Raw genomic sequence first — 140,866 nt, 5'->3', positions numbered from 1 at the left:
CCATCATCGTTGGCCCAAGCCAACGCTGTCCCTGAGCAGGATGTGGCCATCCAGAGGGTCACAATGAAGCAGGCTTTTGTCCCCAGGCAGCCACCTGGAGCTAATTGTGGGGACAGAGCTGCCCTGGCAAGAGGAGAGATGTTTGTGCCCACAGCATCTCTGATCAGCCGTGAGTGCCACGGGGCCTGTGGCACAAGGAGCCCCTTCAGCACTGACCTTCAGTGGCACCTGGAAGGGCCAAGGGTCTCTCTTCATGGGCCACTAACCAGAAACAAGAGCTCTGCTGTGGGGCAGTTGTGCGAAGGCTTAAGGCAACAAACTTGAGTGCTTGCTTTGGGAGCTGCCCAAGGGCAGGCAGTCACCTGGGAGATGGTCACTGTGCCAGCTCCTGCTCTGCCAGCTGCTTGTCAGAGCTGAGTGGCTCAGGGCTGAATTCCTGATCCTACCAACACGTGTTGAGACCTGACTGGTGTTCTGGAGTGACCTCAGGATGAACTGCTGAACTGTGGCACCATCAGAACAGGGGAATATTGGCCTGGGAAAGGTCAAGGCTGCCTCTGGGCTAGAGGCAAGTCAGGTGGATGGCATCTGATAGCCACTGAACATATGCCACCAGTTGTGGGTGGGTTGCCCAGCCAGCTCCAGCACTGCAAGAGAATCTCACTTCCTCCCCACAAGTCTGTGCCTCATCTGGGAAGAAACTCTCCCAGCCCTTGTCCTAGCATTTCCAGAAGGAGCTCTTCCTTTCTCACACTGATCTGTGTCTCTGAAGTTGAGGCAGGCTTTCTCTGTTCAAGGGAAAGGGTACTGGTAGCACACACCAGGTGCCACCCTGTTGTTCAGTCTGTGTGACCATGGAGGACATGAGGAAGTGCCATGGTGGCCCTGCCTGGAGATTGGAAGCTTGGGTAGAGGAAGTGCAAGAACAAACAACATCCAGAGGGCACAGAGCCAGCAAAAGTACTGCTGCAGGGTCTGTGGGGCAGAGCAAAAGTACTGCTGCGGGGTCTGTGGGGCAGAGCAAAAGTACTGCTGCAGGGTCTGTGGGGCAGAGCAAAAGTACTGCTGCAGGGTCTGTGGGGCAGAGCAAAAGTACTGCTGCGGGGTCTGTGGGGCAGAGCAAAAGTACTGATGCAGGGTCTGTGGGGCAGAGCAAAAGTACTGCTGCAGGGTGTGTTGGGCAGAGCAAAAGTACTGCTGCAGGGTCTGTGGGGCAGAGCAAAAGTACTGCTGCAGGGTGTGTTGGGCAGAGCAAAAGTACTGCTGCAGGGTCTGTGGGGCAGAGCAAAAGGGCTGCTCCTGCTTTCCACCCAGGTGAGAGGAATTCTGCTCTGCAGTGACAAAACCCAATCTGACTGTGCTGACCAGGAGGAAAGAGGTCCTGTCTCCAGCCTGCTGTGGAGGGCCTGTAGGCCCAAAAGCAGGCTTATATATGCCTGCTCTGCCTGGACATGTCTCTCTGCCTGCACCAGGGGTAAATGAGCTCAAAGGGGCACAACAGACCGGGGCCATAAAGTCAGTTGCCCAGGACACCTCATTGTGTAATCCCTATGCACCCAGCTCATGCCTGCCTGGTGCTGGGCCCAGGTGATTCCCACGTTTGGAGTCATAGAATAGAATCATAGAATCAGCCAGGTTGGAAGAGACCTCCAAGATCATCCACTCCAACCTATCCCCCAGCTCTATCCAGTCAACCAGTCCCTGGCACTGAGTGCCTCAGCCAGGCTTTTCCTGAACACCTCCAGGGACGGTGCCTCCACCACCTCCCTGGGCAGCCCATTCCAATGCCAATCACTCTCTCTGGGAAGAACTTCCTCCTAACATCCAGCCTAGACCTCCCCCAGCACAACTTGAGACTGTGTCCCCTTGTTCTATTGGTGATTGTCTGGAAGAAGAGGCCAACCCCCACCTGGCTACAGCCTCCCCTCTGGTAGTTGTAGACAGCAATGAGGCCACCCCTGAGCCTCCTCTTCTCTAGGCCAAACACCCCCAGCTCCTTCAGCCTCTCCTCATAGGGTTTGTGTTCCAGGCTCCTCACCAGCTTTGTCACCCTTCTCTGGACACCTTCCAGCACCTCAACATCTCTCTTGAATTGAGGAGCCCAGAACTGGACACAGCACTCAAGGGGTGGCCTGAGCAGTGCTAAGTACAGGGGAAGAATAACCTCCCTTGTCCTACTGGCCACGCTGTTCCTGATGCAGGCCAGGATGCCTTTGGCTCTCTTGGCCACCTGGGCATACTGCTGGCTCATCCTCAGCTTACTATCTATCAGTACCCCCAGGTCCCTTTCCTCTTGGCTGCTCTCCAGCCACTCAGTCCCCAGCCTGTAGCTCTGCTCGGGCTTATTGTGGCCAGAGTGCAGAACCCTGCAGTTGGCCATGTTAAATGTCATCCTGTTGGCCTCTGCCCACCCTTCCAGCCTGTCCAGGTCCCTCTGCAGGGCTCTCCTACTTTCCAACAGCTCCACACCTGCTCCTAGCTTGGTGTCATCTGCAACCTCACTGCTGCTGGACTCAATCCCCTCATCCAGATCATCAATAAAGATATTGAACAGGACTGGGCCCAGCACAGATGGCCTGTGGGTTTTGCCTAGTATGGTAAGGTTTGGTGACTGCCAACCTGATTGGTCATTTGAGTGGCCAATGAGACCATTAACTCTTGGCCCACATTTAATAACTAGGGGTGCACAGGTTCACGTGCAGCCTGCCCCACATTGCTTGCGGCTCCGCCACATTGCTTGCTTGCCTGCCTGTGTACTTCCTTGCAGCTGTATGCCTGCCTTTCATAGAATCATAGAATCATAGAATCAGCCAGGTTGGAAGAGACCTCCAAGATCATCCAGTCCAACCTAACACCCAGACCTATCCAATCAACTACACCATGGCACTGAGTGCCTCATCCAGTCTTTTCTTGAACAACCCCAGGGACGGTGCCTCCACCACCTCCCTGGGCAGCCCATTCCAATGCCAATCACTCTCTCTGGGAAGAACTTCCTCCTAACATCCAGCCTAGACTTTCCCTGGCACAACTTGAGACTGTGTCCCCTTGATCTATTGCTGGTTGCCTGGGAGAAGAGGCCACCCCCCACCTGGCTACAATGCCCCTTCAGGTAGTTGTAGACAGTAATAAGATCACCCCTGAGCCTCCTCTTCTCCAGGCTAAACAGGCCCAGCTCCCTCAACCTCTCCTCATAGGATTTGTGCTCCAGGCCTCTCACCAGCTTTGTTGCCCTTCTCTGGACATGTTCCAGCACCTCAACATCTTTCTTGAATTGAGGGGCCCAGAACTGGACACAGTACTCAAGGTGTGGTCTGACCAGTGCTGAGTACAGGGGAAGAATAACCTCCCTTGTCCTACTGGCCACACTGCTCCTGATGCAGGCCAGGATGCCATTGGCTCTCTTGGCCACCTGGGCACACTGTTGGCTCATCTTCAGCTTACTATCTACCAGTACCCCCAGGTCCCTTTCCTCCTGGCTGCTTTCCAGCCACTCATTCCCCACCCTATAGCGCTGCTTGGGGTTATTGTGGCCAAAGTGCAGAACCCTGCACTTGGCCTTGTTAAATCTCATCCCATTGGCCTCTACCCACCCATCCAGCCTGGCCAGGTCCCTCTGCAGGGCTCTCCTACTTTCCAACAGCTCCACACCTGCTCCTAGCTTGGTGTCATCTGCAAACTTACTGATGCTGGACTCAATTCCCTCATCCAGATCATCAATAAAAATATTGAACAGGACTGGGCCCAGCACTGAGCCTTGGGGAACACCACTGGTGACAGCTGCCAACTGCATGTGGCACCATTCACCACCACTCTCTGAGCTCTGCTATCCAGCCAGTTCTTGTTCCAGCACAGAGTGAATCTGTCCAAACCATGAGCTGCCAGCTTGGCCAGGAGCTTCTTGTGGCAGACAGTGTCAAAGGCTTTGCTGAAATCCAAGTAGACTACATCCACAGCCTGCTCCACATTCACCAGGCAGGAACCTGATCATAAAAGGAGATCAGGTTGGTGAGGCAGGACCTGCCCTAACTAAACCCATGCTGGCTGGGCCTGATCCCTTGGCCATCCTGTAGGTGCTTTGTGATGGCACCCAAGATTACCTGTTCCATGACCTTGCCTAGCACTGAGGTCAGGCTCAGAGGTCTGTAGTTTTCTGGCTCCTCCTTACGACCCTTCTTGTGAATGGGTATCACATTGGCCAGATTCCAGTCTTCAGGGACCTCTCCAGTGAGCCAGGACTGCTGATAAATGATGGAGAGTGGCTTGGCCAGCTCAGCTGCCAGCTCTCTCAGCACCCTAGGGTGGATCCCATCTGGTCCCATGGACTTGTGAGGATCCAAATGATGCAGCAGGTCCCTTACTGCTTCCTCATGGATTAGAGGGACACTGTACTGGTCCCTGACTCCAGCCACCACTTCAGGAGTCCAGCTGTGCTGGAGACAACCTGTCCCACTAGTGAAGATTGAGGCAAAGAAGGTGTTAAGCACCTCTGCCTTTTCCTCATCCTTTGTCACTCTATTCCCCTCTCTGTCTAACAAGGACTGGAGGTTGTCCTTGGCCCTTCTCTGCCATTCAGATATTTAAAGAAACACTTTTTATTTTCCTTGACAGCCGTGGCCAGCCTGAGCTCCAAATGGGCTTTTGCCTCTCTCATTTTTCCTCTACAAGACCTAGCAACTTCCTTGAACTTCTCCTGGGACACCTCCCCTCTTTTCCAAAGGTGATACACTCTCTTTTTAATCTTTAATCCCTTCAGCAGCTCCCTGCCCATCCAGCCTGGCTGCCTCCCTCGTCGGCTCATCTTCTGGCTCAGTGGCACTGCCTGCTCCTGTGCCTTCAGGAGTTCTTTCTTGAAGTAGGTCCAACCTTCCTGGACCCCTTTGTTTTCAAGGGCTTTTTCCCAAGGAAGTTTCTGAATTAGTTCCTTAAATAGGCTGAAGTCTGCCCTTGGGCAGTCCAGTGTGGAGGTTCTGTTGATGCCCCTCCTGGTTTCACTCTATCATTTCATGGTCACTGGACCCCAGGCAGCCTCCAACCACCACTTCCCCCACCAGCCCCTCTCTATTTGTGAGCAGCAGATCAAGCAGGGCTGCCCCCCTGGTAGGCTCACATAACATCTGGGATAGGAAGTTGTCTTCCACACATTGCAGAAACCTTCTAGACTGCTTCTTCTCTGCAGTGTTTAAGTCCCAGCAGATGTCTGGTAGGTTAAAGTTGCCCACCAGAACAAGGGCAGGTGATCTTGAGGCAGCCTCCAGTTGCTTAAAGAGTAATAAATCAACCTCTTCTTCCTGATTGGGTGGTCTGTAACAGACTCCAACCAGGATATCAGCCTTGTTGGCCTTCGCCTTAAGTCTCACCCATAATGACTCAACTTGATCATCCTTGATTTCTACCCCCATGACATCCAGAGCATCCCTAATATACAGAGCCACTCCCCCACCCTTTCTCCCTTGCTTGTCTCTCCTGAAGAGTCTGTAGCCATTGATTACAGCACTCCAATCATGTGAGCCATCCCACCACGTTTCAGTGATGGCGACAATATCAGTTTTCCTCCAGCACCAGAGCTTCCAGCTCCTCTTCTTTGTGACCCACACTGCGTGCATTAGTGTACATGCACTTCAGCTGGGCTGCTGCTTTTACCCCTAGCTCTAGCCTACCATCCTCAATTCCCTTTGATTTATCTCTGGTGCTGTCATGTTTAACCCCCTCCCCCTTCCATTCTAGTTTAAAGCCTTCTCAACAAGCCCAGCCAGCTTATGTGCCAGGGTCCTTCTCCCCTTCTGTGACAGTTGTATCCCATCTGCTGATTCCAGACCTGTGGCAAGATGAAGTTCCCCAAGATCAAAGAATCCAAAGTTATGTTGGAGGCACAACCTCTGATGAGCCATTTGTTCATCAAATACGCTTTCCTATCTTCTCTCTGTATTCCAGCCTGTAACTAAGGGTATAGATGAAAAGATTACCTGTGCCACTGCTCCCTCAACTGCTTTCCCCAGTGTCTTAAAGTCCTTTTGATAGCTTTTAGCCCTCTGTTATTAATATCATCATTCCCTGTCTGTATAACTAATAAGGGGTATAATAATCAGAGGGCTGCACTACAGTAGCCAGCCTCCTGGTAACATCCCTGACCCGGGCTCCAGGGAGGCAGCAGAGCTCCCTGTGGAAGGGGTCCTGGCTGGCATATGGGGCCCTCTGTTCCCTGCAGAAGGGAGTCATCGATAACATTACCCTCCTCTGTTCTTCTGGGTACTTGTTCTGATGCGAGGGGGTAAATGATTTGTCTCAGTTGCCCTCCCAGCCAGTGATGCTTCTGCCTGCTCCAGGATCACCTCATCCTCAACCTCTAGTGCCCTATATCTGTTATGTAAGGGCAAGCTTGGGATGTGAAGATGGCTGGAAGGGTTTTCCCCCTTGCCCCTTCTGGCAGGCACCTGCATCCATTCTTCTTGGTTGCTCGTCGTCTCCCTATGGCAAGAGGGACTGCAGAGCATGTTGCTCTCTTTTACATTCCCTTTCAGCCCTTCAGGAGTTCCACCTCTCCCTTGAGTTCATCCACCCAGGTTAAAGCAGACAATTAATCTGCTCACACCAAATGCAGCCAATGCCTGTGTCTCCCTCAACTTCGAGTGCCAGGCTCCAGCACTCCTCACATCCGACGTCTGGACACCTGCATTCCCTACAGGTAGGCTCTGTTTGGGTGCCCACAGATTTACAAGTATTATACAGCTTGGACCTAGTTTGAACCACGTCTGCTTTCCTGAAGGTCCGAGGGGAGTTGTTAGGTGTGGTGGTTTTTTCTTTTCCTTCAGCGGCGCGCGCTGTGCTGCGCTCAGCAGAGACACCTGCTAGCTTCCTCGTTTGGATCTGCCGCTCGCCAGGCACTTGCCCTCTGACCTCACCTTCCTGCACTTAGCGCCTGCCTGCTGCTCCCTGCCTCCCTCTGGGCTCCTCAGATCGAGAGAGCCTCAAATGAAGGAGAAAAAAGGCTTTGAGAAAGCGCGTTTTCAGCTTTGTATGACTGCCTGTGTGTGCACCACTGCCACAAGCTGCCAGGAGCAGAGTCTCTTTTCTGCATTTGATCGGCCTGAGGAGCCAGCATTAGACCCCGTGCCCAGACTGCACAGGATTCCTGCCTCTGCGCCTGGAGATCCCTGCCTGTGTACCCCTGGAGAGAGCCAGCCAGCAGCAGCCGCCAGCAAGGTCAGAGACTCTTATTTCCCTGACAGCCAGAGGATTCCAGCTCAGAGTCCACAGGCTTCTGGAGAATTGGACACTTGCAATAGGCTGTTGACGTAGCTCTGAGGGGGATTATTGATCAATCTGAATAGTGGGTAAATACCTGAATGCCTCTGTCATTTCTGTTACCTCACTGCCATAAAGCAAGCGAGAGCAAGCTTTATAGTGTAAGACCCCAGGCAGCATTAAGCCACGGGGCAAGCTCTCTCTGTTAATAGTTTGAATGTTTGCTAGTTATTAATAAGTTTCTGTAGGTAGATATCCCATAATGTCTTCATAACTGTATAAAGAAGAATGTAATGTTAAGGTTCAGTGGCTGGGGATGGTGAGAGTTCAAATATTGGAGTTTAATAACTATATATGTTTGTATAAATATCCCTCTCGCATTGATTAATTTCTCCCCTCCACCGCAACAGCCGTACGGGCAGAAACCCCACTCCGTGACACTGCCGAGCAGAAAGGGACAGCCAAGCTGCCTGGGCTGTGTGGCTTCAGTGGCAGCACATCAGCCTCATGGGAGTGTAAAGCTCTGCTGGACACCAGTGCAGTGTACTCCACCACCATCACATTCCAAAGGGAAGAATCCATTTGTGAGAAGTGATGCAGGACCCCAAAAACTGCCTGTGCTGGAGGTTGACTGGGAAAGAGTGGCAAAAGCATCCTCTGGCAACTGGCCCAGACTCCATGTACCCTTGGCACAGACCACCTCAGGAGAGGCTGCTTCTCTCAGTTCCGATTTAAATTCCCAGAGATTCAAATATATTTGATAGAACCAATAACATTTTTTTTAGAGTGCCCTTCTCTCTTCCCCCTTCTTTCCCAAATGAGAGGAATTAGATGGAGAGAGAGAGGAAGGTAAGCACAGCCAAATAAGTAATCTCATTCTGATTTGGAAGTTAAGAAAGGAAAAGTTTAACAATAAATTAAAAAGGTATCTGAGGTGGTGTCGTGGAGGGGATTCTCTTATTCCTCCTCTGTTAGGGGAAGGTGAGAAATTAATTTGAGGCCATATTAATTTTTTATAAAATTATTTATTAAAATTAATATTCACAAGTTTGTACCACCCCAACCACTATGTAATCAAGTTCTTTGTGCAAGTTTATGAAAACAGCTTGGGATATCTTTACAGGGATTTGATTATTAAATGGAAATATCAAATTATCAACAACTATAGACAGAGAGAAAGATTCCCTTAGGCTTAATGCCTCTTAACAACTATACTGTCTGCCCAGTAGGGGTTGAAGCTCTTCAGACAGAGGAAACTTATATTACAAAGGAATTAAAGCTTACTTAGATGTGTTGCTCTTAAGTATTAATCATTAATCACCCTCCCGGGATTGTGTCACAGCAGTGCCCAGTATTCGGGTCTTGGTGAGGCTGGAATCTGTCCCGTCTTGCAGAGAATGATAAGTGTTCCTAGTCTCTGGGGTAAACAGGATTTCTCTGACCTTCTCTCCTGGCATGAAATGGTCTCTGCCTTGGTGCTGCTGCTGCTGCTTCTGGATGCCATGTGTCCAGGGATGATCAGCTGGCAGGATTTCCAGGTGCAGGAGAAGGGTTTGTCCTTGTAGCTTCTGACAGTCAGTCTCACAGCTAGCAGGCTGTGTTTGTAGGTTAGCAGACAGTCTGAAGGTCTGCTGGGCCTAGAATTTTCTAGGCTTACAGGACAGCTGGCAAGCAGTGTGCCGGGCTGCAGGGAGACTTGAGCTCCATGGATAAATGCAGGATAGCAAGCCAGTATGTACGGCTGCTCTGGGCTTAAGCAGGGGGCTCTCAGCTCCCCATATATGTATGAAGTGCAGGCATGCATGCGCTCTGCTTCTCAAAGGGTTCACAGACAGCTTAACTGTGCCTTGAGATCAATGCAAGAGAGTAAGTGCCTGACTCTGTGTCTAGGCCATGCAAGCAGGTCAGGGCAGCAGGGTGCTGCTATGTGGATCAGAGAGCTGAGCTTGAACCTCTGAATGCTCTGAATGCTCTGAACAGTCTGAACATGTGGTGCTCCTTTCACCCCTCTTTATAGACTCTGAGCCGAGATTCGTGGCTCATTTGGACGTCTAAAGTGACCAATCAAGTTGACAGTAAGCCAAACCTTACCTTAATAGGCAGGAGCTGTTTGCCTGGACCCTCCCAACAGGGGATCACATGGGCGGATCCCAGGGGTACACAGACTGGGGGTGTGTTTATTACACAACCTGTTTACTACCATGGGTCCTGGCAGAAAAACATGTCCAGGCATGTGGAGGCATAGAGAAGCTTCAGTTTTGGGGCTGCTGCCCCTCCACCACAGGTGGGGAAGTTACAAAGGTGCAGGGAAGGGAAAGCAAATCCAAACTGTGCAAATAAAACCAGATTTTTGATGGTGGTGGCCACGTGGTAAGACAAAGGGAACTAGGAACAGGATGGTGATGCTGGGAGGCAGGGAGCACAGAGAGCGAACAGGAAGTCCCCCCTGCTTTTATGGACCTTTTGTCGCAGAGGGGGTTTCTCTATGCCTCCCTTATTAAGGGGAGGTGAGAAATTAATTTGAGGCAGTATTAATTTCTTATAAAAATATATTTATTAAAATTAATATTTACAAACTCCTGCCCCCCCCAACCACTGAACAGTTCTTTTGTGCAAGGTTATGAAAACCAATTAGGCATAATATATATATATAGGCTATTTGATTATTAAACTATCAAATGATCAACTTATAGACAGAGAGAGATTTCCCTCAGGCTTAATGCTGTTGAAGAACTATGCTGTCTGCCATCAGGGGCCTGAAACTGTGTCTGCTCTAAGGCAGAGATAACTTATATTACAGAGGAATCAAAGCTTACTTAAATGTGTTGCCCTTAATTATTAATCACCCTCCCGGGTTGTATCAGCCGTGCTCTGTGTTCAGACCTTCTGGGAGGCTGGAATCTTCCAGCTTGTGATGGGATGATAAATGTTCCTAGTCTTGGGGTAAACAGTTTTTTTCTCTAACCTTCTCTCCTGGTGTGAGGTGGTCTCTGCCCTCGATGCTGCTGCTTCTTCTGGATGCTGCATGTCCAGGGATGGTCAGCTGGCAGGACTCCAGGAACAGGAGAAGGATTTATCCGTGCAGCTTCTGGCATTGGTTCTTTCACAGCTAGCAGGCTGTGTTTGTGGGTTTGCAGATTGTGGTGTGTGATACGGAATGCAGTTTAGGGGATTTTATGGGAAAAACATGTGAGGCCAATTTGTGAAGATTAAATGATTTATTGCTAAAATATGGAAAATCCCACTTCCCCAAACCTTATCTAAAACTATCCCACGGAAGTTCTCTTGTCTGCGGTCACAGATTACAATGCAGAAATGATTAATATAAAGAGGAGTCTGTGGTTTTAAGAGAGTTCTTTTGAGTCTTGATAAGTTGCTCAGTCTTTAAGTACAAAGTTCGTTGGTTACTCACTGTCCAAAGCCAATTCAACAGGCCTTGAAGTATTATTGAGTTCAGGGCGTTGTCCGAGCCCTTCTGCAGGTTTGGGCATGAGGGCAGGCCCCCTGCCTCTGAGGATTGGTCAGTTTGCTGGTTTCCGTGCCGAGCAAGGTTGTGGCAGGCAGAGTGTCATTCAGCAGGGTGAGAGCAAGAGAGCTTTGAGGTGCAAGAGTATGTGAAGGGCGGGGCAGCAGCAAGCAGCTACCTGATTAAGGCAGACACACCATTTTTATAATGTTTAAGAGGGGTGTGCCTCAACCAGTTCAGGCAATTTTACGTTATTTCTACAGATTGGTACAAAATTAGAATCAATTTATACAATTGGACAATTCTTAAGGCAAAACAACCTACAAGACCACCCAGAGGTCGGCCCCACAACAGGTGTCCCAGCGGTGCCCAGGGGAATCAAGCCTTTTGATCGAAAACATGGCCCAATATTTAATCTTTTTACCCTTCTAGGGAGGAATCTTCTCAGGGGCCTTGTAACTGCTGGAAATATTGTTTTGGTTTTTGGTGATAATGTGAGCACGACTCTAGCAGAAATGAAGCCTGCTCTAAAGTGTTCTGCTACCCTCCATGACAGGTGGTTTGGCTGTTACCCCACCCCCCCACACTTTTAAGAAGGTACCCAGCTAACTCAGACAGGCTCTGGGAATATAAATGAAGCTATTTATTTACAGCAGCAGAATATACAAGAAGCTATTTACAGTCTATACAGTTATATACAGAAATATACAAGTTAAAAGTAATACAGAAACACAACTCCCCTCCCAGAAACCTGAGTTCCCAGGAGGGGCTCTCAACCACCTCTGCACCTTCCCCCTGCCCCTCTCAACCTTACCCCAGTCCTAGGAAGAAAAGAGGCCCAGCCAAGAGGTTAAGAAGCAAGGTTAGTGGCAGTGAGGTTAGGAAGATGTAGCTCAGTCCAAAACCATCCAGAAAGTGAAGACAAAATGGTGAGAGTGTTATCTAATGTTTTCCCTTCTTGTTCCTGTACATCTCAGTGAGACTGTGAGGGAAGGACACATCACAATTGTTTTCCTTTTCACAGCCAATTATCTATTTTTTCTCACCAAAACATTCTAGCCTGCTTCAAACTAGCACAGCAGACTATTCAGAGGTCTACTGTCCTGGTTCTCCAGGCTATAGCAGCGGGCATGCAGTGTGTGCCAGGCTGCTGGGAGACTGAGCTCCACAGATAAAGGCCAATAGGTGGCCAGTATGCACGGCTGGCTCTAGGCTTAGGGGACTATTGGCTCCCCACATATGTACCAAGTGCAGGCTTGAATGTGCTCTGCTCCTAAAGGTTCGCAGACAGGTTAACTGCATGCTGAAATCAAAGTAAGAGGTCTGAGCCTCGGAAAGTATGCAAGTGAGGGCCAGACTCTATGTCTAGGCCTTGCAAGCAAGTCAGGGCAGCAGGATGCTGCTGCGTGGATCAGAATGCTGAGCTGCGCTGCAGGCAGGGTCAGAGAGCTGAGTCTGAACAGATCTGACAGGAGCTGAGTCTGAGCAGCTGAGTCTGGATACTCTGAACAGCTAAGTCTGAACACTGAACACGTGATGGCACCTTTGCACCCCCTCTTTATAGACTGTGGGCCAAGATTTCCATGCCCTTTTGGCCATCTAAAGTGACCAATCAGGTTGGCAGTAAGCCAAACTTTACCTTAATAGGCAGGAGCTGTTTGCCTGGACCCTCCCAAATATGGGGATCACCTGTGCAGACCCCAGGGATACATGGACTGGGGGTGTGTGTGTTTACACAACCTGTTTGCTGCCATGGGTCCTGGCAGGAAAAACATGTCCAGGCTGTAGAGGCATAGGGAGACCTCTGTTTTGGGGCTGCATCCCCTCCACCACACCTTTAGACAGGAAGGGGGAGTGGGCTAACCATGAACCTCCTGGAGGTGTTCAGCCCCACCCCTGGGGAGGGGTCAAGACCACCTAGAGGTCATGGTTGAAGGTCACTCCCCCTGGAGGGTTAACCCGGTGTGCACTACTTCAAGGACCTTCAAGATGCTGGTGGACTTGGTACAGCTGCCATGAGATGGAGAAGGTTAAATTGCTGTTTATCTTGCCCAGACCCTCGGAGGATCCTTCTGGGAGGGCATTGCTGTGGGTTTAAGAGCAGCAGGTGCCACTTGGTGCCATGAAAGTGCATCAGTGACAATATGGCGGCAAGCCAGACTCCCTGCATCCCATCCACCAGCTGTTCTGGTGACTGGAGACTCAAGTGGGGAGCATAGAATCATAGAATCAACCAGGTTGGAAGAGACCTCCAAGATCATCCAGTCCAACCTATTCCCCAGCCCTATCCAGTCAACCAGACCATGGCACTAAGTGCCTCCTCCAGTCTTTTCTTGAACACCTCCAGGGATGGTGACTCCACCACCTCTCTGGGCAGCCCATTCCAATGGCAAACCACTCTCTCTGTGAAGAACTTCCTCCTAACATTAACAGTCCCGACTGGCCAGTGCAAACATCTAACAGACAGTGGAGGCTGACAGTGCATTGTGGTGGCCTGGATGAAGTCACACTGCTGCCAGTGCTGCCATGCTGGACACAGCACAACTCCAGTGTAACCTGCGAGCTCCAAAGCAGCCAAGTGATGTGCCAGCAACTGACACCCAGCAATGTCTTTGTATCATTCTGCCCCTGTACTCTGCACTGGTCAGACCACACCTCGAGTACTGCGTTCAGTTCTGGGCCCCCCAGTTTAGGAAAGGACACTGAGATGCTTGAAGCGTGACCAGAGAAGGGCGACGAGGCTGGTGAGAGGCCTCGAGCACAAGCCCTACGAGGAGAGCTTAGGGAGCTGGGGTATGTTTAGCCTGGAGAAGAGGAGGCTCAGGGGTGACCTTATTGCTGTCTACAACTACCTGAGGGGTGGTTCGTGGCCAGGAGGAGGTTGCTCTCTTCTCTCAGGTGGGCCAGCTCCAGAACAAGAGGACACATGCCTCAGGCTGCGCCAGGGGAAATTTCAGGGCTCGAGGTGAGGAGAAAGTTCTTCACTGAGAGAGTCATTAGGCACTGGAATGGGCCTGCCTGGGAGGTGTGGAGTCGTCGTCGCTGGGGCAGTTCAAGGCAGGTTGGATGTGGCACTTGGTTGCCATGGTCTAGCCTTGGCACTGTGGTAAGGGTTGGACTTGATGATCTTGTGAGGTCTCTTCCAACCTTGGTGATACTGTGATACTGTGATACTGTAATCTCTTTGGCAGCAGAGAGCAGGCACAGTTGGCTTTCACTTGGAGGAGTGTCCCAATACCCCTGAATGATTGGCCATGGGGTGCAAACATAGCCCCAGCATTTGCCATGGGCTGATCCAGAATGCACTGGAGCAGGGAGGAGCTCTGGAACACCTGCAGTACATTGCTGACATCACTGTATGGGACAGCATAGAAGAAGATGTTATGGAGGTAGAGAAGAAAATCATCCAGAGCCTTCTGAAGGCTGAATTTGCCATCAAAGGAAGTAAGCTCATGGGACCTGCACAGGAGATTCAGTGCCCAGGGGTAAAATGGCAGGATGGGCACTGCCAGATTCCAGTGGATGCCATACAACAGCATCGCAGCAATGTCTCCACCCACCAAAAAGAAGCCATCCCAGGCTCTCTTGGGTGTTGTGGGTGTCTGGAGGATGCATGCCCAGACCACAGCCTGACTGTGAGGCCCCTCTACCAAATTCCACAGATCAATTTTCATGAGGCCCTGAGGCAGCAACAGGCCTTTTGAACCAACCCCATGGGAGAGCTTCCTGCAGGAGCTCTCAGGCCAGTCCAGACAGGACAGATGTCACAGATGTTGCTGTTGGAAATGGGGTTTTGTCCTGCGTTTTGGGGTAAGGTATGAGCTGAATTCGGAAAGGTTTTAAATAACTTAATAATATATACCAAGAGAATTTCCCCAAAACTTATACCAGTTACCCCACACAAGTTCTTTGTATGCGGTTTGTGAAATTACTTACACAGAATGTCTATTTACAGCAGGATTAAGGAATTTGGAAGAGGTTTGGAAAGGTTTTGGGTAGAGGCTTGTGGCATTAAGTGCCATGGTAAAGTCACTGAGATTTCATAGCTGTTCAAATCGAGATTGTTCAGTTACTCACCGATTGTTTTCCCCTGGTTTGGACAGAAAAACACCTTTCGGTGGGGGAAAACATGTCCAGGCAAGCATAGGCCTGTGAACAAGCCTAAAGTGGCCCTCTGTGCTAGTTTGAAGCAAGCTGGAATGTTTTGGTAAAGAACTTCATAACCGGGCAGTGAAATGAAAACAACTGTGTCTCCTTCGCTCACAGTCACGCTGAGAACTCTGGGAAGAAGAAGATACATTCTCATTCTGTCCTCTTCTTCTGCCTTTTCCTTCAGACCTGGTCACATCTCATTAACACCTGCTCCTACTAACCTTGCTCCCTAACCTCTTGGCTGCCCCTCTCTTCTTCCTGAGAACTGGGGTAAGGTTGAGAGGGGCCGGGGGAGGTGTTGGGGTGGTTTGAGAGCCCCTCCTGGGGACTCAGGTTTCTGGGAGGGGAGTTGTGCTTTTGTATTGTTTATCCTTTGTATATTTCTGTATATAGCTGTATATATCTGTATATATTGAAAATAGCTGCTTGTAAATTCTGCTAGCTGTAAATAAATTGCTTCATCTATATTTCCAGGGTCCGTCTGAGTTAGCGGGGCAAATACAAAGTGTGGGGGGGCGGGTAAGAGCCCAAACCATGACATTTTTAATTGGCGCCCAACGTGGGGCCAAACTGCTGAGGAAGTCTTCGAGAAAGGTAACAAAATCATTGACATTCTGCTGCAAGCAGGTTTTGCCATTAAGAGAGACAAGGTCAAAGGACCTGCCAGAGAAATTCAGTTTCTGGGAGTGCGGTGGCAGGATGGTCGCCGTTACATTCCTCAGGATGTGATCAACAAAGTCCCTACCATGGCAGTTCCCACCAGTAAGAAGGACACACTTTCTTTCCTTGGTGTGGTGGGATTTTGGAGACTACACATTCCTGGTTTCAGTCAGATTGTCAAACCTCTGCATGATGTGACTCGTAAGAGAAACAATTTCGAGTGGGGACCTGAACAACAAGCAGCCCTTTGATCAAATCAAACGAGAAGTAGTCCATGCAGTGGGCTTGGGAACCTGTGACATCTGGTCGGACATTAAGAACATTCTGTCACGGCTGCCAGTGAAAATGGTCCCAACTTGGAGTCTTTGGCAGAGAGCTCCAAATGAGACACGTGGTCGGCACTTGGTTTCTGGGGTTCGTTGCTACAGAGGTTCAGAGACAAATTACACTGCAACTGAGAAAGAGATTCTAGCAGCCTATGAGGGAGTGAAAGCAGCTTCTGAAGTGATTGGGAAACTGAGTCACAATTGCTTTTAGCTCCTAGACTGCCGGTTCTAAACTGGATGTTCAAAGGCAAAGGTTCATCACCACATCATGCCACAGATGCAACCTGGTCTAAATGGATGGCTTTGATAACCCAACGAGCACGAATGGGTAATCTTGACCGACCTGGTCTGGTGGGGAGGTGATCACCAAATGGCGGAAGGCATAGGCTGTACCAAACCTCCAGAAGAGAAAATAACTCATGCTGAGGAAGCTCCCTCCCTATGGTGATCTCTCTGATCAGGAAAAGAACTATGCTTTGTTCACAGATGGTTCCTGTCGCCTTGTTGGGAAACAAGCGAATATGGAAGTCAGCAGTTTGGAGTCCAAACAGGACGGTGTTACCGAAGCGAGAGATGGAGAAAGAGAATCCAGTCAGTTCGCTGAGGTAAAAGCTGTTCAACTTGCTCTTGATGTGGCTGAACGTGAGAATTGGCCTATCCTTTACCTCTACACCGACACTCGTGGATGGTAGCCAATGCTCTATGGGGTTGGCTAAAGGACTGGAAGAAGAATGGTTGGCAGAGGAAACGGAAAGCCTATTTGGTGTGCTGATCTATTGGCAGGACATTGATGCACGGCTGGAGAAAATTTCCAGTGAAGGTGCGGCACGCAGACGCACACATGCCTAAGAGCAGAGCCACTGAGGAACATCAACACAACCAGCAGGCAGACCAAGCTGCTAAGATTGCTCAAGTTGATACCAACTCTGATCTTGACATTGACCTTGATTGGAAACACCGAGGTGAGCTGTTCTTAGCTCGGTGGGCCCATGACTCATCTGGACATCAAGGCAGAGATGGAACATACGATGGGCTCGTGATAGGTCAATTGACTTGTCCATGGACGCTATCACCCAAGTCATCTATGACTGTGACATTTGTGCTGCTATTAAGCAGGCTAAGCGAATCAAGCCCTTATGGTATGGTGAGAGATGGTCAAAGTACAAGTATGGTGAAGCCTGGCAGATTGACCTATATCACTTTACTAGATCTCGTTCTGGCATGCAGTATGTGCTGACGGATGGTAGAGGCCAGCCACTGGATGGTTGGAAACCTATCCAGTTCCCTCATGCTACTGCCACGTAACACCATTGTTGGCTTGGAGAGACAGAATCATGTGGAGACATGGAACTCCAGAGAGAATTGAGTCCAGACAATGGTACTCATTTCAAGAACAATCTTGTGAAAAATCGGGCCAAAGAGCATGGGTATTGAATGGATCTATCACATACCCTACTATGCACCAGCTTCAGGAAGATTGAGCGCTACAAAGGTTTGCTGAAACCACCCTAAAAGCCATGGGGGGTGGAACTTTAAAAACTGGGACAACATTTAGCACAAGCTACTTGGTTGGTAAATAGTAGAGGTTCAGTAAACGGAGCAGGACCTGCACACTCAGATATTTGGTCCAAACAGTAGACGGTGATCAAGTTCCTGTTGTTCGTGAGAAGAATCTGTTAGGGAAAACTGTTTGGGTATTTTCTCCTTCTGGGCGAAGGGAAACCTGTCCGAGGGGTGGTTTTCTGCTGAAGGTCCTGGTCATACATACTGGTAATGCAGGAGAATGGTGAAATTCAGTGTATTCCACAGAGAAATTTAACCTTAGCTGAGAGAAATTTAAATTCAAGTTGTAGGAGTTTTCTGTTCTAGGTAACATCCGGCGCCCAAACACTGAGAGAATCTACGATAGAATCTACAGTACGTGAGCACGAACCCAACCTACCCTGAGAGTCCCTGTTCTGAGCTTTTGAATCACTACAATCTGATTGAAGTGTGAACTGAACTTGTATATATTGTTTTAGTGTAAATATTGGCTTTAGATTAGATTGGATAATTCTCAGCGATACTCTGAGCGAAGTAGACAGGGGTGGATTGTGCTAGTTTGAAGCAAGCTGGAATGTTTTTGGTAACAGAACTAGATAACGGGCAAGTGAAATGAAGACAATTGATGTCAACTTCTCTCACAGTCTCGCTGAGAGCTCTGGGAAGAAGAAAGACTTTTTTTCTCCATTTTGTCTCTCACTTTTGCTTTTGCCTTAGAACCTGGTCACATCTCATTAACCTTGCTCCTACTAACCTTGCTCCCCTAACCTCATGGCTGCACCTCTCTTCTTCCTGAGAACTGGGTAAGGTTGAGAGGGCTGGGGGGAGGTGTTGGGGGGTGGTTTGAGAGCCCCTCCTGGGGACTCAGGTTTCTGGGAGGGGAGTTGTGCTTTTGTATTGTTTATCCTTTGTATATTTCTGTATATAATTGTATATAACTGTATAGATTGTAAATAGCTGCTTGTAAACTTCTGCTAGCTGTAAATAAATTGCTTCATCTATATTTCCAGGGTCGTCTGAGTTAGCTGGGGCAAATTCAAAAGTGTGGGGGGGGCGGGGTAACCCCCAAACCATCACACATGCTTGCAACCGCTTTTCTTCTGCACTTCTTACCAGTACATTTAGCTGGCTGATCTCCACACCCATCACTGAACTCAGCACTGCACAGGCCACTTTGCAGTGGTGTCTGGAGATGGCAGAGTGATGCATAGTCTGCACCCAAGAGACCGGAGGTCATAGCTAGCATGGAAGCAGGGAATGGATTGGGTTAAAGGGGACCTTTAAAGATCATCCATTTCCAACCCCCCTGCCATGGGCAGGGAAACCTTCCACTATATGAGGTTGGTGTCAAGGCTTCATCCATCCTGGCCTGAAAACCTCTAGGCATCCACAGTCTCCTGGGCAACCTGTTTCCAGTGCTTCCCCACCCCCCACTTGAAAGAATTTCTTCCTAATCTCCAGTCTCAATCTTCACCTCTTCCAGCTCAAAGCTGTTACCTCTCACCCTGTCACTACAAGCCCCAGTTCTTCTGCAGCTCTCTTCAGCTACTGGAAGGCTTCTTTAAGGTATCCTTGGAGCCCTTCTCTTCTCCAGAACTGAACAGCCCCTACTCTCCCAGCCTGTCCCCACAGGGGAGGCTCTCCAGCCTCTGATCATCTGTGTGGTCCTCCTCTGGACTTACCCCAGCAGTTCCCAATGTCCTTCTTGTGTTGGGGACACCAGAACAGGACACAGTGCTCAGGTGGGCTCTCACCAGAGCATCCTGTAGAATTTTTTTCTCCAGTAGAGCATTTTGATGCCATCGCTGATTCCAAAGAGCTCCCTGTAGAAGGCTTAAGAGAGCTGGGCAGCTCTGACTGGATGCACATCAGCTTTTGTGCTAAGCAAAGAGTCATCTGCAGCCCAAACAGAGAGCTGCAGGCAAAAAACCATCTGAAGCCCTCCACCCTAGGGTGCTACCTCCATGGAATCTGTGACATAAGAGGATCCTTGTAGAGTATTAGAGAGTTGAGCTAGGAAGCGATAGTGTAGGTGAGAGCTGCTCTTCAGAGGCTTAAAGGTCAAGAGAACTGTAGAATTCTTTGTTTGGAAAAGACCTCTAATATGGAGTCCAACCATAACCTATCACCACCACAGCCCCTAAACCACTGCATTCAAGTGCCATGTCCACACATTTCTTGAGCCTCTCCAGGGATGGTGACTCTACCACCTCTCTGGGCAGCCTGTTTCAATGCCTGACCCACTCTTGCAGCAAAGACTTTAAAGGGTCTTTTCCAACCAGAACTATTCTATGGTTCTAAACTTAGAATCCATGTAGAGATGGAAGGATGGATGTGTCCCCTGCCCACCACGCCCAGTTCTTTGGTGCTAGTTAGCATGCAGGCAGGACCAGATGCTCTTGTTAAAACGTTCATGTCTCTCTTCAGTGTTGTTTGTTTTGATTTCTGAAAGTGCTAGCAGTCATTTCAGCAGGTCATTTGTCTTCTGGTTTCAGATATTCATTCTGCTTAGATGGCACTCATCAGGTCTTTTCTGTGGTGGCACAAATTGTGTCTTCTAAAACTGCATTCTCTTATCAAACAACAACTTAGTGTTGGAACTCAGCCTGAGGTGAGGAATGAATTGAACCCAGCAGTGTTTAACATGGTGCACAGTGCAAACTCTGCACCAAATTCATAATAATTCCATCTTTTATGTATCCTTCTGCTGTTTGTATTTACACTTCTGTTTGCTTTTGACTGAGAAATGGTCCCTGGAGATCAATAGTTAATGTTGCCTGGGATTCCAGAAAGCATACAGACATATTACTTTATTCTTTAACCAGCAAAAGCATCTGCCAGTCACTTAGGGGCACCAATGGATTGCATAACAAGAAGGGAAGGGGAAAGCAATCTCTTGATTTGTGCTGCTCCTTAGACTTTTTATTTTTAGTGGAGTAAACTAAAGCCAGGATTTGATCAATGTATTAAATGCTTTGACAGAGCTTTACTGAGTGGAACAGGTATTAATATTGTCAGCTTCTTCCACTGGCAGCCAGTTCAGGTGACAGGCTGAAATGTAGACACAAACAGTTTACAGCTCTGACAGGCCCTACGGGAGCAAGTCACAGATTACATTGGGTTGGAAGAGACCCTCAAAGGTCTCCTTGTCCGAGTTGCCGCAGGCAGCAGGGACACCTCCAATGAGAGCAGCTGGCCCCGGATCACACTGAATGCCTGTTCCAGTATTTCACCACTCTCATTGTGCAGAACTTCCTCTTGACATGCAACCTAAATCTCCCTGCTCCAGTTTCAAACTGTTGCCCCTCATCACCACAGGCCCTTCTAAACAGTTTCTGTAGGTCCACTTAGGAGTTGAAATGCAGCTCTAAGGCCCTGGAGCCTCCTCTTCTCCAGGCTGAACAAAAGCCCCCATTCTTTCAGTCTTTCTGTCCCCATATGGGAGGTTCTCCAGCCCAGCCTCTCTATCATCTTGGTGCTTTCTCCAGACTCAGTCCAGCAGCTTTGTGTCTCTCTTATGTTGAGGAACTCAGAAGTTGGACATCTCCAGAACTGGAGATAGGAAGTAGGGGCAGTGCTGTTTGCTGTTAGGTGGTTCATTGTATGGGAACGAACATCAAAGGGAGTAAGAAGAGATGTTTTGGAGCTTTCTAAGATGTACTATCAGCCCTCAAAGTAGTTCCCTCGAAGTCTCCTCTGCTAAAACTCAAGCACGCCTCATCAGAGCAGCCCTTCCTACACCACTGACTAACCATGGCAAGCTGACAGCAGCCTTTTTTTGTGGCACCTCAGTGGTTTCAATCTTGCAGCCAGTTCAGTGTGGGCACTGCAGAGTTTGGAGTTTACCAAAAGCACTGTACTAACAAGTGATCTCTTTTCTTCATGGATACATGGTGGAGGCAACAAATCTCACTCCCTGAACCAGCTACACCCTAAACAGCTCCCAGTTTGGGGTGCATAAATGGGAGATTGCTGGGCTAGGGTCGGGAGTGGCTGGAGAGCAGCCAGACAGAGAGGGATCTGGGGGTACTGATTGATACCCGCCCTGAACATGAGCCAGCAGTGTGCCCAGGTGGCCAGAGAGCCAGTGGCATCCTGGCCTGCATCAGAAATGGTGTGGTCAGCAGGAGCAGGGAGGTCATTTTGCCCCTGTACTCTACACTGGGTTAGACCACACCTTGAGTCCTGTGTTCAGTTCTGGGCCCCCAGTTTAGAAGGGATGTTGAGATGCTTGAGTGTGTTCCAGAGAAGGGCAACGAGGTGGTGAGAGGCCTTGAGCACAAGCCCTACGAGGAGAGGCTGAGGGAGCTGGATTGGTTAAGCCTGGAGATGAGGACGGCTCAGGGGAGAGACCTTATTGCTGTCTACAACTACCTGAGGGGTGGTTGTGGCCATGGAGGAGGTTGCTCTCTACTCTCAGGTGAGCCAGCACCAGAATGAGAGGACACAGCCTCAAGGCTGCGCCAGGGCAGATTTAGGCTAGGAGGTGAGGAGAAAGTTCTTCACTGCGAGAGTCATTTGGACACTGGAATGGGCTGCCTCGGGGAGGTGGTGGAGTCGCCGTCCCTGGGGCTGTTCAAGCAGGAATGGACATGGCCACTTGGTGCCTGGTCTGGCCTTGGGGCACTGTGGTAAGGGCTTGGACTTGATGAACTGTGAGGTCTCTTCCAACCCTGATGATACTGTGATACTGTCGACTACCCTCCTGAGGTCGTAGAAACACTCCTGTCTTCTTTCACGAGGGTTGTCTCTGGTGGACCCAGAGCTGCTGACAATCTTGGAGACACTTGAGAGGTCAGAAAACACTCCCTTGGGTTTTGTGATCCAGCAATCTATCCCATGCCCTCTGATAACTGAGTGAGGGCAGGTGATAGGATGAGAGACAACAGACTGAAGCTCGAGGAGGGGAGATTCAGAGTGCAGATTAGGAACAAATTCTTTCCAGTGAGGCTGGTGAGACACTGGAAGGGGTCTGCCCAGAGAGGTTCTGCATGCCCTCTCTCGGAGGTGTTCTGGGCCCAGGTTGGATGAGGCCTTGGCAACCTGGACTAGTGGGAGATGTCCCTGCCCATGGTAGTGGGGTTGGAACTGGATGAATTTTTGAGATACCTTCCAACCCAGATCATTCTAAGGATGCACAAATCATTAAATCAACCTTCAAATCAACCACCTCCCATGGCCTTTAAACCATGTCACCAAGTGCCATGTCCACATGGTTCTTGAACACTTCCTGGGGGGGATGACTCCACCACCATCCCTGGGCAGCCTGTTCCAGTGCCTGACCTCTCTATGCAAGCAAAACTATTGTCAATTTGTCCTGTCCCCTGCCATAATTTCAGACTATTTCCTCTTGTTCTGTCATCTGTAGAGGCAAAAGGTCTCCCCTTTGTGTCCAAAGAAAGAACCCCAGCATGCCTGTACCCGTGAATGAACGTGAGCGTGTTCCTAAGAGCCAATATGGACTTAACACTTATTTAAGGTAATGAAAGAGCTTTTTAGAGCTAAGAATTGAGAAGCCAAACCAAATCCAAGCAGAGAGGCCTTAAATGATTAAGCAGGTTTGTGAAAACTGATCTGCCAACATGCCTGCAACATGAGGTAAACAAGCCTTGTATTGATCATTTGGAGTCAGAGTGGCTCTGCACCTTGGAATCCTAATGATGAGCCTAACAGGAAGGTAAACATTCCCTGCCTCTTTTTAAATCCATGGCACTGTCAGAAAACAAATCTCTTCTGATACTGATGTGTGTTAGCTGCCAGAGCCATTAGGAGCAGTGCTGTTCTGATCACTGCCCGCATTGCTGCGCTGGAGTAGGCAGGCATGAAGTAAAAGCTGTACCTTGTCCTCAGTCACACTGTGCTTCCTTCATCACCTGGGCACATACTTGGACCAGCCTCTCTAGCAGACCTCAGTCTTCTGTTCCACATCTTCTAGCACACAGCTCAAAGGTGGAATAAGACTTGGGCTAAAATGAAGAACACAAGTTCCTATCTGTCTGCTTTCTGGTGAGGGATTTGGAGAGCATCACTTATGAGGAGAGGATGAGGAAGCTGGGGTTGTTTAGCTTGAAGAAAAGGGGGCTAAGAGGAGCCTTCATAGCTCTCTACAGCTATATAAAAGGTGGTTGCAGTGAGGCCAGTGATGACTTCTCCAAAGAACTAACAGCAAGATGAGCAGAAATGGCCTCAAGATGTGCCAGGTCAGGTTTAGGTTGAAGGTGAGGAAAAATTTCATTGCTGTTTGTGATGGGTTGAGAAGTTACCCCCTAAATAAACCCGAAATCACCAGAGCAGCTCAGACAGCATGGCAATAAGATCAAACTGCATTTTGCAGCAAGCTACATTCACAAACACCTATAGAAACAAGTATTCACAATCACAGACAACTATTTACAACTTAGAAATAGCACCAAAATCAAATCCTCTCCCCTGGACAAAGGAACTCCCAAAGGGGCCAATGCCACCTTCTTCTCTCCCCTCAGAGTGCTAACAGGAGAGATCTTGCTGGTTGTCTGTCGCTTCAGCCGGGTCAGCGTTCAGCCACGCACGGAGCAGCAGTGGAGGAGGTGGAAGCTGGAAGGCAGAAGGAGAAGGGGACACCGACTGAGAAGCCTGTTTAGATCTTGGCTGTTTGTACCCATCAGCAAAGCACATGAGCGACAGAGAATTGATCATTCTTTTCCTTCTACAGCAAATGCCACTGTCATTTACTCCACGTTCAACAAGAGCAGGCAGAAAGTTCCTCTCTCCTTGTTTGCAGTTCAGAGCTACAGGCTCTGCTTTGGATTCTAAACCCTGCTACGCTGTAAGAGTGGTCAGGAACTGTAACAGCTTGCCCAGAAATCCAGCAGCCTCAGGCAAAGTGCCCTGGCTTGGCAGTCTGAGGTCCCATTGGTGGTCAGGTTTCTGCTCTCGAGAAAAAGCAAACACAAGATTGGGGTCTCTTTCTCTCCTCCCCACCAACGCTCACACAGCTCCCCTTTCTTTCTAAGGTCCAGGCTCCAGAGCAGTCTCTTCTCTGTCGGAGAAAGCCACAACCACGGGCACCAGCTGAGGCTTCTCCAGGCTTCCTCCTCTGCAGGGCTGTTTGTGTAGCCTGCTTCAGTGGGACGAATGGAGCTATTGCTAAAGGCTGCTTCATCAGCCCTGGCCCTGGCAGCCTCCCACGGCCGTCAGAGCACACAGGCTGCTGCCCTCCGCTTGTCTGTGCAATGAAGGAATTCTGCTTCTCATTAAAATGGTATTTGCATGTCTGGACATAGGAAATAGACTATCAGAGGTCAGCACCTCTGACAGTCTATTCCTACGTCCTGGCCTCAAAGCTTTTGCCAGCCCTGCTCCCAGACGTCCCAGCAGGCTGGCTTCAGCTCTAATGCCTGCCTGCCTGGCCTCCTTGGCTGCCGCCATCAGAGGAACCAGGCAGGACACAGGTCGGCGGTCGTGCGGTCACAAACGGTGCTGGCCAGGAGAAGAACAAGCACGGACCATTACTTCCCAACCTCAGCTCCTCCCAGCCTCAAACCATTCCTGAGGAAGCCCCAGTGCCTCTAGGAAATGCTGAGCCCAGTGGTGTCTAGGCCCAGCTGCTGCTCTGCAGGCCAGCCAGGCGCAGGTTTGCAGAACCAGGGCCAGAGCAGCAGACACAGGGCAGAGCACCGACGGACACAGCCCTGGCTTGCAGCACGGTAGGGCCCTGAGCAGCCTGCTCCAGTGGAGGATGGGCTGCTCTCTGCAGGGACCTTGGCCTAGACGACCTGCAGCGGTGCCTTCCCACTCAAACCACTCTGTCACTGCTTATTCTTCGCTTGGGCAGCACCAAGGTTGCCACCAATGTGAGCAGCCTCTGGACATGCCTCGAAGTTGAGCCCGGGAGAAAACCCCTTCCTACTGCAGCTTCTTCCCTTGCAGCCCTTTGCATTTTACCTCCAAAAGCTCCTTGGCAGACCATCTCCTCTGCACATCCACCTCCAGGCAGTGCTGCAGGAAGTCCAGCAGCTCAGCTGACAGCTGCCCTGGGTTCTGCAGCTCTGGGGTCCCCTTGGTGGCTATCAGGTTTCCCACCTGCAGAAGAAGCAAAGACAGGACTTGGTCTCTTTCTCTCGTCCCCACCAATGTTCACACAGCCCCTTCTTTGCTTTCTGAGCTCCAGTTTCCAGAGGCAGTTTCTTCTCTGGCAGAGGGTCAGAGATGATATTGCCAAACCAACAAAGAGCCCCTGGTGCAGCCACAGGCATACCAGCATCAAAATGGCCTGGCCTTGACAGGTGACTGCTGTGGCTGACCCACTCACTATGAACTACAGCAGCAGAAGCAGATTTGACTGCCACCAAGCAAAGGTGCTCCAGTGTCCTGCTCTCCTCTGGATACAAATGGTCACCAGGTCTGATCAGAGCCATGAGCAATCCTAGCCCTGTGCTGAGGAGCGAGCCATGGGCACTGCTGGCAGTTTGGGAAGACTCCCTTGCCTGGAACTAGGCTTGGGAGACTTCACTTGAAAGCTCCCCAGTTGGAGACACCTGCCCTTGGAAATCTCTCAAGACACAGCCCAAGAGAGTTCAAATCCCCAGGGCAAGTGTCCAGGCTGGCACATTTTCATCTGCCTCTGTGTCGCCTCTGCTCCGAGGGTCCTCTCCTAACGGAACGCAAGCTGCACACTGCTGCTGCTGCTGTGCTCCAGTGCCATTGGCAGGAGCAGGCCTTGGGGGGACCAGTTCCAGCTGCTGTGACCAAGATCTTATCTCAGAGCAGACACAGCAGTGGCATCTGCTTGTGTGCACCTTACCCTGCTGTACTGTTCGTGGCTGTAAGGTGGTTCTTCTTCTGCCATCTCGATGGCAGTAATCCCAAGGGACCAAATGTCCACCTTGGGACCATAAGGCTCCCTCTTAACCACCTCTGGCGCCATCCAGTGAGGGGTCCCAACGCACTCCCTCATCTTGCTGTTCTCGGAGGTGAGCTGAACACAGAGTCCAAAGTCAGCTGAGGAGAGAAACAGGCTTGTTAAAGCAGCTAGGATGATGGAGCCAGGCACCAAGCAGCTCTGGGCACCTCCTTCCTCTCCACCCTTCTCTGCTGGCTGGAGCTGCCCTCTCAGCTTGCAGCAGAGCTCAGGCCACGACCACAGGCACCACTTTTGGGTAACTGCCAGTCAGGCAAAAGCAGCCCCACAGCAGCCTTGCAAACACTGCCCCTGCCCAGGGACACCTACCCACTTTGACGGTCCCGTCCATGCCCAGCAGGATGTTGTAGCTTTTGATGTCACGGTGGACGATGCTGTTGGAGTGCAGGAAGTCCAGGCCCTGCAGACACTGACAGAGCAAAGAGAAACACAAGGGTCAGAAGGAAGGACCTGATTCCATCAGTGCAGAAAGGAAATGGCTCGGAGGGGTTGCAGTTCTAGAGGACTTGTGAGCAGTGCCAGAAGACTGTGCTGTCAAGAGGTACAGCTGGCTGCTCCAGCACTTGCACAGCAACAACCTTCTAAAGGAAGGCACAGCAGCTTGTGCAAGAGAAATGTCCATTGCTGCAGACTCTCCCCTGAAAGCAAGGCAGCACAGCATCTGCTGCTGCAGCTCTGCTACCTCCAGCCATCTGACAGACCCTGTTTTGCCCAAGCAGGCAAGTCCCTTCCTTCAGCATGAAGGGCATCACGTTGGGTGGGAGGCTGCATGGCACAGACTGGATGGTTGGGCTCTACAGCAGACTTGAAAGAGCCTGGTGCTCTGGGAAGGCTGGGAAGAGCAAAACTGCCATGACCAAGAGAGAGCACCATAAGAGGATAGAGGAGTGGAGCAGCTGAGAGCAAGAAGTGCAGTGCTGCTGACAGGCAGGGCACTTCAGATGTCCTTTCCTCTGCATCTTGTGAAAGCAAAGGAGAAACAGAAGCCTCTCGAGAGGACATGGCTCATGTTCTCACCACTTGCTGCCAACGACCCTCCTGTGCACATCACCCCGCGGGTCCCTCACCTCCCTACAGATGGCTGCTGTCTGCTCTTCCTCTATCCACATCTCCAGGACAACATCGGCCAAGGACCCTCCATCCAGGTACTCCATCACAATCAGCAGCTCCTCACCCACCATGTAGCTGAGAAGAAAGCAATGGCAGAGGAGATCAGCACCAGTGAACTCATCTGTAAACCGGCTGGCAGGATGGGGACCACCACTGACGTGGTAACACAGCTCCTCACCTGTCTAAGTAGCTGACAAGGTTTGGCTCTTGTTCCCCTTGATGAACCTGATTTCATTCAGGAGAACCACCTCTGCCTCTTTCTGGATGTTAATGTGCTTGATAGCCACCTGCAGTGGCATGGCAAAACAGGAAGGGGAGCAGCCCTGTTGCAGTAGCTCAGAAGGAACACACAGCGAGTGCCAATGGAGCGCCACGGACGAGCTGTGCCCAACTGGCCTGGTATTGGCCACGGGAGCTCAGGACCTTGCTTCACAACCTCCTGGTTCTCTGCTGCCTTGGCTACTAGCTACAGGACATAAGGCCACCTACATTTGGCCTTGTAAACCTCTACAAATGCTCTTCAGATGTGCGCCATAGATCTCTACCAGCACTGTCTGGCCCTGCATTCTTCTCAGCTGGACCTCACTTAGCACCTCAGCCTCAGAGCAGTCCTAAAGGGCTGCACTGCAGGGAGCTGAGGAACTCGCCTGCCACGGGAGTGCCCCACTCAGCCCATGCACAGACAGCACCTAGGTTCTAGCTGGCCCCAGCGAGACCAGGATCTGCCCCATGCACTTGTAGACCCCTTCCAGGCACAGCTGTGTGCGAAGGTTGCTGGAAAGGGGAAGGCCCAGGAAGGTTCTGCTCCTGCAGCATGCAACAGCACAGCCCCTTAGGGGAGACTCCCTGAGAAGGTGAAGAGAGCAGAGGCTGGAGTTTGCCAGCTGACACTGCTCTGTGCTTCAGAGAAGCAGCATCTACAGCCAAGGTCCAGTGGTGACCTGGAAGCCCTGTGGCCAGCCAGCACCCCAGAGGAAATTGTGCAGAGCTGCAAGCTCTGCTGGGACTCCTGACACTCACCTCCTGTCCTCTGGACATCTCAATAGCCCGATTAACTGTTCCTGTACGCCCTGCAAACAGAACAGCAGCAGAGCAATGAGCAGGGCTTTGCTCTCTGGCAGGAAAAGTGAGCCCAGACAGGAGATGTCTATAGCCTGCAGTGCTTAGAGACTGTTGCGGAGGGCAGGAATACGTGGCCCAAGTCGAGAATTTATCAAAATAGATATTATTTATTTTCCCAAAAAACCCTCCCCCACAACTATCTATACAAAGATTAATTTAGTTTAATAAACAGGTTCAGTTGCATGAGGATTAAATCTACAGGGATACCATCAATAATCTGACTCTATTGGAAGTCAGAAGTTGGAAAAGGCCTCAGCTTTTAATTAATAGCAGTTTCTTACTCAAGCTAAGCCAAATCACTCACTCAGGCTGGCTCGTGCGGTCTGTGTTGCTCCTCCAGCGGCTGCAGGAGTCGTTAAGGGTCGTTAAGGGTCGTTAGGCACACAAAGGTGTCAGTAGGAAAGTAAATTCCTGAAGGTCTCGCTGCAGTCCAGGCACAGGGGAGTGTGTGAGCTCAGGCAGACACATACGTCCAGGCACAGGCAAACTCCAAAGCGGGAACCCCAAAGGCGGGAAGATCCCCAATATTTATAACCTTCGCTAGACAAAGGGCAGAGTTACCACACCTTAGGCGCTAAAGCGCACAGCCAATCCCATCCTGGCTCCAGCGCGGGAAACTCACGGGGCAGTCGCCCCCCCCTTCATGGGGCACTCCTCCCCCCTTCATGGCTGCAGGGCACGCGAGGAGGGGGGGAAAACAGGCAGCTTTTCCCCTTTCCCCCCGAAGTGCGGGCAGGAGAGGAATTTAGGGGTACAGGACTCCAGGACAGAGACCTCCTATGTCCACCCAGCAGCACGCAAGGCAGCAGCCCACCAGCCCTCTGCCCTGCACAAAGACATCTCCTGCAGAACCCTTGCGTCTCTGACAGCCCCCACGTCGCAAGCTGCTCTTTCAGGCAGCTGTGCTTTTGCTTCCTTCTTGTGAGACATCCCAAAATGTTTCCTCCTAAAAAAGCAGCCAAACAGGTGCCAAACCCTGGAGGGACACCAGAACTTCTGGGCCTGCTGCCTGCTGCAGACAGGCATTGCCAGCATCAAGTTGTCCTTGACGATGCCTTCTGACCACAGTCAGAAATTCCAAGCAGGACTGAGAGACAGCAGAGCCCAGCCCCAGTGTCTGAAGATGTCTGCAGCTTGCCCAGCTTCACCCTTCACAGCACACCACAAAAGCCCTGACCCTTGGTTTTGTCTAAGGTCCTGTGGTGGGACTTACCCTTGGCCGAGTTCCTGCAATTCTAAGTATTTATCCTCAGGGTCTTCCCTACTCACAACGTCCCCTGGAAGGAATAAAACCCAAGTTCCTTGCTTAGAACTGCAACAGATGAGCTCACAGCTTTCTGCTCACCCAGAACCAATCTCTGCTTGGGCCTTTGGCATGGCAGGGAGCTCAGCCAAACCCAGCCCAGGCACAGCTGCCCTCAGAGGCAGGAGCAACACCCACAGTGCCCTCTGGCTTCCTCTGATCACAGTCACAGCTTGCATAGGGAGCCCTGAGGTACTCTTGACACTCAGATGAGGAACATTTGGTACATGGCCTCCTGAGCCAGCCTCTCAGAGCACTGCTTGACCAGAGCTGAAGTCCAGAACACTTACTCAGTTTCTCCATGATGCCCCTGCTTGTGCTTCTCTGCTGCCCTGATGGCTCACAGAAGAATGATCAGATGGCAACCTGGGACAAGCAAATGGTCTGCCTCAGAAAGGTGGCTTGGAGAGATGCCCCACAGCTTACCTTTCAAATGCAGACCTTTGGGAAGATGCTGACTCCCTTATCTTTACAATTCAGAGCTGTGGAGCTCTTTCTCACCCAACTTCAGGCATGGAAAGGTGCAGGGTGTGGGCTAAGCTGCTAACTGGGTGCTCAGATTCTTCACCCAAGAGCTCTCTACACACAGACATGCTGCCCTGAGTAGCGCCAGCTGCAGATCTGCACTTACCAACTGGCTGTTCTTGGGTGGCACCATCACAGGCTGAGGCTCATACTCATCTTGCCAGTTCTCAGCACCCTGGTCTTCAGCCTTGTATCCCTTCTGCTCTTCAACTGTAAGATCCTTGCCTTCATCTCTGTTCTCCTCCATCTCATCCTCACAGCCATACCCATCATCATCTTCGTCACGCTCTTCATGGTCATCCTCACCATTAGAAGTGCATGGGGCTAACAGGGGTCCTGGTCCTGGTTGTGTGCACTGTGGATAGAAGCACGAGTGGCAGTCACTACCCTTGGGAGGTTTGGTGATCACACTCTCATGTAGTCTGCTTAGACACCAGGAAGCAATCCAGACATGCCCCTGGTCCTACAAGCCTAAGCTCTAAGGCACGCTGGGCACATAAGGCATGGGAGAACTCCAGCCCTGGAAGTCTTCATCCAAGAGCTGTCTGATCAGAAACATGCTGACCCCGAGCAGAGATGACCAAAGCCAGGACTTACTGACTGTGTCCGTTGAGGCTGGAGCACCAGCACTGCTCCAGATCCACCACTGGCTGCCTTCTCCTCAATGGCTGTTTCCTCTTCCTCAGAGAGACAGGGGCATGGCACGGGTTCTGCTCCTGTGTTCTGTGGACAGACAGAAGTGTGAGTGGCACTCACCATGCTGCTTTGGCACTTCACCTGGGTGCTTCTCATTCTGGCTAAGGACAGCTAAACCATTCCCAGCCTCACTCTGCCTTGTGTCACCAATGGAAAGCTGGAGTAGACCTCTGCAAGTCCCAGCAGGCTACTGGGGAACGGCTTTAGCACGGTGCCTCCTGAACCGGTAGCACCTCATGAAGCTCCAGGTGCCTTCACTGGTTGGGTGAGCAAACACATGGCCAAGGGCAAAGCCTCCTCACCACTGGCTGGAGTTTGGCAGAGGAGGCAAAGGCTGCTTGGTTCTTTCTTTTTCACCTGTGCTTGCCTGGTTCCACCCCAGTGCTGACCTTCCCTGCCTAGGAGCTGTTTCTTCCTCACCAGCCTGCCCTGGACCAGTCCCGAACTTAGCACAGGCTGCACTTTCTCTGTAGGGAGAGTGCAGCCTGCAGCAAAAAGGGAGACCTCATCTTCGGGCCTGGGGCTCACTGCATGGCTGCGCTGATGGCTGCTCGTCCCTGTCTGTCCTGGAGCCGCTGTCACAGAGCTGCACACACACACACACAGAGCCTGCTGGAGCTGGCAGAGACTCAGCGCCAGCGCCCAGCTTTGGCAGGGCAATGATGCAAGAGGCTGCTCCTCTGGCCCAAGGAGGCAAGGACACCCTAGAGCAGGGGTCCTCAAGCTACGGCCCGCGGGCCGGTAACGGCTCCCGAGGGGCCTCAGTCCGGGCCGCCGGTAGTTACTGAACCTCCCCCCGCCTCCGCCGGGGGCTGGGGGGAACCAAGCAGCCGCTCCCTGCTGCTGAATCCACTCACCAGCCACACAGGCACCCACCGGGACTGGGCTGGAACCCAGCTATAGTCCAGCCCCCGACGCTACTGGGCTGGAACCGAACTGTAGTCCGGCCCCCGACGCTACTAGGCTGGAACCCAGCTATAGACCAGCCCCCGATGCTGCTGGGCTGGAACCCAGCTATAGACCAGCCCCCGACCCGACAGTCTCTGAGGGGCAGTGAGCGGCCCCCTGTTTAAAACGCCTGAGGACCCCTGCCCCAGTCATTCTCCGCCCAAGCTCCCAGCCTGCTCCACCGCTCTTCAACTCTCTGGCAGCAGAAGGGGACTTGCACACTCACCGAAGGACAGGCTTCTCCAAACACACTGACAAGCTGATCTGCAGTGGGCAAGCAAAAAGGAACCAGAGGCTATCAGAAACCTGCCTGGGCTGCAGAACCCCACACAAGAAGAGCGCCCAAAGAGATGGCACCTTTCTTTCCCACCCTTCCTCCAGTTGCACCCATGATTTGGCACAGCCACAAAAGAGCAGGGCAAGATTCTCCCTGCTTCTTCTTTTGCCACAGTTTCTCCCAGCGATCTTTGTCCTCTTGCACCAGGAAATCCAACCAAGAGAAACTTGGTCAAAGCTTGGCCACTCAAGTCACCTCCATTCACCCATTCCCTTAGCTGCTGAAAACGTGACCCCATGAAAGCTTCCCCCAGACTCTCCTTGGCCATGGCAGCTCTGTTCTGAACTAGCCCAGGAAGAGCTCCTCAGGTGGGGAGCAGCCCACAACTGCTTGGAGTTTGGCAGCTCCTCGCCAAAGCCCTCGCGTGTGAAGTGCCAGCTCAGGCAGTCAGAGCTTCTCTTGCCGCAAAGCAGGGCAAGCTGCCGGCCCTCAAAAGAAGGGCACTGTTACAGAACTCTGGAGGCAGCAGCAGCACCTTTAGGAGGACTCTGAGAAGCCCTCCCCATTTGCACTGTGGAAGCTTGTTGGGGGTCGGAGACCGGTGCGGCGAGAGATCGGGGCACTGAGAGTCGACTCTGTGGCTTCTGCGCAGCAGTGCAATTTATTAGGGCGATACAGCGACCTTTATAGCCCCCAAAGGGGGTGTAGACAACTGACTTAGTTCAAGATTGGTACAAGTGGAGGGTACAGATTGGCTCCAGGTTAAGTGTAAGGCAGAGATAGGTTAACTTACAGTAACACCTTAAGGATCCCACCCAGGGGGGGTGGCCAGAGTCAGCCCCCTGGGCCGTGCCCACCTCAGAGGCGGGCAGATTCCACCCCCTGACAGCTGTGCGTGGGTTGCTCATAGTCACAGGCTCAGGCCCCTGGGAGCCTCAAGGCTCCAAGGACACTTCTCATCACAGGGTCTGATATTTACCTTTCATGCTCCGCTGCGGGAGGAAGCTTCCCACAGAAGCTGTCCTAGCTGAGCCAGCAAAGGGAGGAGGTGACAGACTCCAGTGCCGGTGTCTACAGTCTTGTCATGGAGGGTAGCAGAAGCCCTTAGCAGGCCTCCCTGTTGTAAAAGTTGCAGTGTCTCACATTTTAAGCCAGAAGCATCGTAAAACCAAAACAATACTCTAGTCCCATGAGAAGTTTCCTCCCTAGAGGAGATAAAAGGTCCACCCAAAGCTTGGCCTTGTTTTCCAACTTTTGGCCTTGGTTCTCATGCACACTGACCACCTGCTGATGGGCCGAGCTTTGGGTGGTCCTACAGGTTGTTTTGGTAAGGACTGTCCAATTATATAGGTTAATTATAATTTGTGCCAATCTGTAAGAATAACGTAAAATAGCCTGGACTGGAGGCTTACACCTCTTTTGAACATTATAAAAATGGTGTGCCTTCCTGGATCGAAGCTCTTGCTGTTGCTCTTGCTCTTGCTGGCTGGCTTGCTTGAGCTTGCTGGTGTCTGCTCCTACCTGCTCACTCGCTAGCCTGCCTGTCTGCCTCACTCCTGCCGTGGTGACCTCACGTTCCTGATTGGCCCTGCCCGACGAGGGGCCCGCAGAGGCCTGAAACCCACTTGGGCCCGATCCTGACGAACAAAGGCAAACCCCCAAACTTCAAATCCTGCTAATTGAACTATGGAACAGTGAGTAGATTGGAGAAAGAACTCTTTACCTAAAGACTGAATAACTTTAAAGACTCAAAAGAACTCTAAAGAAATCACAGACTCTCCTTTATCTGCTATTTTCTGAAATGTTATTCTACAACTTCAATCCTAAAAGAACTCACGTGGGTGTTGCGGAGGGCAGTAATAATTCGTGGCCGAGTCGGAAATTTATCAAAAATAGATATATTTTATTTTTACAAAACCCGCCCCCACAACTATATATACAAAGATTAATTTCGTTTGATAAACAGGTTGAGTTGCATGAGAATTCTACGAGGATACCATTAATAATCTGACTATATATATTTGGAAGTCAGTTTTTGGAAAAGGACTCAGCTATTAATTAATAGCGGTTTCTTACTAAATTAAGCTAAGCCAAATAACTCACTCAGGCTGGCTCGTGCGGTCTGTCTTCCTCCTCCAGCGGCTGCAGGAGTCGTTAAGGGTCGTTAGGCAGACAAAGGTGTGCCTAACACCAAAGCAAGTCCTTTATCTCTCTGCAGTCCAGGCACAGGAGAGTGAGCGAACTCGTCCAGGCACACGCAAAATCCAAAACGGGGACCCCCCAAAGGCGGGAAGACCCCCAATATTTATAACCTTGGCTAGACAAAGGGCAGAGTTACCACACCTTAGGCGCGAAAGCGCACGGCCAATCCCAGCCTGGCTCCAGCGCGGGAACTCACAGGGCAGTCGCCGCCCCCTTCTCGGCTGCAGGGCAGGCGAGGGGGGGGGGAAACCAGGTGGCTTTTCCCCTTTCCCCCCGAAGTGCGGGCAGGAGAGGAATTTAGGGGTACAGGACTCCAGGACATCCCACCCCGGTGGTAATGAGCATCTTTGTCTAGAACTTGAGTGAGAGGTGATCACCCTTCAATTTAGGAACCTATTAATATATATATATGGCTTAGCCTTTTCCAACATTAACAATAGGTAACACATTAATCGCCCCAACAATATGTAACAATACTTAACAAGGCTTAACAATAGCCCAAACAGTATTAACAAAGCTACACAGTCCATTTGAAGATTGCTCTGTTCCTGGTAGAGCAACCAAGTTCATGGCAGAGCCTTAGATGCTCTGAGTCCATGGCTGGAGGTCACAGTCCGTGGGTCCTGATGCCATCATCCACTGGCCACCCCGGTGATATGACTCCATCCCTTGTGTAGCTGGTTCTCCCTTTCCCAGGTGCTGATCAGGTGGTCAGGAACTGGTCCTCTGCCTCGGCCTTAACCTGTAAGGAGACAAAACCTGCCTCGGCCTATAAAGGCCAGGCTTAGCAATTAATAGTTGGGGACGATCCACCGTGCACTGATCCGGTGGCCTTTTCCATTTGCATCTAGGGCTTCCCAGGCATATAAGCCTCTGGGTTTACCCAGTGTCATTGGCACTACCCCTATAGGTTGGCCTTTTGTACTGGGGCAGGTGGTCAGTGACCACGTGGCTCACCTAGGCAGCAGGTCTTTATTCTGGGGGCTTCTGTAGCTCTCCCCGTGACTGCTGACCATTAAAAGCTGCCGAGCCACTATTACACTAATTCAGTGTTTTGCCTCCCGTATGGGAGACGAGAAAGGGTTAACCTTTCTGTCTGGGGACGAGCTGCAGTTCCCAGCGGGGGGGCTGCCGCTTCTGGGCGAGCCGCTCTGGGAGCCACCGCTGGGCGTGCCGCTGCTGCTGGCCCTGGGCTTCTGGCGGCTGCCTCTGGATTTTGCAGCCCATTTCTGAAGGCACCGCACTAGATCCTTCAGCTGCCAGTCTGCCAGCTGCCTTAAAACAGTTTTTGGTACCCCTAAAGTCAGGGCTTGTCTATACCAACTGTTCTTTTCTCTGGGTCTCCAGTCACTCTGTGGGTCTCTGCCCCTTCCCCTCGGGGAGAAGCCTGAAGGACCGGTCCCCCTGCGGGGGCAGTCCTGCACTGGCCGGACCTGCCTGCGCAGAGTCCTGGGATTTTCTGGGGGAGAAGCACGAGACTGTCTCTCCCCAGCCCCTTTTCCTTCAGGAGACCCAAACCCAAACTGCAGCCCGTGGGCATTCAAGTCAGTTAATAGTTCAGCCCAAGTCATTACGTGCTCTTTAGCACCATCATTCTCTGCATTTTTTCCAAGCACACGTTCAATTTTCTCAACATTCTTCATTACTTGGATTTGCAGAGTTGCTGGCAAACACTTCATAATAGGGTGCAGTCTCTCCGGGTCCACAGGGGCATAAAACGGGCAATCGTAATGTCCCTTATCATAGATAGCCTGGACACAGGCAAGTCTGCGGAGAGCAGTGATGAGCTCAGAGGAGCTGGTGACTCTTAGTTCCGTTGGCTCCCCCCGGTAGGCTGGACGGACACTGCTTGCCCAGTAGGCTATCCAAGCGGTGAGGCTGTGTGTCCCCTCGGGTTCACGTGTCAGGAACACATCGTCCCCCCAGTCTCCAGCAGCTTCCTGCGAGTCTAGAAGGACCCGGTCCCCACCGGCTCGGGACACTCGATACACATAGTCAGCGACTGAGTCCCCAGGATCTCTCGCATATTTGACTTGTAAGTCACTGAGCTGTGACTCTCGTTCTGGCGCTGGCCACCTGAGAGAAGAGAGCAACCTCCCCCTGGCCACAACCACCCTTCAGGTAGTTGTAGACAGCAATAAGGTCACCCCTGAGCCTCCTCTTCTCCAGGCTAAACAATCCCAGCTCCCTCAGCCTCTCCTCATAGGGCCTGTGCTCAAGGCCTCTCACCAGCCTTGTTGCCCTTCTCTGGACACGCTCAATCATCTCAACATACCTTTTAAACTGGGGAGCCCAGAACTGAACACAATACTCAAGGTGTGGTCTAACCAGTGCAGAGTACAGGGGCAGAATGACCTCCCTGCTCCTGCTGGCCACACCATTCCTGATGCAGGCCAGGATGCCACTGGCTCTCTTGGCCACCTGGGCACACTGCTGGCTCATGTTCAGGCGGGTATCAATCAGTACCCCCAGATCCCTCTCTGTCTGGCTGCTCTCCAGCCACTCCGACCCTAGCCTGTATCTCTCCATGGGGTTGTTGTGGCCAAAGTGCAGCACCCTGCACTTGGAGCTATTGAACCCCATCCCATTGGACTCTGCCCATCTGTACAGGTTCAGAGACAAATTACACTGCAACAGAGAAAGAGATTCTAGCAGCCTATGAGGGAGTGAAAGCAGCTTCTGAAGTGATTGGAACTGAGTCACAATTGCTTTTAGCTCCTAGACTGCCAGTTCTTAACTGGATGTTCAAGGGCAAAGGTTCATCACCACATCATGCCACAGATGCAACCTGGTCTAAATGGATGGCTTTGATAACTCAACGAGCGCGAATGGGTAATCCTGATCGACCTGGTCTAGTGGAGGTGATCACCAACTGGCCGGAAGGCACGGACTGTTCCAAACCTCCAGAGGAGAAAATAACTCGTGCTGAGGAAGCTTCTCCCTATGGTGATCTCTCTGATCAGGAAAAGAACTATGCTTTGTTCACAGATGGTTCCTGTCGCCTTGTTGGGAACAAGCGAATATGGAAGTCACAGTATCACAGTTTCACAGTATCACCAAGGTTGGAAGAGACCTCACAGATCATCAAGTCCAACCCTTTACCACAGTGCCCAAGGCTAGACCATGGCACCAAGTGCCACATCCAACCTTGCCTTGAACTGCCCCAGGGACGACGACTCCACCACCTCCCCAGGCAGCCCATTCCAGTGCCCAATGACTCTCTCAGGGAAGAACTTTCTCCTCACCTCGAGTCGAAATTTCCCCTGGCGCAGCCTGAGGCTGTGTCCTCTTGTTCTGGTGCTGGCCACCTGAGAGAAGAGAGCAACCTCCCCCTGGCCACAACCACCCCTCAGGTAGTTGTAGACAGCAATAAGGTCACCCCTGAGCCTCCTCTTCTCCAGGCTAAACAATCCCAGCTCCCTCAGCCTCTCCTCGTAGGGCTTGTGCTCGAGGCCTCTCACCAGCCTCGTCGCCCTTCTCTGGACACGCTCGAGCACCTCAGTGTCCTTCCTAAACTGGGGGGCCCAGAACTGAACGCAGTACTCGAGGTGTGGTCTGACCAGTGCAGAGTACAGGGGCAGAATGACCTCCCTGCTCCTGCTGACTACACCATTCCTGATGCAGGCCAGGATGCCACTGGCTCTCTTGGCCACCTGGGCACACTGCTGGCTCATGTTCAGGCGGGTATCAATCAGTACCCCCAGATCCCTCTCTGTCTGGCTGCTCTCCAGACACTCCAACCCCAGCCTGTATCTCTGCATGGGGTTGTTGTGGCCAAAGTACAGCACCCTGCACTTGGAGCTATTGAATGCCATCCCATTGGCCTCTGCCCATGTGTCCAGGTGGTCAAGGTCCCGCTGCAGAGCCCTTCTGCCCTCCAACTCAGTCACATCTGCCCCCAGCTTAGTGTCATCTGCAAACTTGCTGATGACTGACTCGATGCCCTCATCCAGATCATCTATGAAGATGTTAAAGAGGATGGGGCCCAGCACTGATCCCTGAGGGACACCACTAGTGACTGGCCGCCAGCTGGATGTGGCACCATTCACCACCACTCTCTGGGTCCGGCCCTCCAGCCAGTTCCTAACCCAGCACAGAGTGTTACCATCCAAGCCACGGGCTGACAGCTTAGCCAGCAGTTTGCTGTGGGGGACAGTGTCAAAGGCCTTGCTGAAGTCCAGATAGACCACATCCACAGGCCTCCCCACATCCACCAAGCGGGTCACCTGATCATAGAAGGAGATCAGGTTAGAAAGGCAGGATCTGCCCTTCCTAAACCAATGCTGGCTGGACCTGAGCTCTTTGCCATCCCTCAGGTGCGCATTTATTGGCCCCAAGAGAACCTGCTCCATCAGTCAGCGGTTTGGAGTCCAACCAGGAGAGTTACCGAAACGAAAGATGGCGAAGGAGAATCCAGTCAGTTTGCTGAGGTAAAAGCTGTTCAACTTGCTCTTGATGTGGCTGAACGTGAAAATTGGCCTATCCTTTACCTCTACACCGACTCGTGGATGGTAGCCAATGCTCTATGGGGTTGGCTAAAGGACTGGAAGAAGCATGGTTGGCAGAGGAAAGGAAAGCCTATTTGGTGTGCTGATCTATGGCAGGACATTGATGCACGGCTGGAGAGAACTCCAGTGAAGGTGCGGCACGTAGATGCACACATGCCTAAGAGCAGAGCTACTGAGGAACACCAACACAACCAGCAGGCAGACCAAGCTGCTAAGATTGCTCAAGTTGATACCAACTCTGATCTTGACCTTGATTGGAAACACCAAGGTGAGCTGTTCTTAGCTCGGTGGGCCCATGACTCATCTGGACATCAAGGCAGAGATGGAACATACCGATGGGCTCGTGATAGGTCAATTGACTTGTCCATGGACGCTATCACCCAAGTCATCTATGACTGTGACATTTGTGCTGCTATTAAGCAGGCTAAGTGAATCAAGCCCTTATGGTATGGTGAGAGATGGTCAAAGTACAAGCCCATCGGTGAAGCCTGGCAGATTGACTACATCACTTTACCTAGATCTCATTCTGGCAAGCAGTATGTGCTAACGATGGTAGAAGCCAGCACTGGATGGTTGGAAACCTATCCAGTTCCACATGCTACTGCACATAACACCGTTGTTGGTTTGGAGAGACAGATCTTGTGGAGACATGGAACTCCAGAGAGAATTGAGTCAGACAATGGTAGTCATTTCAAGAACAATCTTGTGAAAAACTGGGCCAAAGAGCATGGTATTGAATGGATCTATCACATACCCTACTATGCACCAGCTTCAGGGAAGATTGAACGTTAGAATGGTTTGCTGAAAACCACCCTAAAAGCCATGGGGGGTGGAACTCTGAAAAACTGGGACAAACATTTAGCAGAAGCTACCTGGTTGGTAAATAGTAGAGGTTCAGTAAACAGAGCAGGACCTGCACAATCAGATTTGGTCCAAACAGTAGACGGTGATAAAGTTCCTGTTGTACGTGAGAAGAATCTGTTAGGGAAAACTGTTTGGGTATTTTCTCCTTCGGGCGAAGAGAAACCTGTCCGAGGGGTGGTGTCTGCTGAAGGTCCTGGTCATACCTACTGGGTAATGCAGGAGAATGGTGAAATTCAGTGTATTCCACAGAGAAATTTAACTTTAGCTGAGAGAGTTTAAATTCAAGCTGTTAGGAGTTTTCTGTTCTAGGTAACATCGGCGCCCAACACTGAGAGAATCTACGATAGAATCTACAGTATGTGAGTACGAACCCAACATCACCTGAGAGTCCCTGTTCTGAGCTTTTGAATCACCTACATCTGATTGAAGTGTGAACTGAACTTGTATATATTGTTTTAGTGTAAATATTGGTTTAGATTAGATTGGATAATTCTCAGCGATACTCTGAGCGAAGTAGACAGGGGTGGATTGTGCTAGTTTGAAGCAAGCTGGAATGTTTTGGTAAAAGAACTAGATAACAGGCAGTGAAATGAAAACAATTGATGTCAACTTCTCTCACAGTCATGCTGAGAACTCTGGGAAGAAGAAAGACTTTTTCTCCATTTTGTCTCTCACTCTTGCTTTTGCCTTAGACCGAGACACATCTCATTAACCTTGCTCCTACTAACCTTGCTCCCTAACCTCTTGGCTGCACCTCTCTTCTTCCTGAGAACTGGGGTAAGGTTGAGAGGGCCGGGGGGAGGTGTTGGGGTGGTTTGAAAGCCCCTCCTAGGGACTCAGGTTTCTGGGAGGGGAGTTGTGCTTTTGTATTGTTTATCCTTTGTATATTTCTGTATATAATTGTATATAACTGTATATATTGTAAATAGCTGCTTGTAAATTCTGCTAGCTGTAAATAAATTGCTTCATCTATATTCCCAGGGTCCGTCTGAGTTAGCTGGGGCAAATTCAAAAGTGTGTGTGTGGGGGGTAACCCCCAAACCATCACACTTTGATTAGAAACAAACCCAACACAAAACCAAACACCAGCAAAACCCACCCCAAAACAGCCTCCCCAGCCACCCTGCCAAGCCAGGAGATGGCTTTTGGCCAACCATGAAGATTAACACTCACTTCTTTGGCTTTCTTCTTCCCCAGCCAGTGCGTTTGGACAGCAGCAGCATTCTCCCTGACAGAGCCCTACTGATGGATCCTTTCTCCCAGATAGTATCTGCCTTGGTGAGATACAGTGAAACAGGTTCTCTTTCTGTGCATTCCCTCCCTCCTGCCATGCAGCATCACTGCCAGTATCAAACACAGTGTTTGCAGAGCCCACTTAGCACAGTGGCATCATCTGCATGCTGCCAGGGTTAAGGCAATGTCCCGCTGTGCTCAGGATGTGTTCTCCACTGAGTCACATTTCTCATGGGAGCTTGGCAGTGAATGTGGTCCCATCCCATGCCTGGAAAGAGGCAGGGAACCTTGAAGCTAAGCAGAGCAGTTGGATTTCAGACGCTGGGTGTCGTTAGCAGCCACTCCTGTGTCGTGTCGTGGCTGAGCTAAGTGCTCAGCTCTGGCCCTTTCCAGACCCCAGGTGAGTGTCACTATCCAGACCTGCCTTCCCAGTGCCTCTCCAGTGTGCAGGCCTGGAGAGCTGTGTTTCAGTCTTGTCAGGCTTTGTGATGGAGCTGGAGAACAGAAATGCTGTGAGGCACAGAGCAGTTATGGGGCGAGGGTGCAGAGGCAGCTGCATTTCTCTGCTCTCTCTGGAGTCTCCCTGTTCTTTGCCTTTGGCTTCTTTCCCCTCCTGTCCTTTCTAGTCCTGCTGGGGAGGGCCCTTCAACCAGTTTCTGTTGAACTGCCAGCAGGTGGGAGGAGGTGAAACAAACTCATCTTCACAGAACGGTGGGGTTAGAAGGGACCTCTGAAGGTGACCCAGTCCAGCTCCCCTGCTAAAGCAGGTGTCATGGAGAGTAGCAAAAGCTCTCTAAGCTTCTGCTATATTGTGTAGTTTCTAATGCCTCACATTCAAGCCAGAAGCATCGAAAAACCAAAACAATCTTTCAGTCCCATGGGAAGATTTCTCCCTAGGGTAAGTGAAAGGTAAACACTGGCCATGTTTCCCTTTCACTTGGCCTTGCTTTCCAGACAACAGGGTATTGTTTTGGTTAGTAGAAACGACTATCTTAGGCCCACCCCACACCTGCAGGAGGGCTGGCCTAAGGAGTGGTCTTTATATTGTTTAGGTAATGTTATCCAATTGTATAAGTTGCTTACTGTTTTTTACCAATGTATGTGAACAACGTAAAAGTGGTCCAAGTTGCGGGCTAGTCCTATTTTTGAACATTATAAAAATAGTGAACAGGCCAGGATCGAGGCCCTTCTGGGTTTTTCCAGCCTTTCTGGACCTCACCCTCGTCTTGTCCTTCCTCGCACTCCTAACGACAACAAACTGCTTGCCGATCCAGCCTTGCCTCGGGCAGACACACCGAGCCGCAGAGGCTGGGAGCCTGCACATGCCTGGACCCTCACCGGGAGAAAGGGACTCCCTACCAAGCTACAGACTGTGAGTAGCTGACGAACTGTTAACTCAAACCCCAGAGACTCAAAAGAACTCTCTTTAAACATCATAGACTCTTTAATTTGCCATTCTCTGAAATGTTATTTCGACCTCGATCAAAAGAATTCACAGTGGTGGTGTAGTTTCGGGAAGAGGGAATTCGCATTTTTGCAATAAATCACTGATAAAATAGTCAACGCCTCGCGTATTTTCCCCATAAAATCTGCCGCGAAACTGCGTTCCACGACAGCAGGTTCACCTAGAGCAGCTTGCCCAGTATCACAGTATCACAGTATCACCAAGGTTGGAAGAGACCTCACAGATCATCAAGTCCAACCCTTTACCACAGAGCTCAAGGCCAGACCATGGCACCAAGTGCCACGTCCAATCCTGCCTTGAACTGCCCCAGGGACGGCGACTCCACCACCTCCCCGGGCAGCCCATTCCAGTGTCCAATGACTCTCTCAGTGAAGAACTTTCTCCTCACCTCCAGTCTAAATCTCCCCTGGCGCAGCCTGAGGCTGTGTCCTCTTGTTCTGGTGCTGGCCACCTGAGAGAAGAGAGCAACCTCCCCCTGGCCACAACCACCCCTCAGGTAGTTGTAGACAGCAATAAGGTCACCCCTGAGCCTCCTCTTCTCCAGGCTAAACAATCCCAGCTCCCTCAGCCTCTCCTCGTAGGGCTGTGCTCAAGGCCTCTCCCCAGCCTTGTCACCCTTCTCTGGACACACTCAAGCATCTCAACATCCCTTCTAAACTGGGGGGCCCAGAACTGAACACAGTACTCAAGGTGTAGTCTAACCAGTGCAGAGTACAGGGGCAGAATGACCTCCCTGCTCCTGCTGACCACACCATTCCAGGATGGCACCCAGGTGGGTTTGGAGTCTCTCCAGAGAAGGAGACTCCACCATCTCTGTGAGCAGGCCTGGTCTGTGCTCCAGCACCCTCACAGTAAAGAAGTACTTTCTTGGGTAGAAGTGAAAGCTCCTGGGCCCTACTTTGTGTCCACTGCCTCGTGTCCTATCACTGGGCAGCACTGCAAAGAGTCGGGCCCCATCTCAGTGACCCTTGCTCTTCAGGTACTGATCAGATACCCTCTCACTCTTCTCTTCTGTTCTCCAGGCTGAACAGCCCCAGGTCTCCCTCTCACTCTTCTCTTCCCCAGGCTGAACAGCCCCAGGCCTCCCTCTCACTCTTCTCTTCCCCAGGCTGAACAGCCCCAGGCCTCCCTCTCACTCTTCTCTTCTCCAGGCTGAACAGCCCCAGGCCTCCCTCTCACTCTTCTCTTCCCCAGGCTGAACAGCCCCAGGTCTCTCAGCTTCTCCTTGCAGAGAGATGCTCTCCTAACCATCTCAGTGGCTCTCTGCTGGACTCTTTCTGGTGGTTCCCTGCCTCTCTCAACCTGGGGAGCCCAGATCTGGATGCTGTACTCTGGGTGTGGCCCCAGCAGTGCAGAACAGAGGAGGACAAGAACCTCCCTCGACCTGCCAGTCACACTTGGTTTATGATCAAACATTCCAATGGAGAAACCTTTATGAGGAGGCCTTTTAGGTCTGCCCTTGGGGTTTGAATTAACTCATGTCACTGATCCTTAACAACTGCTGTTAGAAGGCCTGAGGCTGGGCATGAGTTGCATGGAACTGTAGAGTGTTAGGGCTTGGAAGGGATCTGCAGAGCTCATGGAGTGCCAGAGCAGGATGCCCTAGGGCAGGGTGCACAGGAAGGCAGCGAAGGAGATGCCGCAGAGCAGGAGGCAGCAGAGCCCTCTCTGGGCAGCCTGTTGCAGGCTCTGTCACACTGGCAGTGAGGAAGAGTCTCCTCGTGTGGAGGCAGAACTCTGTGCTGGGACCTGTGTCTGTGTTGGCGCAGGCCGAAGGGGGCTCTCACTGAGTAGTTCTTGCACAGACTGCTGCCAGCTTCTGTGCCAAGTGCCTGATCTTCAGTTCAGGGACAGAAACCAGTTCTGGGCCTCTCGCTACCAGAAGGACACTGAGGGCCAAAGAAGGGCAGTGAGGCTGGTGAGGGGTCCAGAGAGCAGGTCTGGTGAGCAGCAGCTGAGAGCTGGGCTTGTTTTGCCTGGCAAAAAGGAGGCTGAGCAGAGACCTTCTCCCTCTCTACAACTCCCTGAAAGGTTGGAGTGAGGTAGGGCTTGCTCTCCTCCCGAGTAACAAGTGGTAAGACATGAGAAAATGGCCTCAAGTTGCAGCAGGGGAGTTTTGTGTTGGATATTAGAAGAAATTTCTTCCTGGGAAGGGTTCTCAGGCACTGGATTAGGCACTCTGGGGAGCTGGTTGAATCCCTGTCCCTGGAGGGGTTCAAAACCCCACGCAGACAGAGCACTGTGGGACATGGTTTGGTGGACATGGTGGCGTTGGGTTGGCAGTTGGACTTGACCTGAGAGGTCTTTTCCAGCCTTTATGCTTCTGTGCAGTGCCATTGACACAAACCTGCATTTGCCCTGCCCTGGCAGCAGCAGCCAATGGAGCATTCTGCTGCCTGAAGTCCTGCAGCTTAGAAAGGGTTTTGCAGACATCTCTGCCTTCATCTCCTGCCTTGCCCTGCCAACAGAGCACTGCACACGGCAGGAGCTGGCTGCCAAGGCAGGCTTGAGTGGGAACACTTCCAGCACCTGCTGCAGGCCCCAGGGCATGGTGCCCAGGAGCTCCTGCAGGCTGGATCCCAAGTGCCCCTTACAGCCGCACGGACACGGGGGCAGCCAGGTGAGGAGGGCTGCCAAGGGCCTCTCTCTGCCCCTGAAGGAAGAGCTGCCCCTGGGCTTTGCTGGAAGGATGCTTCTGGCAGTGATGATTTGCAGAGCTCTCAAGAGCTCTTTTCATAAGCTGATGACTTGCTTTTGAAACCTGAGGATGGGAAAAACCCCAACAAGAGCAAAGCAGCCAAACCCCCTCCTTCTGTGTCTTTTTGTTCCCCAAAGAGTGGGAAAAGAAGTGACTTGGCCAAACATAGCCAAGGCAGGGAGCACAGGTAGGCTGTGCTAAGCGATTGCCCTCTGTTGCTTTACTCTCTAATGCCCAAGTGAGGGCACCAAGCAGCTCCTCCTCTTGGTCAGCCTGCAGCTGCCAGCTGTCTGTGCAGCATGGCTGTTCCCAGGCTTGACAGCTGTGCAAGTTCAATGAGCAGCTTGCAAGGGCAGAGGAGCGTCCCCACTGGTGCACCTGGGCAGGTCTGGAGGGAGCTGGCAGCTCCCATTCTGCAGAACCATTTCACTAACGTTTTGTCTTTGCAGGCTCAATTCCTCTTGTCTGAAGTGAGCCCTTCTCAGGCCCACAACAGCCTCTACAGGTGGGGACAGGTAAGCAGTGGTGCAGCTCCTCAGGTGTGCAATGTCCATTCCCCTGTTTGTCTGTGCAGCAGTGGCTGTGTGTTCAGCACACGGCCACAAGTGGTGTGCTCAGTCCTGGGCCCCTCGCTACAGGAGGGACATTGAGGTGCTGGAGCATGAGCAGACAAGAAGGGCAAAGAGGCTGGTGAGGGGCCTGGAGCACATGGCCTACGAGGAGCAGCTGAGGAAGCTGGGCTTGTTCTGTCTGGGGCAGAGGAGGCTGAGGGGAGACCTTCTTGCTCTCTCCCACTCTCTGAAGGGAGGTTGGAGCGAGGAGGGGGCAGCCTCTTGGCCTTGGTGTCAAGCGACAGGACCAGAGGCAATAGTTCCAAGCTCAGCAGGGGAGGCTCAGGCTGTGTTAGGAAATATTCCTTCACTGAAATGGTCCTCAAGCCCTGGAGGGCAGTGGTGCAGTCACCATCCCTGGAGGTGTTTAAGCAGTGTGTGGAGCTGGTGCTTGGAGACATGGCTGAGTGCTGACCCCTCAGTGCTGGGTCAGAGCTGGGCTGGGAGATCTTCGAGGTCTCTTCCAGTGGCATGTGCTCTGTGAGTCTGTGCAAGCCTTGCAGTGCTGTGTGGTGCAGGGCAGTGAGGTGCTGCTGTGTGCCAGAGGGTCTGAGATGGAATTACCAGCTGAGACCTGGGCTGACCCTGCCGTGGCAGAGGGATTGGACTGGGAGAGCTTTTGAGGCTCATTCCAACCACTAATGTTCTGTGCCTCTGTGATGCCATTTGCCCTCCTGGCCACAAGAGCACATTGCTGTCTCGTGGGTAGCTGACTGTCCACTGGGGCTGTAAGGTCTTTCTCCATGGTGCTGCTGTCCAGCAGGACATGCCCTGGTTGGTACTGGTGCCTGTTGTGCTTCCTGCCCCGGTGCAGGACTCTGCGCTTGTCCTTTCTGAACTTGGCCCAGCTCTGCAGCCTGCCCAGGTCTCGCTGGATGGCAGCAGCACTGCCCAGGGCATCAGCCCCCCTGCAGCAGTTCAGCTTGCACTAGAGGACAGCATCAGTGCTGCTGCCAGAAAGTGGCACCTTTCCACTAGACAGCTGCACTCTGCAGGAGGATCATAGAACCAGAAAGGCCTGGGTTGGAAGGGGCTCTAGAGGTCATCTACTCCAACCTCCTGGCCATGGGCAGGGCCTGCTTCTCCACTAGATTTGGTTGCTCAGGCTCCGACCCAACCTGGCCTTGAACACCTCCAGGGAGGAGGCATTCCCAAGCACTCTGGGCAAATGATTCCAGAGTCTCTCCACCCTCATACCAAAGAACTTCTTCCTAAGATCCAGTCTAAACCTACTGTCCCTCAGCTTAAGACCACTCCCCCTTGTCCTGCAGACACCCTTATGAAAGTCCTTCTGTGGCCTTCTGCAGGATCCCTTCTGATACTGGGAGGCAGCTCTAAGTTCCACTGGGAGGCTTCTCTTCCCCAGGCTGAACACCTTCATCCCCTCCTCAGCCTATGCTCAAAGCAGAGGTGCTGCAGCCCTTGGATCAGCCTCGCTTGAACAAAAAGAGGAGGTTGCCTTAGTAGGCAGTTAGCACACAGCACTCACAGTTCCCAGGCTTACCAATGTGCTGGGCTGACTGTTTGTTGGTTCTGGTGCAGGCACCTGGAGCTCCCATCCTGGCAGGTGATGTCAGTCTCCAGTAGCCATGGACCACCTGACAAAGCTGGCGGTGTGGAGTGCATGGTGACGTGGGGGAGATCCAGAGCACCACAGGCATGACGTGGGTCATGCTGACAACACAGGGGGGCAACTTCTACACATTTCCTTCTCTGTCTCTTTTCAGACTGAGGCTCTTCAGTACTCAATGAAATATATATTCAGGGGAGTTTTTTCACTTGGCTCTTCTGGGTACTGATTTATTTGTGCTCACTCAGGACCTGCTTTGGGTTTGGGCTGTAAGGCAGTGGCAGAACTGGCCTGAGCTCTGTCCCTGCTGGCTGTTGCTGTGCACTCTGCCCTGGCCGTGCCTCCCTGTGCAGCGGCAGGGGATGGCAGTGCAGCAGTTTGTCTCTTCCCTTTGCAGGGGCTGGCGGCTGGGTGCTGCCTGCGCAGAGCCCGGGGAGCTGGTGGCTGCTCCTGCTGCGGAACCATTTCAGGCTTTGATGCAGACAGGATGGGTGGACTTTGCCCATTGGGATGTTAAGTTTTGTCTGCTCCACTGCGGGCCCGGGTGGGCTCTGCCCCTTGTGTGCTCTCCTGTCCCAGCCTGGGCACTCCCCTCTTTGTCCCTGCTGCTGTCACAGTGCCGGTGCGCGTCCGCGGGGCTGTTGCTATAGCCGCCGGAGTGCGGTGGTGAGGCGAAGAGCTGCTGGTGGCTGCTGTGGCTCTTGCTGTGGCTCCTGCTGTGGCTCCTGCTGTGGCTCCTGCTGTGGCTGCTGCTGTGGCTGCTGTGGCTGTGCCACGGCCCTCGGTGGCTGCCGTCCCGAGCCCTGCAGGCATCCGGCCGTGGTGCTTGGTGACGGTGGCTGCCGGTGGAGCCCAGCGGCAGCGAGACGCCAGCGGCAGCAGCCTGCATTGCCTCTGCTTCTCCCAGCCGGCAGAGGTGAGTGGCAGAGTCGGTGCCCAGAGGCTGGGGGCGAAAGAGCAGTGGGGGTGGGCAGTGCCCCGTGGCAAAGCTCCCACGGCCTCGGCTGGCAGAGCCGGCAAAGGGCAGCACGGGCACAGCTGAGGGGATTTTCCCAGCTGGGGCCAGGCTCTGGCTGCCTTTGTCGGCCTCTCCATAGCCCCTTAGAGGATCCCTGAACTCTCAGGGGCTCAGATGAGCCATGGACATTCCTGGCATCCACCAGAGTCAGGCCAGAGTCCAAGGGGCAGAGCCTAAAGCAGAAAGCCCTCAGTAGAGCTGCAAACCATTGCTGCTTGTCCTCTGCCTGCAGAGAGGGCACTGGAAGGGGAGAGGAACCTCCATCCATCAGCTGCACGGTTGCAGCCCCCAGCTCCTGCCCATGCCACGTACAGGCCCTGTCCTGTCCCTGCAGCCCTCTCTAACGTCTCTCTCTCCATCTCTCTCCCTTGAAAGGCTGCAATGACATCCCCCAGCAGCCTGCTTCAGGCAAAGCTGGAGAGCTTAAGCTCAGCCTTCCTTTGTGGCAGAGCTGTTCCAGCTCCCTGTCTCCTTCTGTGGCCTTCTCTGGCCCCGCTCTTAACTGGTTGATGCCTTCCCTGTGCTGGGGAGCTGGATGCAGCAGGTGAGGAGGAGCCACAGCAGAGTGCAGTAGAAGGGCAGAATCGCCTGCCCTGCTCTGCTGAGCACTTTGAAGAGCCAGGTAATGACACAGTGCCTTGAGTCAAAGCCTCTTTCCTCCTGTGTGCTTCTGCCTGACCTCTCCCTGCTCATGGAACTCCGTTTCTGTGACAAAAAGTCCTGCAGCTGCAGCAGGAGCTTGTGCACGCTGGCAGAGTGCAGCCTCTGGCAGAGTCCTCCCACGAAGCCCAGAAGCTTTGCAGCAGCTGCCTGCAGCAGAAGAGCAGTGAGCTGCAGAGGGAGAATGTCAGTTTGCAGGAGGAGCTGGAGAGATCTGAAGCTAAGGTATGGAGAAAGCCTCTCTCTTGGCAGCAGGTGGCTGCCCTACAGCTGTCTGAGTGCACTCGAGCCAACTGTGCCCCAAGAGCAGAGGGAGTGACCTGGGAGTGACTCAGCTTTGTTTTGTGAGCCTGGGGCCTGCAGTTAGAGAGGTGCCTGAGAGGGAGGTCCCTTTGTCCACAACTGGAGCAGGAGGACAGGTGTATTTATTTCCCAGCACTGCTTCTGGGTTTGACAGAGCAGGGCAGGTGCTGCTGGAGAAAGAGTAGGCAGAGCAGAGGGTTGTGCTGGTGCTTGGTTTGTATTCCCTTCTTGTGATGGAGTTGCAAGGTCCCTTTGGAGCAGGAGGAGCTCCAAGGTGTGTTGAGTAGCCAAGCAGGGGCTGCAGAGTGAAATTCAGCATCCTTGCTAGGGGAGGAGTGTTGTGGCAGGCTCTTGGATGCAGCCTAGGAAAGCAGTGTAGATGCTGGAGAGGGGCCAGGGCAGAACCTGAACCCTTGAGAGTCAGTGTGACAGCCAAAGCAGTCTGCTCCTTTGGATCCAACCCCAGCTGAGTGCTGGGCACTCTCCTTGTGCTCTGCCAGCTGCAGCCCCTGCGAGGACGGCGTGTCCGGGCTGAGCACTGAGCCTCCTCTCCTAGCAGCAGGCAGCGGCAGCACAGCCATGCCCTGGGCTTCAGGGAGCGCAGTCCCTGCCCAGAGACTGAGCCCAGAGGTGCAGCAGGAGGAGCTCAGTTCCTAAGTGGAAGCAGCACAGAAGCCAAGGCAGAACTTGCAGGAACCCACCTGGAGGATGCCTGCAGGGGAACTGCATCTGTCCAAGAGCTGGCAGCAGGCAGCGGCAGCACAGCCATGCCCTGGGCTTCAGGGAGCGCAGTCCCTGCCCAGAGACTGAGCCCAGAGGTGCAGCAGGAGGAGCTCAGTTCCTAAGTGGAAGCAGCACAGAAGCCAAGGCAGAACTTGCAGGAACCCACCTGGAGGATGCCTGCAGGGGAACTGCGTCTGTTCAAGAGCTGGCAGGAGGCCTGCAGCAGTGAGGAGCTCAGAGTGGAGCCAGGCTCTGCCCTCTGTGTTCTTGTGTCCCAGCAAGGCAGCACAGGGTGGCCAGAGCTGCTTTTGCTGTAGGTGAGGTTGTGTCCCAGGCTTCTCTGGGGCTTTGTGCTCTTGTGCACCTCTGTGCTGAGGCCTGTGCTTGCTTGTCAGGGTCCAAGGTGAACATTGCAGGCTGAGCAGCACAGCCCAGGAGCAAGCCAGGAGCACTGCAGCCCTTCATAAAGACCTGCAAGCTGCTGCCTCGGTAAGCCAGTCAGAGCCTGGTTGCTTGGGGGTTGGTGTGGGGTGGTTTGGAGGTGAGGTGCTCCTGGAAAGCCTGGGAGAGATCAGTTCCTCTGTTCTGCTGCCTGGAGGCTGCTCTCCTGGCCTGCTGCCCAGCTGTCTGGCTTTGAGAGTTGTGTGGTGAGATGGTAGCAAGTGCCAGGCAATGTCATCCTTGTGAAGGAGTTGGCAGGGATGCTGGAGTTTGGAGCAGGGCCGAGGCTGGGAGCTCAGGCAGCACTTGAGGCAGTGCTGTGGGACAGGGATTTGGTACTTTTGGCTGCAGGCTTTCCTTGGGCTCTGGTGCTGCTGGGTGTTTGCCCCTGGAGGCCCAGAGCATGTCAGGAGTTCTTTAGTTGCCTGCACTGTGCTCACCTTCCTGCTCCAGTGCCTGTGGATGCCTTGGCCAGAAGGTGCAGCTCCATACTGCAGCGAGCAGACCTCCAAAGATGAACGTCCAGGACTCAGAAGGGACTCACTGCCACTGCCCAGAGACGGAGGACCTGGCCTCGATGGCAAGCTGCAGGGAGGCATTCCTGGCTGGAGCGTGGCAAAGAGAGTTGGCCGTGGGCAGGCACAAGGTAGCAGGCCTGGCTGTGTGCTGCTCTCCAGCAGTGCCCCTGAGTGGAAGCGGAGCTGAGCCCAGCTCTGCTGTGCCCCCGTGCAGGGAGCTGCCTGCGAGCAGAGCCAGGCCTGGCACTGGAGCTTGCAAGGTGCTTCTGCACATCAGCCCCTGGGCTTCCAGAGCTGCACAGGGCCTGGCAGGTGCAGGCTGCCTGCAGTGCCCCTGGGAGGGCAGGAAGGCTTTTCTGCCTGCCCTCATGGAAAGCTGAGGCCCTCCGTGTGGGGGTGTGGTGCTGGGGGCAGTGCTGGCTGCTGCCACTGACTGCTGGCCCATGGAGCACGGCACAGCTGTGCTGCCTGCATGGGCACATGGCAAAGGCCAACTGCTGCCTGCAGGTTGGAGGTGCTTCTGGATGAGGCAGAGCTGAGGCCACGGATGGGGAGAGAGAGTGAACGGCAGCTGAGTGTCCGTGAGAGGGAGAAGCAGCAGGATGCAGGCCTCTGTGGTCTGGAGGAGCAAGGAGCAGCAGCCCAGCTGAAACAGAGCTGGAGACAGGACAGCGAGACAGAGCTGAGGCAGGTGAAAAGAGAGGGAAAGAAAGCAGCAATGCTAAAGGCAAAAACCAACGAGGAGAGAAAAAGTGAAGCAGAGAAAGAGTGGGAGAGAAAGAAGGCAAAAGAAAAAGCATAACAAAAGCTCTCCCAGAAGACTGCTCTGGTTTGGCACAGCCCTGGCCAGTCTGTGCCACCTGATCAGCAGGCCCTGTGCTGGCTCTGGCCTCTGCTCCAGCCTCACCTTCTTCTGCAGAGCCACAGCAGAGTGGAGTAGGAAGGGAGAGGAACCTCCCTCGCTCTGCTGGGCCCCCTGCAGGTTTGAGCAAGGACAGGAGGGAGAGGCAGCAGCACCTGGCCTGCTGGGGACTTCATGTCCCTCTCCCCACTGCTAATGAAGCACAAGGCTGAGATCTTCCCCACTCTGCTGCTTCGGCCACGGAGAAGCAGTCGCAGGCTGCTGGCCTCAGCTGAGCTGCAGCAGCTGCAGGAGGCAGGGTGAGAGCAGGGGCTGAGGCCAAGCAAGTAAGGCTCAACTCTGGAGCTGCTCCTGAGTGCCCCTGGGGTGGAGGAACCTTTGCATCTACTCTGCCTCGCAGTGGCTTCTGCTGCTGGGCACTGAGCCCAGAGGAGGCAGGGCAGGGCTGTGCCACAGCAACAAAAGGTTACTCTGGAGAGCTGGAGGGTTTAGTTTGGAGAGTGGGAAGCATTCAGCCTGGGCCTGGGCTGCAGCCCCCAAGGGGCAGAGCGGCTCAGGGTGAGGCTGGCCCAGGCTCAGGAAGCTGACAGGGCAGGGTCAAGAGAAGCTGCAGGCAGCAGCAGACATTTTGCACTGAGCTGAGCTGCAGGACTGGATGAAAAAGATGAAAGCTGAGCTTTGTGCTGGCCTAGGCAGCGGTGGGGAGCAGCGGGAGGGAAGCTGCTGGGGGCACAGCAGGGCTGCTGCAGAGGCTGAGGTGGGGCAGGGGCAGGCGGCAGCAGAGTGCCTGGAGCTAAGCTGGGGCAGAGGGAAAGAGCTGCTGCTGCCTTTGCTGCTCTGCCTCTCTCTCGGCCCTTTTCTTCCTGCCCCTGTCTCAGCCCCTGCCCTGCTCCTCTCTGCCTCCTACCGCCCAGCCGGCGGAGGGGGTGGGGGCGGAGTCAGAGAGTGGGGCGGAGGGGTGGGGGTGGAGTCAGGCAGGCAGAGGGTGGGGGCGGAGTCAGGCAGGCGGGGGGGGTGGGGGCGGAGTCACGCAGGCGGGGGGGTGGGGGCGGAGTTAGGCAGGCGGGGGGGTGGGGGCGGAGTTAGTCAGGTGGGGGGGTGGGGGCGGAGTCAGACAGGCGGGGTGTGGGGGCAGTGTTAGACAGGTGGGGGGGTGGGGGCGGTGTCAGGCAGGCGGGGGGGTGGGGGCAGAGTCAGGCAGGCGGGGGGGTGGGGGTGGAGTTAGTGGGGGCGCAGTTAGTCAGGCGGGGGTTGGGGGCGGAGTTAGGCTGGAGTGGGATGCGGGGGGGAGGGGGCAGGGAGGAGGCAGAGAGGGGAGGGGGTGGGGGCAGAGACAGCAGCAGGAAGAAAGGGCCGAGAGAGGCAGAGGAGCCAAGGGCACAGTAAAGGCTCTGCCCGCACACAGCTCTGCTCTGGCACAGCTCTTCCCCCTCTGCCCCCTCTGAGCTCCAGGCCCTGTGCTGCCGCCTGCCTCGGCTCCACCTCAGCCTCTGCAGAGCTGAAGCTGCCGGCAGCAGCAGCACTGTTGCTGCCTTCTGTCCCACGCAGCTGCTGCTGTGCAGTTGGCAGCGATTCTGTCACGGCTCTTGCTCTGGCCCCTGCAGCGCTGCCCACGTTGAGACTCTGGAGCCAGTGAGGTTGCTATTGAACCTTGCCATGCATGGAGGCAGTGAGGCAGCTGCCACAGCCCATGGCTGCACTGCAGTGCACTGGCACAAGAGCAGCTCAGTGTCCTGCCAAGCAGAGGCAGCTCTCCAGAACCTTCTCCTCACTCTTTGACTGCAAGGCAGAAAGTTCAGATTTCAGGGGCAGGTTTCTGCAGCAGAGGCATTGCCCCCACGCCTGCAAGCACCTGGCTGCGGTGCAGCCCAGCCAAAGCCTGCTGGGGACTCCACTGGGAATGCTGATAGGGAATGAAGCACAAGGCTGAGATCTTCCCCACTTTGCTGCTTCGGCCACGGAGGAGCAGTCGCAGGCTGCAGGAGGCAGGGTAAGAGCAGGGGCTGAGGCCAAGCAAATAAGGCTCAACTATAGCTGTTGTGAGTAGAGCTGCTCCTGAATGCCCCAGGGGCAAAGGAACCTTTGCATCTACTCTGCCTTGCAATGGCTTCTGCTGCTGGGCATTGAGCCCAGAGGAGGCAGGGCAGGGCTATGGCACCGGGAACCTTTTGTTACTGTGGCACAGCAGTTTGGAGAGTGGGAAGCATTCAGCCTGGGCCTGGGTTGCAGCCCCCAAGGGGAAGATTGGATCAGGCTGAGGCTAACAGCCTCAGGAAGCTCACAGGGCAGGGTAAAGAGAAGCTGCAGGTCCCAGGCACACATTTACCCAGCGGAGAAAAGAGAAGGGGAGAGAAGAGAGGGGGGCAGAGAGCGAGAGGCAGGGAGGGGCAGATAGATGGGCAGGGGCATGGGAGGAGTGAGACAGGTGGGGGGGGTGAGGGAGGAGTCAGAGGGGCAGGGGTGTCGGTGGGAGGAGACAGACAGAGAGGCAGCGGGAGGGGGCGGGGCGGGGCTCAACTATAGCTCCTGTTAGTGGAGCTGCTCCTGAATGCCAGGGGTGGAGGAACCATTGCACCTATTCTGCCTTGCAGTGGCTTCTGCTGCTGGGCATTGAGCCCAGAGGAGGCAGGGCAGGGCTATGGCACCGGGAACCTTTTGTTACTGTGGCACAGCAGTTTGGAGAGTGGGAAGCATTCAGCCTGGGCCTGGGTTGCAGCCCCCAAGGGGAAGATTGGATCAGGCTGAGGCTAACACAGCCTCAGGAAGCTCACAGGGCAGGGTAAGGAGAAGCTGCAGGCACCAGGCACACATTTTGCACTGAGCTGAGCTGCATCAATAGATTCAAAAGATGAAAGCTGAGCTTTGTGCTCAGCTAGACCCTAAGGACAAGTGCTGCAGAGCAGCTTTGGGAAGCAGCAGTGTGCATGCTGCAGCCAGAGGGCCAAATGCCAGCAGAGGGGTCAGAGCCTTGCTCAGCAGCAGGCAATGCTACAACGCAGAGTGCATGAACCCAGCAGCAGCTTGCACAGAGAGCAGCTGCTGCTTCCCAACTGCCAGTGGCTGCTGCTGCTGCAACCTCGTTACAGGAGCTTGTATGGAAGCACTGAGAGCACCTCAGGCTTACCTTCAAAAGGACTCCCCCAGCAGGAGCAGAGGGCACCGTGGAGGTGCCCTCAGGGCCAAAAGCAAAGAGCTTTGCTCCAGGGAACTGGACTTGCTTGTAGCCACTGCCCCCGCACAGCAGAGAGGGACCTGTGGCTGCGCTGGGAAGATGCTGCTCAGACACCTTCGAGCCACTGCTGTGGATGTTCCATTGCATGAACTGGCATGGCAAGGAGAGGACAAAAGCCCCAAGTCCAGTGGGCTGGGAGGAAAGCCAAGTGACTGTTCCTCAATGAGGATGGCCCTGGGACACCTCTAAGGGCCTCTCTTGACCCAACACAGGCTGCAGAGCACCAAGAGTGCCAAGCTTCCACAGGCACTGCTGCCTGTGTGTATTGCCCCATCACTGCTGGCTCGTGCTCAGCCAGCATGCCACCAGCACCCCCAGGTGCCCCAAGCCTGCAGTGCTGCCTGAGGTTGGTGTGACCCCAGTGCAGGACCCCACACTTGGCTCTGTTACACCTCATACACCTGACCTTGCTCCATTGATGCAGCCTGTCCAGATCCCTCTGCAGACTCTCCTGCCCTGCAGCAGGTCAGCACTGCCACCCAATGTGGTGCCATCTGCAAATGCAGCCAGGGGGCACTGAGTCCCCTCCTCAGATGGGTGCTGTGCAGCACCCCCAACCCTAAGACTGCAGTGAGCAGCCTGCAGAGCCGCCAGAGGCTGAGGGCATTGTTGCTGCTGTCCCCAGCGGCGGGGGAGCCACCTGGCTTACTGCAAGCTGATTCAGTAGCTTCAGGGCCCAGGTACTGCAGCACCCAGGCCACAGCAGCAGTTTTGTGTCTTAATTGGAGCCCCCCAAAGCTGTGCTGCAAAAGAGCTGAGGAGGTCTTGTGAAGATGCCATGGCCTTGGTTTGGCCGAGACTGATGGAGCAAGGCTACAACAAACGCCTGTGCTGCTCTGGGCTGGCAGGGAGCAGCTGGGGCAGCCTGTTCAGCCTACTGATGAGAATCTGCTGCCCTGCTGCTCACGCCAGCTTTGTAACACAAGTGCTGGCTGGAGCAGAGGGTGGGGAGGCTTGGAGTTCAGCTCTGGGGGGCTTTCTTCCACTCTCTGGGCTGGGGTCTGTGTCTCTTTCACTTGGCTTGGACACTGCCCTTTGCCACTTGCTGCTTTGTTTGCTGAGTGTGTTCTGCTGCCTTGGTTTGCTTTGCTTGCTCAGAAGGTGCTGTACATTGAGTTACTTTGCATTAAACTCTCCTTGTCTCAACCCACAGGGCTCTGGTTTCCTTCTCTCTCTCCCCTTGAGCTCACTCTGTCTCAGAGCAGGGCAGTACCCAGCGCCAAGGCAGATGTTCACCCCCAGGAGGTCAGCCAGAGCTCACCTTGCCATCCCCACCTGTGCTGGAGACTGTTCTCAGCGTAGCTGCACTCAGCGGAGTAGCCTTCCCCATCGGGAGCCTTCCAGCCCATGGCACACTCCTGCTGCTGCGTGTCTGAGGGGCAGCCAGCACTGAGCACACCTTGCACTCACCCACAGCTAAAGGCCTTCATCTTCAGAAGGTCTCCATCCCAGCCCTCTAAGCCAGCCTGGAGGCAGCGACCCAACGCCAGCAGCCTGTGCTTACCCTCTAGCACGTGGGGCTTTTGCACTGGCCACAGATCACTGCCTCTCAGGAGCTCACTTCTTCCTCCAGCTGTACAGGGCTACTGAGAGGCTCTCTGCCAGCTGCAGGCACTCTGCAACCAGGGCCCACAGCCACCTTTCTTCTCCTCCTCCCCTTGCTCTCCACTCCATCCAAGCAGCTCTGGCAGCTCTCTTCCCACAGACCATCTGAGTGCAGCCTCCACCCCAGTGTCCAGGCTAGAAGCAGATCTCTCCTTCACAAAGTAGGGAGGCCTAAAAATGCCTCCAGCACAAGGTTCCTGCCTGGTGCATGTGGGGCAGGCTGTGGATGGAGTCTACCTGGACTTGAGCAAAGCCTTTGACACTGTTTGCCACAACAAGCTCCTGGCCAAGCTGGCAGCTCATGGCTTGGAGAGATTCACTGTGTGCTGGGTCAGGAAGTGGCTGGATGGCAGAGCCCAGAGAGTGGTGGTGAATGGTGCCACATCCAGTTGGCAGCTGGCACTGGTGGTGTGCCCCAGGGGTCAGTGCTGGGCCCAGTCCTGTTCAATATCTTTACTGATGATCTGGACGAGGGCATTGAGTCCAGCATCAGTAAGTTTGCAGGTGACACCAAGCTAGGAGCAGGTGTTGATCTGTTGGAGGGTAGGAGAGCCCTGCAGAGGGACCTGGCCAGGCTGGATGGGTGGGCAGAGGCCAATGGGATGAGACTGAACAAAGCCAAGTGCAGGGCTCTGCACTTTGGACACAACAAGCCCAAGCAGCACTACAGGCTGGGGACAGAGTGGCTGAAAGTAGCCAGGAGGAAAAGGACCTGGGAGTACTGATAGAGAGTAGCTGAAGCTGAGGCAGCAGTGCCCAGGTGGCCAAGAGAGTCAATGGCATCCTGGCCTGGCTCAGGAGCAGTGTGGCCAGCAGGACAAGGGAGGTTACTCTGCCCTGTACTCAGCACTGCTCAGGCCACACCTTGAGTCCTGTGTCCAGTTCTGGGCCCCTCAATTCAAGAGAGATGTTGAGGTGCTGGAAGGTGTCCAGAGAAGGGCGACAGAGGCCTGTGAGGGGCCTGGAGCACAAAGCCTGTGAGGAGAGGCTGAGGGAGCTGGGGGGATGCAGCCTGGAAGAGAGGAGGCTCAGGGGTGACCTCATTGCTGCCTGCAACTACCTGAAGGGAGGCTGTAGCCAGGTGGGGTTGGGCTCTGCTGCCAGGCAACCAGCAACAGAGCAAGGGGACACAGTCTCAAGCTGTGCCAGGCAGGGTCTAGGCTGGATGTTAGGAGGAAGTTCTTCCCTGAGAGTGATTGGCATTGGAATGGGCTGCCCAGGGAGGTGGTGGAGGCACTGTGCCTGGAGGTGTTCAAGCAAAGCCTGGATGAGGCACTTAGTGCCATGGTCTGGTTGACTGGGTAGGGCTGGGGGATAGGTTGGACTGGATGATCTTGGAGGTCTCTTCCAACCTGGTTGATTCTGTGATTCTGTGACTCTATGCATGGTTAATGTTTGCTTCCCTCTGTGTGGTACAGCCATAGGCTTGCACAGACAGCAGTAACAGAGGCAGAGCTGGAGCTGCACAAAGTCTCAGGGGTAACAAAGAGAGCACAGAAATAACATCCAGCATGGGTAAAGAACGTCCTACATGGGGAATTTGGATGCAGCATGGAGCTGCAGAGCAGGGAAGGGAAGAAAAGGTACAAAAGTGAGCTAGAAAACCTCAACATGACTCCAGAGTTCTTTGGGTTCTACGGTGAGGAAGAAGATAGCATCGACACTAGCCCCATACTTCTCCCAGCAGAGGGCTCCAGGGGATGACAGCTCACAACACATTACCCCTCCCCTGCACCAGGAGGAGGCCTCTGCAATGAGACTGCTGAGCGCAGAGGCTCAGTGAGACCTGTAGGAGCAGCGGGAGGGAAGCCAGGAGAAGGATGTGAGTGAAACACAGCTGCAGCATCCTGAACTGCATCATGCTGGGGTTAGTCTTTTCCCCTCATATCAGGTGCTAGGAGGAAGAAGTTCTTTGCAGTGAGGGTGGTGAAACACTGGAACAGGCTGCACAGGGAGGCTGTGGATGCTCCCTCCCTGGAGCTGTTCAAAGCTAGGTTAGATGAGGCTTTGAGTGACCTGTTCTAGCAGATGTCCCTGCCTGTGGCAGGGGGTGGGTGGAACTGGATGATCTTTGAGGTCCTTTCCAACCTAAACCATTCTGTGATTCTAATGAGAGGAAGTGGCCTGAAATGTGCCCGAGGAGGTTTAGACTGGATATGGGGAAAAACTGATTTCCTGAGAGAGTGGTCAGGCAGTGGGGCAGATGTTTCCCAACCCAAACAACTCCATGGTTCTGTGATTGTTTTTTCTTTCCCTGAATCAGTTCTATTTGGACTGATTTGTGTCTGAAGATTTGGTCCATAGTAAAACCAATTCTTGGCTTTTTTTATAGGACCTTGCCCTTGGCAGGGGGGGTGGAGCAAGATGATCTTTTAAGGTCCTTTCCAGCCCCAGCCAGGCTAAGATTCTATGATGTATAAGCTGTGCTTCCTCTTTGCCCATGCTCAAGATTTGAAGCATAACACAGTAACTGACCAATGTGCCCAGTTCTGTCCCTCAGAACTTCATACTGGTGTGGCCAATGCAGCAGGGAACATTGACTGCCAGGTTCTGAGGCTCCTGAGGATGGGGTACCACTGCCTCTGGGTCAGATGATGACAGAATTTGTTTTGTCCTTGGAAAAAGATGAGCACAAATGCAACCTCTAAGAAGGTGAAAGAACCCTCACATCAGCCCCTCTTGCTCTGCCAAGTGGAAACAAGCCACAGAGATCATCTCTGTGAAAAGAACAGAACTAAGCAGGGCACAGCAAAGCTACAGCCCAGGGCAATGTAAATGTAATGTTCCATGCTGTGAGCCACGCTGAATTTCAAAGCAGCCTTGCATGAACAGCTAACTCCCTAAAGCACAGAGTACACCCAGCAGTCACCTGCAGCAGGGAAGAGTTCACTCAGGCTCCTGTAGGGAATGTTGGCATCTTTTCTTTTCACTGCTTGTGTCACTCCTGTGCTATGGCAAAGTCTCAAAGTGTCCATTCCCATTTATCCAGGCGCCACAGCACAGCCAACCACCAGCCTGACTGCGGCGCGGGCTGCCTGCCACAGGGGTCAGCCCCCCTGCAGAAGGGCACTTCTGCTGCCCCACTTCAAGCCTGCAGGCTGGGAGGTGGGGGGGAAGCAGGTTTTGGCACCTCTCTTCTCCCATTTAAACCCACAGAGCGAGAGGGAGGAGTTTGGGGTAACTCTGGACATGGTATCACACAGGCCTCTCTATGACATCACAGAATTACTTCTGTGATGTCACACACCCCTCTCTATTATGTCACACAGTCCCCTTCATGAAGTAACACAGCACTCTCCACGGCATTAGAGAATCCCATCAATGACACCACACAGATCTCTCCATAGCATTACAGAATCCCTTCTATGTCACACAACCCTCTCTATGATGTCACACAATCCCCACTGTGATGTCAGACAGCCTGTTCTATGATGTCACATACAGCCCCATCCATGACGTCACACAATCTCCACTACAACATCAAGCAGCCCTCTCCATGTCACACAATGCCTTCCATGGCACATGTCACATAGCCAGCTCTATGATGTCACTCAATCCCATCCATGGCATCACATGACCCCCTCTATAACCCCTTCTATGATGTCACAAAATCCTTTCTCTGATGTCTCACAGCTGTCTCTAGGAGCAGATGTTGATCTGTTGGAAGGTAGGAGAGCCCTGCAGGGGGACCTGGACAGGCTGGATGGGCAGAGGCCAATGGGATGAGATTTAAGAAGGCCAAGTGCTGGGTTCGACACTTTGGCCACAGCAATCCCAAGCAGCACTACAGGCTGGGGACAGAGCATCACAGTGTCACAGTACCACCAAGGTTGGAAGAGACCTCATAGATCATCAAGTCCAACCCTTTACCACAGAGCTCAAGGCCAGACCATGGCACCAAGTGCCACATCCAGTCCTGCCTTGAACAGCCCCAGGGACGGCGACTCCACCACCTCCCCGGGCAGCCCATTCCAGTGTCCAATGACTCTCAGTGAAGAACTTTCTCCTCACCTCCAGCCTAAATCTCCCCTGGCACAGCCTGAAGCTGTGTCCTCTCGTTCTGACGCTGGCCACCTGAGAGAAGAGAGCAACCTCCTCCTGGCCACAACCACCCCTCAGGTAGTTGTAGACAGCAATAAGGTCTCCCCTAAGCCTCCTCTTCTCCAGGCTAACCAATCCCAGCTCCCTCAGCCTCTCCTCGTAGGGCTGTGCTCGAGGCTGAGAGCAGCCAGGAAGAAAGGGACCTAGGGGTACTGGTAGATAGTAGCTGCACATGAGCCAGCAGTGTGCCCAGGTGGCCAAGAGAGCCAAAGGCATCCTGGCCTGGATTAGGAACAGTGTGGCCAGCAGGATGAGGGAGGTTATTCTGCTCCTGTACTCAGCACTGCTCAGGCCACACCTTGAGTGCTGTGTCCAGTTTTGGGCTCCTCAATTCAAGAGAGATGTTGAGGTGCTGGAGCATGGCCAGAGAAGGGCAACGAAGCTGGTGAAAGGCCTGGAACTGAGCTGCTCTCTGCCTCTCGCAGGCTGTGTGGGACCCCACGAGCACCAGGAGGTTCCACTCCTGCAGCAGCAGCAGCAGCTCTGACGCAAGCAGCTGAGGGAAGGAACTGTCCAGCTCCAGACCCTCGGCGTGGAGCAGCAGCAGCTCCACTCCTCACCCTGCCAGCCTGACCCTCAGCTACAAACGGAGCAGCCTGAGCCGGTGGTGCTGGCAGATGTCCCTGTCCTGAGCTGTGCTCTGGGGTCCCTCTCTGCTGGCCCACTCGAGGCTGGCAGCTTTTGGTGCTGTTTTTCTGCTCTCCAGCCAAGTCAGTGCCCACAGGGAGTGCTGTGCCTGCACCTGCACCTTTAGGGATGCGGCAGGATGAGAGGGGAAATGCATCTGTGGCAGGCTCAGAGCTCCAGGACAGGATGTTCTCAGCCTGGGGCCGCACTAAGGCTGCCAGCTCTGGCTGCTGGGTGCCAGCAGGAAGAGGAGCAGCCTGGCACCTCCCCCCAGGCCCCCTTGGAGGCAGAGCTGTCGCTGCTGCCAGCTGCTGAACACGACCTGGTTCGTGTGGGAGCTGCCCCCAGCCCCAGGCGCATCCTGTGCTTCACTGCCGCTGCCTCGCACCGCTGCGGCTCCGCAGGGCCTGGGCTCTGGCCTGTGCCGCTGGCTGGCAGCCAGGAGCTGTGCGGGTGCCCCTGCAGCGCTCCCTGCCAGCCCCTCGCTCTCCTCGCCGCTGCCATCGCTGCGCTGCGGAGCTCTGCCCCGGGCACTGCCAGCCACGGGCGGCTGCGCGGGGCCGTGCGTGCCTCACAGCCCTGCGCCGGCAGCGGCGGCGCCACTCAGGGGCGCGCAGCTCGGGGGCGTCACCGCCGCGCCGCGGCCGCGCCCTGCCGCGTTCCGGCCCCGCCGGGGCGGGAGAGGTCCCCTGGGGCTGGCGCCGGTGCCGCAGGCGGTGCGGGGGGGGGGGGCGAGCGGCGGCTGCCGCTGCTGCTGCGTGCCGCGGGGCTGCAGGAGCTGTCGCTGCCTCTGCCGCCGCCGGACCGGTCCCGGTTCGCATCGGCAGCTGCCGGCACCGCCCCCCCGGGCGCAGCTTCTCCTGCGGCTGCCGCCCGGCGCCGCGCCCTGGCTCCGCACGCCCGGAGCCGGAGGCGCCGCCGCCCGCCCCCCGCCGCCTTGCAGCTGCTGCTGCAGCGCTCCCGGCCGAGCCCGCAGCAGGAGCCGCCGCTCCCCGCACCGCCTGTGCCGCGCTGCTGCGGGCAGGGCTCCGAGCGCCCCGGGGCGGTGGCGAGCCACGGCCAGGGCACAGGGTGGCCGCGTCAGGAGCGCAGGCGTTCAGCGAGAGCCTCCTGCGGTGCCCTGGAACAAGGAGAGGTGCAGGGACCATGGGCACAGGGCTGCGGCGGTGTGCGGGCAGGGTGGGGGACACGGTGCTGGAGCGGCTGCGGAGGAAGCTTAGAGGAGAGTTTCTTCCCCACCCCGAGGCTGCTCTGAGGGCACCGCAACTGTGCCTGGGTGTGCAAGAGCCTGGGAGCGAGCAGCGAACGTCAGCTTTGCAGGACCCCTGCGGAGCTGCCACGCATTTGCTGCCAACAGCTGCCAGTGCCAGAGGAGCTGAGTGCTGCCATCCATGCCAGGCTGCCTGCTGCCACCGCCGCCCCGGGCACTGGCTGCTGGAGCTGCTGCCATCCATGCCAGGCTGCCTGCTGCCACTGCCGCCCCGGGCACTGGCTGCTGGAGCTGCTCTGTACCGCTGCAGAGGGCACACAGCACAGGCACTTGCAGCAAGCTCTGGCAAGAGGAGAGGCTGCTGAAGCTGCCAGCCAAAGGGATCCATCGCCCCTCAGCCCAGCCAGCAGCAGCAGAGCAGAGGGAAGGGTCAGCAGTGGGACAAGGTGGTGCAGGGAAGGCTCCAGGGAGAGCTTAGAGCTGCATCTGACTATGGGCAGGGAGCTGGAGGCAGGCTGGGGAGGGGCTGTTTGGAAGGGCTGTGGTGACAGGAGAGGGGCAGTAGCCTGACAGTGGAGCAGGGGAGGCTGAGGCTGGGCATCAGAAGAAGCTCTTTGCACGGAGGGTGGTGAGATGCTGGAGCAGGTTTGCCCAGAGATGTGCCTGAGGAGCCATCCCTGGAGACACTGCAGGTGAGCCCTGCTGTGGCCCTGGGCAGCCTGCTGCAGCTGGAGGTGTCCCTGCTGCCTGCAGCAGCTGGACAAGGTGAGCTTTGAGGGGCCCTTCCCCTGGCTGCATTCTCTGAGTGCTCTGCTCCTGGCAGGGACCAGCCCAGCCCTGGCCCCACGCAGGCCTCACCTCAGGAGCACTGTGGCTCCCCTGGCCCACTCAGTGCCAGCTGCTGGGTGGGCACAGCAGCAGCCATGACCCCTGTAGCAGCCCTGCCCATGGGTTTGAAGCCATCCCTCAGGCTCTGCTCTGGGCCACAAGCCTGAGAGGTGAGGCCCTCAGGGAGGGCTGGGTGGCAGGAGGGGATGCCAGAGCAGGCAGGTGCAGAGCAGCCTCTCGACTCTGCCCCAGCAGCGCAGGGGCAAATGCATCAGGACCCCCATGGCTGGGGGCGGCAGAGCTGGGGGCTGCCATGAGACAGCCAAGCCAGCAAGGAAGGGAGAGCCAGAGGCTGTCAGGTCTGGGGAGCAAGAGGGCTGCTGGCACAGCCTCCAGTCTGAGCAGGGACTCAGCATCTGAAGGGGGCCTAAAAAATGCTGGGGAGGGACTTGTTAGGCTGCCAGGCAGTGCCAGGAGTGGGGGGAGTGGAGCAAAGCTGAATCTCCCCACGAGATTCAGGCTGGAGGTGAGGAGGAAGTTCTTCACCATGAGAGTGGTGAGAGCCTGGAATGGGTTGCCCAGGCAGGTGGTTGAGGCCCCATCCCTGGAGGGGTTTAAGGCCAGGCTGGCTGAGGCTCTGGGCAGCCTGCTCTAGGGTAGGGTGTCCCTGCCCATGGCAGGGGGGTTGGAACTCGATGGTCCTTGTGGTCCCTTCCAACCCTGACTGATTCTATGGCTCTATGGTGATCTTCTGGCAGTTGCCAGGCTGGAGCAGAGCCTTGGACCTGTCCCCTCCTTCCTTTCCCCCCTTGGCAGCTCGGTTCCCCTCCTGGCACTTGCCTTCAGTAAAGCTTTGCTCCTTTGGCTCTGCAGAGCTGCTCTGGATGCTTTTTGCCTTCCCCTGGGGCACCCTGGGGCTGGGGCTCCCTCTGCCTGCGCCTGGACCGAGCCCTTCCTCCCGGGCTTGGGCTCCAGTGTGGCTTCCCCCAGCTCTGCCATCCTGCCAAGGCCACTGGGGCTGCCTCCTGCCCCCTTGGCAGTGCCCGCAGGGGCTCTGGCTCGCTTGCCTGCTGTGCCAGAGTGCTGCTGAGGGGGGCTGGAGGCTGCCTGCCCCCCAGCTCCTGCTGCTCTGCCCAGCCATTGGGGAAGGTTCTGTGCTCTTTGCCCCTGGCTCTGAGCCCATCCCTTGGGCACGGTGCCAAAGGGGGTCGTAGGCACAAAAGCAGGAGGGAGGAAAGTTGCAGCCCTGGGGCTGTGTTTTGAGGCTGCAGAGTGTAGGCCAGCAGGGGAGGAGAAGATGCCTGAGGTGCTACAGTGCCCACACTCAGGAGTAGTCCCCCAGGGGCAGCTCCTTCCTGCCTGGAGGGCTCCCAGCTGCCATCGAAGGGATTGTGTAAACTCAGCACAGAGAGGGCAGTGTGACATCTTAGAGAGGGCAGTGTGACATCATAGAGAGGCTCTGGCTACCGAGGCCTGGGATGGCAGAGCAGGGCCAGGGAACACGAAGCACAGAGACAGAGCCAGGGCTGTCATGTAGCTGCGTTGTACTTTCACCAGAGGGTTGCAGGCAGGAGCAGGAATGTGGACAGGATTGGTTCGAGGCTCCCAGAAGGGTTTCTGATCTCAGGCACCAAACTCAGCAGGCTATGGCAGGGCTGGGAACAGGCTGGCAATGACAGGACAGGGCCAGCTGAGCGTTCCCAGTGAGTCAGGAAGCTGCAGGCAAAGGTGTTCAGCAAAGGAGGTCTCTGTGCTGTCTCTGTGCTGCCACAGCATCACTCAGAGCTGTGCTGCACACAGAGGTCTGCAGGCTAATGGAGTCAATTAGCAGCCAGCCAAAGAAATGTATAACCCAAAGGGCTGCTGAGGGAGCAGGGAGCTGTGTGTGGGCAGGCAAAGCTGAGGAACGAGAAGAGGCTGCACAGAAGAGATTGCAGCCAGCTCCTAACACAAAACACTGCATGAGAGAAACAAAGGCAAGTGGGAGCCAGGTTGAGAGTGGTTGCCAGAGGTGGAGAGCTTGGCTGGAGGCAAGCATGGGGTGAAACACGGCTGCTGGCAAAGGGGCCCGGCCCTGGCAGGGACAAAAGTGCCCCTCAGAGAATTACAGAGTGCTTTGGGTGGGAAGGGACCTTTCAAGGTCATCCAGGCCAACTCCCTTGCAGTCAGCAGGGACATCTGCAACTACAGAAGGTTGCTCACAGCCCCAAAGTGACCTGGCATGGGGCAGCTCCCACCTCTGAGCACCCTGGGGACAGGGTCTCACTACCCTCAGTAGTAAACATTTCTTCCTTCTCTCCAGTCTAAATCTCCCTCTTTTAGTTCAAACCACCACCCCCTGTCCTGTCACAACAGGCCCTGCTCAAAACTCTGTCCCCAGCTTTCTGACCATCCCTTTAAGCACTGCAAGGCCACCAGAAGAGCTCCCTGGAGCCTTCTTCAGGCTCAACACCCCCAACTCTCTCAGCCTGGCCTCCCAGCAGAGCCCTTCCAGCCCTGCCAGCATTGCTGTGACCTCTGGCCCTGCTCCAGCAGGTCCCTGTCTGTGCTGTGCTGGGGACTCCAGAGCTGGCCCCAGCACTGCAGGTGGGCTCTGAGCAGAGCAGAGCAAAGGGGCAGGATCCCCTCCCTGCCCCTGCTGCCCACACTGCTGGGCTCAGCCCAGGACAGGCTGGCTCTGGGCCGGCAGTGGTCAGAGCTGGCTCATGCCCAGCTTTACACTCCCCAGCACCTCCAGTCCTTCTCCTCGGGGCTGCTCTCCAGCCCTTCACCCCCACCCCCCAGCCTGTCTCCATAGCAGGCTATGCACCGACACAGGCTCAGGACCTTGCCCTTGGCCCTGCTGAGCCCCATGAGGGTTGCACAGCCCCTTCTCCTGCCTGCCCGTTCCCTCGGGAGGAGCCATCGCCCAGCCGTCTCACCGGCAGCGCAGGCTCCCGCAGGTGCTCGGTGCCCCTGCTCACGCCGCCGGTGCAGCTGCTGCGCAGCCGCGGGCCCAGTGTGCCCCACATGCTCCGTGAGAGCACAAGGGAAAGGCTCTGGGGCTGGCCTGAGCCTCTCCAAGTGTCCCACCCTGCCCCTGAGACCCTCAGCAGCGCCTGCAGGCGCTGGAGCAGCGGCACAAGCCCCTCCGGCGCCCGGCAGCGCTGACCCCCGCCGGTCCCGCTCCCTTCCCCGCCTCCTGCCGCCCTCCCCGGGGCGGCTCCTGCGCCCACCGCTCGCCAGCAGCGCCCGCCCGGGGCCAGCGCCCCCCGGCCAGCCCAGTGCCGGTGCCGGGGCTCTGCGCCTGGGCAGCTGCTCCCGGACATGGCAGCTGCTCCCGGGGCGCTTGGGATGGGAGTCTGGGGCGGGGAGCGCAGCCCTGGTGCTGGCGCTGCGGCAGCTGCTTGGGCACCAGAGGCGCTCCCTGCAGGGTGAGCGTTTGAGGAATTCCTTTTTCTCTTCCCTGCTTACAGAGGGATAAACCTTTCTGTGCGTCTGAGCGAACAGGTCATTCCCAGCTCTGCGGCAGCGCTCCGGGCAGGCAGGCTGGGGTGCTGGGACACCCAGGCTGGGACACTCTGACGGCCAAGCTGGGATCTTCTCCTAGCGTAGAATCATAGATTGTCAGGGGCTGGAAGGGACCTCGGAAGATCGTCTGGTCCAGCCCCCCCTGCCAGAGCAGGATCACCTAGAGCAGATCACACTGGAATGCATCCAGACGGTTCTTGACTAGCTCCAGAGAGGGAGGCTCCACAGCCTCCCCAGGTTGGGTCCTTTGACAGCCAGGTTGGGATGCTCCAAGATCCAGGTTTGGGTACTCTGACATCCAAGCTGGGATGCTCTGACACCCAGCCTGGGATTTCCCAGCGTCCACATTGGCATCCAGTGGCAGCCAAAGCCTGCAGGCAGCTGTGGCTCCTGCTTCCTCCACAGGCAGAGCTTTCAGCTTTTGAAATCCCTTTTCCCCCCAGAGCACTCCTGTCACTTTGGGGTGTGGAGATAATGGTGTGAGCTGAGTGGATAGAAAGCCTGTGTCCACTGCTCCTCATGGAGAAAAGCAGCAATGCTATGCCCAGGAGTAGCTTTTACCCTTTCCTGCTGTTAGTCATTTTCAGAGCGAGATGTTGCCACTGCTTGGCTGTCACCTGATGTGATTGTCATGCTTAGGCTGCAGAGTGGCACTGCCAGTGGGGCTGTGGCAGCACCAGAGAAAGGTTCCACTTCTTTCAGGCATTAATAAAGCTCCTAAGCACAGGCACCTGTGAGCTCTTGCAGAGAAAAAGGAAAGCTCAGGAGCAGCAGCAGCCTGGAGAAGGGGATGGAGGCTGCTGGCAGCAGCCACCTCAGACATACAGGGGACACGTGGGGGACATCACACTTTAGACACAGGCAGAAGGGGAGGAGAGGGAAAGTGGAGAAACAGTGAGGGCATTGCAAGCTGCAAAGGACACCAACCAGAAGACATACAAGTTGGAAAAGGAGTTTATTTGATGTGGCTTTTTAAAGCTGTTTCAGAGGCAGTGACCATACAAGCACCAGCACAGTGCTCAGGCCAGACAAGAGCAGAGCTCTCTGGTGCTGCAAGCTTGAGTGTGTCTTGGAGGTGCCTGAATGCATGGCCTGAAGGCCACCTTTAGAGTGTTCAGTGCACCAGAGGAAGGCAAAAAAACCCCGGGGACACTGCAAAGGCCATCAGGGGGAAAAAAAGCCTCCTCCCCTAGCTGCAGGGCGTGAGACATCTTCCTGTGGCATGAGCAGGAGGCAATAAAGCAGCCAACAGGGGCCAGAGGAGCCTTTGCAAGTGGCCATGCTCAATGCTGCAGAGGAAGGCAAAAACCCCCCTGGGGACCAGTGCCAATCTGCCCCGGGGGGGAAAATTCCTTCCTGACCCCAGAGCAGCAGCGATCGGCAACGCCCTGAGCACTGAGCAAGCCCTGCTGCCTACCGCCAGCCTGCCAGCAGAATCCCAAGCCCTGCTCACCCTCAGCCTGAAGTTTGCCAGAGTGGCCAAATGTCGACCTCAGGAGCAAGAGTCCTGCCACGCCTGCCAGCAGTGCAGGGGTGCCCCGAAGCTCTGCCACCTCCTCCAACACTTCTGCACCCCACTCCTTAGCACTGCTGGCACTGCATGGGCAGGGAATGAAGATGCTGAAGCTCTGCAGGGCTCCTCAGGAACACACTCCCCTCAGCTTGCCAGCAGAGTCCAGCCTCAGGCACCGACACAAGCAATGACTTCTCCTCTCCAGCAGCGTGTGTCAGCCTCTGCTCTTCCTCTCGCAGCTCTCAGCAGGTAACTCCACTGCCTCTGCAGCGCCTGCAGCCACAAGGCCACTGCTGAGGGGCACAGGTGAAACGTCCCTGTCCTTCCCGGGCAACAACAGAGCCTGGATCCTGCTCCTGCATGGGCACCTCGGAGAGCAGCAGGTGGAGCACAGGAGCATCCTTCCTGCTGGAGAGATCATTGCCTCCAAGGGTGAGCTGAAGGCCACCTCTGGAGAGAGCTGTCCACAGGACACCTGTCCTGGCCCAGCAGAGATTGCTCCCTCTGGATGAGTGGCCACAAGGCCACTTTTGGAGACAGTGGCCCAAAGGCCACCTGTGCAGCAAAAGGGTGCCCTGTCCTGCCTGTGCAGAGATTTCTCCCTCTGGATGAGTGGCCACAAGGCCACCTTAGGAGACAGTGGCCCAAAGGCCACCTGTGGAGCACAAGGGTGCCCTGTCCTGCCTGTGCAGACACTTTGCTCCCTCTGGATGAGTGGCCTCAGGGCCACCTTTGGAGACATTGGCCCAAAGGCCACCTGTGGAGCACAAGGGTGCCCTGTCCTGCCCCTGCAGACGCTTTGCTCCCTCTTTACCTCCAGCAGGTCTCTCCCCTGCTGCCGGCTGAGGCTCCCCCGGTACTGTTGTGGCCGTTGCCAGGTGCGGCTCTGACACGCGCTCGGGGCGGTTCCGATGCGGGCTCGGCCCCGCCCACCTAGGCCCCGCCCCCCGCGGCCCCGCCTCTGCCGCTCTGCCCGGGCCGGCGCCGGTTGCTTCCTGCTCAGCCTTTCCCATGGCTGCAGCTGCTTAGGGCCCTGCAGCCCCAGGGAAACTCTCCAGGAAAGTGGTTTGTTTTGTAGCAGCTGTACCTGCTGGGAGGCAAACTGCTCGCAGGGCAGCCCTCGGGCAGCTCTGCCAACGCATCCTCACTAAACAGCCCCTGGTGAGGCTCCGTGCAGGCTGCCAGGCACCATCTGTACCATGGGCTGTGCATCACCTCTTGCTCTGCCTGAATTAATGGGTTACGTTTTGAACCAGCTTCCAGCCACACCCAGCACTGTGTTTGCACTCGAAGCCGTTGCTGCCTTTGCCATGTGCTGGCAGCTGCTCAGGCACAGGGATGGCTGCTGCCCAGACAAGGGCAGGAAAGGTCATGGAGGGCAGAAAGTAGACAGGCACAAAGCTTGTACCTTTCCCTGGCAAACAGCACTTTACTTATCCAGCCACCCAGCTGGTGAAGGTCCAGTTCAGGTCTGGGAAGAAGCCGAGGAGCTTGGCCTGGAGTCCTCAGTGAGCAGAGAAGGACACAGCAGGCCCCAGCCAGGGCAGCTTAAGCCTCTCTCAAGCAGTAGCAGTGTAGAATGCTCCTACTGCTTTCAATGCTCAAATGCTTCTGCCATGACCTTACATCTTGTAAAGGCAAGCGTGGGCTGTACAAGGAGTCATCATCTTAGCTCCATTTGTAAGAGAAAGCAATTGATTGTGATGAGAAGCTCTGGAGCACAAATCACCCAGAGAGCAGCAGCTTAGCAGAATATTCCTACACCTGAGAGGACATCAGAGGAGAAACAGATGCCGAGGGGGGAATTTTGGGGCTGCAGTGACCTTCTGCCATCCAGAACAGATCCCTAGCTAGCTAATTCTGGAAAGCTAACTAATTCTGTAGAGATGAGGAGGCCCCTGGAGGGCTGCCAGCACAGCCTGCCCCACCACCACGCTGTCCCAGTGGCACAGGGGGCATCCACCCTTCCCCACTGCCCCTGCTTTGCCAAGCACTCTGAAGTGTGTTGTGGAGCCACAACATCAGCAAGGTGCAAACAGGTTTCCAAGTGTTGCTGAACCAGGGCTTCATGGTACCTGTGTGGCACAAACACAGCCTCCAACGTCACAGTCACACAGAGTGGTAGAGGTGGGAAGGGACCCCCAGAGATCATCGAGTCCAAAACCCCTGCCAAAAGCAGGATCACCCAGGGCAGTGTACACAGGAAGGCATCCAGGCAGAGAAGGAGCTGGTGACTTTTATGGATGGAGAACTTTTGTTGGTTTGCTTGTGTAATGAATAGCTTCCCCTGCTGCTGCCCTTCAGCCCCTCTCCAGGACTGCAGTAAAGCTCAGCCTGGGTTCTGCTCAAGATGCACAGTATCTGTGTGCTGCACTTGTGCTGTGATAGCTCCTGGAAGGGTAAGGCAGCTGAGACAGAGCAGAAGTTCTTCAGAAGATCTTGCTGGGAGTCCAAACTGGTTTCTGAACCTGGTGAGGAAATGACTCAGGTCTGCAGCTCAGGGTGAGCAGGTCAAACCAGCAACTGCCCATGGCAGCTCACACAGCATAACCTCTTGTAGCAGACGTGCGCTGACAGTCTGCTTCAGACACCTCTGAAGGTGAAGCAAGAGCATTTCAGGTGGCAGCTTTCCTCTCACCTTCAGCCTGCTCTGCAGAGGAGCAGGCAGGCCAGCTGCAGGCAGACAGACCTGTCTCTCTGAGCAGCCTCTGCTGCAGTGAAAGGCTCTTTGCAGCCTCTCTCTGGATGCATCCTGCCGAGGTTATTCTTCCGTTCCTCTCAGCTCAAGAGAAGCTGAGAGTTCATACTGCAGCTCCAACATATCAGGCACGGCTGCGCTGATTGGAGGAGTCACTTCGTTCAGGCCTCTGAAGTCCACAGTCATTCTCCACTCCCCTGTCTCCTTTCGCACTGGCCATATCGGGCTGTTGAAGGGCGAGTGGCTCTTGCTGATGACAAGCTGCTGCTCGAGGCGGCGAATCAGCTGCTGTATGGGTAGCAGGGAGTCTCTGTTGGTGCGGTATTGCCTGCAATGAACTACACGAGAAGCAATAGGTAACTTAACATCTTCCACCTTGTGGGTACCAACCACGGAAGGGTCATCTGACAGGCCAGGCATGATAGACAGCTGCTCTTTGTCTGCAGTCTCTACAGCTGCTATGCCAAAAGCCCACTTGTTACCTTTCGGATCTTTAAAGTACCCTTCCCAGAGAAAGTCGATCCCCAGGATGCAAGGTGCATCAGGGCCAGTTACTATGGAGTGCTTCTCCCACACATTCCCGGTGAGGCTTATCTCAGCCTGCAGCACAGTCAACTCCTGAGACCCCCCTGTGACTCCTGCAATTGTAATAGTTTCTGTCCCCCTGTGGCTGGAGGGAATCAGAGTGCATTGGGCACCGGTGTCTACCAACGCTCTGTACTTCTCGGCTTCAGAAGTGCCAGGCCATTTCACAAACATGTCCCAATATACTCTGTTATCCCTGGCCTCCGCCTGGCTGGAGACAGGGCACCTCTAATTCTGAGCAGTGTGACTGCATGAGGCACATGGACCTGAGTTACTGGCTTCACCACCCCTTGGGCGAGAGGGCTGCCTGCGGGACACTGGGGCAACCCCTCTTCTGGAAGAGTTATTCCCTGTGTTTGTCCCCTGCAGTTCCCTTACTCTGGCCCATAGAGCTGAGGTGGGCTGGCCATGCCATCTGTCCATGTTTTCCCCATGCTCACACAGTGTTCTCCAAAGTGAACCCCTGTGTGTCCCCTGTCTGCTCTGGGCTGGTCTCCTGCGGGGAGGAGGAGGAGCACGGTGGTGTGTGTTCCTGACAGCTGAGACTTGCACCCATTCTGAAGGTGAAGAGCAGTCGTCCTCTGCCTTCTGCATTTCAGAGAAAGAGGCTTTTAGCTCGTTCACTTCTTGGGTGAGGGTCTCTACAGTGGCAATTAAGGTTTTCCTCGACAAACTACAAACTGTCTTAGGTCATTCACAAACTCCCTGATTGTGGGAAGGTTGTTGGGGTCTCTGCCCAGCAGCAGTGCTCCCAGTGTAGGGACATATGTGGAAGGGGCACACTGGGTCAGTTTCTTTAAGAGGGCTGGCTTCATGCGGACATCATCAGGGTCCGAGGGCATCTGGCCGGCTCCATAGATTATCTCCTGTACAGCCATTTGCCTCAGGTATGAGATACCCTGTTCCATATCTGTCCATTTAAGGGCATGGAAAATCATGTCATCCTTAGTTGGGTACCTGTACCTGACGGCAATGAGAAGCCTGGCCCAAAGTGAGTGGGTACCATCGAGTCTTCCCAGCTCTTTATCTACACCCCCATCCCTCGACAAGGATCCCAGCTGCTTTGCCTCCCTCTGATCTAGGTCCACGGTTTCTGCTCCTGCATCCCAACATTTCAAAAGCCAGGCTAAAAGGGACTGTCCGTTTGCCCTTGCATACTCCTGCCTTGTGTGCCTGATTTCCTTTCTGGGCATGGAGCTGATAAGGATAACTCCATTATCAGGTCCATTTCCAGCTGGTTGCTGTTGCTGGGGGGTGCTGGTTCCTGAAGAGGTCCCTTGCCCTGGATCTGTGTCTGTGGGAGGGTTCGGGTTTGATCTGACTTGCCGCGTGGTAATTGGAGCCAGATGGAGGGGGCTGGGCTGTGGGGGGGAGGGTCCGGGGGGCTGCCCTGGGTGGGACTGGGGGCAGAATTCGGGGCGGAGCCGCGCTAGGGGTGGTGCCTGCGCTCGGGGCTGCCTGACCAGTCGGACTGCTCTGACCTGTCGCCCACCCCCGCAGCTGCAGCCAGGGCAGTGAGAGCCACCCCTCCCCCTAAGCATCCTAATGGCGGTGCCCACCTGGGGTCTCCACGTGTTCCAGCTCAGAGCTACATTGTAAATTCCCCAAACCACATTTAGACACAGTGAAATAACAGCTATCCAGTACCATTTCTCCCCCAAAATATCTGGAGCTTCTGTGTCCCAACACATATACTCAGATTGATTCCATGTTCCAGAAACATTTCTAAACACAGTGAGATTACTAACAGAGTTCAGGAAATAGGCATAGACTCGGACAGGCAAATGCTTAGAATATTCCCAGACGATACCAATGACAATCCAGAAGACATGGGAACTGATAAACTTTAACAGCCAGGACCAAAACAGCCATGCAAAAGCGTGAATGATTAAGACTCTCAGAATATCCATTTTTTAACTTCCAAATCTTCTCTGAAAGAATTCTTTCTACCTAGCCCCACGTTGAGACATCAAATAAATTGTCTTGGGTTCAAATGCAGGTTCCCAGAGACTCTAATAAATTTAATAGACCCAATGACAATTTATAGAATTTATAGAGTGCCCTCCCCTCTTCCCCCTCCTTTTCCCAAAGACACGGAGAGAGAAAAGAGATAAGCACACCCAAATAAATCAATCTCACTCAGGCTGCCTGGGGTGTAGTGATCACAAGATAGTGGAGTTTTCAGGGCAGACCGCAGCCTATTTAAGGAACTAATTCAGAAAGTTCCTTGGGAAATAGCCCTTAGAAACAAAGGGGTCCAGGAAGGTTGGAGCTGCTTCAAGAAAGAACTCCTGAAGGCACAGGAGCAGGCAGGGCCACTGAGCCGGAAGATGAGCCGACGAGGGAGGCAGCCAGGCTGGATGGGCAGGGAGCTGCTGAAGGGATTAAAGATTAAAAAGAGAGTGTATCACCTTTGGAAAAGAGGGGAGGTGTCCCAGGAGAAGTTCAAGGAAGTTGCTAGGTCTTGTAGAGGAAAAATGAGAGAGGCAAAAGCCCATTTGGAGCTCAGGCTGGCCACGGCTGCCAAGGAAAATAAAAAGTGTTTCTTTAAATATCTGAATGGCAGAGAAGGGCCAAGGACAACCTCCAGTCCTTACTAGATAGAGAGGGGAACATAGTGACAAAGGATGAGGAAAAGGCAGAGGTGCTTAACACCTTCTTTGCCTCAATCTTCACTAGTGGGACAGGTTGTCTCCAGCACAGCTGGACTCCTGAAGTGGTGGATGGAGTCAGGGACCAGTACAGTCCCCCTCTAATCCATGAGGAAGCAGTAAGGGACCAGCTGTGTCATTTGGATCCTCACAAGTCCATGGGACCGGATGGGATCCACCCTAGGGTGCTGAGAGAGCTGGCAGCTGAGCTGGCCAAGCCACTCTCCATCATTTATCAGCAGTCCTGGCTCACTGCAGAGGTCCCTGAAGACTGGAAGCTGCCAATGTGATACCCATTCACAAGAAGGGTCATAAGGAGGAGCCAGAAAACTACAGACCTGTCAGCCTGACCTCAGTGCCAGGCAAGGTGATGGAACAGGTCATCTTGAGTGCCATCACAAAGCACCTCCAGGATGGCCAAGGGATCAGGCCCAGCCAGCATGGGTTTAGTTAGGGCAGGTCCTGCCTCACCAACCTGATCTCCTTTTATGATCAGGTTCCTGCCTGGTGAATGTGGGGCAGGCTGTGGATGTAGTCTACTTGGACTTCAGCAAAGCCTTTGACACTGTCTGCCACAAGAAGCTCCTGGCCAAGCTGGCAGCTCATGGTTTGGACAGATTCACTGTGTGCTGGATCAAGAACTGGCTGGATGGCAGAGCTCAGAGAGTGGTGGTGAATGGTGCCACATCCAGTTGGCAGCCAGTCACTAGTGGTGTTCCCCAAGGCTCAGTGCTGGGCCCAGTCCTGTTCAATATCTTTATTGATGATCTGGACGAGGGGATTGAGTCCAGCATCAGTAAGTTTGCAGATGACACCAAGCTAGGAGCAGGTGTGGAGCTGTTGGAAGGTAGGAGAGCCATGCAGAGGGACCTGGCCAGGCTGGATGGGTGGGCAGAGGCCAATGGGATGAGATTGAACAAGGCCATGTGCAGGGTTCTGCACTTTGGCCACAATAACCCCAAGCAGCACTACAGGCTGGGGACTGAGCGGCTGGAGAGCAGCCAGGAGGAAAGGGTCCTGGGGGTACTGATAGAGAGTAGGCTAAAGATGAGCCAGCAGTGTGCCCAGGTGGCCAAGAGAGCCAATGGCATCCTGGCCTGCATCAGGAACAGTGTGGCCAGTAGGACAAGGGAGGTTATTCTGCCCCTGTACTCAGCACTGGTCAGGCCACACCTTGAGTACTGTGTCCAGTTCTGGGCCCCTCAATTCAAGAGAGATGTTGAGGTGCTGCAACATGTCCAGAGAAGGGCAACAAAGCTGGTGAGAGGCCTGGAGCACAAATCCTATGAGGAGAGGTTGAGGGAGCTGGGCCTGTTTAGCCTGGAGAAGAGGAGGCTCAGGGGTGATCTTATTACTGTCTACAACTACCTGAAGGGGCATTGTAGCCAGGTGGGGGTTGGCCTCTTCTCCCAGGCAACCAGCAATAGAACAAGGGGACACAGTCTCAAGTTGTGCCAGGGTAGGTCCAGGCTGGATATTGGGAAGAAGTTCTTCACAGAGAGAGTGATTGGCATTGGAATGGGCTGCCCAGGGAGGTGGTGGAGGCACCGTCCCTGGGGTTGTTCAAGAAAAGCCTGGCTGAGGCACTTAGTGCCATGGTCTGGTTGACTGGCTAGGGCTGGGTGATAGGTTGGACTCGCTGATCTTGGAGGTCTCTTCCAACCTGGCTGATTCTATGATTCTATGATTCTACGTCACAGACAGCATTGTTTGTCATCACAGAGGGCATTGTGTGACATCACAGACAGCATTGTGTGACGTCAAAGAGATCTTTGTGTGACATCACAAAGACCATTGTGTGACATCACAGAAAGCATTGTGATTTCACAGTGAGCATTGTGTGATGACACAGTGAGCATTGTGTGACGTCACAAACACCATTGTGTGACGTCACAGAAAGCAGTGTGTGCCGTCACAGACCATTGAGTGACATCACAAAGAACATTGTGTGATGTCACAGAAAGCAGTGTGATGTCGCAGTGAGCACTGTGTGACGTCACAGTGAGCATTGTGATGTCACAGTGAGAATTGTGTGATGTCGCAGGACCATTGGGTGATATCACAAAGACCATTGTGTGACCTCACAGAAAGCACTGTGATGTCGCAGTGAGCATTGTGTGACATCACAAAGACCCTTGGGTGACGTCACAAAGACCACTGTGTGACATCACAGAAAGCATTGTAATGTCACAAAGATCATTGTGTGACGTCACAGAGAGCATTGTGTTGTCAGAGTGAGCATTGTGTGATGTCACAGTGAGCACTGTGTGACGTCACTGAAAGCATTGTGATGTCACAGTGAGCATTGTGTGACGTCACAAAGACCATTGTGTGACGTCACAAAAAGCATTGTGATGTCACAGTGAGCACTGTGTGACATCACAAAGACCATTGTGTGATGTCACAGAAATCATTGAGATGTCACAGTGAGCACTGTGTGACGTCACAAAGACCATTGTGGGACGTCACAGAAAGCATTGTGATGTCACAGTGAGCACATGTGTGACGTCACAAGACCATTGCTGTGACATCACAAAAGCATTGTGATGTCACAGTGAGCATTGTGTGACGTCACAGAGAGCATTGTGTGAAGTCACAGACACCATTGTGTGACGTCACAGAAGACACTGTGTGACTGTCACAAAAGCATTGAGTGACGTCACAATGAGCACTGTGTGACTTCACAAACACCATTGTGTGACTGTCACAGAAAGCATTGTGATGTCACAGTGAGCGCTGTGTGACGTCACAGAAAGCATTGTGATGTCACAGTGAGCATAGTGCGACGTCACAAAGACAATTGTGTGACGTCACAGAAAGCATTGTGATGTCACAGTGAGCACTGTGTGACGTCACAAAGACCATTGTGTGACGTCACAGAAAGCATTGTTATGTCACAGTGAGCAGTGTGTGACGTCACAAGACCATTGTGTGACGTCACAGAAAGCATTGTGATGTCACAGTGAGCATTGTGTGACGTCACAAAGACCATTGTGTGACGTCACAGAAAGCATTGTGATGTCACAGTGAGCATTGTGTGACGTCACAAAGACCATTGTGTGACGTCACAGAAAGCATTGTGATGTCACAGTGAGCATTGTGTGACGTCACAAAGACTATTGTGTGACGTCACAGAAAGCATTGTGATGTCACAGTGAGCACTGTGTGACGTCACAAAGACCATTGTGTGACGTCACAGAAAGCATTGTGATGTCACAGTGAGCACTGTGTGACGTCACAAAGACCATGGTGTGACGTCACAGAAAGCATTGTGATGTCACAGTGAGCACTGTGTGACGTCACAAAGACTATTGTGTGACGTCACAGAAAGCATTGTGATGTCACAGTGAGCACTGTGTGACGTCACAAAGGACCATTGTGTGACGTCACAGAAAGCATTGTGATGTCACAGTGAGCACTGTGTGACGTCACAAAGACCATTGTGTGACGTCACAGAAAGCATTGTGATGTCACAGTGAGCACTGTGTGACGTCACAAACACCATTGTGTGACTTCACAGAAAGCATTGTGATGTCACGGTGAGCACTGTGTGACGTCACAAAGACCATTCTGTGACGTCACAGAAAGCATTGTGATGTCACAGTGAGCACTGTGTGACGTCACAGAAAGCATTGTGATGTCACAGTGAGCACTCTGTGACGTCACAAAGACCATTGTGTGACGTCACAGACAGCATTGTGATGTCACAGTGAGCATTGTGTGACGTCCACAAAGACCATTGTGTGACGTCACAGAAAGCATTGTGATGTCACAGTGAGCACTGTGTGACGTCACAAAGACCATTGTGTGACGTCACAGAAAGCATTGTGATGTCACAGTGAGCACTGTGTGACGTCACAAAGACCATTGTGTGAAGTCACAGAGCATTGTGACATCACAAAGACCATTGTGTGACGTCACAGAAAGCATTGTGATGTCACAGTGAGCATTGTGTGACGTCACAAAGACCATTGTGTGACGTCACAGAAAGCATTGTGATGTCACAGTGAGCACTGTGTGACGTCACAAAGACCATTGTGTGACATCACAGAAAGCATTGTGATGTCACAGTGAGCACTGTGTGACGTCACAAAGACCATTGTGTGACGTCACAGACAGCATTGTGATGTCACAGTGAGCACTGTGTGACGTCACAAAGACCATTGTGTGACGTCACAGAAAGCATTGTGATGTCACAGTGAGCACTGTGTGACGTCACAAAGACCATTGTGTGACGTCACAGAAAGCATTGTGATGTCACAGTGAGCATTGTGTGACGTCACAAAGACCATTGTGTGACGTCACAGAAAGCATTGTGATGTCACAGTGAGCACTGTGTGACGTCACAAAGACCATTGTGTGACGTCACAGAAAGCATTGTGATGTCACAGTGAGCACTGTGTGACGTCACAAAGACCATTGTGTGACGTCACAGAAAGCATTGTGATGTCACAGTGAGCACTGTGTGACGTCACAAAGACCATTGTGTGACGTCACAGAAGCATTGTGATGTCACAGTGAGCATTGTGTGACGTCACAAAGACCATTGTGTGACGTCACAGAAAGCATTGTGATGTCACAGTGAGCACTGTGTGACGTCACAAAGACCATTGTGTGACGTCACAGAAAGCATTGTGATGTCACAGTGAGCATTGTGTGACGTCACAAAGACCATTGTGTGACGTCACAGAAAGCATTGTGATGTCACAGTGAGCATTGTGTGACGTCACAAAGACCATTGTGTGACGTCACAGAAAGCATTGTGATGTCACAGTGAGCATTGTGTGACGTCACAAAGACCATTGTGTGACGTCACAGAAAGCAGTGTGTGACATCATAAATACCATTGAGTCACATCACTAGACCATTGTGTGATGTCACAGAAAGCAGTGTGATGTAACAGTGAGCATTGTGTGACGTCACAGAAAGCATTATGATGTCACAGTGAGAATTGTGTGATGTTGCAGTGACCATTGGGTGACGTCACAAAGACCATTGTGTGACCTCTTAGAACGCATTGTGATGTCACAGTGAGCATTCTGTGACGTCACAGTGAACATTGTGTGACATCACTGAAAGCATTTTGAAGTCACATTGAGCATTGTGTGACATCACTGAGTGCACTGTGTGACATCACAGTGACCAGTCATTGACGTCACAGAAAGCATTGTGATGTCACAGTGAGCATTGTGTGACATCACAAAGACCATTCTGTGACGTTCACAAAGACCATTGTGTGAAATCAGAGAAAGCATTGTGATGTCATAGTGAGCATTGTGAGACGTCACAAAGACAATGGTGTGACATCACAGAAAGCATTGTGATGTCACACAGTGAGCACTGTGTGACGTCACAAAGACCATTGCGGGACATCACAGAAAGCATTGTGATGTCACAGTGAGCACAGTGTGACGTCACAGAAAGCATTCTGTGACATCACAGAAAGCATTGTGATGTCACAGTGGCATTGTGTGACGTCACAGACAGCATTGTGATGTCACAGTGAGCACTGTGTGACGTCACAAAGACCATTGTGTGACGTCACAGAAAGCATTATGATGTCACATTGAGCACTGTGTGACGTTACAAAGACCATTGTGTGACGTCACAGAAAGCATTGTGATGTCACAGTGAGCTCAGTGTGACGTCACAGAAAGCATTGTGAAGTCACAGTGAGCATTGTGTGACATCACAAAGACCATTGTGTGACGTCAAAGAAAGCATTGTGATGTCACAGTGAGCATTGTGTGACATCACAAAGACCATTGTGTGACGTCAAAGAAAGCATTGTGATGTCACAGTGAGCATTGTGTGACGTCACAAAGACCATTGTGTGACGTCACAGACAGGATTGTGATGTCACAGTGAGCACTCTGTGATGTCACAAAGACCATTGTATGACGTCACAGAAACCATTGTGATGTCACAGTGAGCACTGTGTGACGTCACAAAGACCATTGTGTGACGTCACAGGAAGCATTGTGATGTCACAGTGAGCATTGTGTGACATCACAGAAAGCATTGTGATGTCACAGTGAGCACTGTGTTATGTCACAAAGACTATTGTGTGACGTCAGAGAAAGCATTGTGATGTCACAGTGAGCACTGGGTGACGTCACAAAGACCACTGTGTGACGTCACAGAAAGCATTGTGATGTCACAGTGAGCATTGTGTGACGTCACAAAGACCATGGTGTGACCTCACAGAAAGCATTGTGATGTCACTGTGAGCACTGTGTGACGTCACAAAGACCATTGTGTGACGTCACAGAAAGCATTGTGTGATGTCACAGAAAGCATTGTGATGTCACAGTGATCATTGTGTGACGTCACAAAGACCATTGTGTGACGTCACAGAAAGCATTGTGATGTCACAGTGAGCACTGTGTGACGTCACAGAAAGCATTGTGAAGTCACAGTGAGCACTGTGTGACGTCACATAAAGCATTGTGATGTCACAGTGAGCACTGTGTGACGTCACAAAGACTATTGTGTGACATCACAGAAAGCATTGTGATGTCACAGTGAGCACTGTGTGACGTCACAAAGACCATTGTGTGACGTCACAGAAAGCATTGTGATGTCGCAGTGAGCACTGTGTGACATCACCAAGACCATAGTGGACGTCACAGAAACATTGTGATGTCACAATGAGCACTGTGTGACGTCACAAAGACCATTGTGTGACGTCACAGGAAGCATTGTGATGTCACAGTGAGCATTGTGTGACGTCACAAAGACCATTGTGTGACGTCAGAAAAAGCATTGTAATGTCACAGTGAGCATTGTGTGGCGTCACAAAGACCATTGTGTGACATCACAGAAAGCATTGTGATGTCACTGTGAGCACTGTGTGACGTCACAAAGACCATTGCGTGACGTCACAGAAAGCATTGTGATGTCACAGTGAGCATTGTGTGACGTCACAAAGACCATTGTGTGACGTCACAGACAGCATTATGATGTCACAGTGAGCATTGTGTGACGTCACAAAGATCATTGTGTGACGTCACATAAAACATTGTGATGTCACAGTGAGCATTGTGTGACGTCACAAAGACCATTATGTGACGTCACAGAAAGCATTGTGATGTCACAGTGAGCAGAGTGTGACGTCACAAACACCATGGTGTGACGTCACAGAAAGCATTGTGATGTCGCAGTGAGCACTGTGTGACGTCACAAAGACTATTGTGTGACGTCACAGAAAGCATTGTGATGTCACAGTTAGCACTGTGTGACGTCACAAAGACCATGGTGTGACGTCACAGAAAGCATTGTGATGTCACAGTGAGCACTGTGTGACGTCACAAAGACCATTGTGTGACGTCACAGAAAGCATTGTGATGTCACAGTGAGCACAGTGTGACGTCACAAACACCATGGTGTGACATCACAGAAAGCATTGTGATGTCACGGTGAGCACAGTGTGACGTCACAGAAAGCATTCTGTGACATCACAGAAAGCATTGTGAAGTCACAGTGAGCACTGTGTGACGTCACATAAAGCATTGTGATGTCACAGTGAGCACTGTGTGACGTCACAAAGACAATTGTGAGACGTCACAGACAGCATTGTGATGTCACAGTGAGCATTGTGTGACGCCACAAGGACCATTGTGTGACGTCACAGAAAGCATTGTGATGTCACAGTGAGCACTGTGTGACATCACAAAGACCATTGTGTGACGTCACAGAATGCATTGTGACGTCACAGGGAGCATTGTGTGACATCACGAAGACCACTGTGTGACATCACTGAGTGCATTCTAATATCAGTGTGAGCATTGTGTGACGTCAGAAAGACCATTGTGTGACATCACGGATAGCATTATGATGCCACAGTGAGCATGGTGTGAAGTCACAAAGACCATTTTGTGACGTCACAATTACCATTATATGACGTCACAAAAATCGTTGTGTGATATCACAATGACCATAGTGTGACCTCACAGAAAGCATTGTGATGTCACAGTGAGCGCTGTGTGACGTCATAAAGACCATTGTGCGACGTCACAGAAAGCATTGTGATGTCACAAAGACCATTGTGTGATGTTACACTTAGCATTGTATGGTATCTCAAAGACCACTGTGTGACGTCACACAGTGTATTGTGTGACGTCACAAAGACCATTGCGTGACATCACAGAAAGCATTGTGATGTGACAGTGAACATTTTGTGACGTCACAAAGACCATGGTGTGACCTCACAGAAAGCATTTGATGTCACAGTGAGCACTGTGTGACATCACAGAAAGCATTGTGTGACGTCACAGAAAGCATTGTAATGTGACAGTGAATATTTTGTGACGTCACAAAGACCATGGTGTGACCTCACAGAAAGCATTTGATGTCACAGTGAGCACTGTGTGACGTCACAAAGACCATTGTGTGACATCACAGAAAGCACGGTGATGTCACAGTGAGCACTGTGTGACGTCACAGAAAGCGTTGTGATTTCACTGTGAGCACTGTGTGACGTCACAAAGACCATTGTGTGACATAACAGAGTGAATTGTGTGACGTCACAAAGACCATTGTGTGACGTCACAGAAAGCATTGTGATGTCACAGTGAGCACTGTGTGACGTCACAAAGACCTCTGTGTGACGTCACAGACAGCATTGTGATGTCACAGTGAGCACTGTGTGACTTCACAAAGACCATTGTGTGACATCACAGACAGCATTGTGATGTCACAGTGAGCATTGTGTGACATCACAGAAAGCATTGTGATGTCACAGTGAGCATTGTGTAACGTCACAAAGACCATTGTGTGACGTCACAGACAGCATTGTGATGTCACAGTGACCATTGAGTGACATCACAAAGATCATTGTGTGACATCACAGAAGGAATTGTGATGTCACAGTACTGTGTGACGTCACAGAACGCATTGTGATGTCACAGTTAGCACTGTGTGACGTCACAAAGACCATTGTGTGATGTCACAGAAAGCATTGTGATGTCACAGTGAGCACTGTGTGACGTCACAGAAAGCATTGTGAAGTCACAGTGAGCACTGTGTGACGTCACATAATGCATTGTGATGTCACAGTGAGCACTGTGTGACGTCACAGAAAGCATTGTGATGTCACAGTGAGCACTGTGTGACGCCACAGACAGCATTCTGATGTCACAGTGAGCATTGAGTGACATCACAAAGACCATTGTGTGACATCACAGAAGGCATTCTGATGTCACAATGAGCACTGTGCGACGTCACAAAGACTATTGTGTGACATCACAGAAAGCATTGTGATGTCACAGTGAGCATTGTGTGACGTCACAGAAAGCATTCTGTGACATCACAGAAAGCATTGTGATGTCACAGTGGGCATTGTGTGACGTCACAGACAGCATTGTGATGTCACTGTGAGCACTGTGTGACGTCACAAAGACCATTGTGTGATGTCACAGACAGCATTGTGATGTCACAGTGAGCATTGTGTGATGTCACAAAGACCATTGTGTGACGTCACAGACAGCATTGTGAATGTCACAGTGAGCATTGAGTGACATCAAAAAGACCATTGTATGATGTCACAGGAAGCATTGTGATGTCACAGTGAGCACTGTGTGACGTCACAGAAAGCATTGTGATGTCACTGTTAGCACTGTGTGACGTCACAAAGACCATTGTGTGACGTCACAGAAAGCATTGTGATGTCACAGTGAGCACTCTGTGACGTCACAGAAAGCATTGTGAAGTCACAGTGAGCACTGTGTGACGTCACATAAAGCATTGTGATGTCACAGTGAGCACTGTGTGACGTCACAAAGACTATTGTGTGACATCACAGAAAGCATTGTGATGTCACAGTGAGCATTGTGTGACGTCTCAAAGACCATTGTGTGACGTCACAGAAAGCATTGTGATGTCGCAGTGAGCACTGTGTGACATCACAAAGACCATTGTGTGACGTCACAGGAAGCATTGTGATGTCACAGTGAGCATTGTGTGACGTCACAAAGACCATTGTGTGACGTCAGAGAAAGCATTGTGATGTCACAGTGAGCATTGTGTGGCGTCACAAAGACCATTGTGTGACATCACAGAAAGCATTGTGATGTCACTGTGAGCACTGTGTGACGTCACAAAGACCATTGTGTGACGTCACAGGAAGCATTGTGATGTCACAGTGACCAGAGTGTGACGTCACAAGGACCATGGTGTGACGTCACAGGAAGCAGTGTGATGTCACAGTGAGCATTGTATGTCGTCGCAAAGACCATTGTGTGATGTCATAAAAGCATTGTGATGTCAAAGTGAGCATTGTGTGATGTCACAAAGACCATTGTGTGATGTTACACTTAGCATTGTATGGTATCACAAAGACCACTGTGTGACGTCACACAGTGTATTGTGTGACGTCACAAAGACCATTGCGTGACATCACAGAAAGCATTCTGATGTCGCAGTGAGCACTGTGCGACCTCACAAAGACTATTGTGTGACATCACAGACAGCATTCTAATGTCACAGTGAGCATTGAGTGACATCACAACGACCATTGTGTGACATCACAGAAGGCATTCTGATGTCACAGTGAGCACTGTGCGACGTCACAAAGACTATTGTGTGACATCACAGAAAGCATTGTGATGTCACAGTGAGCATTGTGTGACGTCACAAAGACCATAGTGGACGTCAGAGAAAGCATTGTGATGTCACAATGAGCACTGTGTGACGTCACAAAGACCATTGTGTGACGTCACAGGAAGCATTGTGATGTCACAGTGAGCACTGTGTGACATCACAAAGACCATTGTGTGACGTCACAGACACCATTATGATGTCACAGTGAGCACTGTGTGATGTCACAGAAAGCATTGTGTGACGTCACAGAAAACATTTTGATGGCAGAGTGAGCATTGTGTGACGTCACAAAGACCATTGTGTGATGTCAAAGAAAGCATTGTGATGTCACAGTGAGCATTGTGTGACGTCACAAAGACCATTGTGTGACGTCACAGAAAGCATTGTGATGTCACAGTGAGCACAGTGTGACGTCACAAACACCATAGTGTGACATCACAGAAAGCATTGTGATGTCACAGTGAGCACTGTGTGACGTCACAAAGACCATTGCGTGACGTCACAGAAAGCATTGTGATGTCACAGTGAGCACTGTGTGACGTCACAAAGACCATTGTGTGACGTCACTGAAAGCATTGTGATGTCACAGTGAGCATTGTGTGACGTCACACAAACCATTCTGTGACATCACAGAAAGCATTGTGATGTGACAGTGGGCATTGTGTGACGTCACAAAGACCATTGTGTGACGTCACAAAAAGCATTGTGATGTCTCAGTGAGCATTGTGTGACGTCACAAAGACCATAGTGGACGTCAGAGAAAGCATTATGATGTCACAGTGAGCACTGTGTGACGTCACAGAAAGCATTGTGTGACGTCACAGAAATCATTTTGATGGCAGAGTGAGCATTGTGTGACGTCACAAAGACCATTGTGTGATGTCAAAGAAAGCATTGTGATGTCACAGTGAGCATTGTGTGACGTCACAAAGACTATTCTGTGACGTCACAGAAAGCATTGTGATGTCACAGTGAGCACAGTGTGACGTCACAAATACCATGGTGTGACATCACAGAAAGCATTGTGATGTCACAGTGAGCACTGTGTGACATCACAGAACGCATTGTGATGTCACAGCAAGCACTGTGTGTCGTCAAAAATACCATTGTGTGCCGTCACAGAAAGCAGTGTGATGTCACAGTGAGCATTGTGTGACGTCACAAAGACTATTGTGTGACGTCACAGAAAGCATTGTGATGTCACAGTGAGCGCTGTTTGACGCCACAGAAAGCATTGTGATGTCACAGTGAGCACTGTGTGACGTCACAAAGACTATTGTGTGACGTCACAGAAAGCATTGTGATGTCACAGTGAGCACTGTGAAGTCACAAAGACCATTGTGTGACGTCACAGAAAGCATTGTGATGTCACAGTGAGCATTGTGTGACGTCACAAAGACCATTGTGTGACATCAGAGAAAGCATTGTGTTGTCACAGTGAGCACAGTGTGACGTCACAAACACCATGGTGTGACGTCACAGAAAGCATTGTGATGTCACAGTGAGCACTGTGTGACGTCACAAAGACCATTGTGTGACGACACAGACAGCATTATGATGTCACATTGAGCATTGTGTGATGTCACAAAGATCATTGTGTGACGTCACAGAAAATATTTTGATGGCAGAGTGAGCATTGTGTGACGTCACAAAGACCATTGTGTGATGTCAAAGAAAGTATTGTGATGTCACAGTGAGCATTGTGTGACGTCACAAAGACCATTGTGTGACGTCACAGAAAGCATTGTGATGTCACAGTGAGCACAGTGTGACGTCACAAACACCATGGTGTGACATCACAGAAAGCATTGTGATGTCACAGTGAGCACTGTGTGACGTCACAAAGACCATTGTGTGACATCACAGAAAGCATTGTGATGCCACGGTGAGCACTGTGTGACGTCACAGAAAGCATTCTGTGACATCACAGAAAGCATTGTGATGTCACAGTGGGCATTGTGTGACGTCACAGACAGCATTGTGATGTCACAGTGAGCACTGTGTGACGTCACAAAGACCATTTTAGACGTCACAGACAGCATTGTGATGTCACAGTGACCATTGTGTGACGCCACAAAGACCATTGTGTGACGTCACAGAAAGCATTGTGATGTCACAGTGAGCTCTGTGTGACGTCACAGAACGCATTGTGATGTCACAGTGAGCACTGTGTGACATCACAAAGACCATTGTGTGACGTCACAGAATGCATTGTGACGTCACAGGGAGCATTGTGTGACATCACGAAGACCACTGTGTGACATCACTGAGTGCATTCTAATATCAGTGTGAGCATTGTGTGACGTCAGAAAGACCATTGTGTGACGTCACAGATAGCATTGTGATGCCACAGTGAGCATGGTGTGAAGTCACAAAGACCATTTTGTGACGTCACAATTACCATTGTATGACGTCACAAAAATCGTTGTGTGACATCACAATGACCATAGTGTGACCTCACAGAAAGCATTGTGATGTCACAGTGAGCGCTGTGTGACGTCATAAAGACCATTGTGCGACGTCACAGAAAGCATTGTGATGTCACAAAGACCATTGTGTGATGTTACACTTAGCATTGTATGGTATCACAAAGACCACTGTGTGACGTCACACAGTGTATTGTGTGACGTCACAAAGACCATTGCGTGACATCACAGAAAGCATTGTGATGTGACAGTGAACATTTTGTGACGTCACAAAGACCATGGTGTGACCTCACAGAAAGCATTTGATGTCACAGTGAGCACTGTGTGACATCACAGAAAGCATTGTGTGACGTCACAGAAAGCATTGTGATGTGACAGTGAATATTTTGTGACGTCACAAAGACCATGGTGTGACCTCACAGAAAGCATTTGATGTCACAGTGAGCACTGTGTGACGTCACAAAGACCATTGTGTGACATCACAGAAAAGCACGGTGATGTCACAGTGAGCACTGTGTGACGTCACAGAAAGCGTTGTGATGTCACTGTGAGCACTGTGTGACGTCACAAAGACCATTGTGTGACATAACAGAGTGAATTGTGTGACGTCACAAAGACCATTGTGTGACGTCACAGAAAGCATTGTGATGTCACAGTGAGCACTGTGTGACGTCACAAAGACCTCTGTGTGACGTCACAGAAAGCATTGTGATGTCACAGTGAGCATTGTGTGATGTCTCAAAGACCATTGTGTGACGTCACATTGAGCATTGTGTCATGTCTTAGAGTGCATTGTGTATCGTCACACAAAGCATTGTGATGTCACAGTCAGCATTCTGTGACGTCACAAAGACCATTGTGTGACATTTCAGAGTGCATTGTGTGATGTCACAAAGGCCATTGTGTGATGTCACAGTGAGCTTTGTGATGTCTCAGTGAGCATTGTGTGACATCACAGTGAGCATTGTGTGAAGTCACAGAGACCATTGTGTGATGCCACAGAAAGCATTGTGTTACGTCACAGGGAGCATTGCATGACGTCACAGAGACCATTGTGTGACGTCACAGAAAGCATTGTGATGTCACAGAGTTCATTGTGTGATGTCACAAAGACCATTGTGTGACATCACTCAGTGTATTGTTTGACACCACAGAGACCATTGTATGATGTCACAGAGTGCATAGTGTGACATCACAAAGACCATTTTGTGACTTCACTGAGTGCATTGTGTGATGTCACAAAGACCATTGTGTGACATCACAGAGAGCATTGTGATGTCACACTGAGCATTGTATGATGTCACAGAAAGCATTATGACATCAGAGACAGCATTGTGTGATGTCACAAAGACCATTGTATGATGTCACAGAAAGCATGGTGATGTTACAGTGAACATTGTGTGATGTCACAAAGACCATTGTGTGACATCGCAGAAAGCATTGTGATGTCACAGTGAGCATTGTGTGACGTCACAAAGACCATAGTGTGACATCACAGAAAGCATTGTGATGTCACAGTGAGCATTGTGTGACATCACTGAGTGCACTGTGTGACGTCACAATGACCATTGTGTGACGTCACAGAAATCATTGTGATGTCACAGTGAGCACTGTGTGACGTCACAAAACCCATTGTGTGACGTCACAGAAAGCATTGTGATGTCACAGTGAGCATTGTGTGACGTCACAAAGACCATTCTGTGACGTCACAGAAAGCATTGTGATGTCACAGTGAGCAATGTGTGACGTCACAAAGACCATTGTGTGACGTCACAGAGTGCATTGTGTGACGTCACAGAGACCATTGTGTGACGTCACAGAAAGCATTGTGATGTCACAGCGAGCATTTTTTGACGTCACAAAGACCATTGTGTGACGTCACAGAAAGCATTGTGACATCACAGAGTGCATTGTGTGACGTCACAGAGACCATTGTGTGACGTCACAGAAAGCATTGTGATGTCACAGTGAGCATTTTTTGACGTCACAAAGACCATTGTGTCACGTCGAAAAGAGCATTGTGTGACGTCACAAAGACCATTATGTGACGCCACAGCGTGAATTGTGTGATGTCACAATGACCATTGTGTGACGTCATGGAAAGTATTTTGATGTCACACTCTTCTAGTTAGACGCAAGCTGGAATGTTTTGTTAAAAGAACTAGATAACAGGCAGTGAAATGAAAACAATTGATGTCAACTTCTCTCACAGTCACGCTGAGAGCTCTGGGAAGAAGAAAGACTTTTTCTCCATTTTTGTTTCTCACTCTTGCTTTTGCCTTAGACCAAGACACATCTTTCTAACATCACTGCTTCCTTATCCTGCTTCTTTCCCTCTTGGTTGCACCTTTATTCCTTTCTCAGGATTGGGGTAAGGTTGAGAGGGCCGGGGGGAGGTGTTGGGGTGGTTTGAGAGCCCCTCCTGGGGACTCAGGTTTCTGGGAGGGGAGTTGTGCTTCTGTATTTTTTATCCTTTGTATATTTCTGTATATAATTGTATATAACTGTATATATTGTAAATAACTGCTTGTAAATTCTGCTAGCTGTAAATAAATTGCTTCATCTATATTCCCAGGGTCCGTCTGAGTTAGCTGGGGCAAATACAAAGTGTGGGGGGGCGGGGTAACCCCCAAACCATCACATTTTTACTTGGCTTTCCCAACGTGGGGCTAGATATTCTTGAGTGACTGGAAATTAGCTCTGGGAATTAAGATGAAGCTAATCAAGCAGCTATTGTATTTGGTTGGTGCATTGCTCTGGTCTGGTTTTGTTTTCTTGGCATTTAGTTGGTTAAAAGGTCAAATTGTTGCTTATTTCATTGATCTGGCTTATAATAAGGCTAAAGCTAAGGTTTCAGATATGTTCTGGAGCTGGGGTGATTTTATTCTTGGTTATGCTGGTTTTAATATCTCTGAGAATATTACCAAGGACATTACAGGAGCTCTGGTCAATAATGTGACAATCAATGGAAATTCTGCTTTAAATATGGCTCTAATGAGAGTTATTCAGCCTAAGACAGGAATTCCAACTGTTTGTATAGGCACATGCTCGTGTAAAACTGTTTTTCTTCTCACAATTTTTAATATTTGCCTCATGATTTTAATATTCATATTAATTTTGGCATTATTGGTGAAAAATTCAAAACCAGTTTCTGTAAGAGCTAGGAAAATTTCTGTGTCTCAGAAGCAGTCTCTTTCACAGCAAAACAAGGGAACACAGTTATCGGCTTCCCCCGTGCCAGCCTCTGCCCCTCCTTCTCCAAGTGCTGGGAACACAGCCAATGTTCCCACCACTATCATAAACAATGATAACAAAAGCAACAACAATCCACAGAGTTCGGTAGGAGCCTCAGGAGGACAGGCAGGTACCCAAAATCAGAATGTCCCTAGCAAAAATGATAACACCTCAGGGTTGGCAGGCATCCCAGGAGGACAGGCAAACAATCCTACTAGTGCTAGTAATGCTAGCCCAGTCAGTCCAAATCCTAATGACACCAGCTCAGCCAATTCGAACCTCCAGCCAGCAGACCAGAACCAAAATCCTCCGTTAAAAGCAAGGCAGATTTGAACTCACAAGCTCCAGGTCAGACTCCTAAAGATTCAAATCCTCCAGCAGACACATCCAAGTCTGTTGCTGCTCAGGCCCTTCTGGCACCTGCTAAGGCAAAAGCTAAGACAAAGAGTGGTTCACAGGAGGATGTCAGACAGGGGACCTCTGGTGATCAGCAGCAAGAGGAGGAGGAGGAGATAGTTAGTCTGCGAGACCTTGCAGATACGCTGAGACATCAATACTCAAGTGAGAGGAGCGCTGTGAGGTTAGCTGCCAGGAGAAAGGATGGTTCCAATGAGTTTAGGAGTGCTATGAGGAAGATTGTGTTAGGCCAGGCACCACCAGAACAACAGGAGGAAGAGGAGTAAGATGACATCCAAGGCTCAAAGGATCCACTCAGAGAGGTCAGGAAAGTTAGGAAAGAATACACAAGGGAATCAGGTGAGCCAATCCTAAGCTGGCTAGTGAGATGCCGTGGCATTGGTGCTAATGCTCTGCAGGTAGGAGACAAGTCTGCCAAGCAGCTGGGACCACTCCACTAAGGAGAGTGGAGTGGACAAACACCTAGCAAGTCCTCTTGGTAGGGTTAGCTTGTGGACACGCCTTTTGTTGGCTGTGGCTATGAGATATCCTTCCCGAGATGATTTGCCATGAGCTGCCAAGAAATGGAACACCGTTGAGCAGGGAATTAAGCTTCTGAAGGAGTTTGCTGTGAAGGAAGTGCTTTATGGAGATCATGGCACTCATGAACCTGATGATATTCCTTTGGGAACAGGTCTCATGAAGAAGCTGATTAAGCTTGCTCCTTCATCCTATGCTAACATCTTGGCCAGTAAGTTTCTAGCAAGGAGTGATAATGGAAGGTCTTTCACTGTTGGTGAGTTCACTGACCAGCTCAGGCAGATTGAGGACAGCTTGTCACATTCTGGTATAATCTGTGCCATAAAGACTATGACTACAGAGCTTAAAGATGGTATTAGAGATGGCATTAAGGAGAATATGAAAGAACTGAAGGAGGATCTTACAACCTCAATTTCTAATCTGGTAAAGGATACCATTCCTGCATCATCTGAATGGGTGCATGTTTCTGCAGTCAGGAACAGACGCCCACCTCCTGCAAGGCAATTCCAGCCCAGGAGGAGACAAATTCCACCCAGACAGCAGCAATCACGTGCGTCACTGTGGATACTTCTGCGTGACACATACGGTGAGAACATGAACAAATGGGATGGTAAACCTACTTCAGCTCTTTCAAAGAGAGTCAGGGATCTGCAGAGTGGCAGAAACAGAGGCAGCAATGCCAGGAAAGGTAGCTGTCACTTCTTCAGCTCCCGAGAGCAACTGCAATTGTTCCAACAGTTGCAGTTCCTCTCACAACACCACCAATCATTGTGTACACCCTACATGCCATGTTCAGCATTAGGGGTGCCCTGCCTCCAGCCAGGAGGAGGAAAGGGATAGTGGAGAGAACCGAATCTATTGGAATGTGTTCATTAGGTGGCCTGGCAGTTCAAGAGTTCGGAAATACAGGGCTTTAGTTGACACAGGTGCTCAGTGTACTTTATTGCCATCCAATTGTAAAGGGACAGAGTCCATATCTATCTTTGGAATCACTGGTGGATCTCAAGAGTTAACTAAAATACAAGCTGAGATCAGCTTGACTGGTAAAGAGTGGAAGACACATACTATTGTAACTGGTCCTGATGCGCCTTGCATTTTGGGAATTGACTTTTTGAGACAAGGTTGTTTCAAAGATCCTAAGGGTCATAAATGGGCTTTTGGAATAGCATCTGTAGAGATTGAGGATGATAAATTGAAATTGTCCATTAGACCTGAACTTTCTGATGAATCTGCAGTTGTGGGACATCATGACATAGAGGACCTGGAGGTGCCAATTGCAACTCAAACTGTTCATCACAGGCAGTACAGAACTAACCGTGACTCTTTGTTGCCCATTCATCAGCTGATTCGTCAATTGGAGAGTCAGGCTGTCATCGAGAAAGCTCATTCACCTTTCAACAGTCCCATCTGGCCTGTGCGCAAACCTACGGGCGACTGGAGACTGACAGTTGACTTTCGTGCCCTCAACGAGGTGACGCCACCCATGAGTGCAGCTGTGCCGGACATACTGGAACTCCAGTATGAGCTGGAATCGAAGGAGGCTAAATGGTATGCAACCATAGACATTGCTAATGCTTTCTTCTCTATTCCCATAGCAAAGGAGTGCAGGCCTCAGTTTGCGTTCACCTGGAGAGGAATCCAGTACCAGTTCAACCGTTTGCCTCAGGGGTGGAAACACAGCTCAACCATCTGTCACTCAGTCATCTACAATGCACTGGAGAAAGGTAAAGCTCCAGAGCACATCCAGTACATCGACGACATCATTGTGTGGGGCCAAACTGCTGAGGAAGTCTTCAAGAAAGGTAACAAAATCATTGACATTCTGTTGCAAGCAGTTTTGCCATTAAGAGAGACAAGGTCAAAGGACCTGCCAGAGAAATTCAGTTTCTGGGAGTGCGGTGGCAGGATGGTCGCCGTTACATTCCTCAGGATGTGATTAACAAAGTCTCTACCATGGCAGTTCCCACCAGTAAGAAGGACACACTTTCTTTTCTTGGTGTGGTGGGATTTTGGAGACTACACATTCCTGGTTTCAGTCAGATTGTCAAACCTCTGCATGATGTGACTCGTAAGAGAAACAATTTCGAGTGGGGACCTGAACAACAAGCAGCCTTTGATCAGATCAAGCGAGAAGTAGTCCATGCAGTGGGACTGGGACCTGTGCGATCTGGTCCAGACATTAAGAACATTCTGTACACAGCTGCCAGTGACAATGGTCCAACTTGGAGCCTTTGGCAGAGAGCTCCAAATGAGACACGTGGTCATCCACTTGGTTTCTGGGGACATTGTTACAGAGGTTCAGAGACAAATTACACTGCAACAGAGAAAGAGATTCTAGCAGCCTATGAGGGAGTGAAAGCAGCTTCTGAAGTGATTGGAACTGAGTCACAATTGCTTTTAGCTCCTAGACTGCCAGTTCTTAACTGGATGTTCAAGGGCAAAGGTTCATCACCACATCATGCCACAGATGCAACCTGGTCTAAATGGATGGCTTTGATAACCCAACGAGCATGAATGGGTAATCTTGACCGACCTGGTCTGGTGGAGGTGATCACCAACTGGCCGGAAGGCACAGACTGTGCCAAACCTCCAGAGGAGAAAATAACTCAAGCTGAGGAAGCTCCTCCCTATGGTGATCTCTCTGATCAGGAAAAGAACTATGCTTTGTTCACAGATGGTTCCTGTCGCCTTGTTGGGAACAAGCGAATATGGAAGTCAGCAGTCTGGAGTCCAACCAGGAGAGTTACCAAAGTGAGAGATGGAGAAGGAGAATCCAGTCAGTTCGCTGAGGTAAAAGCTGCCCAGCTTGCTCTTGATGTGGCTGAACGTGAGAATTGGCCTATCCTTTACCTCTACACCGACTCGTGGATGGTAGCCAATGCTCTATGGGGTTGGCTAAAGGACTGGAAGAAGCATGGTTGGCAGAGGAAAGGAAAGCCTATTTGGTGTGCTGATCTATGGCAGGACATTGATGCACGGCTGGAGAAAATTCCAGTGAAGGTGCGGCACGTAGACGTACACATGCCTAAGAGCAGAGCCACTGAGGAACATCAACACAACCAGCAGGCAGACCAAGCTGCTAAGATTGCTCAAGTTGATACCAACTCTGATCTTGACATTGACCTTGACTGGAAACACCGAGGTGAGCTGTTCTTAGCTCGGTGGGCCCATGACTCATCTGGACATCAAGGCAGAGATGGAACATACCGATGGGCTCGCGATAGGTCAATTGACTTGTCCATGGACGCTATCACCCAAGTCATCTATGACTGTGACATTTGTGCTGCTATTAAGCAGGCTAAGCGAATCAAGCCCTTATGGTATGGTGAGAGATGGTCAAAGTACAAGTATGGTGAAGCCTGGCAGATTGACTACATCACTTTACCTCGATCTCGTTCTGGTAAGCAGTATGTGCTAACGATGGTAGAAGCCAGCACTGGATGGTTGGAAACCTATCCAGTTCCACATGCTACTGCACCTAACACCATTGTTGGTTTGGAGAGACAAATCTTGTGGAGACATGGAACTCCAGAGAGAATCGAGTCAGACAATGGTACTCATTTCAAGAACAATCTTGTGAAAAACTGGGCCAAAGAGCATGGTATTGAATGGATCTATCACATACCCTACTATGCACCAGCTTCAGGGAAGATTGAACGCTACAATGGTTTGCTGAAAACCACCCTAAAAGCCATGGGGGGTGGAACTCTAAAAAACTGGGACAAACATTTAGCACAAGCTACCTGGTTGGTAAATAGTAGAGGTTTAGTAAACAGAGCAGGACTTGCACAATCAGATTTGGTCCAAACAGTAGACGGTGATAAAGTTCCTGTTGTACGTGAGAAGAATCTGTTAGGGAAAACTGTTTGGGTATTTTCTCCTTCGGGCGAAGGGAAACCTGTCCGAGGGGTGGTGTCTGCTGAAGGTCCTGGTCATACCTACTGGGTAATGCAGGAGAATGGTGAAATCCAGTGTATTCCACAGAGAAATTTAACCTTAGCTGAGAGAGTTTAAATTCAAGCTGTTAGGAGTTTTCTGTTCTAGGTAACACCGGCGCCCAACACTGAAAGAATCTACGATAGAATCTACAGCACGTGAGCACGAACCCAACGTCACCTGGGAGTCCCTGTCCTGAGCTTTTGAATCACCTACATCTGATTGAAGTGTGAACTGAACTTGTATATATTGTTTTAGTGTAAATATTGGTTTAGATTAGATTGGATAATTCTCAGCGATACTCTGAGCGAAGTAGACAGGGGTGGATTGTGCTACTTAGAAGCAAGCTGGAATGTTTTGGTAACAGAACTAGATAACAGGCAGTGAAATGAAAACAATTGATGTCAACTTCTCACACAGTCACGCTGAGAACTCTGGGAAGAAGAAAGACTTTTTCTCCATTTTGTCCTTCACTCTTGCTTTTGCCTTAGACCTGGTCACATCTCATTAACCCTGCTCCTACTAACCTTGCTCCCTAACCTCTTGGCTGCACCTCTTTTCTTCCTGAGAACTGGGGTAAGGTTGAGAGGGCCGGGGGAGGTGTTGGGGTGCTTTGAGAGCCCCTCCTGGGGACTCAGGTTTCTGGGAGGGGAGTTGTGCTTTTGTATTGTTTATCCTTTGTATATTTCTGTATATAATTGTATATAACTGTATAGATTGTAAATAGCTGCTTGTAAATTCTGCTAGCTGTAAATAAATTGCTTCATCTATATTCCCAGGGTCCGTCTGAGTTAGCTGGGGCAAATTCAAAAGTGTGGGAGGGACGGGGTAACCCCCAAACCATCACAGATGAGTGGCCACAAGGCCCATTTGGAGACAGTGGCCCAAAGGCTACCTGTGGAGCACAAGGCTGCCCTGTCCTGCCTGTGCAGACACTTTGCTGCCTCTGGATGAGTGGCCACAAGGCCACCTTTGGAGACAGTGGCCCAAAGGCCACCTGTGGAGCACAAGGGTGCCCTGTCCTGCCTGTGCAGACACTTTGCTCCCTCTGGATGAGTGGCCTCAGGGCCACCTTTGGAGACAGTGGCCCAAAGGCCACCTGTGGAGCACAAGGGTGCCCTGTCCTGCCCCAGCAGACACTTTGCTCCCTCTGGATGAGTGGCGACAAGGCCACCTTTGGAGACAGAGGCCCAAAGGCCACCTGTGGAGCACAAAGGTGCCCTGTCCCGCCCCAGCAGACACTTTGCTCCCTCTGGATGAGTGGCCACAGGGCCACCTTTGGGACAGTGGCCCAAAGGCCACCTGTGGAGCACAAGGGTGCCCTGTCCTACCTGTGCAGACACTTTGCTGCCTCTGGATGAGTGGCCACAGGGCCACCTTTGGAGACAGTGGCCCAAAGGCCACCAGTGGAGCAGAAGGGTGCCCTGTCCTGCCCCAGCAGACACTTTGCTCCCACTGGATGAGTGGCCACAAGGCCACCTTTGGAGACAGTGGCCCAAAGGCCACCTGTGGAGCACAAGGGTGCCCTGTCCTGCCCCAGCAGAGATTGCTCCCTCTGGATGAGTGGCCTCAGGGCCACCTTTGGAGTCAGTGGCCCAAAGGCCACCTGTGGAGCACAAGGGTGCCCTGTCCTGCCTGTACAGACACATTACTCTCTCTGGATGAGTGGCCACAAGGCCACCTTTGGAGACAGTGGCCCAAAGGCCACCTGTGGAGCACAAGGGTGCCCTGTCCTGCCTGTACAGACACATTACTCTCACAGGGCTGTGTTCCAGGCCTCTCCCCAGCCTTGTTGCCCTTCTCTGGACATGTTCCAGCATCTCAACATCTCTCTTGAATTGAGGGGCCCAGAACTGGACACAGCACTCAAGGTGTGGCCTGAGCAGTGTTGAGTACAGGGGAAGAATAACCTCCCTTGTCCTGCTGGCCACACTGTTCCTGATGCAGGTCAAGATGCCATTGTCTCTTTTGGCCACCTGGGCACACTGCTGGCTCATATTCAGCTACTATCCACCAGTACCCCCAGGTCCCTTTCCTCCTGGCTGCTTTCAGCCACTCTGGCCCCAGCCTGTAGCTCTGCTTGGGCTTGTTGTGGCCAAAGTGCAGAACCCTGCACTTGGCCTTCTCAAATCTCATCCTCTTGGCCTCTGCCCATCTATCCAGCCTGTTCAGGTCCCTCTGCAGGGGTCTCCTACCTTTCAACTGCGTAAGAATCAAAATATTATTAAAATCAGTGGTAGGGGTGGCAGAGCTCTGAATAGCAACTTCAATAAACAATATTCATTTTGAAAAATATCCTCTCACATCAATTAATTTTCCCCTCCACAACAGTGAGGGGGAGACTGCTGAGAGCATGGGGCAAGAAGTGGTTCTGAAGCTGCTTTGGGCAGGAACTTTGGGCTCCATTATCTATTATGGACCCTTAGGGGCAGCATCCTCCCTGCAAAGCCCTCCAGGCCTTGATCCTCAGCCTCCTTTGCAACCCTGGGGCCAGTTTCTCCTGAGATGGTCAGAAGAAGCTAAGGCAGAGGCAATGCCCTGGGCAGGTTCCTTCTGAGCACAAGTTGCAGTTTTAGAGCCAAGAGAATCATAGAATCAACCAGGTTGGAAGAGACCTCCAAGATCATCCAGTCCAACCTATCCCCCAGCCCTATCCAGTCAACCAGACCATGGCACTAAGTGCCTCATTCAGTCTTTTCCTGAACACCTCCAGGGACTGTGGTGAGGCAGATCTCACGGAGAAGGGCTAATCTCAAATATGCAAGGACACTGCACAATCCAGTGTGGATCAAAAGCGAGTGACAACTTTATTTAGTAGCCACGCGCTTATATGTGTTACAGATAATATATGCATACAAGTAAGGAGCTAAATGGCTGAATCTCTAAATACCCCATTTGCATGGTGCACCTACTTGCTATGTGCAGCTGCAAGCAGCAAACCTACTTTCTTATCTCATTCAGGGTTAGCTGGATTCTGCTCTGCTTGAGTTGCCTGCTGACTCCTCAAGGACAGTGCCTCCCTAGCTGACTATATTAAATGCTGCCTTTGTTTCTTCAATGCTGCCTTTGTTTCTTCAGTGTGGTCTTTGTTTCAGTGTGGCCTAGCACAGCCTTAATTAAGTTCTATATAATCATCCTGCTTGCCCACCTCTAAGTCATGTCCATTTTCCTTTAGCCATTCTGCAACAATTCCACTCTTTTGTTTTTGGGCAAGCAGGGCTGTACCCCTGGTAACTTGATCCACACCCCTCATGATGCATCCATATCCTACGCGTAGTAATATAAGCATAAGCAGTACTATTCCCAGCAGGCGGAGGCCCTCCTTAATAAGCTGTAGTATCCAGGGAGACAAACCTCCAAAGGTTGATGTTAGCCACTGGTCGAAAGGGTTTTCATTAGCAACAATGCAGGTAGTATGATTTTTCATCCAAGCAAGCTGTTTGTGGATGGACTCCCCATGATCCAAGAGGTTAAAGCAACACATTCCCTCAAAATCACTACAACCATGGCCTTGCGCTAATAATTAGAAGTCTATAGCTGCTCTGTTCTGTAGTAGTGCATGTCTTAAGCTGTTCTGATCTGGTAGTAATTGCTCTAAAACCTGAGTAGTAGCATTTGCTTCTTTGACTGACCAGCATGTCAGTCGTTCTAACTGCTTCACTGCTTGTGCTATAGCAAGATGTGGAATAAATGCAGTAACAAAAACATTTGCAGTTATTGACCATAACTGTACATTGTCATTGCAGTCTGCTTTCAGATTGTGCCACTTTGTAGCTTGTTTTCGGCATGATTCCCCTCTCGGAGAAGCAGCTTGTATCATGTTCAACCAATCTCTTCTAAGTGGTGCGAATAGAGTGAGTTTCCCCAGATAGCAAGGACCCCCTATAACATTTTTTGGGATCCCTTGCCAGGCATGATCTCCACAGATAAGGAAGGTGTTGTTAGGAAGTGCTCTGGCTGACCCATTATTCCACAAGGTTTGCCCTACACCCGCACCATACACAGCATCCAGTGCCGGCCTCTTTTTTAGCTCCCCACTCATCCATGGTGTTGCACCACAATATTCTCTACCATTACCCCAAGAATAAGGTTTTCATGGCGATACATCTGTCCACTGCTGTGACACTTTCCTATAAGCCAAATATCCCAAATTTCCCTGATATTTTGTCCCAAAAGCAAAACAAGTTTGGGTCCAATTAGTTGTGGACAAGTTCCCTATCTTTCAACTCCCTAACAGCTCTAGTTCTTGTGGGTCTCAGGGCAAGATTACATTCAGCCCTCTTATCAGTAATGCAGCACAATCAGAAGCACATAGTCCTTAAAGTCTTCTGGGTCGAATCCTGGTAGTCCTATCAGACATGTTTTAAAAGGCTCAGTAGCTGATTGCAGACTCAGACAGAAGTCCATATTACCCGTCTGGTTTGCCCACGTCACCCACATGTTCGCTTGGAGATTCACTCAGTATCACAGTATTACAGTATCACAGTATTATCAGGGTTGGAAGAGACCTCACAGATCATCAAGTCCAACCCTTTACCACAGAGCTCAAGGCCAGACCATGGCACCAAGTGCCACGTCCAATCTTGCCTTGAACAGCCCCAGGGACAGCGACTCCACCACCTCCCCGGGCAGCCCATTCCAGTGTCCAATGACTCTCTCAGTGAAGAACTTTCTCCTCACCTTGAGCCTAAATCTCCCCTGGCGCAGCCTGAAGCTGTGTCCTCTCGTTCTGGCGCTGGCCACTTGAGAGAAGAGAGCAAACTCCTCCTGGCCACAACCACCCTCAGGTAGTTGTAGACAGCAATAAGGTCACCCCTGAGCCTCGATTGATCACATTGGCCACTGCTCCCAGAAGTAGCGACAGGATCAGTAGAAGGGGCAGTCTTTGTCCATTGCGCCAGAACCCAAAATGGACCTGTTGATGTAGAGTCAGAAATGTATCCTATGCCCCTTTGCAGGCCCCTCCCACATACCTGTCTTAGGATTTCTATACATAACCTGGACTTTTTTGTATGGTTGTTTTTCTACTGTACCACCATGCACTTTTGCTGGAGGCACATCCTGATCAGAAAAGATGCATAGATGATTAAGGGTAAAGAGGGTCATTGCTAAACACTCAACTGGATCAGCAATTTCTGGGTACTTCTGAAGGTACCTTTTCAGGGTCTGATTTGCTCTTTCTACTATTGCTTGTCCCGTAGGTGAATTCAGGATTCCTCTAGTATGTTTCACATCCCATGCTTGCAACATCAGCCTAATCCTTTCACTGGCATATGCTGGTCTGTTGTCAGTCTTAATCTCCTTTGGTACTCCCATCACTGCAAAGCAAACAGTCAAATGTCTTTGAACATGCAATGCCTTCTCACCCATCTGAGCTGTGGCCCAGATGAACTTACTATAAGTATCAATCGTAACATGGACATACTTCAGCCTTCCAAATTCTGGAACATGTGTGACATCCATTTGCCACAACTGCAACACTTCCATTCCCCTAGGGTTCACCCCAATACCCAAACCCGGACCATGATGGCTGCACTCAGGGCAAGCCTGAACTATACCCTTAGCCTCATTCATTGTGATTTTGAACTGGTTGTGCAAACCCTTTGCATTTTGGTGAAACCTCTGGTGTGCTTCTCGTGCAAGTGTGAACTCACCCAGGGGAACAACCGTAGAAACTAACTCATCTGCTCTTGCATTCCCTTCTCCCAAACCTATGTCCCATTTATGACTACGTACATGGATCATGCAATACTGTTCTGTTCTCTGCTGCACTGCACTTTGCATAGCTCTCAACAGCTGCCCTAAATGAACATTTGATATGTCCTTCACAAAAGCACTTTCTATGCGCTCCAAGATTCCTGCTACATACAAAGAATCAGTCACTATGTTTAGTGGTTCTTGCATCCATCACGAAAGAGCCCAAACTACTGCTGCTAACTCCAGTGTTTGTAAAGAGTCCCCAGGTTGGCCTTTTAGTAGTTGGTGCTTCCAGGTTTCTTTCTTACACCATGTAGCTGCGGCTGTTTTCGATTTCTTCCCGGCGTCGGTGTACACAGTGATGGCATCTGGCAGTGGTCATGGTGATCTCTTCCCCTGGCGTAACCATTCACCCTGACTCATCCATTTTAGCGTGGGAGATGAAATTTGTTGTGTGGATAAATGTGCAGGACAGGACAGTAGACTCAATTGTAATGCAGGAGTTTGCCAGAGCATTTGCTCCAAGTCAGTCCTTTTGATAGGGAGAAATATGGTGTTCGGCTCTGTGCCACTAATCTGCAGTATACGACGTCTTCCTCGAATTATCAACTCTGCCAAATTCTCAACTTTTTGTTGAATCATTGTCTTTGGTTGTAAGGGCGTAAAAATCCATTCCAGGATCCTTAGACTCTCCCCCTTTTTGTTTTTGCTCTGGCAAACTGTGCCCATGAGGGTATGGGTTGATGGTAGAATAAGCAGGTCTATAGGTTCTCGTGGGTCTAGGCGACTGACCCATCTTTGGGCAATTTGATCTGATAGTTTATCAATGATGGCTCTCTGGTCTGAGGACAGATGCACTGTAGCTGCAGGGTCACGGCCCTGAAGCAAAGGCCTAAGTTTTTCCAAGTCTTCTGAAGAAAATCCAATAACTGGTCGGAGCCATTGTAAGTCACCCATTAGTTTTTGTGCATCTGTAAGTGTCGTAATGTTCGTGTGCAGAGTGAGCTTTTGTGGCCGGATTTCTGAATCTGAAATCTTCCATCCGAGGTACAAATAAGGCGATATTCTTTGAACTTTATTCGGGGCAATTTGTAATCCATGTTTGCTCATTGCTGCTGCAATTTGTGATAATTGTCTTTCACTAAATGGAGCTTCTTGACAAAAGAGAATGTCATCCATATAATGATAAATAGAAGTAGTCGGCCACTGTACTCGTAGTGGTCGCAATGCATTGTCCACATAAAGCTGGCAGATTGTGGGGCTGTTCTTCATGCCTTGAGGTAACACAGTCCATTGGTAACGGTTCGCTGGTGCCTGCCTATTCAGTGATGGCAGGGTAAAGGCAAAACGTTGACAATCATCCGGGTGTAGTGGAATAGTAAAAAACCAGTCCTTTAGGTCTATGATCAGTAAGTGCCATTTTTCAGGCAGCATAGTGGGAGTTGGCAAGCCAGGCTGTAATGCTCCCATCGCTTGCATCTGGTCATTGATTGCTCGAAGATCTTGGAGCAGTCGAAACTTGCCTGATTTCTTTGGAATGATGAAAATAGGGGTATTCCATGGGCTAGTGGAAGGAATCAAATGTCCTGCTGCTAGTTGTTCTTGGACTAATTCGTGTGCCTTTTGCAGCCTCTCTGCTTTAAGCGGCCACTGCTCCACCCATATCGGTTTGTCTGTTAGCCAATTTAGTCGAATGGGGAAAGGCTGCCTCTCAGTGGCCGCTAATAAAAACAACGCTCGTTTGTAATGACCAGTCCAAGCTGAGAGAGAGCATCTCTCCCTATTAGTCCGTTGACACCACTGGGTAGAGGCATTACAGTCACATAGAGGTTGGCAGTTCGGTTATCAATGGTGAGCTGCAGACGTTGAGTGGATCGTCGTACTTCAGCTGTACCACCCACCCCTTCAACCCCTTTTACACAGGGTTGAGTGGTCCAGTGTGTAGGCCATTGATTTCTGTCAACAATGGTAATGTCTGCACCTGTATCCACAAGCATCGGTAATTGTAATCCATCTAGTCCATTTGATAAGTTGGCTGTCACCACAGGTCTTTGTCCCAGTTGTAGAGTTAATAGTGCCATACCTCCGGTCGATCCAAATCCACTTTCTCCTTGATGTTGTGGTGAGAGAGGAGTTACTGATTGTAGCAGGCATGGAATTGGGACGAGCTGAGCAATCTTGCTTTCTTTAGGAATATGTATTGGTGGAAAGTCCGTTTGAACCATGATTTGGATAGTTCCTTCAAAGTCCGAATCAATAACTCCAGGCAAAACAAACAGTCCTCTTATAGATGCTGATGATCTCCCCAGAAGTATACCCCCGCAGGCTTGGCCGTTAATAGTCACTGGCCCCTTTAAGGTGGATGGAATCTTTTGGGGCTTATTGTCGATTAAGGTGGTTTCCACTGCTGTTGCCAGGTCCACGCCGAGGCTTCCCCTGGTGGCTGGCTGTAGGTTACTGGAGCAGCCATTTGTGTCGGCGCGTGGTTGCTCCTCGTGCTCCTCCCCCCGTTTCCCGATCGCCGGCAGGCAGCTGCAGAGTGGTTTTTCACACCGCATTTGCTACAGTGTACGCTGGATACTGGGCATTGAGAGCGAAGGTGACCTATCTTCCCGCAGCGGAAACATCTCATTCGGCTCACAGAATAGTGTGCTCCTCCTGCCGATCCAATCGGGGCTAAAGCTGCTAATGCCTGTGCCTGTTGTTCAACAATCTTTTCTAGCGGGTGCCTAGTGCTGTCCGGTGCGGGAGAGGCTGCAACATAAGCCCTCCATTCTGCTGCATCAAAATATGACTCAGGGGTTTTAAAAAAACCCTTAGCATAGCCATATGCACAAAGTCCTGGCAAATACTTGGTATTAAAATTCACTTTGCGCTTTTCAAGAAAGCAAGACAGCAAGGAAAGGGCTACCTCTTTATCCATGACGCGGCGTCCCGCTTGCCCCCCTTGCAGTGACGAAGGCTGGCCCTCTTTTTGTCAGCCTCGGGCCCCCCTAATTGGTCTGCCACCCTGTCCTAGCTTCGTCTTGCTAGCGGGCGTCGCTCTCCTCCAGTGTGCAGGTCTGGAGAGCTGTGTTTCAGTCTTGTCAGGCTTTGTGATGGAGCTGGAGAACAGAAATGCTGTGAGGCACAGAGCAGCTATGGGGTGAGGGTGCAGAGGCAGCTGCATTTCCCTGCTCTCTCTGGAGTCTCCCTGTCCTTTGCCTTTTGCTTCTTTCCCCTCCTGTCCTCTCTAGTCCTGCTGGGGAGGGCCCTTCAACCAGTTTCTGTTGAACTGCCAGCAGGTGGGAGGAGGTGAAACAAACTCATCTTCACAGAACGGTGGGGTTGGAAGGGACCTCTGAAGGTGACCCAGTCCAGCTCCCCTGCTAAAGCAGGTTCACCTAGAGCAGCTTGCCCAGGATGGCATCCAGGTGGGTTTGGAGTCTCTCCAGAGAAGGAGACTCCACCATGTCTGTGAGCAGGCCTGGTCTGTGCTCCAGCACCCTCACAGTAAAGAAGTACTTTCTTGGGTAGAAGTGAAAGCTCCTGGACCCTACTTTGTGTCCACTGCCTCGTGTCCTACCACTGGGCAGCACTGCAGAGAGTCTGGCCCCATCCCAGTGACCCTTACTCTTCAGGTACTGATCAGATACCCTCTCACTCTTCTCTTCCCCAGGCTGAACAGCCCCAGGCCTCCCTCTCACTCTTCTCTTCTCCAGGCTGAACAGCCCCAGGCCTCCCTCTCACTCTTTTCTTCCCCAGGCTGAACAGCCCCAGGCCTCCCTCTCACTCTTCTCTTCCCCAGGCTGAACAGCCCCAGGTCTCCCTCTCACTCTTCTCTTCCCCAGGCTGAACAGCCCCAGGCCTCCCTCTCACTCTTCTCTTCTCCAGGCTGAACAGCCCCAGGTCTCCCTCTCACTCTTCTCTTCCCCAGGCTGAACAGCCCCAGGTCTCTCAGCTTCTCCTTGCAGAGAGATGCTCTCCTGATCCCTTTAGGACTGCTCTGAGGCTGAGGTGCTAAGTGAGGTCCAGCTGAGAAGAATGCAGGGCCAGACAGTGCTGGGAGAGATCTATGGCTGCACATCTGAAGAGCATTTGTAGAGGTTTACAAGGCCAAATGTAGGTGGCCTTATGTCCTGTAGCTAGTAGCCAAGGCAGCAGAGAAGCAGGAGGTTGTGAAGCAAGGTCCTGAGCTGCCGTGGCCAACACCAGGCCAGTCTGGCACAGCTCGGCTGTGGCGCTCCAGCGGCACTCGCTGTGTGTTCCTTCTGAGCTGCTGCAACAGGCTGCTCCCTTCCTGCTTTGCCATGCCACTGCAGGTGGCTATCAAGCACATTAACATCCAGAAAGAGGCAGAGGTGGTTCTCCTGAATGAAATCAGGTTCATCAAGGGCAACAAGAGCCCAAACCTTGTCAACTACTTAGACAGGTGAGGAGCTGTGTTACCACGTCAGTGGTGGTCCCCATCCTGCCAGCCAGTTTACAGATGAGTTCACTGCTGCTGATCTCCTCTGCCATTGCTTTCTTCTCAGCTACATGGCAGGTGAGGAGCTGCTGATTGGGATGGAGTACCTGGATGGAGGGTCCTTGGCCGATGTTGTCCTGGAGCTGTGGATAGAGGAAGAGCAGACAGCAGCCATCTGTAGGGAGGTGAGGGACCCGCGGGGTGATGTGCACAGGAGGGTGGTTGGCAGCAAGTGGTGAGAACATGAGCCATGTCCTCTCGAGAGGCTTCTGTTTCTCCTTTGCTTTTACAAGACGCAGAGGAAAGGACATCTGAAGTGCCCTGCCTGTCAGCAGCACTGCACTTCTTGCTCTCAGCTGCTCCACTCCTCTATCCTCTTACTGTGCTCTCTCTGGGTCGTGGCAGTTTTGCTCTTCCCAGCCTTCCCAGAGCACCAGGCTCTTTCAAGTCTGCTGTAGAGCCCAACCACCCAGTCTGTGTCATGCAGCCTCCCACCCAACGTGATGCCCTTCATGCTGAAGGAAGGGACTTGCCTGCCTGGGCAAAACAGGGTCTGTCAGCTGGCTGGAGGTAGCAGAGCTGCAGCAGCAGATGCTGTGCTGCCTTGCTTTCAGGGGAGAGTCTGCAGCAATGGACATTTCTCTTGCACAAGCTGCTGTGCCTTCCTTTAGAAGGTTGTTGCTGTGCAAGTGCTGGAGCAGCCAGCTGTGCCTCTTGACAGCACAGTCTTCTGGCACTGCTCACAAGTCCTCTAGAACTGCAACCCCTCAGAGCCATTTCCTTTCTGCACTGATGGAATCAGGTCCTTCCTTCTGACCCTTGTGTTTCTCTTTGCTCTGTCAGTGTCTGCAGGGCCTGGACTTCCTGCACTCCAACAGCATCGTCCACCGTGACATCAAAAGCTACAACATCCTGCTGGGCATGGACGGGGCCGTCAAAGTGGGTAGGTGTCCCTGGGCAGGGGCAGTGTTTGCAGGGCTGCTGTGGGGCTGCTCTTGCCTGACTGGCAGTTACCCAAAAGTGGTGCCTGTGCTCGTGGACTGAGCTCTGCTGCAAGCTGAGAGGGCAGCTCCAGCCAGCAGAGAAGGGTGGAGAGGAAGGAAGTGCCCAGAGCTGCTTGGTGCCTGGCTCCATCATCCTAGCTGCTTTAACAAGCCTGTTTCTCTCCTCAGCTGACTTTGGACTCTGTGTTCAGCTCACCTCCGAGAACAGCAAGATGAGGGAGTGCGTTGGGACCCCTCACTGGATGGCGCCAGAGGTGGTTCAGAGGGAGCCTTATGGTCCCAAGGTGGACATTTGGTCCCTTGGGATTACTGCCATCGAGATGGCAGAAGAAGAACCACCTTACAGCCACGAACAGTACAGCAGGGTAAGGTGCACACAAGCAGCTGCCACTGCTGTATCTGCTCTGAGATAAGATCTTGGTCACAGCAGCTGGAACTGGTCCCCCAAGGCCTGCTTCTGCCCATGGCACTGGAGCACAGCAGCAGCAGCAGTGTGCAGCTTGCGTTCCGTTAGGAGAGGACCCTCGGAGCAGAGGCGACACAGAGGCAGATGAAAATGTGCCAGCCTGGACACTTGCCCTGGGGATTGGAACTCTCCTGGGCTGTGTCTTGAGAGATTTCCAAGGGCAGGTGTCTCCAACTGGGGAGCTTTCAAGTGAAGTCTCCCAAGCCTAGTTCCAGGCAAGGGAGTCTTCCCAAACTGCCAGCAGTGCCCATGGCTCGCTCCTCAGCACAGGGCTAGGATTGCTCATGGCTCTGATCAGACCTGGTGACCATTTGTATCCAGTGGAGAGCAGGACATTGGAGCACCTTTGCTTGGTGGCAGTCAAATCTGCTTCTGCTGCTGTAGTTCACAGTGAGTGGGTCAGCCACAGCAGCCACCTGTCAAGGCCAGGCCATTTTGATGCTGGTATGCCTGTGGCTGCACCAGGGGCTCTTTGTTGGTTTGGCAATATCACCTCTGACCCTCTGCCAGAGAAGAAACTGCCTCTGGAAACTGGAGCTCAGAAAGCAAAGAGGGGGCTGTGTGAACATTGGTGGGGACGAGAGAAAGAGATCAAGCCCTGTCTTTGCTTCTTCTGCAGGTGGGAACCCTGATAGCCACCAAGGGGAGCCCAGAGCTGCAGAACCCAGGGCAGCTGTCAGCTGAGCTGCTGGACTTCCTGCAGCACTGCCTGGAGGTGGATGTGCAGAGGAGATGGTCTGCCAAGGAGCTTTTGGAGGTAAAATGCAAAGGGCTGCAAGGGAAGAAGCTGCAGCAGGAAGGGGTTTTCTCCCGGGCTCAACTTCGAGGCACCTCCAGAGGCTGCTCACATTGGTGGCAACCTTGGTGCTGCTCAAGCGAAGAGTAAGCAGAGTGACAGAGTGGTTTGAGTGGGAAGGCACCGCTGCAGGTCGTCTAGGCCAAGGGCCCTGCAGGGAGCAGCCCATCCTCCACTGGAGCAGGCTGCTCAGAGCCCTACCGTGCTGCAAGCCAGGGTTGTGTCCGTCGGTGCTCTGCCCTGTGTCTGCTGCTCTGCTCCTGGTGCTGCAAACCTGCGCCTGGCTGGCCTGCAGAGCAGCAGCTGGGCCTGGACACCACTGGGCTCAGCATCTCCTAGAGGCACTGGGGCTGCCTCAGGAATGGCTTGAGGCTGGGAGGAGCTGAGGTTGGGAAGTAATGGTCCATGATCTGGGTTGGAAGGTACCTCAAAAATTCATCCAGTTCCAACCCCACTACCATGGGCAGGGACACCTCCCACTAGTCCAGGTTGCTCAAGGCCTCATCCAACCTGGCCCAGAACACCTCCGAGGAGAGGGCATGCAGAACCTCTCTGGGCAACCCCTTCCAGTGTCTCACCAACCTCACTGGAAAGAATTTGTTCCTACTCTGCACGCTGAATCTCCCCTCCTCGAGCCTCAGTCTGTTGTCTCTCATCCTATCACCTGCCCTCACTCAGTTATCAGAGGGCATGGGATAGATTGCTGGATCACAAAACCCAAGGGAGTGTTTTCTGACCTCTCAAGTGTCTCCAAGATTGTCAGCAGCTCTGGGGCCACCAGAGACAACCCTCTGAAAGAAGACAGGAGTGTTTCTGCCTCAGTAGGGTGTGATTCATCAGCTCACTGGGCCTTTGGCCCAGCAATCTCCCGTTTTATGCACCCAAACTGGAGCTGTTTAGGGTGTAGCTGGTTCAGGGAGTGAGATTTGTTGCCTCCACCATGTATCCATGAAGGAAAGGGATCACTTGTTAGTACAGTGCTTTTGGTAAACTCCAAACTCTGCAGTGCCCAGCACTGAACTGGCTGCAAGATTGAAACCACTGAGGTGCCACAAAAAAAGGCTGCTGTCAGCTTGCCATGGTTAGTCAGTGGTGTAGGAAGGGCTGCTCTGATGAGGGCTGCTTGAGGGTTTAGCAGAGGAGACTTTGAAGGAACTGCTTTGAGGGCTGAAGTCCTTGGGGCACACCACTGGTGACAGCTGCCAACTGCACGTGGCACCATTCACCACCACTCTCTGGGCTCTGCCATCCAGCCAGTTCTTGACCCAGCACAGAGTGAATCTGTCCATGCCATGAGCTGCCAGCTTGGCTAGGAGCCTGTGGTGGCAGACAGTGTCAAAGGCTGTGCTCAAGTCCAGGTAGATTCCATCCACAGCCTGCCCCACATGCACCAGGCAGGAACCTGATCACAAAAGGAGATCAGTAATATTGAAACCAACTCAGCCACGAATATACTCTCCACAAACCAAAGCACATTCCTCTAATCTTCCTCCAAGCTAGGTCAAACAAAAGGGCACCAATTTTGGCTATCAGCCAACAGTAAAAGAAAAAGGTAATAATTAGCTGCACAAGAGCCCACAGTCAGCAAAATAGCTTCATTCTAACTCCCAGAGCTAATTACCAATCAATCAAATTTAATTTGCCCCACCATGAAGCACCATAGAAGTGTCTTGGTTGGAAAAGCCCTCTAAAATCATCAAGTTCAACCATTAACCTAAGACCACCATGGCCACTAAACCATGTCCCAAGTGTTTAGATTGCCTTGGGTTTACTCAGTAAAAGTTTCCTATGTCACAGATTTGATGAACTTCCCTCACCTCAGGAATTCTAAGTCTCCTTCCTCCAGCCTGGCTGCTAAGATTGGGATATGACAACAGGACCTGCACTTCACTGACCTTAGCTTGAAGCAAAGAATGAACACTCTGAGCCCCTTGCCATACTGGCATGCTGTCTAGCAGCACATGCAAAAAAAGGGTAATGAAATCACTGAACTGTTTCTGAAAGAATTAGAAGCTAAATATTGTTTGCAGAAATCACATGGGAAACAGTTTATGGGATGGATAAAGTCAATCCAATGGAAACTTTCTGAGCAGAGAAGATAGAAAAAACAGGTCACAGAAATTACTGGCCAAGGACTGCTTACCAGTTGGAATCATCACAGCAGGGAAGGAGCAGCAAGGACAGCAGTTGCTGCTTCCGGAGATCAAGCACAGACAGCTTGGAATGCTTTAGCTAAGAGCTGGCATCTATTAGAGTGTGTGAGACTCTAAAAGAGAAAGGAAAAAGCTGAGTTGTTAATCCCCATTGCCACAAACATTTACATGCTCTACCCTAATAAAAGGACCTAATTAGATTGCTCTGATAAATGCAGATCTCTTCAAACCAGCTGTAAGCAAATCCATGGGCATAGATGGGTTTCAAGGAGACTTGGCAAGTGGGAAGCAGGTGGCAACCTGCTAAGACTTCCCTTTCTCCTGTAAGGCAGGCACTGTGACAGCTCAGAGAGTTTTGTGTTTCAGGTTTGGTAACCTCAGAAAAGACTTTTAACTGCAATCATTTGACCAAAGCTATCACAAAGAATGAATCAGTACCTGGCAAGCTACAAGGACACTACAGATTTGGTTTAAACAGTTGTGGTTTTTTTAATGGAAGTTCTGTCAGGTAACTGAAAGACATTTTAGCTCTGTGGGAAAAATGTCATGGAAAATAGAGCTGCCTGGATACTCTTCTCAATGCTGCCATGGAAAGCTGCTTCTGCCCTTCCAAAGGCATACCTAGTAAAACATATGTTCATAGAGTCATAGAATCAGATAGGCTGGAAGAGACCTCCAAGCTCATCCAGTCCAATCTAGCACCCAGCCCTATCCAATCAACTAGACCATGGCACTAAGTGCCTCATCCAGGCTTTGCTTGAACACCTCCAGGCACAGCAACTCCACCACCTCCCTGGGCAGCCCATTCCAGTGCCAATCACTCTCTGTCTTTGGATGTTTTTTCTTACTTCCAGATTGCTTTGCTCTAGCATAGGCTTATTCACAACAGCTGCTCCTTGCTATATTTATGGTAAATGCAAAGAATGAACTGAGTGCTGTGTCCAGGTCTGGGCTCCTCAATCCAAGAGAGATGTTGAGGTACTGGATCATGTCCAGAGAAGGGCAATGAAGCTGGTGAGAGGCCTGAAACACAGCCCTGTGAGGAGAGGCTGAGGGAGCTGGGGGTGTGCAGCCTGCAGCAGAGGAGGCTCAGGGCTGACCTCATTGCTGTCTACAACTACCTGAAGGAAGGCTGTAGCCAGGTGGGGGTTGGACTCTCCTCCCGGGCAACGACCAATGGAACAAGGGGACACAGTCTCAAGTTGTGCCAGGGCAGGTCTAGGCTGGATGCCAGGAGGAAGTTCTTCCCAGAGAGAGTGATTGGCATTGGAATGGGCTGCCCAGGGAGGTGGTGGAGTCACCATCCCTGGGGGTGTTCACAGTATCACAGCATCATCAGGGTTGAAAGAGACCTCACAGATCATCAAGTCCAACCCTTTACCACAGAGCTCAAGGCTAGACCATGGCACCAAGTGCCACGTCCAACCTTGCCTTGAAGTGCCCCAGGGACGGCGACTCCACCACCTCCCCGGGCAGCCCATTCCAGTGTCCAATGACTCTCTCAGGGAAGAACTTTCTCCTCACCTCAAGCCTAAATCTCCCCTGGCGCAGCCTGAGGCTGTGTCCTCTTGTTCTGGAGCTGGCCACCTGAGAGAAGAGAGCAACCTCGTCCTTGCCACAACCACCCCTCAGGTAGTTGTAGACAGCAATAAGGTCTCCCCTGAGCCTCCTCTTCTCCAGGCTAAACAATCCCAGCTCCCTCAGCCTCTCCTCATAGGGCTTGTGCTCGAGGCCTCTCACCAGCCTCGTCGCCCTTCTCTGGACACGCTCAAGCATCTCAGCATCCCTTTTAAACTGAGGGGCCCAGAACTGAACACAGTACTCAAGGTGTGGTCTAACCAGTGCAAAGTACAGGGGCAGAATGACCTCCCTGCTCCTGCTGACCACACCATTCCTGATGCAAATGTTCAAGCAAAGCCTGGTGTGGCCGTTTGAGCTGATCCTCTAGCTCAGACATAGGGGAGAGATGAACATTCCAGGGATAGGCCACATAAATGGCAACAATAGATAAATTAATATAATTTCATTGGAGCATCAAGAACTTAATGTCTAGAAGCACAGCTTGTTCTGCCCCTTCACCCGCTGGCTTCTGCTGCTGCAGCTTCGCCTATCTTCCCCGGCTGCTGTTTTGGCTACTGCTGCTTCTGCTGCTTCGCCGCCGCTTGGCCCCTTCCCCATCTCCCTTAAGGTTATTGTATTGTTTTCTTTTTTTTCCTTCCTTCCTTCCTTCTCTAGTTATTATTTCTCTGTACATTGTTATACTTATATTATAAGAAAATACTATTTCATCTTTCCCTGACTTTCAAAAAGTAGGGGGGTTTGTGTTGTGAATTTTCTTCCTGGGGGAGGGATCAGCCCAAACCCGGGACAGGACTCTTTTGGCGCCCAACGTGGGGCACGATCTTGGTTTGTCGTTTTGTTTTTTTTCCTTTCCCCCTGTTGATTTATAATCAGAAGTAAACTATACACCAACAGAGAAAGAGATCCTTGCTGCTTATGAAGGTGTGAAAGCTGCTTCAGAAGTAATAGGAACAGACTCTCAGCTTCTTTTGGCTCCCAGATTACCAGTTTTGAACTGGATGTTTAAGGGAAAGGGGTCATCGCCACATCACGCAACCGATGCTACCTGGTCTAAGTGGATGGCTCTCATAACACAGCGAGCACGCATGGGGAGCCTTGAACGACCTGGCATAGGGAGATGATCACCACCTGGCCAGAAGGTACAAACTGTATAAATCCTCCAGAGGAGCGAATGAGTCGGGCTGAAGAAGCTCCTCCTTACAGTGATTTGTCTGAAGAAGAAAGGAACTATGCTCTATTTACTGATGGTTCCTGTCGCCTTGTTGGAAACAAGAGAAAATGGAGAGCTGCAGTTTGGAGCCCTCTACGGGCAGTGGCTGAAACAAAAGCTGGAGAAGGTGAGTCAAGCCAGTTTGCAGAGGTAAAAGCTATCCAACTTGCTCTTGATGTGGCTGAACGTGAGAACTGGCCCATGCTTTACCTCTATACTGATTCATGGATGGTGGCTAATGCCTTATGGGGTTGGCTAAAGGACTGGAAAAGAAATAATTGGCAACGGAAAGGAAAGCCAATTTGGGCTGCTGACTTATGGCAGGACATTGCTACCCGTCTAGAGAAAATCCCTGTAAGAGTACGACACATAGATGCTCACATGCCCAAAAGTAAAGCTACTGAGGAACATCAGCACAATCATCAGGCAGATTTGGCTGCCAAGGTGTTTCAGACCGATGTAAATTGTGATTTGGATTTAGATTGGGAACACCGAGGTGAACTGTTCTTAGCCCGGTGGGCCCATGATTCCTCAGGACATCAAGGCAGAGATGCTACCTACCAATGGGCACGGGACAGAGCAATCAACATCTCCATGGACGCTATAACACAAGTTATACATGACTGTGATATCTGTGCTGCTATTAAACAAGCCAAGCGTCTGAAGCCCTTGTGGTATGGTAAGCGATGGGCAAAGTACAAATATGGTGAAGTGTGGCAGATTGATTACATCTCTCTACCTCGTTCTCGGGCTGGAAAGCAATATGTGCTGACCATGGTGGAAGCAAGCACCGGATGGCTGGAAACCTATCCAGTTTCCCGTGCCACTGCACATAACACCATTTTGGGCTTGGAAAGACAAATCCTGTGGTGACATGACGCTCCAGAGACAATTGAATCGGATAATGGTACCCACTTTAAAAATAATCTCATAAAATCTTGGGCCAAAGAGCACGGCATTGAGTGGATCTATCACATCCCCTATTATGCACCCGCCTCAGGCAAAATTGAACGTTACAATGGCTTGTTGAAAACAACTTTAAAGGCAATGGGGGGAGGAATGTTAAAGAACTGGGAGAAACATCTAGCCCAAGCCACTTGGGTAGTGAATAGTAGAGGTTCCACCAACCGAGCTGGCCCAGCTCATTCAGAGGTCTTACAAAAGGTAGAAGGTGACAGGTTCCTGTCATTCGTGAAAAGAATTTGTTGGGCAAGTCTGTTTGGGTGTTCTCCCCTTCGGGGGAGGCTACACCTGTCCGAGGGGTGGTTTCTGCTGAAGGACCTGGTCATACATATTGGGTTATGCAGAAAAACGGTAAAATACAATGTGTGCCACAAAAGAATCTGACATTGGCAGAAAGAATGTAGATATGTTGTTATGAGTTCTTTTGCAGATGATTGTGGTGTCCAAGGAAAACCATGAAGAGCCTGCTACCCATGAGCATGAGCCCTGAGAGTGCCAAGAGTCCTGCTCTGTTCCACTCATTGAAAAAAAACATTGAGCTAGCCAATGCCTGAGACAGACGGAAATAAGAAGATGAATGACCGAAAATTGAAGAAAGATGCCTGGAAAATGACCATCTACGATACTGATGTTATTCCTAGTTACATAGAATGACTTGATGCTGCAATGGTAAATTATATTAAAGGGGTGGATTGTGGCCGTTTGAGCTGATCCTCTAGCTCAGACATAGGGGAGAGATGAACATTCCAGGGATAGGCCATATAAATGGCAACAATAGATAAATTAATATAATTTCATTGGAGCATCAAGAACTTAATGTCTAGAAGCACAGTTTGTTCTCCCCCTTCTCCCGCTGGCTTCTGCTGCTGCAGCTTCGCCTATCTTCCCCGGCTGCTGTTTTGGCTACTGCTGCTTCGCCGCCGCTTGACCCCCTCCCCATCTCCCTTAAGGTTATTGTATTGTTTTCTTTTTTTTCCTTCTTTCCTTCTCTAGTTATTATTTCTCTGTACATTGTTATACTTATATTATAAGAAAATACAATTTCATCTTTCCCTGACTTTCAAAAAGTAGGGGGGTTTGTGTTGTGAATTTTCTTCCCGGGGGAGGGATCAGCCCAAACCCGGGACACCTGGCTGAGGCACTTAGTGCCATGGTCTGGTTGATTGGACAGGGCTGGTGCTGGGTTGCTCCCAGGCTGTGCAGGAGCAGGACAGACAGGAGCTCACACCAGTGTGACACACAGAAGGTCAATCCATTTATTGAAGCTGGGAGTGATGCTTACAGTGTGGATTTGGTACAGGGGCCTGTACTTTTGATAGGCTCCAGCATCAGCTATTCCCAGGCCTGACCTGCCTGCCCTCCTTCAAGGCCCCCTCACACAGCTCAGCTTACAGATAGGAGCCACTTCCTCAGCTTCTACCCAAGGCCACTTCCCTGCAGCTGTGCCTCTTATCAGAGTGACCTAACATTACCCTGCCTACTCTCCTCATTTTCAGACTGCAGTTCTGCTCAAACTCCAACAGGCTGGGGGATAGGTTGGACTGGATGAACCTGGAGGTCTCTTCCAACCTGGTTGATTCTATGAATGCATTAATTTGGCTTTCATAATGAAACACTTCCCAAGCATGTTTTCCTTTGGCTGAGTGAGGAAGCAGCCAAGTGTCTGCTAAATGCCAATTTGAGTGTTAAAGGTAGGCACAGACCCACAGTCTGTGGAGAAACAAACATAAAGCAAAAGCAATTGATGAGGAACAATACACAGAATCATGGATGGGTTAGGTTGGAAGGGACCTCCAAAGGCTGCCCAGTCCAATCTCTCTGCAGTCAGCAGGGACATCCTCCACTAGATCAGGCTGCTCACAGCCTTGTTGAGCCTGACCTTGAATAACTCCAGGGACAGGACCCCAACTACCTCCCTGGGTAACCTGCTCAAGTGTTCCAGAACCCTCATGGTAAAGAATCTGTTTCTAACACCCAATCTAAGCCTACTCTAACCCCAAACCATTGCCCCTCACCCTGTCACTGCAGGCCTTTGCAAACAGTCCCTGTGAAGCCTTCCTATCACCCCACTTCAGGTCCTGGAAAGCCAATATCAGGTCTCCACAGCTACTTCTCTTCTCTAGGCTGATCAATCACAACTCCCTCAACCTGTTCCCACAGAGGAGGTGCTCCAGCCCTTTGATCATCCTCATGGCCCTCCTTTGGACTTGCTCCAGTAGTTCTATGTCCTTGAGGGCTCCAGAGCTGGACACAGTGCTCCAAGTGAAGGCTTACTAGAGAAGAAATGCCCATAAAATAGGAAACAACAAAGCTTTTGCATAACTTAGGCTGAATGAGCATTTCCTTGCCTGGAAATGACAGCTAAGAGGCCATTTCACCTTCCATCTTTAACAAACCAGCCAGGAAAGAAAGCTGTAGCCACTGTGAACCACCACAGCACCTCTGGGAATGCCTCAACTCATCTAGGGTGCTGTGAGAGGACTTCAGTTGAGCTGCTTAGGAGCCAGAATTAAGAACACAATCTGTCTAACCAACACAGAGCACAGATGACAAGAGCTAGAAGCTAATTAGTCAGAGGTTTAAGCCCTGATGCTGCTGTCAATGCACTCGAGGGCCAGCACCAGGAGCAGATGGCTCCATTTAGCAATCCACACCTCCACACCCCTACACCACCCCTAGCTGCGGCTGTTGAGTTTTGAAGTGGACTGGGGAAAGCATCCTTGAGATTCCAATCCCAGAGCTCACTTTGGTTCCAGATCCATGGCAGCTCTGAAAAGACTTGATTTTTTGCCACATCTTTACCCATGCTGCCATTCCTGTACTTACACCTCAGAGGAAAACCATCTCCCCAAGGCCCAGAGAGCACACTCTGCTTGCCTCAATCTCCACAGAGCTGAGCCACAGCAGGATGTTTGTTCTCTCTCACTGGGCAAAAGCTAAAGGAAGAACAAAGTAAGGACTGAGACATTCCCACTGCTTCGCTGCAAGGAATTCACAGCAACACTCTCATTGTCAAAACAGCTTCAAAAGCCAAAGCCTGTGTTTGCAGCTCACATTTTGCCTTGAGAACCCAGCTCTGCTGAGAGAAGCAGGGCTTGCTCCTGCCTTGTCAAGCTCCTGCAGCTCTTCTCTTCACGGGCTAGCAAATGTGCCCCCTTAGTGCAGAGAGAGACCTGCATTCCTGTGATCCTCCTGTAGGCTCTTTTGTTAACCCTGCAGAGGGACCTTGGCAGGCTGGAGGAGTGGGCCAGGGGCAATGGGATGAGATTGAACAAGGCCAAGTGCAGGGCTCTACACTTTGGCCACAACAGCCCCAAGCAGCAGTGCTACAGGATGGGGACAGAGTGGCTGAGAGCAGCCAGGAAGAAAGGGACCTGGGGGTGCTGGTAGAGAGTAGCTGAACATGAGCCAGCAGTGTGCCCAGGTGGCCAAGAGAGCCAATGGCATCCTGGCCTGGATCAGGAAGACTGTGGCCAGTAGGACAAGGGAGGTTATTCTGCCCCTGTACTCAGCACTGCTCAGGCCACACCTTGAGTCCTGTGTCCAGGTCTGGGCTCCTCAATTCAAGAGAGATGCTGAAATACTGGAAGGTGTCCAGAGAAGGGCAACGAAGCTGGTGAGAGGCTGCCCAGGGAGGTGGTGGAGTTGCTGTCCCTGGAGGTGCTCCCAAAAAGAGTGGATGAGGCACTTAGTGCCATGCTCTAGTTGATTAGACAGGGCTGGGTGCTAGGTTGGACTGGATGATCTTGGAGGTCTCTTCCAACCTGGTTGATTCTATGATTCTATGATATAGGTGTGATGAAGAACAAAGGGAAAATCACCACAGCAGCCTAAAAAGGTGACTGTTTCAGAAGATCAATTGTATTTAAATGGCTCCAGAACAATGCACTCATGTAAGAACTAAACTGTTACAGCAGCAGCCTGGTGACCTGACTTTGTGTGTGCCACTGCAATTAAGCTGTGTGATACCAACCCTGAAGTACTCAACACTTCAAAGTGGTTCTGAGGAAAGCCTACAGCATCCCTAAGTGAACAATGATGCTTGTTACAATCAAAGGTAACTGTGAAGGTGATATGGTGTCATCCTGATTCAACAACTCGTTTTCAGACTGTCAGGAAGTTTCATTAAGAGAGTTTTATCTTCTTCAAAATGAAAAGAGCACTACAGGGAATTATCACTGCTCTTACCGAGGCTTATATCAGTGTTTGGGCTGGTTTACAGCAGTCAGCCCTCATCTAAAACAATGACAATCTTGTAGGCTGATCTGCTTTCAGCAAAAAGTGAAGCAGCTAAAAATACCCCCAGTAAATACTAACTAATCTGTGGGGTTGGCAGCAAACATACAGAAGTTTCTCTGTGTGAGTCAGCAGCTGACAGACAATTTAAATACAGATTTCTAAGCACATGCCCTGCTGACAGCATACACAGAGGTTGCTGAAGGCATCTCAAAGGGAATTCATAGAACCATAGAATCAGTCAGGGTTGGAAGAGACCACAAGGATCATCTAGTTCCAATCCCCTGCCATGGCCAGGGGCACCCTACCTTACATCAGGCTGCACACAGCCTCAGCCAGCCTGGCCTGAAACACCTCCAGCCATGGGGCCTCAACCACTCCCTGGGCAACCCATTGCAGCCTCTCACCACTCTCATGATGAACAACTTCCTCCTCACATCCAGTCTGAACCTACCCACCTCCAGCTTTGCTCCATTCCCCCTAGTCCTGTCACTACATGATAGCCTCAGAAGTCCCTCCTCAGCTTTTTTTGTAGGCCCCCTTCAGACACTGAAAGGCCACAGTAAGGTCACCTCAGACTCTCCTCTTCTGCAGACTGAAGGGCCCCAACTCCTTCAGTCTGTCCTCATAGGAGAGGTGCTCCAGCCCCCTGAGCATCCTCGCCTAGCACATTCCCCCTAGTGCACAGCAGCATAACCAGCCAGACTTTCTGAATGCATTGCAAGTCCTACAACAGACTTGATTTCAGTTCCTACTGCCAAGAAGTACAGATGGTGGCAGCTCTTTAGGAAAGGTCTTGGCATTTGCCACACAGTGCAGCTGTGGTGGTTGCCCACAGTCAGCACTGAAACCGCTGCTGAAGAGCACCAACATCACTCTCCAGCCTGGGTAAACTCTACTGCAGTACAGGTCACAGCAGTGCACTCAGAAGATGAGCTCTGGTCAAGAAGTGATGTCAGCAAGAGAACAAAAGTAGAAGGTGACACAGTCTCAGGTTGTGCCAGGGGAGGTGATTGGCACTGGAATGGGCTGCCCAGGAAGGTGGTGGAGGCACCGTCCCTGGCGTGGTCAAGAAAAGCCTGGATGAGGCACTTGGTGCCATGGTCTGGTTGACTGGACAGAGCTGGGGGATAGGTTGGACTGGGTGAGCTCTTCCAACCTGATTGATTCTATGATGATTCTAATTCTGCCTTTCAATTGAGATGTAAACTTTTTCTTCCTCCATCCTTCCTAGTGGTAGGACTAGGGGCAATGGTTTGAAACCAGAGCAGAAGAGACTTAGGTGGGACATGAGGAAGAAGTTCTTCACAATCAGAATGGTGAAACAGTGAAATAGGCTGCCCAGGGAAGTGGTTCAGGCCCCATCCCTGGAGACATTCAAGATCAGATTTGATGTGGTTCTGGGGAGCCTAATCCAGTTTAGGGTGGTCCTGCTCACTACAAGGGGGCTGGACAAGATGATCTCTGAGGGTCCCTTCCAAGCCAATGTAACCTGTGAATGTGACCAGAGGAGGAAGTGTTCCTGCTTGCTAGCAGACACATCAGGTAGAATTCTACTGAGCAAGTGAAAAGGGCAACAAAACAAAATATGGGTTTGGTCATTGCCAACTGAAAAGTCATTCAGCCCAAACAGTGACTAACTGCAGCTGAGAAGGAGCAAATAACCAAAGCTAGAGCCAAAAAACTGCAGGTTTGCCTCAGCTTTGTCTTTTGTCCCTTACACTTTCTGGCATGGACCTCAGGACACAGATGCTACAAAGAGCTCAAGAACAGAGTTGGCATTGCACACTGTGGAACCAGTGCAAACAGCTGAGGAGCCACCCTGAACTGGGTGGAAGGGGCAAAACCCCAGCAAGACAGTGAGAGCTGGTTCCTGTGATCCAAGCCAACACCAAGTATTACAGGTAACACACGCAGCAGTTCCCAGCTTCTGATGTGTTCCTACCAGTGCACTTCACCTCTGACAGAGGTGAATTAACATCCAGCACCTGCCTTTAGAAAGGAGCCAACCTCAGTACAGGTAACTTTCCTTCAGGCTTCTCTATTTAGCAGGTGAACTGACACAGGAGCTGGCTGCCCAGCCAGCAAGTGAGCTGCATGTAAATGCCCCAACTGGAGGAAAGGTCCTGCAGGGTTTGATTTACCCTTTACATTTACACTCCAGTCTAAAAGTGGCTGTGAAATAACTCCTAAAGGATGCAATTGAGAGAGAACCAAGACAAAACCACACTGTGCAACAGGACACACTCTCAGCACAGAAGAAAGGCCTTTAAAAAGGTCACTGTGATGTTAGCTGGCAGGTGAGCACAAGAACCTTCTGACCAATCAATGAGAAGGTTTGTAACAAAATAAATCCTGCAGTGCACAAGGTTGTGCTCATTTCTCAGTGATGAATTTATGCTGAGCAAAAGGAGCACACAACAAAACTCCTCTTCTTGCAGAACAGTCTTAGGTTTTTAGTTTCTTCTGTACCTATGTACAAATTCATTGAGACATCATCACTGGCTCCAAGGAAAAGGATGCAGAGTAAGGACAACTGCAGAACTCTTGCAGAACCAATCTTTCTCACAGGGATGTGTTGCATTTGGTTTTTTACCTTGCTTGGACTGTGTTCAGTGTAAGGCAAATCAGATTTGGGTTTGCAAGCTCAAGAATGACAGGGACTGGCTGGAGAGGGGACAGAAAAGGGCTACAGAACCAGTGAGGGGAATGGAACATCTGCCTCATGAGGAAAGGCTGAGAGAATTTGGGTGCTTTAGTCTGGAAAAAAGCAGACTGGGGGAGGAGTTTCATAACTGCTTATAAACACTTAAAGGGTGGGTGCCAGGAGGATGGTACCAATCTGCTTTCACTGGTGCCCAGTGACAGGACAAGGGACAAGAGGCAGAAACTAGAACATATGTGTCCTCCTCTTCTGAACATCAGGATGATCTTTAACTTAAGGCTGACAGAGCTGTGAGGAGGCTCCATCTCTGGAGACATTACAGTCCTGTTGTGTGACCTTCTCTAGCTGAACCTGCCTTGACATGGGAGCTGGACTTGATCTCCAGAGATCATTTCCAGCCCCTGTCATTCTGTTACAATGTGGCCTACAGATCGAGGGAGGTGATTCTCTCCCTCTGCTCTGATCTGCTGAGACCCCACCTGGAGTACTGCATCCAATTCTGGAGCCCTCATTACAAGAAGGATGTGGATGTGCTGGAGCATGCCCAGAGAAGAGTCATGAGGATGCTCAGAGGGCTGAAGCAGCTCTGCTGTAAGGACAGACTGAAAGAGTTGGGGCTGTTCAGGCTGGAGAAGAGAAGGCCATGAGGTGACCTTATTGTGACCTTCCAGTATCTGAAGGGGGCCTACAAAAAATCTGTGGAGGGACTTTTTAGGCTGTCAGGGAGTGACAGGACTAGGGGGAATGGAGCAAAGCTGGAGATGGGTAAGTTCAGACTGGATGTGCAGGGGAAGTTGTTCAGCATTAGAGTGGTGAGAGGCTGGAATGGGTTGCCCAGGGAGGTGGTTGAGGGCCCACGGCTGGAGGTGTTTAAGGCCAGGCTGATGTAGGGTAGGGTGTCCCTGGGCATGGCAGGGGGCTTGGAACTAGATGACCCTTGTGGTCTCTTCCAACCCTGACTGATTCTATGTACCTACCTCAAAGAGAAAAGCCTGGCAGCACTGCTCACTGCATTCCTTCTTAGCACTGCTGCTGGTCTTGTCTTGCTGCAGCAGCTTGCACACATCTCACTGCACGCACTGCTGCCTGCGCATCCTAAAGAGCTCTAAGAAAGATGTTAAGGTTGCTGTGAACAAAACACAAGTGGGAGCACACAGATTCAGGCACCTGAAGAAACAGCAGAACCATGATTACAAGAAAAATTCTCTGTGGATAATGAAGAACTTCCCTCTCAGGAGCACAGCTGAGGAGATCACTGGTCTGTTAAGATCAGACAAGCTGCACTCTGGGCAGAGCACAGCACTCCTGACCTTCCAGTGGAGGATGCTGAGGATGGCAGCAAAGCCAGCACAGAATGGCACACACACCATTCCTTCTCCAGTACACAAAAGAGACAGGTGTTTCCTGTAAGAAACAGAAGATTGAAGGAGAGGGAGGCAAGCAAAATGCTGAGGCAAAGCACCACCCTCTGCCAACTGCCGGCTCAGGAACAATGTCAAAGTCTGGTTTAAGCAGTGCAGAAGCAGCCCAGAAACAAGACAAGGACTTGACCTCCAGCTTTAAGCATATCTTAGGAAGAAATTCTTTACACAGAGGGTGGTGAGGCACTGGAACAGGTTTCCCAGGGAGGCTGTGGATGCTCCCTCCCTGGAAGCATACCAGGCCAGGTTGCATGAGGTCTTGAAGCAACCTGATCTAGCAGGAGGTGTCCCTGCCCTTGGCAGAGCGAGTAGGAACCAGATGCTCTTTAAGGTCCCTTCCAACTAAAACTGTTCTAGGATTCTGTGATCCATTCCACCCTGTGTTAGACACAAACAGCCCCACAGAGAGCACCTGGGCAGACATCCAAACGCTTGTGAGTGCTAGGGAAATGTATGGCAATAAGAGTGACTGAGAATGGATGTTAGCCACGGATGCTGCCTTCAGCAGTGCGCTGTAGGTCACCACCTGTTGCCAAGGGATACCACATGGACTCCAGAGGACTCAATGTGAATCCCACCAGAGACCTTTATTGCTCGTTCTGACATCATATCTATAGACTTGAGCACAGAGCACACATCTACACATTAGCATCACCTAGGCAAGCACAACCCAGTCTTTTACACACAACACCTTGTTTTGCTCATTAACCAGGTGTCCACTATCTCTCCTCTCCCGTGGGAGGCATCCTGAAGCCACAGGAGCCAAGGTGGAAATCCTCATCAACATCTCCAAAGCCAGTATCTCCACCACCTCCCTGGTCAGCCTGTTCCAATGCCTGACCACTCTTGCAGGAAAGACTTTTCCTTATCTCCAAGCTAAACCTCCCCAGCACAATTGCAGGCCACTTCCTCTTGTTCTATCACCTGGTACTGGGGAGAAGAGACTGAGCCCCTTCTAATTGCAATCTCCTTTCAGGGATGTAGTTGTAGAAAGCAATGAAGTCTCCACTCAGCCTCCTCTTCTCAACACCAAACAAGCTGCTCCTCACAAGTCCTGTTCTCTAAGTAGTAAGCAGATCCTAAGACTTGTTCTGTTAGTAGTAAGCAGGATCACTCCTCTGACTAACTAGTACTGAGCAGTGTCAGCAACTAGCCAAGGCCCAAGAGACCACAGTGTCATATTTCAGCCTATATTTCCACACGACTAAGACTGCAGGCTGGTGTAATGCTTGTTTCAGTCCTTTGGTTCACAGGAAGGCAGGAGAGCAGAACAAAGCAATGTCTTTCAGTCTACATCTCTGTCCTCACAAAACCACTGAGAGGGTAACAGCAAAAGGCAGCTCTGCTGTCATTAGACAACCTCTGCAGCTCTTCATGAGGCTGCACAGAAAGCTTTAGCCAGGATAATCACTCAAGTCAACCATGAAAGAGGTCATAAATAGCAGGGACTGACAATGTTGCCGACCAGCAGAGGTTACAGAGAAGCTTGGATAACTGAAGTGCTCTGGAGAGAAGAGGACACAACTCTTGGCTTACTCACTAAGGGAAGAGTCCAGCTGATACTGTGCTTTGGTTTCTCAAACAGACCTGAATCACAGAATGATAGAGGTTGGAAGGGACCTCTGGAGATCATCTAGGCCAACTCCCTTGTCAGAGCAGGTTCAACCAGAGCAGAGTGCACAGGATGGTATCCAGGTGACCTCTGATTGAATCCAGGCAAGGAGATTTTGCATCCTCTTGGGCAGCCTGTTCCAGAGCAATACCACCCTCAAACTAAAGAAGTTCCTCCTTGTCTTGAGACGTAACATCATCTGTTCATGTTTATGCCCATTACCTCTTGTCCTGCTGCTGGGCACCACCAAATCCTTTTGTAAGAACTGATAAAAAAAATCCCAAACACAGAAAAGGTAGAACAAAGCAAAGCTTTTCCATGGAATCATGCCAGCCCTTTCTTTGGGAAGTTCCAGCTCAAGAGGAATTAAAGCTCCAATAAAGCCTAACGGCGCTCCCTCAGATCTACTGACTGCTACAGGATCTACAGGAGATAGATTTATCTGCCCTTATTTCTCTTTTCTCCCGTTTTTAAGGTCCAATATACATTAAACCATCTCAGGAATAAACCTGTCACCTCTAGGATCTCACCTGACACAGTTTTTTCACAGGCTCACAGGATGTTAGGGTTTGGAAGGGACACAAGGAGATCATCGAGTCCAACCCCCCTGCCAGAGCAGGACAATCCTATCTAACACAGAGCACAGAGGAGCACATCCAGACAGGCCTTGAAAGGCTCAAGAGAAGGAGACTCCATGACCTCTCTAGGAAGCCTATGCCAGTGCTCTGTGGTTCCTTCCTTCTTGTTCCAGGCTGCAGTTCTGTGCTGCCTTTCCCATTTAACTTGCTTCCCTACAGGTCAGCTTAAAGCATAGCTGCTTAAATACAGGCAGCTTCAGAAGCAACCTTGGAAGCAGTTCAGAAGCAATCTTTCTGCTGCAACATTTTGCTAGTAATTGAAGATTCCAAACCTTCTCCCTATTCTGGATATATATGGTGCATCACCATTCTTGTTCAGACTGCATTGTGGGGTCAGAAGAATCCCTTATGTGCCCCATTTAGTGCATCCAAATCACAGGAGGTGGAGGACTCAGCAAGCAGGAACTGAACTGAATTTGGGAATACTCAGAGCAGATGTGCTTCAGCTGCTGATTAGGTTGAGTCCTAGAACCCACAGCAGTAGCCCAAGGTATGCCTCCAAAACATTACACATCTTGGAACCTCATCACAAACTGCTTTACTCTACAAACAGATCTACTTCTTCAGCATCCTACTGCATGCTAGCATGGGGACAGCCAGACAACCCCCACTCTGTTTTCTGGCTTGCAAGTCATTCTCCTTTCATACTCTTGCAACTTTGAAAGAGAAGGAGGCTATTCAAAGGCTGTCCTCATTTCCTTTTTGCCTGACAGAGACAGGCAATATCTCATCTACTCCTGGATACTACATTATGGGCTATGAAATATTAGATTTTATTCTTTTCCTCACCAGGAAAATACTCCTGCAGAGCATTTGGAAAGAGAAATAAGGCTGCTTTCCTCTCACTAAAATAATTCATAGCAATGGAGCACCAGTCATAGAATCAACCAGGTTGGAAGAGACCTCCAAGCTCAGCCAGTCCAACCTAGCAGCCAGCCCTGGCCAATCAACCAGACCACGGCACTAAGTGCCTCAGCCAGGCTTTGCTTCAACACCTCTAGGAACGACGACTCCATCACCTCCCTGGGCAGCCCATTCCAATGCCAATCACTCTCTCTGGGAAGAGCTTCTTCCTAACATCCAGCCTAGACCTCCCCCAACACAACTGGAAACTGTGTCCCCTTGTTCTGCTGCTGGTTGCCTGGAAGAAGAGACCAACCCCCACCTGGCTACAGCCTCCCTTCAGGTAGTTGTAAACAGCAATGAGCTCTGCCCTGAGCCTCCTCTTCTCCAGGCTGCACACCCCCAGTTCTAACAGCCCAGTTTGGGTGCACACCAGGACATAGGTAAAGTGTCCAAACCTCAAGGTTCCAAGCAGCAACTGACTCTCAAAGAAACATGCATCAAGAGGAGTAAGACCTTGACAAGCTCTACAGAAGACAGCTCATAAAATCTGTGACATGTGAAATGCTTTCAGTATTTCTCCCTTAACATGACAAAAATGCCACAGCCAACAGAAATTGTAAATGAAATAGCAGCTACAGCAACCATGTGAAGCTCATCTTTAACCTCTCTGCTCTTGAGTCACCTCATTATAATTGTGTGAAATTGTGTTCAACAGGAGAAGCCTTTCAAGAAGGGAAGGACAAACATTAGGTTTGCCTTCAGAAAGAAGGCCGCCAAGAAAGGATCGGTCCCTTTGGCCAACTCTCCCCCTAGGGCAATTGTGGGACAGAGGAGCAAGAGTTCCCTTTTGTATCCCTGCTCCACGCCGTTTAGCAGCCATCAAAGAGCAGTTGCCAAAGAATCCTTCAGAACAGGCCAAGCACAGGAGGCAACATCCTCCTAATGGCTGGAGACAATCAAGCAGTGAATCACCGAGCTGCCTGCAGCCAGCTGAAGAAAGCCTCCTCAAGAGCCCTTGGCCGCCCTGCGGGACAGCAAACGCTGCTGCTCTGCAGGACCCACGCTGCTGGGCAGCTTCCTTCAACAGCCTGCTCCTGGGACAGAGGCAGAGAAGCAGAGAATGGGCTGGGTCGGAAGGGACCTTCAGGATCATCCAGTTCCAGCCTCTTGCCATGGGCAGCGACACCTCCCACCGGCACAGCTCGCTCAGACCTTGAGCCCCTCCAGGCAGGAGGCAGCCACAACCTCCCCTGGCAACCTGTGCCAGCCTCTGCCCACCCTCACTGCCAAGGATTCCTTCCTCACCTCCACTCTCACTCTCCCCTCTGCCAGCTCAGAGCCACTGTCCCTCATCCTGGCGCTCCCAGCCCTTGTCACAGGTCCCTCCCCAGCTCCTCTGGAGCCCTTCAGGCACTGCAAGGCTGCTCTAAGGTCTCCCTGGAGCCTTCCCTTCTGCAGGCTGCACAGCCCCGGCTCCCCCAGCCTGGCCCCGCAGGGGAGGCTCTGCAGCCCTCCCCTCACCCTGGTGGCCTCCTCTGGACCCTCTCAGCAGTTCCAGCTCCTCCCTGGGCCGGGCACAGCAGCACTGGAGGCAGTGCTGCAGGTGGAGCCAGGTAGATACTCACAGAGTAGCCGTGGGGTGGCAGGGAGAGGAGCCAGAAAAGGGTCCGGGCTCAGCACTGCTCTCATCTGCTGCTGCCAGGAGAGTGCCAGCCCTGAGCCTCGCTCGGTGCCAGTCCCCTGCAGCCTCTGCCTCTGCTCCCCTCCCTTTCCTGTCTCCTGGTAAGAGACTGAAGGCAGCAGAGGCAGCTGGGGGAGCTCAGCCCTTGCACCAAACCGTTTCCCCAGCCCCGGTAATTAAGGGCGGGTTACGCTAATTAGGGAGCCTGAGGCCGTGGGGTCTCCCTGGGGCCAGAGCCGTCAGCAGCCGCTGAGTGCCGCAGCTGCCATTCAGGCCTGCTGCGAGGGCAGCCACGGCCGCGGCTGGCACCGTGCGGGGCCCCGAGCCGCTCAGCACGCCCCGGGCCCTCGGCTGGGCTCTCTCGGCCGCACGGCGCTGGGGCCGCAGGCTCTACCCGCCTCAGGCGCAGCGGGGCCGGGCCGGGGCTGGCTGCAGCCCGAGGCGGTGCCAGGCACCGGCAGCACTGCAGCCCCCAGGGGGCGCTGCGCGGAGCGGGCGGAGCGCGGGAGGGAGGGAGGGGCGGGGAGGGGCTGGCCGCGGGGGCGGGAGCGGGTGGGGCGCGAGGCGCTCCGCAGCCAATGGGAGGCTGCGCTCGGCCCTTGACCAATCAGCGCGGGGGGCGTGGTCGGCGGCCCCGTTGGAGAGCGCTGCGGAGGAAGCAGCCGGAGAGGGGCGCTGGGAGCTGGCGGCGGAGCGGGACCGGAGCGGCTGCGGTGAGTGCCTGGGGGCGGCGTGTGCCGGGGCCCCGGGGGCTATGTCAGGCCGGGTGGGAGTGTGCTGGGGTCCTGCTGCCTGCAGGAAAGCCCTGGGGGTGCTGGTGGAGAGCAGCCTGCGGGCCTGGGCTGGCCGAGCTGCAGCAGGGGGTGCGCAGGCAGCCCCCGCTCCGCTCTGGGCCCGGGTGGGCTCTGCCCCTTGTCTGCTCTCTTGCCCCACCCTGGGCACTCCCCTCTCTGTCCCTGCTGCTGTCACAGTGCCGCTGCGCGTCCGCGGCCCTGTTGCTATAGCAGCCGGGGCGCAGTGCAGCCGCCGGAGCGCGGCGGTGAGGCGAAGAGCTGCTGACTGCCGCTGGCCGCCGTTGTGGGGCGCCGTTGTGGGGCGCCGTTGTGGGGCGCCGTTGTGGGGCGCCGCTGGCCGCCGTTGCGGCCCTTGAGCAAGAGGCACCTTCCCGGGCAGAGGAGTTTGTGTGGCTGATGCTGGTGCTGTGTGCTCAGCTGACTGCCTCCTCCTGCCTGCAGAGCGCAGAGCCGGGGCAGGGCGAAGCTCGGAGTCTCTCAGCCCCACAGCCGCCAGTGAGGCAGGGAGCAAAGCAGGAGCCTGCAGCACCGAGAGGCGGCGGCGAGCGAGGCTCTTGAGACGCCTGGCAGCGGCTCCGGGGGCAGAGCCGGCCCGGCCCAGGCGAGCCTCGCCACGGCCCTCGGCAGCTGCCGTCCGACTCCGTCCCGCCGGCGGGAGCCGCCCCGAGCCCTGCGGGCGTCCGGCCGCGGTGCTCGGCGCCGGCGGCTGCCGGTGGAGCCCAGCGGCAGCGAGACGCCAGCGGCGGCAGCCTGCATCGCGTCTGCTTCTCCCAGCCGGCAGAGGTGAGTGGCAGAGAGTCGGCGCCCAGAGGCTGGGGGCGAAGGAGCAGTGGGGGTGGGCAGTGCCCCGTGGCAAAGCTCCCACGGCCTCGGCTGGCAGAGCCGGCAAAGGGCAGCACGGGCACAGCTGAGGGGATTTTCCCAGCTGGGGCCAGGCTCTGGCTGCCTTTGTCGGCCTCTCCATAGCCCCTTAGAGGATCCCTGAACTCTGAGGGGCTCAGATGAGCCATGGACATTGCTGGCGTCCTTCAGAGTCAGGCCAGAGTCCAAGGGGCAGAGCCTCAAGCAGAAAGCCCTCAGCAGAGCTGCAAACCATTGCTGCTGTCCTCTGCCTGCAGAGAGGGCACTGGGAGGGGAGAGGAACCTCCATCCATCAGCTGCACGGTTGCAGCCCCCAGCTCCTGCCCATGCCACGTACAGGCCCTGTCCTGTCCCTGCAGCCCTCGCTAACGTCTCTCTCTCCATCTCTCTCCCTTGAAAGGCTGCAATGACATCCCCCAGCAGCCTGCTTCAGGCGAAGCTGAAGAGCTGTAGCTCAGCCTTCCTTTGTGGCAGAGCTGTTCCAGCTCCCTGTCTCCTTCTGTGGCCTTCTCTGGCCCCGCTCTTAACTGGTTGATGCCTTCCCTGTGCTGGGGAGCTGGATGCAGCAGGTGAGGAGGAGCCACAGCAGAGTGCAGTAGAAGGGCAGAATCGCCTGCCCTGCTCTGCTGAGCACTTTGAAGAGCCAGGTAATGACACAGTGCCTTGAGTCAAAGCCTCTTTCCTCCTGTGTGCTTCTGCCTGACCTCTCCCTGCTCATGGAACTCCGTTTCTGTGACAAAAGGTCCTGCAGCTGCAGCAGGAGCTTGTGCACGCTGGCAGAGTGCAGCCTCTGGCAGAGTCCTCCCACGAAGCCCAGAAGCTTTGCAGCAGCTGCCTGCAGCAGGAGAGCAGTGAGCTGCAGAGGGAGAATGTCAGTTTGCAGGAGGAGCTGGAGAGATCTGAAGCTAAGGTATGGAGAAAGCCTCTCTCTTGGCAGCAGGTGGCTGCCCTACAGCAGTCTTGGTGCACTCGAGCCAACTGTGCCCCAAGAGCAGAGGGAGTGACCTGGGAGTGACTCAGCTTTGTTTTGTGAGCCTGGGGCCTGCAGTTAGAGAGGTGCCTGAGAGGGAGGTCCCTTTGTCCATAACTGGAGCAGGAGGACAGGTGTATTTATTTCCCAGCACTGCTTCTGGGTCTGACACAGCAGGGCAGAACCTGCAGGGCCACCTGGAGGATGCCTGCAGGGGAACTGTGTCTGTCCAAGAGCTGGCAGGAGGCCTGCAGCAGTGAGGAGCTCCGAGTGGAGCCAGGCTCTGCTCTCTGTGTTCTTGTGTCCCAGCAAGGCAGCACAGGGTGGCCAGAGCTGCTTTTGCTGTGGGGGAGGTTGTGTCCCAGGTTTCTCTGGGGCTTTGTGCTCTTGTGCACCTCTGTGCTGAGGCCTGTGCTTGCTTGTCAGGGTCCAATGTGAACATTGCAGGCTGAGCAGCACAGCCCAGGAGCAAGCCAGGAGCACTGCAGCCCTTCATAAAGACCTGCAAGCTGCTGCCTCGGTAAGCCAGTCAGAGCCTGGTTGCTTGGGGGTTGGTGTGGGGTGGTTTGGAGGCGAGGTGCTCCTGGAGAGCCTGGGAGAGATGAGTTCCTCTGTTCTGCTGCCTGGAGGCTGCTCTCCTGGCCTGCTGCCCAGCTGTGTGGCTTTGAGAGTTGTGTGGTGAGATGGTAGCAAGTGCCAGGCAATGGCATCCTTGTGAAGGAGCTGGCAGGGATGCTGCAGTTTGGAGCAGGGCCGAGGCTGGGAGCTCAGGCAGCACTTGAGGCAGTGCTGTGGGACAGGGATTTGGTCCTTTTGGCTGCAGGCTTTCCTTGGGCTCTGGTGCTGCTGGGGGTTTGCCCCTGGAGGCCCAGAGCGTGACAGGAGTTCTGTAGTTGCCTGCACTGTGCTCACCTTCCTGCTCCAGTGCCTGTGGATGCCTTGGCCAGAAGGTGCAGCTCCACCCTGCAGCGAGCAGACCTCCCAAGATGAACGTCCAGGACTCAGAAGGGACTCACTGCCACTGCCCAGAGCCGGAGGACCTGGCCTCGATGGCAAGCTGCAGGGAGGCATTCCTGGCTGGAGCGTGGCAAAGAGAGTTGGCCGTGGGCAGGCACAAGGTAGCAGGCCTGGCTGTGTGCTGCTCTCCAGCAGTGCCCCTGAGTGGAAGTGGAGCTGAGCCCAGCTCTGCTGTGCCCCCGTGCAGGGAGCTGCCTGCGAGCAGAGCCAGGCCTGGCACTGGAGCTTGCAAGGTGCTTCTGCACATCAGCCCCTGGGCTTCCAGAGCTGCACAGGGCCTGGCAGGTGCAGGCTGCCTGCAGTGCCCCTGGGAGGGCAGGAAGGCTTTTCTGCCTGCCTTCAGGGAAAGCTGAGGCCCTGCGTGTGGGGTGTGGTGCTGGGGGCAGTGCTGGCTGCTGTCCCTGACTGCTGGCCCATGGAGCACGGCACAGCTGTGCTGCCTGCATGGGCACATGGCACAGGCCAACTGCTGCCTGCAGGTTGGAGGTGCTTCTGGATGAGGCAGAGCTGAGGCCAGGGACGGGGAGAGAGAGTGAATGGCAGCTGAGTGTCCGTGAGAGGGAGAAGCAGCAGGATGCAGGCCACTGTGGTCTGGAGGAGCAAGGAGCAGCAGCCCAGCTGAGACAGAGCTGGAGACAGGACAGCAAGACAGAGCTGAGGCAGGTGAAAAGAGAGGGAAAGAAAGCAGCAATGCTAAAGGCAAAAACCAACGAGGAGAGAAAAAGTGAGGCAGAGAAAGAGTGGGAGAGAAAGAAGGCAAAAGAAAAAGCATAACAAAAGCTCTGCCAGAAGACTGCTCTGGTTTGGCACAGCCCTGGCCAGTCTGTGCCACCTGATCAGCAGGCCCTGTGCTGGCTCTGGCCTCTGCTCCAGCCTCACCTTCTTCTGCAGAGCCACAGCAGAGTGGAGTAGGAAGGGAGAGGAACCTCCCTCGCTCTGCTGGGCCCCCTGCAGGTTTGAGCAAGGACAGGAGGGAGAGGCAGCAGCACCTGGCCTGCTGGGGACTCCATGTCCCTCTCCCCACTGCTAATGAAGCACAAGGCTGAGATCTTCCCCACTCTGCTGCTTGGGCCACGGAGAAGCAGTCGCAGGCTGCTGGCCTCAGCTGAGCTGCAGCAGCTGCAGGAGGCAGGGTGAGAGCAGGGGCCGAGGCCAAGCAAGTAAGGCTGAACTCTGGAGCTGCTCCTGAGTGCCCCTGGGGTGCAGGAACCTTTGCATCTACGCTGCCTTGCAGTGGCTTCTGCTGCTGGGCACTGAGCCCAGAGGAGGCAGGGCAGGGCTGTGCCACAGCAACAAAAGGTTACTCTGGAGAGCTGGAGGGTTTAGTTTGGAGAGTGGGAAGCATTCAGCCTGGGCCTGGGCTGCAGCCCCCAAGGGGCAGAGCGGCTCAGGGTGAGGCTGGCCCAGGCTCAGGAAGCTGCCAGGGCAGGGTCAAGAGAAGCTGCAGGCAGCAGCAGACATTTTGCACTGAGCTGAGCTGCAGGACTGGATGAAAAACTGAAAGCTGAGCTTTGTGCTGGCCTAGGCAGCGGTGGGGAGCAGCGGGAGGGAAGCTGCTGGGGGCAGAGCAGGGCTGCTGCAGAGGCTGAGGTGGGGCAGGGGCAGGCAGCAGCAGAGTGCCCGGAGCTAAGCTGGGGCAGAGGGAAAGAGCTGCTGCAGCCTTTGCTGCTCTGCCTCTCTCTCGGCCCTTTTCTTCCTGCCCCTTTCTCAGCCCCTGCCCTGCTCCTCTCTGCCTCCTACTGCCCACCCGGCGGAGGGGGTGGGGGCAGAGTCAGAGAGAGGGGCGGAGGGGTGGGGGCGGAGTAAGACAGGCGGGGGGGGAGGAGGCGGAGTTAGACAGTCGGAGGGGTGGGGGCGGAGTTAGGTAGGCGGGGGGTTGGGGGCGGAGTTAGGTAGACGGGGGGTGGGGGCGGAGTTAGATGGAAGGGGGGGTGGGGGCGGAGTTAGTCAGGCCGGGGGTGGGGGCGGAGATAGGTGGGTGTTGGGGGCGGAGCTACGTAGGCGGGGGGGGTGGGGGCGGAGCTAGACAGGCGGGGGGTGGGGGTGGAGTTAGGTGGGCGTTGGGGGCGGAGTTAGGCAGGCGGGGGGGTGGGGGCGGAGTTAGGCAGGTGGGGGGGTGGGGGAGGAGTTAGTCAAGTGGGGGGGTGGGGGCGGAGATAGGCGGGGGTGGGGGCGGAGTTAGACAAGCGGGGGGGTGGGGGCGGAGTTAGGTGGGTCTTGGGGGCGGAGTTAGGCAGGCGGGGGGGGTGGGGGCGGAGCTAGACAGGCGGGGGGGTGGGGGTGGAGTTAGGTGGGCGTTGGGGGCGGAGTTAGGCAGGCAGGGGGGAGGGGGCGGAGCTAGACAGGCGGGGGGTGGGGGTGGAGTTAGGTGGGCGTTGGGGGCGGAGTTAGGCAGGCGGGGGGGAGGGGGCGGAGTTAGACAAGCGGGGGGGGTGGGGGCGGAGTTAGGTGGGTCTTGGGGGCGGAGTTAGGCAGGCGGGGGGGTGGGGTCGGAATTAGGCCGGGGGTGGGGGCGGAGTTAGACAGGCGGAGGGGTGGGGGTGGAGTTAGGCGGGGGTTGGGGGCGGAGTTAGACAGGCAGGGGGGTGGGGGCGGAGTTAGGCAGGCAGGGGGTGGGGCGGAGCTAGACAGGCGGGGGGGTGGGAGCGGAGTTAGTTGGGCGAGGGGTGGGGGCAGAGTTAGGCAGGCGGTTGGGTGGGGGTGGAGTTAGGTGGGGGTTGGGGCGGAGTTAGACAGGCGGAAGGGTGGGGGCCAATTTAGGTGGGCGTTGGGGGCAGAGTGAGACAGGCGGGGGGGTGGGGGCGGAGTTAGACAGGTGGGGGCATGGGGGCAGAGTGAGACAGGTGGGGGGGTGGGGACGGAGTTAGACAGGTGGGGGGATGGGGGCGGAGTTAGGCAGGCCTGAGGGTGGGGGCGGAGCTAGACAAGCGGGGGGGTGAGGGCGGTGTTAGACAGGCGGGGGGGGTGGGGGCGGAGTTATGTAAGGGTTAGGGGCAGAGTTAGACAGGTGGGGGAGTGGGGGCGGAGTTACACAGGCAGGGGGGTGGGGGCGGAGTTAGGTAGGGGTTGGGGGCCAAGGTTAGACAGGTGGGGAGGTGGGGGCGGAGTTACACAGGCGGAGGGGTGGGGGAGGAGTTAGGCAGGCGGGGGAGTGGGGGCGGAGTTAGGCAGGCGGGGGGTGGGGGCGGAGCTAGGCAGGCGGGGGGGTGGGGACGGAGGTAGTCAGGCGGGTGATGGGGGCGGAGTTAGACAAGCGGGGGGGGTGAGGGGCCGAGTTAGGTGGGCGTTAGGGGCGCAGTGAGACAGGCAGGGGGGTGGGGGCAGAGTTAGGTGGGGCTTGGGGGCGGAGTTAAACAGGTGGGGGGGTGGGTGCGGAGTTAGGCAAGCGGGGGCGTGGGGGCGGAGTTAGACAGGCGGAGGGGTGGGGGCGGAGTTAGACAGGCGTGGGGGTGGGGGCGGAGTTAGACAGGTGGGGGGGGTGGGGGCGGAGTTAGACAGGCGGGGGGTGGGGGCGGAGTTAGGTGGGGCTTGGGGGCAGAGTTAGACAGGCGGGGGGGTGGGGGTGGAGTTAGACAGGTGGGGGGGTGGGGGCGGAGTTAGGTGGGGCTTGGGGGCGGAGTTAGACAGGTGGGGGGGTGGGGGCGGAGTTAGACAGGTGGGGGGGGTGGGGGCGGAGTTAGACAGGCGGGGGGGTGGGGGCGGAGCTAGACAGGCAGGGGGGTGGGGGCGGAGTTAGGTGGGGCTTGAGGGCGGAGTTAGACAGGCGTGGGGGTGTGTGCGGAGTTAGGTGAGGGTTGGGGGCGGAGTTAGGCAGAGGGGTGGGGGCGGAGTTAGATGAGGTGGGGGCGGGGTTAGGTGGGGCTTGGGGGCGGAGCTATGCAGGCGTGGGGGTGGGGGCGGAGTTAGGTAGGTGGGGGTTGGGGGCGGAGTTAGGCAGGCGGGGGGGTGGGGGCAGAGTTAGGCAAGCGGGGGGGTGGGGGCGGAGTTAGACAGGCGGGGGTTGGAGGCGGAGTTAGACAGGCGGGGGGGTGGGGGTGGAGTTAGGCACGTGGGGGCTGGGGGCGGAGCTAGACAGGCGGGGGGGTAGGGGTGGAGTTAGTTGGGGCTTGAGGGCGGAGTTAGACAGGCGTGGGGGTGGGTGCTGAGTTAGGTGAGGGTTGGGGGCGGAGTTAGGCAGGGGGGTGGGGGCGGAGATAGTCATGCGGAGGGGTGGGGGCGGAGTTAGGTGGGTTTGGGGACGGAGTTAGACAGGCGGGGGTGGGGGCGGAGTTAAACAGGTGTGGGGGTGGGTGCGGAGTTAGGTGAGGGTTGGGGGCGGAGTTAGTTAGGCAGGGTGGTGGGGGTGGAGTTAGGTGGGGCTTGGGGGCGGAGTTAGACAGGCATGGGGGTGGGTGCGGAGTTAGGTGAGGGTTGGGGGCGGAGTTAGGCAGGGGGGTGGGGGCGGAGTTAGATGGGGGGGTGGGGGCGGAGTTAGGTGGGGCTTGTGGGCGGAGATAGACAGGCGTGGGAGTGGGGGCGGAGTTAGGTGGGGGTTGGGGGCGGAGTTAGGCAGGCGGGGGGTGGGTGCGGAGTTAGGCAGGCGGGGGGGTGGGGGCGGAGTTAGACAGGCGGGGGGGTGGGGGCGGAGTTAGACAGGCGGGGGGGGTGGGGGCGGAGTTAGACAGGCGGGGGGGGTGGGGGTGGAGATAGTCAGGCGGGGGGTGGGGGCGGAGTTAGACAGGTTGGGGGGTGGGGGCGGAGTTAGACAGGCGGGGGGTGGGGGCGGAGTTAGACAGGCGGGGGGGGTGGGGGCAGAGTTAGACAGGCGGGGGTGTGAGGTCGGAGTCAGGCGGGGGGTGGGGGCGGAGTTAGACAGGCGGGGGGGAGGGGGCGGAGTTAGACAGGCGGGGGGTGGGGGCGGAGTTAGGTGGGGCTTGGGGGCAGAGTTAGACAGGCGGGGGGGGGGGGGGTGGAGTTAGACAGGTGGGGGGGTGGGTGCGGAGTTAGGTGGGGCTTGGGGGCAGAGTTAGACAGGCGGGGGGGTTGGGGTGGAGTTAGACAGGCGGGGGGGTGGGGGCGGAGTTAGACAGGCGGGGGGGTGGGGGCGGAGTTAGGTGGGGCGTGGGGGCGGAGTTAGACAGGCGGGGGGGGTGGGGGCGGAGTTAGACAGGCGGGGGGGGTGGGGGCGGAGTTAGGTGGGGCTTGGGGGCGGAGTTAGACAGGCGGGGGGGGTGGGGGCGGAGTTAGACAGGTGGGGGTTGGGGGCGGAGTTAGACAGGCGGGGGGGGGTGGGGGCGGAGCTAGACAGGCGGGGGGGTGGGGGGCGGAGTTAGGTGGGGCTTGAGGGCGGAGTTAGACAGGCGTGGGAGTGTGTGCGGAGTTAGGTGAGGGTTGGGGGCGGAGTTAGGCGGGGGGGATGGGGGCGGAGTTAGATAGTCGGGGGGTTGGGGGCGGAGTTAGGTGGGGCTTGGGGGCGGAGCTAGACAGGCGGGGTGGTGGGGGCGGAGTTAGGTAGGTGGGGGTTGGGGGCGGAGTTAGGCAGGCGGGGGATGGGGGGCGGAGTTAGGCAGGCAGGGGGGTGGGGGCGGAGCTAGACAGGCGGGGGTTGGGGGCGGAGTTAGACAGGCGGGGGGGGTGGGGGTGGAGTTAGGCACGTGGGGGCTGGGGGCGGAGCTAGACAGGTGGGGGGGGTGGGGGCGGAGTTAGTTGGGGCTTGAGGGCGGAGTTAGACAGGCGTGGGGGTGGGTGCTGAGTTAGGTGAGGGTTGGGGGCGGAGTTAGGCAGGGGGGGTGGGGGCGGAGATAGTCATGCGGAGGGGTGGGGGCGGAGTTAGGTGGGTTTGGGGACGGAGTTAGACAGGCGGGGGTGGGGGCGGAGTTAAACAGGTGTAGGGGTGGGTGCGGAGTTAGGTGAGGGTTGGGGGCGGAGTTAGTTAGGCAGGGTGGTGGGGGCGGAGTTAGGTGGGGCTTGGGGGCGGAGTTAGACAGGCATGGGGGTGGGTGCGGAGTTAGGTGAGGGTTGGGGGCGGAGTTAGGCAGGGGGGTGGGGGCGGAGTTAGATGGGGGGTGGGGGCGGAGTTAGGTGGGGCTTGTGGGCGGAGATAGACAGGCGTGGGGGTGGGGGCGGAGTTAGGTGGGGGTTGGGGGCGGAGTTAGGCAGGCGGGGGGTCGGGTCGGAGTTAGGTGGGGGGTGGGGGCGGAGTTAGACAGGCGGGGGGGTGGGGGCGGAGTTAGACAGGCGGGGGGGGTGGGGGTGGAGATAGTCAGGCGGGGGGTGGGGGCGGAGTTAGACAGGTTGGGGGGTGGGGGCGGAGTTAGACAGGCGGGGGGTGGGGGCGGAGTTAGGTGGGGCTTGGGGGCAGAGTTAGACAGGCGGGGGGGGTGGGGGTGGAGTTAGACAGGTGGGGGGGTGGGGGCGGAGTTAGGTGGGGCTTGGGGGCAGAGTTAGACAGGCGGGGGGGTGGGGGTGGAGTTAGACAGGTGAGGGGGTGGGGGCGGAGTTAGACAGGCGGGGGGGTGGGGGCGGAGTTAGGTGGGGCGTGGGGGCGGAGTTAGACAGGCGGGGGGGGTGGGGGCGGAGTTAGACAGGTGGGGGGGTGGGGGTGGAGTTAGACAGGTGAGGGGGTGGGGGCGGAGTTAGACAGGCGGGGGGGTGGGGGCGGTGTTAGGTGGGGCTTGGGGGCGGAGTTAGACAGCTGGGGGGGTAGGGGCGGAGTTAGACAGGTGGGGGTTGGGGGCGGAGTTAGACAGGCGGGGGGGTGGGGGCGGAGCTAGACAGGCGGGGGGGTGGGGGCGGAGTTAGGTGGGGCTTGAGGGCGGAGTTAGACAGGCATGGGGGTGGGTGCGGAGTTAGGTGAGGGTTGGGGGCGGAGTTAGGCAGGGGGGTGGGGGCGGAGTTAGATGGGGGGGTGGGGGCGGAGTTAGGTGGGGCTTGTGGGCGGAGCTAGACAGGCGTGGGGGTGGGGGCGGAGTTAGGTGGGGGTTGGGGGCGGAGTTAGGCGGGGGGTGGGTGCGGAGTTAGGCAAGCGGGGGCGTGGGGGCGGAGTTAGACAGGCGGGGGGGGTGGGGGCGGAGTTAGACAGGCGGGGTGGTGGGGGCGGAGTTAGACAGGCGGGGGGGGGTGGGGGTGGAGTTAGTCAGGCGGGGGGTGGGGCGGAGTGAGACAGGTGGGGGGGTGGGGGCGGAGTTAGACAGGCGGGGGGTGGGGGCGGAGTTAGGTGGGGCTTGGGGGCAGAGTTAGACAGGCGGGGGGATGGGGGTGGAGTTAGACAGGTGGGGGGGTGGGGGCGGGGTTAGGTGGGGCTTGGGGGCAGAGTTAGGCAGGGGGGTGGGGGCGGAGTTAGATGGGGTGGGGGCGGGGTTAAGTGGGGCTTGGGGGCGGAGCTATACAGGCGGGGGGGGTGGGGGCGGAGTTAGTTGGGGCTTGAGGGCGGAGTTAGACAGGCGTGGGGGTGGGTGCTGAGTTAGGTGAGGGTTGGGGGCGGAGTTAGGCAGGGGGGTGGGGGCGGAGTTAGATAGGCGGGGGGGTGGGGGCGGAGTTAGGTGGGGGTGGGGGCGGAGCTAGACAGGCGGGGGGGTGGGGCGGAGCTAGAGAGGTGCGGGGGTGGGGGCGGAGTTAGGTAGGTGGGATTGGGGCGGAGTAAGACAGGCGGGGGGGTGGGGGCGGAGTTAGACAGGCGGGGGGTGGGGGCGGAGTTAGGTGGGGATTGGGGGCGGAGTAAGACAGGCGGGGGGGTGGCGTGGAGTTAGACAGGTGGGGGCGTGGGGGCGGAGTTAGACAGGCGGGGGGGTGAGGGCAGAGTTAGGCAGGGGGGGTGGGGGCGGAGTTAGGTGGGGCTTGAGGGCGGAGTTAGACAAGCGTGGGGGTGTGTGCGGAGTTAGGTGAGGGTTGGGGGCGGAGTTAGGCAGGGGGGGTGGGGGCGGAGTTAGATGGGGTGGGGGCGGGGTTAGGTGGGGCTTGGGGGCGGAGCTATACAGACGTGGGGGTGGGGGCGGAGTTAGACAGGCGGGGGTTGGGGGAGGAGTTAGACAGGCTGGGGGGTGGGGGTGGAGTTAGGCACGCGGGGGCTGGGGGCGGAGCTAAACAGGCGGGGGGGGTGGGGGCGGAGTTAGTTGGGGCTTGAGGGCGGAGTTAGACAGGAGTGGGGGTGGGTGCTGAGTTAGGTGAGGGTTGGGGGCGGAGTTAGGCAGGGGGGTGGGGGCGGAGCTAGACAGGCGGGGGGGTGGGGCGGAGCTGGAGAGGTGCGGGGGTGGGGGCGGAGTTAGGCAGGGGGGGTGGGGGCGGAGCTAGACAGGTGGGGGGGGTGGGGCGGAGCTAGAGAGGTGCGGGGGTGGGGGCGGAGTTAGGTAGGTGGGATTGGGGCGGAGTAAGACAGGCGGGGGGGTGGGGGCGGAGTTAGGTATGCGGGGGGGGTGGGGGCGGAGTTAGGTGGGGGGTGGGGGTGGAGTTAGACAGGTGGGGGGTGGGGGCTGAGTTAGGTGGGGGTTGGGGACAGAGTTTGACGGGGGGGGTGGGGGCGGAGTTAGAATGATGGAGTTAGGTGGGGGCGGAGTTGGGTGGGGGTTGAGGGCGGAGTTGGCCAGGCGGGGGGTGGGGGCGGAGTTAGACAGGCAGGGGGGTGGGGGCGGAGATAGTCATGCAGAGGGGTGGGGGCGGAGTTAGGTGGGTTTGGGGACGGAGTTAGACAGGCGGGGGTGGGGGCGGAATTAAACAGGTGTGGGGGTGGGTGCGGAGTTAGGTGAGGGTTGGGGGCGGAGTTAGTTAGGCAGGGTGGTGGGGGCGGAGTTAGACAGGCGGGGGGTGGGGGCGGAGTTAGATAGGAGGGGGGGTGGGGGCGGAGTTAGTCAGGCGGCGGATGGGGCCAGAGTTAGACAGGAAGGGGGGTGGGGGCGGAGATAGGTTGGGGTTGGGGGCGGAGTTAGACAAGCGAGGGGGGTGGGGGTGGAGTTAGACAGGCAGGGGAGTGGGGGCGGAGTTAGATAGGAGCGGGGGTGGGGGCAGAGTTAGGTGAGGGTTGGGGGCGGAGCTAGACAGGCGGGGGGGGTGGGGGCGGAGTTAGGTGGGGCTTGAGGGCGGAGTTAGACCGGCATGGGGGTGGGGGCGGAGTTAGATAGGCGGGGGGGGTGGGGGCGGAGTTAGGTGGGGGTGGGGTCGGAGCTAGACAGGCGGGGGGGTGGGGGCGGAGTTAGGTAGGTGGGGATTGGGGGCGGAGTAAGACAGGTGGGGGGGTGAGGGCGGAGTTAGACAGGCGGGGGTGGGGGCGGAGTTAGGCAGGGGGGGGTGGGGGCGGAGTTAGTCAGGCGGGGTGTGGGGGCGGAGCTACACAGGCGGGGTGTGGGGGCGGAGTTAGACAGGCGAGGGGTGGGGGCGGAGTTAGACGGGGAGTGGGGGCGGAGTTAGTTAGGTGGGGGTTGGGGGCGGAGTTAGGCAGGCGGGGGCGTGGGGGCGGAGTTAGACAAGCGGGGGGGTGGAGGCGGACTTAGACAGGCGGGGGGGGTGAGGGCAGAGTTAGGCAGGCGGGGGGGTGGGGGCGGAGTTAGGTGGGGCTTGAGGGCGGAGTTAGACCGGCATGGGGGTGGGGGCGGAGTTAGATAGGCGGGGGGGGTGGGGGCGGAGTTAGGTGGGGGTGGGGTCGGAGCTAGACAGGCGGGGGGGTGGAGCGGAGCTAGAGAGGCGCGGGGGTGGGGGCGGAGTTAGGTAGGTGGGGATTGGGGGCGGAGTAAGACAGGTGGGGGGGTGAGGGCGGAGTTAGACAGGCGGGGGTGGGGGCGGAGTTACATGGGGGGGTGGGGGCGGAGTTAGTCAGGCGGGGTGTGGGGGCGGAGCTACACAGGCGGGGGTGGGGGCGGAGTTAGACAGGCGAGGGGTGGGGGCGGAGTTAGGCAAGCGGGGGGGGTGGGGGCGGAGTTAGTCAGGCGGGGGTTGGGGGCGGAGTTAGGCAGGCGGGGGCGTGGGGGCGGAGTTAGACAAGCGGGGGGGTGGGGGCGGACTTAGACAGGCGGGGGGGGGTGAGGGCAGAGTTAGGCAGGCGGGGGGGTGGGGGCGGAGTTAGACAGGTGGGGGGGTGGGGGCGGAGTTAGATGGAGTTAGGTGGGGGCGGAGTTGGGTGGGGGTTGGGGGCGGAGTTAGTTAGGCAGGGTGGTGGGGGCGGAGTTAGGTGGGGCTTGGGGGCGGAGTTAGACAGGTGGGGGGTGG

General features: G+C 53.4%; 1 protein-coding gene and 2 long non-coding RNA genes across 6 annotated transcripts; all 3 read left to right on the top strand.

The window, feature by feature from the left end:
- The first annotated feature begins 50,395 nt into the window (after window positions 1–50,395).
- On the top strand, window positions 50,396–56,578 carry LOC135174224 (uncharacterized). 2 transcript variants are annotated; one of them, XR_010301811.1, is made up of 2 exons: window positions 50,396–50,612; window positions 56,330–56,578. It is a non-coding gene; the product is annotated as an uncharacterized LOC135174224 (long non-coding RNA). The 2 variants fall into 2 exon arrangements; XR_010301810.1 differs by lacking the exon at window positions 56,330–56,578 and adding an exon at window positions 51,018–51,418.
- Window positions 56,579–58,332: 1,754 nt separating this feature from the next.
- LOC135174248 (uncharacterized) lies at window positions 58,333–109,848 on the top strand. The gene is made up of 11 exons (XM_064141469.1): window positions 58,333–58,420; window positions 59,282–59,367; window positions 61,754–62,644; window positions 66,446–66,563; window positions 66,632–66,816; window positions 105,634–105,743; window positions 105,847–105,964; window positions 106,623–106,722; window positions 106,952–107,148; window positions 107,869–108,006; window positions 109,843–109,848. Exons 1-11 carry the CDS (start codon window positions 58,333–58,335, stop codon window positions 109,846–109,848), a joined length of 2,037 nt encoding a protein of 678 aa, XP_063997539.1.
- Window positions 109,849–127,740: 17,892 nt separating this feature from the next.
- Window positions 127,741–131,051, top strand: LOC135174229 (uncharacterized). Of its 3 annotated transcripts, XR_010301814.1 has the most exons (5): window positions 128,608–128,628; window positions 129,107–129,353; window positions 129,449–129,616; window positions 130,103–130,196; window positions 130,602–131,051. It is a non-coding gene; the product is annotated as an uncharacterized LOC135174229 (long non-coding RNA). The 3 variants fall into 3 exon arrangements; XR_010301813.1 differs by lacking the exon at window positions 128,608–128,628 and adding an exon at window positions 127,741–127,764 and having other exon boundaries at window positions 129,107–129,616; XR_010301812.1 differs by having other exon boundaries at window positions 129,107–129,616.
- Window positions 131,052–140,866: the final 9,815 nt, after the last annotated feature.

Source organism: Pogoniulus pusillus, unplaced genomic scaffold (assembly GCF_015220805.1).
Source record: "Pogoniulus pusillus isolate bPogPus1 unplaced genomic scaffold, bPogPus1.pri scaffold_50_arrow_ctg1A, whole genome shotgun sequence".
NCBI classification, from domain to species: Eukaryota; Metazoa; Chordata; class Aves; order Piciformes; family Lybiidae; genus Pogoniulus; species Pogoniulus pusillus.
This window is presented reverse-complemented; position numbering and strand designations above follow the sequence as displayed.

Bases quoted from the DNA above. Each gene is read 5' to 3' on its own strand.
- LOC135174248 (XM_064141469.1), top strand. From the start codon at position 58,333: ATGGAGCTGCAGAGCAGGGAAGGGAAGAAAAGGTACAAAAGTGAGCTA. The intron at 105,744-105,846 runs GTGAGGAGCTGT...CTTTCTTCTCAG, and splicing joins CTTGTCAACTACTTAGACAG to CTACATGGCAGGTGAGGAGC. The intron at 105,965-106,622 runs GTGAGGGACCCG...TTGCTCTGTCAG, and splicing joins CAGCAGCCATCTGTAGGGAG to TGTCTGCAGGGCCTGGACTT.